General features: G+C 42.4%; 2 protein-coding genes across 3 annotated transcripts; one reads left to right on the forward strand and one right to left on the reverse strand.

The window, feature by feature from the left end:
* Window positions 1-17,438: 17,438 nt before the first annotated feature.
* Window positions 17,439-80,715, forward strand: LOC143710788 (uncharacterized). Its single transcript, XM_077201951.1, has 14 exons — window positions 17,439-17,577; window positions 27,643-28,283; window positions 29,178-29,273; window positions 50,513-50,746; window positions 51,188-51,335; window positions 51,421-51,465; window positions 55,088-55,627; window positions 57,239-57,313; window positions 59,131-59,783; window positions 70,114-70,209; window positions 74,927-75,160; window positions 75,688-75,835; window positions 79,716-79,742; window positions 79,866-80,715. The coding sequence occupies exons 1-14, from the start codon at window positions 17,571-17,573 to the stop codon at window positions 80,417-80,419; spliced, it is 3,498 nt and encodes a 1,165-aa protein (XP_077058066.1). The 5' UTR covers window positions 17,439-17,570; the 3' UTR covers window positions 80,420-80,715.
* A 52,948-nt stretch (window positions 80,716-133,663) lies between these two features.
* LOC143710878 (uncharacterized) lies at window positions 133,664-136,592 on the reverse strand. 2 transcript variants are annotated; one of them, XM_077202106.1, is made up of 6 exons: window positions 136,376-136,592; window positions 135,394-135,435; window positions 134,745-134,858; window positions 134,195-134,302; window positions 133,796-133,862; window positions 133,664-133,713 (listed from the first exon to the last, which is right to left on the reverse strand). In XM_077202106.1, exons 1-6 carry the CDS (start codon window positions 136,401-136,403, stop codon window positions 133,671-133,673), a joined length of 402 nt encoding a protein of 133 aa, XP_077058221.1. In that variant the 5' UTR covers window positions 136,404-136,592; the 3' UTR covers window positions 133,664-133,670. The 2 variants fall into 2 exon arrangements, 1 of the variants encoding a protein (XP_077058221.1); XR_013194673.1 differs by lacking the exons at window positions 133,664-133,713; window positions 134,195-134,302.
* Between the last annotated feature and the right edge of the window lie 7,587 nt (window positions 136,593-144,179).

A 144,179-nucleotide genomic window follows, 5' to 3' on the forward strand; every position in this document is an offset into this window, starting at 1 on the left:
TCGACCTTGAGGCGAAGCAGACCGGAGGCCCACGCCCGAGGCAGTACTCGCGCTCTTAGCCACAACTGCAGTGGGCGCATGCGAAGCAGACCCAACTGGAGTAATGAAGATACTGAGGCCATGAGACCCAGCATTTTCTGAAACCTTTTGAGCGGGACTATAGTGCCGCAGGGGAAGGATTTCGTGACACGCTGAATGCTCAGTCTGCGCTCCGGCGACAGGCGCGCTGTCATAGACAGCGAGTCCAGATATGTGCCCAGAAAAGATATTCTCTGACTGGGAGACAGCGAACTTTTCGCTCAATTGACTGTGAGACCTAAATTCTCGAGGTGTTCGAGTAATATGTGACCCGATCTGGCGAAATGAGTCGGAAATCGCAACGTTCCATTTTAAGATATGGGCCGATTATGTGGAAAAACAATGAAATAATAGTTTTTTTTTGTGCTAATTTCAAAGAACAGACATTCAAAAATAATCTCCCAAAGTTTTGTAGTCCAGATAACTGAATGAAGGTATTTAAATTACTATTAAAGTTTACAAAGTTTTACTAAATTCGCTGGAAATGAACATTGCGTGTGGAACATGAACATTCAGTGTGCAATGGCCTTTATCTGTACAAATATATCTGTGAGATTTGCCCTAAACCACCAGTTGAGAAAGTAAGTTGTCCATCTCACCTACCCAGCTTAGAAGAGAACAGCTGAAAGGTGAATTTAATGTCAAATTTGAATCTGAGTGAGTGTATTTACTGTGTATGGATGTGAGTGAGTGCAAATGTGAATCAGTGTAGCTATTTATCTGCAAGGAGAATCCATTACAAGATATGATTGCATAGACTAGCATTATTTGATCTCTGTTTCCTTGTCTCTCTGCCTCTCTCACTTTCTCTCTCTCTCTCTCTCTCTCACACACACACACACACACACACACTATACACAGCCACTATAAAACCAAACCAATCTCTGTTACCTTAAATTATATGTTTATCTCTGTAAAGCTGCTTTGAAACAATCTACATTGTTAAAAGCGCTATATAAATGAGGATGACTTGACTTGACTTGACACACACACACACACACACACATACACACACGCACAGAGAAACACACGCACACACACACACACACACACACACACACACACACACACACACACACACACACACACACACACACACACACACACACACACACACACACAAACAGACAGACATACACCCTCTCTCTCAAGCAAAAATGTAGCACCTCTGTTCAATCTTTCTGATTTTAGTACATTTTTGTAAAAGGTAGCCTACTTTTAAATTATTTATTCAAATAAAAACTTTAAAATAATTTGAGCTTCAGCCTGGTTTATTACCATTTTTATATATATATTAATGTCTTTGGTTAAATTAAGCTGTAAAATAAATAGTTTATCCCTTTAAATGCAATGGATTTTGAAAGATATCACCAAAAAAACGGGCAAAAAACTTTAAAAGCGATTTTCTCAGGTTTTCAATTGGAAAAAGAGGGCAGACGACCATAATTCAAATGTGTATATCTTTACAACCATTTAAGATATGGAATATCATTTGAAGGATATCATTAAGGATATAATTTGAAATGTTATGGTCTCCTCTTTCCATTAATACCAAAATCTCAATTTTGAAATTTGGGTCACTGTGACTCATTTTGCTGGATCAGGTCACATATGGTCCTGTGTTCTATGAGCTCTGAGTGTGATCGAGCTAGAATCAGCCAATCGTCCAAGTAGTTCAATACTCGCATGCCCCGAAGTTTCAAGGGCGCGAGAGCCGCATCCATGCACATCGTAAATGTACGGGGTGCCAAGGACATGCCGAACGGCAGGACTGTGTATTGATATGCCTGGCCCTCGAAGGCGAATCTCAAGGATCGCCTGTGACGTGACGCTATTTGTATTTGGAAATACGCGTCCTTCAGATCTATTGACAGAAACCAGTCCCCTTCGCAAATCTGCGTGAGGATTTTTCTGGTCGCGAGCATTCTGAACTGGCGTTTCACGAGCACTTTGTTCAGCTGTCTCAGATCTAGAATGGGTCTGAGACCCCCGTCTTTTTTCGGTACCAGAAAATATCTGCTGTATAGACTCCCTTCGCTCTGAGCTTGAGATAAAGGCTCTATGGCCCCTTTGCTCAATAGTTTCGCTATCTTGGCTCGAAGTAGATGAGCTACTTTGTTTTTTACTGTAGTTTCGACCCGCGCCGTGTAATGGCGGGGACGTCGAGCGAACTACAGCGAATAGCCTCTCTTTATAGTGTTCAGCACCCATTCTGATACCCCGGGGAGCTTTGCCTAAGCATTTGCATGAATAGCTAGGGGAAGAATGAGATCTGGGCTCTGACCGCAACATAGTGGCGACCGGAGAGCTCCGGTGTGCTGTAACGTAAACACTGTGCTTGCAGCATCTGAGCCGGGGGGCGCGCTGATCACAGCGGGTAGCCTGGCCGCGCTCGATTTCTCTATGGCAGTTTGTGAAGAGAAAGTGAACGGGGGAAACCCCATGGAGTTTAACATGTCTGTGAGTGAATATGGGCGCGGGACAGCGGGCACAATTACTGCACTTAAAACACCGTCTGCCTGAGCTGACTGAATTTGTGTTGGTTTCATTTTTACAGAAACCGTGGGACATGCATTATGTAGTGTTTGTGGGCACTGGGTTGTGGGCACAGCACTGGGTTGTGGGCACATTCACTACGTTTAATGCATGAGTCGATTTTATTTGTGCGAGCCCTATATTGTGGCGGGCTTTGCTTGCATGTAGGAATGAACACTGATTCGTGGGCATTTTTATTACACTCATAACACCATCGGCCGTGGCCGAAATACCAGAAATTACACTCTTTCTGTGATTTATCTGGGTCGCCGTAAAAACAGCGTTTGTGTGCAGGCAAGCGGGTCGTGGTACTGTCTTGTTTACTGCAAAATACACTAAAACAGTCAAATTTTTTGGAACTGGACGAGCGAAAAGTTTCGGTGGGAGTCCGGCCGGAGCGAGACTTAAACACCGTCGTTTTCCTAGAAGGGCTAGGAAGACTTTGAGGCCTCGGGCTTTATTTCAATCCTTGGCTGGGGGCGGCGGCCAGTAGAGCGAGAGCGTGGTCTTTGGTCCCGGGCCTGGCGGCGCTGTGGAGCGGCGGCGGGCGGAGGCTGTGGCTGAGAGCTTCGAGCAGACGGCTGTTTTTAGCGGCCTGCTGCGGAGCTAGAGCGCTTTGGAAGGAATTGCTTTATAGCCTTTGACTTCTTTTGGGAATCTGTTCGCGAGATCTTTGACGGCAGATCCGAAGAGGCCAGCTGGGGAGAAAGGCGCGTCGAGCGACACAGAGCGCACAGAGTCCGGCATCTCCGATAACGTCAGCCAAAGGTGCCTCTCAGCAACGGTGAGAGAAGCCATAGTCCGCCCCATGGCCTGTGCAGCGGATTTTGTGGCGCGAAGAGCCAGGTCCATAGCGCTCCTTAAATCCGGCACGCTGATAGCTTCGCAGAGCGAACACAGAGCGCTCCGAGTCCGGCATCTCCGATAACGTCAGCCAAAGGTGCCTCTCAGCAACGGTGAGAGAAGCCATAGTCCGCCCCATGGCCCGTGCAGCGGATTTTGCGGCGCGAAGAGCCAGGTCCGTAGCGCTCCTTAAATCCGGCACGCTGATAGCTTCGCAGAGCGAACACAGATCACTCCGAGTCCGGCATCTCCGATAACGTCAGCCAAAGGTGCCTCTCAGCAACGGTGAGAGAAGCCATAGTCCGCCCCATGGCCTGTGCAGCGGATTTTGCGGCGCGAAGATCCAGGTCCGTAGCGCTCCTTAAATCCGGCACGCTGATAGCTTCCGGTCCTTCCTCATCCATTTTTCGGAGAAGGTCGGCTTGGAAGATCTGCAGTACGGCCATGGAGTGCAGTGCCGATACAGCTTGCCCAGTGGCAGTGTAAGCGCGACTGTGCATAGCAGAAGTGACACGGCAAGCTTTAGAAGGTAGCACCGTCTTAGCTCGCCGTCCAGCAGAGGGCGGGCAAAGATGTGCTGCTACAGCTGCTTCCACTGGAGGAAGAGAGAGGTACCCTCTGTCTTTAGCACCGTCCACCACAGAGAATGCTGAAGAGACAGAGGTGTGCACTCTGGCGGAGAAGGGGGCACTCCAGGACTTTGCGACTTCTTCGTGAAGCTCAGGAAGAAAAGGCGCAGGCCTGGATGGCGGTGGAGCGCGGTCCTTTTGCAGGAAACATCCATCCAGCCTGTATTGCACGGGCGCCTTCCACTCGAGGCCGAGGCTCGCCACGGCCTGTGAGAGCAGACGCATCAGTTCTGACTCGATGCCAGCCCGTTTTCCTGATGATGTGCGGGCAGAGGGGGGGAGGTCCACAGAGCTCACCCAATCCTCACTGTCCGATGCCAGGATAGAGCAGCTGGCCTCCTCCACAGATACAGCTGCTTCATCGATGTCAATGACGGGAGTGGCGGCCGTTGTCCGTCGATGAGCGACTCGAGGGTAGCTGGAGGGCGAACCGGCGAGCTTTCGCGGGCTGGAGAAGGCTCGGGGACCCGCTGAGTACGGCGCTTTTTGCGGCGCGGCACTACAGCGGGCAGAGGTGCAGGCTCAGAGAAGAATGCCAGGCGAGTCCTCAGAGTCGCCATGGGCAATAGCTCGCAATGATGGCAGCCGCCGTCAGCGAGCGCGAGAGCTGCATGATCCTCACCCAGGCAGGAAACGCAGATGACATGGCGGTCCCCGTCGCTGAGTGCGGCTCGGCACGAGCCACAGGATTGAGGCATCTTTAAAAAGATGCTTGCTCTTTTAGTAGAGATAGAGTGTGAGTTGCACCGGTGAACACACACTCAGCAGAGTTTGAAAAAGGATACAGACGCCGGAAAGCGTAGCAGGTACGGCGACTGAAGGCAGCGAGATGAAGGCCAGCGGCTTCAGATGCAAGGCTCGTCCCGCAGAAGGCTTATCTCAGACGACGCGGCTTCTCACTCTGGATCCAACGATGCGTGAGCTTCGCTGAAGAGATGAAAATCAGATTATATCATCCATCGAGCTATATTTATAGGTCCAGGCCACGCCCGTTTCGGCGGGACGTGATGTAGTGGGCGCGAAGAGCCCCCATTGGATCTGACGACACATGGGGCCTCTCTCGATAGGCTGCTGCAGTTGCCGCAGGGCAGCCAATAGGCACGCGAGCCGTCTTGCCTATGTCTGCATGCTGCTGCAACGCGTTTTACATTAATTCAAGATTAAGGATAATTTTTTGGCTTCAATATCTCCTGGAAAAAAGTTTTCCCCTAGCATAAGATATTACGCAGTATGAGAGAACCTCTCGTAAGAGAACTCTACATTTTTTATTTCACATAGCACAATATGTCAATTTATTGATCTATTAAAACAATACTCTTGAGTGTAGACAAATGGATTTATTTGCAACAATAGCAAAATGGTTCAATAAAATTTATTTTTCTTATTACAGTAGTAGATAAATATATTTCTGTCAGGTCGATTTAAGTCAAGAACACAAATGACAATAGAAATGATTAGAAATTGTATTGAATAAATTGCAATTCAAGTTGATAATTAAACTTTGGCGGTATGGCTATGTTCAGGGAGTCCTCTGACCTTTCATGAGCACCATGAAATAGCAGAGAGTCAGAGGACAGCAGCAGCATTAGGGGACGCTCACAGTTTAGCACTGGAAGAGCAGAACTATTCCCCCATATGAACAGAGCAGCAACGATGACAGAATAGCAAATGCCATGTTATACACGACAAGGAGGAGCTGGGGAGGTGGTGGGTTGCAGAGAGTGAGCAGCAAGCAGTTAGGAGCGAATTGAATCTGCTTAAATAGGGTGCCCTGATTTGAGCGTAGCCTTTAGCAGTGAGGGGAGATGAACAGCTGATGCGCTGATGCAGCTCATCTGAGCAGATCGCTGATGAGACCGTGTTGTTGGCCAATTGCGTTAGCAGCATCTTGACTACTTGGCCTGCCAGAATTGACGCTCAATTTCTGTCAGGTCCATTTAAGTCAAGAACACACATGACAATAGAAATGATTAGCAATTGTATTGAATAAATTGCAATTCAAGTTGATAATTAAAATTTGGTGGTATGGCTCTGTTCAGACAAATAATGGAAATAATTCCAAGTTTTATAATGGGAGTGAATGGGTATATTTCACCATCACGGATGGATGAGCTTTGATGGACTTCCAAAAAGTAATATACTCATTCACTCCCATTATAAAGCTTGGAAGAGCCAGGACATTTTTTAATATAACTCAGATTGTATTCATCTGAAAGAAGAATGTCATATACACCTAGGATGGCTTCAGGGTGAGTAAATCATGGGCTAATTTTCATTTTTGGGTGAACTATCATTTTAATACAACTTACTCTTCATCACACACTTGACATAGTGTTAATATCCCTCAGTACATAACTCTTGTGCCCACCCATCACAAAAGACACATTTAAACCATTTCTCTCCAGGTGCAGAGGATGTAAATTCCTCCCCACACACAAGACAGTCGATTGAGTTACTTGCTTTTTCACACCAAGGCTGGGGGCTGTCTTTTTGTTCTTTCTTACCTCTTCCTCTGCAACGACTGGAGTGTCTGTGAGGATGGCACTTGTTACCCTCTTTCTGGGCTTGGCAACTTTTTTTCGTGGAAGGGCCGGACTAAAGCAGGATTGAATTCAGGCACAGAGGAGCCCTGTTGGAGTGTGGAGGAGCCCTGTTGGAGTGTGGATGAGCGCTGGTGGAGTGTGGAGGAGCCGGAGCCCTGTTGGAGTGTGCAGGAGCCCTGTTGGAGTGTGGAGGAGCCCTGGTGGAGTGTGGAGGAGCCCTGTTGGAGTGTGGAGGAGCCTTGGTGGAGTGTGGCAGAGCCCTGTTGGAGTGTGGTGGAGCCCTGGTGGAGATTGGAAGAGCCCTGGTGGAGTGTGGAGGAGCCGGAGCCCTGGTAAAGTGTGGCGTGGCCCTGGTGGAGAGTGGAGGAGCCCTGGTGGAGTGTGGAGGAGCCGGAGCCCTGGTAGAGGAGCCCTATTTATGTGTGGAGGAGCCCTGGTGGAGTGTGGCGGAGTCCTGGTGAAGTGTGGAGGAGCCGGAGTCCTGTTGGAGTCTGCAGAATCTGCAGAGGATGTCAAGGTAGTTGGCTTGGTCTGTCGGTTGCATATGCAGGAGCAAAGTCATTTTCTCCAAATACATCAGGGCTGTAGGGCCAGATGCCAGTGCACCTAGATAGATAGACAGATAATTTATTCCTCCTTAAGGAAATTAAGGATTTTATTCTCTTTTATTTAATAGATAGATACCTGAAACCCGACATGATGTTCTCAGGCGTTGCTGCCTGTGGCAACACTTTTGCGACAATCCCAGGGAGGTTGTATATTGTGGCGTTCTTGCAAGGGTGAGCTTTCATCCAGTGTTGTAGGTGCGTGTTGACCCTCCCTTTGAAAGTGCGAAAAAACTGTTCTGCCCTTATGATGCTGATGATGCAGTGTGGTGGGAAAGTAAGTAGAGCGATGCCACGTACCCTGCGGAAAATCCATGTCTGGGACAGACAGGTGGGACACGTGATTGTCTAGCAAGAGAAGTAGGCTACCTTGGATTTCAGCGAGAGATTCGTGTGGTTGGCAAAGTAGCGAAAGAACTGCAAAAATTCCTCTGCTTGCATCCAACCAGACCCATTTGCTGCTCCAGCTGATGCAGACGGCCCTCCATGGATGAAGTGAGAGTAAAATCGTTTGCAAAAACAAAATATTCCCCAGGGCATTAATGACCACTGCAACTATCACAAGCTTACCCCTTTCTCCATAGGTCATTGCTTCAATCTGGAAGACTCCTTTTGTGGCTATTATCTTCTCTGGGGCCTGCACTGTGGTCACACCAGTTTCATCCATGCTCCATATATCATTTGGGTTGAAATTGTGCGTATGGTGACCCAAAGGTTGCTGGTTCGATTCCAGTACCGGCAGGAATATGACTGAGGTGTCCTTGAGCAAGGCACCTAGCCCCCAATCGCTCCCCGTGCGCCACTCAAGGCTGCCCGCTGCTCCGGGTGTGTGTATCCACTTTTGCAGTGTGTGTGTGTTCACTACTCACTACTCTGCTCCTAATGTGTCTCCACTTACTTGGATGGGTTAAATGCAGAGGTCAAATTCCAAGTATGGGTCACTTTCTTCTTTCACTTTCACTTTTCACTTTCATACAGGTGGCCTGTGGTTTTCTGATCGAAAGAGATTGGTTCCTTTTGAGGAAAGCAGTGAACCAGTCTTTGCCTGCCTTTGTGTTTTAAGATTCCGGAAATGTGCAGTGGAACTGGACAGCACACTTAAATGCATGTTTTCGCACCTGAAAAACAGAAATATAAAAAAGGTAAAAAAATTAAATAATGTCAACTACATGTATTGATTTTACATACATCACACAAGGCATCCTACAATTGCTTATTTGTGTAAGTATATATGCATACTTGTATGGATGTATGTAGCCTGTGTGTGTGTGTGTGTGTGTGTGTGTGTGTGTGTGTGTGTGTGTGTGTGTGTGTGTGTGTGTGTGTGTGTGTGTGTGTGTGTGTGTGACAGTGTAATGAGGAGTCATCGGATTGAGAATCCATCTGCAGCTTTATTATCTCAGAGCCGAAAAAAGGTACAGGCTAGGTCGAGGCACGCAGCAAACATACACATTACAAAAGGACAGGCAAGAGGTCTGCGCAGGTAGCTGACAATCAAAATCCAATAGACAGGAAAAGGTAGGGGCAGGCGGCAAAGAATCAAACAACGAGAAACAGTCTGAGATCAAACACAGAATAATAGTCCACAATAGAAACGCTCAGAAATGTTCACCACAGCAAATCAAGAGTTCATGTGTGTGGAGTGTTAAAATTGTGTCTGTGTGATGAACTGCAGGTGTGTGTGTAATTAGTCCCAGGTATGAGGGCCTATGGGGATTGTAGTCCGAATAGTAACAGTCAATATTCTGGTGAGAGCTCCCTCTGGTGATCCGGAGGAAACGGAGAGAGAGCCTCTCCTGTAACAAATGAAACTGGAGTAATTTGTCTAAGAATTTTAAAAGGACCTACATTCCTAGGACTGAGTTTGCTGCATGGACGTCTAAGACGGAGGTCCCTTGTGGATAGCCAAACCCACTGCCCTGGGGTGTACTCTGGACCTGGACGGCGGTGACGATTGTCTTGTTGTTCTTGTCTGTGCACTGCATGTTGTAGATGAGTGTGTGCTCGGTTCCAGATCACTTCGCTGCACTGAAGCCATTTAGTGACAGATGGTAGATTGAATGGTTCACCGGAGCAGGGAAACAAGGGTGGTTGGTAGCCTAAAATGCACTTGAAGGTAGTCATCCCAGTCAGGGTTTCTGCAGCGAATATTCTGCCCACATAAGTATTTACTCCAATCAGATTGGCTGTGTTGGCAGTAGGACCTGTGAAAATGTGGTGGTTACAAAAATATATAAATAATAGATAAATATGTATGTGATGTAAGACTTGACAAAACAAGAGTTTATTTCTTAGAATGTGTTTCTTAAAGTTTCTTCTTTCTTAAAGAGTTTATTTCTTTGACGATTGATGTTTCCTTGCTCGATCGCTCCATTATTTGATTGCTTTTCCCTTTTGGAGTGTTCGCCTGCTGGGGGAGGGGGCGCGGCGGCGCGCGCGCTGCTAAAACAATACACGGACTTCCATGACTGAAGCAGCAGCAGCTCTGTGTCCTGTGCATTATTAATTATATCTCCCCTCATCAGGTATGGAACACATTGATGCAATTAGAGTATGTTCTTGACATGTCAGAGTTTAGAGAAATGTTAACTACATTGGTTAAAGTGTTTAATAAGTTACTGTTATTACTGAAATGTAAAAGTTCGCTTCAAGTGATGTCTGTGTGTCGCGTGTGCTAATACGCATTCCATGCTAGTGATGGAGACCATGCGGTCTCAGAGAGATGGTGCGATAATAATTGTGAATGAGTATTTTGGTTCAATAATGCAATGTTTACAAGTGCCAAATGACTGAAGTCGAGGATGAATGTGTTGTTTGCATTAAAAATGTAACAGAAAGAGTTATTTTTGCAAACACATGAACACACGGGGTTTATTCACGTGAAAAATGTATATTATATGTTATGATTGGATATCATTTTATAGTATATGTTTAATTTGTGGAACTAGTAATCAAGGAAATAATGTATATATGTAATTCTGTTATATATTGTGACTTCTCTTGAAGTGATGTTTTGTCATTTATTGACGTGTGAAATTGTGTTTGAACCATTTTGAATGGCTGAAAAAAAACAATACACGGACTTCCATGACTGAAGCAGCAGCAGCTCTGTGTCCTGTGCATTATTAATTATATCTCCCCTCATCAGGCGGTGAGGGTACTACAAAAACGTGTGAGTTCTTGATTTAATCGTTCCGTTTGACCGTTGGACTGCGGATGGTAACCAGAGGTGAGGCCAATGTTCACGTTGAGCTGTTTAAAGAAAGCCGACCATACTCTGGAGGTAAATTGTGGACCTCTGTCTGACACAATGTCTTCAGGTAGTCCATAAAAGTGGAAGACATAGTTACATAATACCTCTGCTGTTTCGAAAGCAGTGGGGAGTTTAGGCAGGGGAATGAGACGACATGCTTTGGAGAAACGGTCAATAACTGTCAGGATGGTGGTGTTGCCCTGGGAGTTGGGGGACCAGGTACACTGAGGAATCGGCAGGGGTTGAAGTACACTGGCGGGTAATTGTCGCGGGGTTTTGGATGTGTTACATATAGTACAGTTCTTTACAAAGGTTGTGGTGTCTGTAGAAATTGTGGGCCACCAAAACCGGTTAGTGAGGAGATGGTGAGTTGCTGTGATTCTAGGATGCCCTGAGCTGGGAGTTGAGTGGACCTGCTAAAGGAGTCTTTCCCTCAGTTGTTCGGGCACAAAGGTGAGATTGTGCGGGCAGTTTGATGGTGGAGGATTTTGGGTGTTGTATTGGTTAATCTCCGTCATGATGTCCCACTGAACTGGAGCAACGAGCAGTGTTTCGGGAATGATGTTCTCATCAGATTCATGATGAACTGGGTCATCAAGTTGTCGTGACAGCGCATCAGCTTTGGTATTCTTGGAACCAGGTCTGTAGGTGACAATGAAATTGCGAGTGAAAAACATGCGAGTGAAAAACATGGCCCATCTCGCTTGACGAGGATTTAGTCGTTTTGCTGAACGTAGATATTCTAGGTTCTTGTGGTCCGCGATTACTGAAAATTGTTGCTGTGCCCCCTCTAACCAGTGACGCCATTCTTCTAGGGCGGCTTTCATGGCCAAGAGTTTGCAATTGCCGACATCATAATTTCTCTCTGCAGTGGATAGTTTTCTAGAGAAGGCGCATTGAAAACTTTTTTTCTGGGGACTCATGGCATTGAGAGAGTATAGCCCCTATGCCTGTGTTGGAGGCATCCACCTCCACGATAAAGGGAAGATCTAGGTCAGGATGATGGGGAATGGGCACAGAGGTGAAGCGTGTCTTGAAATCCTTGAATGCTTGCTGAGCGTCAGGTGACCAGGGAAGGCGCGAAGTGGAACATTTGGTTATGGCAGTTCGTGGAGCAGCAACCGTGCTGAAGTCTCTTATGAATCTTCTATAGAAGTTGGCGAACCCAAGAAATCTCTGTAGATCCTTCACTGAGCGTGGTTGAGGCCAGTTGAGTACTGATTTTACATTGTTCTCATCCATTGCTACTCCTCGGCTGATGATGTATCCCAGGAAGGTTGTGGCTGTCTGGTGGAATTTGAATTTCTCTGTTTTGGCATACAGTTGATATGGGATTAGGCGTTGGAGTACTGACCGTACGTGTTGGACGTGTTCTTCGAGAGAATTGGAGTAGATCAGGATATCATCTATGTACACTATTACCCATCTGTCGAGCATGTCGCGGAAGACATCATTGATGAACGACTGGAACACAGAAGGACTGTTTGCCAAGCCGAATGGCATAACCAAATATTCGTAGTGCCCAGTGGATGTTGAAAAAGCAGTTTTCCACTCGTCACCTTCTCTGATACGGATCAGGTTGTATGCACCGCTCAGGTCGAGTTTAGAGAAGTATCTAGCTTGACGGAGCTGTTCGAGTGTATTAGGGACCAATGGCAAGGGGTATCGAAATTTAATGGCGATGTCATTGAGGCCGCGATAATCAATGCAGGGTCTCAAACCACAATCTTTTTTCTTGACGAAGAAGAACCCAGCTGATGCTGGGGATGTAGGGGGTCTGATGAAGCCTTTAGCCAGTTGTTCCTTGGTGTAAAATTTCATGGATTCTGATTTGGGTTGTGATAATGGGAAAATTCTTCCCCTAGGGGGAGTTGTGCTGGATAACATATCAATTGCACAGTCACTGGAACAATGAGGTGGTAGTGTGATGCTATAGTTTTACTGAATGCTTCAATTAAATCGGAGTATTCGGTGGGCAAATCCTGAATTATAGGAGTTTGTTCGTTACGGTTATTACATGCATTGGAAAGGGATTAATGCGGATTAGACAATGTTCATGGCAGGCAGGATCCCACTGGATGATTTGTTCCTCGTTCCAGGAAATATGAGGATTGTGTTGACACAGGCATGGCAGACCAAGTATAATGGGATTGTGAGGGGAATGAATTATATAAAATCTAATGGCTTCCCTGTGTAAAACTCCAACCTGCATATGGACCTCCTCAGTGATGTATGTGACTTTTCCCTCTCCAGTGGGATGGCCATTTAGCACCTCCACTGCCAGACAAGAATTGCATAGTGTTAAAGTGAGTTTATGTTGTTGAGCAAATTCATGTGACAAAGTTGCCAGCAGCACCTGAGTCTAACAATGCAGACGTGGAAATAGTTCTATCTTGAACCGTTATTTTCACAGAAGTTTTAACACACGAAGAGGAATAATTTAGCTGCGGACTTGCACTCAACACTTTGGAGCTAGATGAATTGGGGGGAATGGGGCAAGACGTCTTCAGATATCCGGCTTGGCCGCAGTACATGCACAGATGATGTCAACTCCAACCTGCATATGGACCTCCTCAGTATTGTATGTGACTTTTCCCTCTCCAGTGGGATGGCCATTTAGCACCTCCATTGCCAGACAAGAATTACATTGTGTTAAAGTGAGTTTATGTTGTTGAGCAAATTCATGTGACAAAGTTGCCAGCAGCACCTGAGTCTAACAATGCAGACGTGGAAATAGTTCTATCTTTAACCGTTATTTTTCACTGAAGTTTTAACACACGAAGAGGAATAATTTAGCTGCGGACTTGCACTCACCGCTTTGGAGCTAGATGAATTGGGCTGAATGGGGCATGACGTCTTCAGATATCCGGCTTGGCCGCAGTACATGCACAGATGATGTCGAATTCGTCGTTCCCGTTCCTCAGGGGTTAAATGAGTGTAACCAAGCTGCATCGGTTCTGGAGGGTGTCTGTTAGATCACAACACAACTGGTCAGTGATCACAACACTGGAGTAGAGAGCGATATAATTGCTCTTCACGCGCACATTAACTGAAATTTAAAACTGTTAAAAGGCTCAAACTAATGAATAAATAAAGAAATATATGTATATCTTACATTTGTGCTTTGAACTTTTCAATGCGAAGCGCTGCGCGCCGTGATTCCATGTTGTTTTGAGCGCATCATTCTGCGCACGGGATGCGCATAAGGTTTCGTGCTGCTCTGAATTGGAGCCTTTCATATTACAATACTTTTGCGCAATGGCAGTTTATTGATAGCCTTAGTTGTTCTGTCCAATCTATCATATCGTCGCTGCCCGATGAAACTCACTTATGTCCAAAACGGTTACTTTTCAGGAAGTAAAAAAAAAACACAGTAATTTCAAAAGCAGTTGAACGTAGCGTTGCATACTTGGTACGGAATCTTTAAATGTAACCATATTCTTGCCAGTGTAATGATATAATCCACATTTGACCAAAATCGAGTTTAAATGGACATACGTGCATATTTTACAGTAACGGTGGTCGATACGCGTTCTTCCGATCATTAATTAGAATGACCAAGTCGCGTTTCATATTGACAGATGAATAGGCTACGCTCTGTTTATTAAATAGCCTACGTCTCAGTTTGTTAAATACGCTTAGTTTATTAAATAGCCTACGTCTCAGTTTATTAAACTGAGCGTCAGTTTATTAAATGTCTCTTGCAAACTATGAAGGGACAATGAATCAATACACTGACATGGCAATGCTAGACTGATACTTTGTTTGCACCGTAATTTTGTGAATATATAATAAAGTTTTGAACAGTTGTCAAAAACAAACGTTTGCTGATACTTTACCTCACAGGGCCCTATCTTGCACCCGGCGCAAATGACTTTGTACACTGACGCATGTATCATTCCTATTTTGCACCCGCGCGAAGCGGACTTTTCCCTCCACAGACACACGTTGGTTATCTAAGAAATACACTTGTGCTCCCCAGGGAGGTTCAGCGCAAAGAGGAGGAGTGTCCCGGCACAAACTTTCCCTCATGCTATTTTGCTGTTCTATAAAACAATTGCGCCACTGACCAGAAAAAACCTAGTCTAAAGCCAGTGGCGCGTTGCGCGTTGTTCATTATGCTATTTTAAGGGCGCTTGCTTGACCATAATGTATAGCGTGCACAACGTGCATACACTTTGCTCATGTAATCTACACAGATGCAACAGTTATTTTTGCAAATCATAAATTGTTACAATAAATATTAACACATGAGATGACGGAAACCATTGTAGTGTGCATGAAGATGTGAAAAAAATAGGCATAAATCTAGCTTACCAATTTTTCAGGCTAATTGTAGTAATTAAGGATCAGACCTGTTTGCCCAATAGTGGCAAGACATATATGTATATAAGAACATCTGACAAATTGGTTTGTCCGTCAAGAACCAGGAAAAAAAAAATCGGAAGACTGTGAAATCACCTTTACCATAATGTAAGTACATTAAAAACCTTAGTCTTCAACTTACCAGTTAAGTTGAGCTTGCTCATATTTTTTTCTTTTGCACAGTGAGATGGAGTATGTCTTGGGACAAAGAATTAGACGCCGGAGGGAGAGGGTATACCGGCCCAGACAGACCTATCTCTCCCTCAGTGAGGAGGAATGCATAAGTTACGCCTGACCCGCCAGGCTGTGACAGACATCTGCCATCTCCTGGCAGATGAGCTGGGGACTGATGCAACCTGTCCCTATGCCTTCCCCGTTGCAGTAAAGGTTACAGCGGCATTGTATTTCTATGCATCTGGGTCGTTCCAGCACCCCCATTAGCTCCATTGGAGGCATTTGCTGGATCCAGGCCGTTTCCAGACCTGACGAAGGACTTTCGCCTGGACCTGATGACAATGCAGTGCTGAAGTGCCAACTAGCCTCTCCCTATGGAGGATCCCTATACCACTCTACAGATAAAGCGTTGTGGAATTTTTCGGTTCGCGTACCTACCCAAAGTGATAAGATAAAATAAAAATTCTGCATCAAAATTTATAGACAAGTAGTTTGTTTAGGCATGGTTTGTAAGGAATTACAAACCTGCGCACATATATTCAAACGCACATAACTATAGAATCAATTCTTAATGCGCATGTGAACGCCATCAGCGTCTATCACAGGTTCACGTTTAAAGTCTGTTTAGAGAGAACGGTGTCGTCTTAGCATCAATCAAAACTAACTTTAGCTGGAAAAAACTTTTTTCAAGAGCCACTATAAAACCAAACCAATCTCTGATACCTTAAATTATATCTTTATCTCTGTAAAGCTGCTTTGAAACAATCTACATTGTTAAAAGCGCTATATAAATGAGGATGACTTGACTTGACTTGACATTTCACAATCTGCCATAAGTTCGGCTATACATGCAGTTACATCAGGTCTAGTCCGACATCCTGGGGAATACATCAAATTCCCTGTCACACCTTACAGCCAGGAAAGAGCAAAGCAGGCATTCTGTGCGAAGTATGGGTTCCCTGGTGTCCTTGGTGTTATAGACTGCACCCATGTGCAGCTACGTGCCCCATCAGAAAACGCACTTGTATACATCAACCGCAAGGGAACCTATTCAATCAACGTACAAGTCATTTGCGATGTTTACAGTAAAATCACCCATGTCTTTGCGAATTATCCTGGCTTGAGCCACGACTCATTCATACTGGCAAACTCTGCCATTCCTGCCATTTTCGAGGGGAATCCCCCGTTGGATGGGTGGCTGTTAGGGGACAACGGGTATCCGTTAAAGACATTGCTGATGACACCATTTTTGATGCCAGCAACAATTCGTCAAATGCAGTTTAATCGAAAAAACACACAAACACGCTGTGTAATTGAACGAACGTTCGGCATACTGAAAATGCGCTTCAGGTGTTTGGATAGATCAGGAGGCACTTTACAGTACAGTCCTCAAAAAGTCGCAGCATTCTTTGTGGCGTGTTGTGTTTTACACAACATTTCCATAAATCAAGGTTGTGTTGTTGACATAGATGAGGAACTATTAGAGGACTTAAGGAGACGTGATGGTGAACTGCATGTGCCGATGCCACTTAACCCAAATGCCCCAGCAGCAGCACGGGAGAGGAGAGCTTATTTGGCAGAAGAGCTGCTTTATCGTCTGTCCTCATGGGAGAGCCAGGTCTGTCTGCGCCGGCCAGACTGTGCTTGCTGAGTCTGTACATCGCCTATGTTTTCCTGAGTTTCACATCAGTCACTGCGCTCAGGTAGTTTGCAACAGTGTACTCTCGACTTAGTGCCCTTGGTGTTTTAGGGCTTTATAATGCTATGTGCTGCAGGTGGGTTGTCTTTGTGTGTTTATCTGAGTACTGCTATTAGTGCTCACTGATAATTTTTTGTTCTACAGCAAACCCAAATATGCAATTTTACTCTGGAAATAAGCCACGGTGGTCCGAGTGGGACAGTTGTAATGCTGTGTGTAATGCTATGTGTATTTTATAATTAGTAAGGCACTGAATCGAGCAGCCATTAAAAAATCCTTCGGCCAATATTACTGCTTTGACCTTCCTGAGTATTTGTACAAAATTGTTAGATTTGCTCTGCTTTATGTAACAACATTTTTTTCTAAGTTTCTCTCAAAATGTACACTCATTCTCCAAAGAAAAACCACTGCTTGTGGTACCAATTGACACCACCAGGCGGCTCAAACGCCAAAACTCTGATATTACTGTTTGCCTTTCACACCCTGCATGAACCTCAACCCATAATCATAAAAAAAATCATGTCATTTCAATTACCAGTATAATCATATAGTATCAATAATCATAATAACTTGCACAAAGTGTTCTGTGCTGATTACAGATTTAATCAAAGATGTTAAGACCTTTTAAAAACAAAATGTGAATTAAAAATACAAGGTTCATTTTCAAGTCAGCAATTCAAACTGCTGATTCCTAAACCTCCAGTCACAGGTGCTCTGAAGACACACCCACACAGCAAACAGATGAGAGAGAATGAGTGAGAGAACAGGTTTTGTTCAGGTTTTATTCTCACGCACCCTTCACAAGCCAGGAGAGCATTGAAAGATAACACAACAAGATCCTTAATCATGCAGTGTAAGTCACAATTTATGTTTATTCAACGTACGCAGTCTATTCTTGGTCTTTAAATTATTGAAAATTAATGAAAAGTTACAAATGTAAATATGTTGGCTGTTTTAAGAAGCACATTTACTGTAATTTTTTATTAACATTAAGCAAATCAAAACAGTTAATGTATGATTATGTACTGTTTGTTACTTACTTTGATGAAGACAAATGTACTTGTTGTGTACTTCAAATCTTAAAAGCATTTTAAAAACTAATTGCTGATAATAGGCTATAATAATAAAATAAAATGACACTTAAGTTACACTTACATGACTATGTTTCTTAACACAAAGTACACTTTTAAAATAAGCAATTCGTAACAATAAAAAAAAAAAACTTTACAAATATATCTAAACACATGACATGCAAGTTTCAATAGAAATGACAAATTTTTTGTTTATTATAAATGCTTAGTCCTATGTACTTTAGTCCTACTAAATTATATCAACAGTTTTAGTTTTTATATTTATTTGGACACAAGTAAAAGAGCAAACAGGAACAGACAAATTGTTTGGATTTGAATGTTGTTGAAGTTGAAAACCCAGTTGTACAACATTCCTGGGATAACAATGTGACGTCTGCACTTTGCTATTTGCACGTCCTTCACACGTCTGATAAGAATCTGACTGAGTTTGAGCTTATATAAGCCGTAAATCTGGTCTCTTACTTGTTGCTGTTAGTGACTGGCTGTTGAATCCATTGGGCCTGTAAATCTGTTGCAGTTTGTGCATTATAAAGTGCTTGAAATCAGAGTTGCGTGCCTTGTTTAATAATACTTTAGGGCTGAGCAGGGATGTAAACACATCGCTTTCCAATATTCCTTTCATTGGTAGAACAATATGGGGTTTTCAGTGGCTGGTTCCTAAAATGTTGAATTTCCCCTTCCAATAAAGACTATAACTCTCAAAAGAACCTCAAATTTGTTTCATTGTTTCAGTCTTTATTCCTACACAGCAATTGCAAAAATCTTCTCACCATTTGAAAGCTGAAGTAATTTGCTCAAGGACACAATACGCAATTGGCACAAGCGACCAAGGGCTTCAGTACCTCTTAGAATAATGGGCTACCTTTACCTGAAACTAAACCTGTGACCTTTGTGTTAACAGCTCACATGCTTAACGCCTACACTAACACTCCCAGTTTAATGCCAGGCCTTTCCTCTGATACTGTCGAAATTGCCTGGAGAGCTGTTTCTATTCACTTTATTCAATAGTCAGTATTATTATGTATATCTTTGTTTGTTTGTTTTTGTGAATGTTATAATAATTTACTGCAATTTTTTTTTCAGTATCTGTGTTTTGCATTTTGTTTGCTTTCATCAATATGGGTGTCCCCTAAAGTCCTTGAATAGGAGGAGGGACCTGAAAGTCTTGGGTTCAATAGCTGTTTCCATCCACATTTGTTATGATAAAAAAATAATAATAATAATAATACGAAAAAACACTGCGTAGAAACTTTAAGATGCAAATAAAATGTGCACCCAATTGAGGCAGATATATATTTTTTATTTGGTAAGAAAACATGCACATAAACTATGATGGAAACATACGGAATAAATTCCCAGACGCTTGAAAAAAGCCTCATGCCTTTGCCTCAACAAATCCGGGTATTGGACAATCTCATTTCACTCCATTTCAAATTATGTTTTAGTCTTTCAGAAATGCTTGATCAAAAGTCTGCCATCAAAATGATTTGGTATACTTACCTACCAGAAACAATTTTTTTTTTGCAGCAACTTTTTTATTATTTTATACCTGATAATTTAAGTAAGTTTGCCATAAAGTTTTGTTCTCCTCAACCCATGAGATGGAAACAGTGCTTTATTTCCCATTTTTATGTGATATTCAGATTTCCTGTTTCATTCACATCTTCAGATGGAAACATAGCTAATCGTTTAATAGAGATGTTGTAAAAGCAAATGGAAATTAGACTGAAATAATTTTGTTTACCTGGAAGTTTCCAAATCAAAGGCAGTGTCTAAATTTGCATATGTATACAATAGAGTTGGGGTACTCGAACTCGGACTCAATTTTGAATGAACTCGGACTTGTCACGCACGATGAATTTGTACACGGACTAGACACGGACTCGGACATTTTTAACTCGGAAAAATGTCCGAGTCCAGTCGAGTCCGGGCACTAGATGACACAATATTATTCAAAAACGAAACCAAACTACTTGTGTTGTTTCCGCGTTGACTATTAGCCAATCAGTATATTAAGCGCATGAACACAGTGTCAGAGGCATTTTAGAGTCAACATGCGGATAATTCGCTTAAAATGTATGTTCAGAATCAGCACAAGCTTTATCCTTTCGCAAATCCCCTCATAAACAAAGTCTTGACGCGATATAAATGAGAGATTCACTGTGCAGTGTGGACACTTCAGTGTTTATGACTAGAGTTTTAGGGAGAGTGCAGAACGCGGTAAGTGATGGCTTAAAGGGAGCGGTATCGACAATGTAAATAATAGTTTTGTTGTTCGTGCTACTAGAGGACCAGTGGTTCACACTGTAAATTATAAAGAGTGATAAATGCATTTAAATGTGGGAGTGAATCCGCTAAATTTTAGTCCTGTGAGTCTTGAAATTGCGATGATTGACATAGTAACCATAGCAACATGAGAAAGTGATAACCATAGCAACATTTTGGTGTCTAATAATTTAATGATTTTTGTTACATTTACACTTAAGTCATAAGTTTACATACACCTTTCAAAATCTCCAAAATGGAATTTGTATTTATTTATTAATAATTAGGATCATAAAAACATTGTTTCTATTTCACTGAAAAAGCTTTTTCACATAACAGATTTTTAATAGCCTAGTCCACAAGACAAAATACAAACACAAAATACAAGACAAATTACTTGATTGTAAATATCATTACCTGACACACTATATTACAATCAAGTAATTTATCTTGTATTTTGTGTTTGTATCCACAACTGTTTTTGTTTTGTTTTTATTTTGTAATGGTTGTTCATGAGGAAAAATCCTCCAACTCCTGCACATTATTTGCTTTTCCAGCATCTTCTGCATGTTTGACTCCTTACTAGTAGTGACTATGATTGTGAGATCCATCTTTTCGCACTGGTGACAACTGAGGGACTCATACACAACTATTAAAAACCCTGCAAACACTTAGTGATGCTCAAGAAGTCCATTAAGGATGAAACTGGATGTAAATTGTTCTTATTTTGTTGAAAATTTATATTAATTTAGTCCTGCCCTTCAGAGGCTAAAAAAGATATTAGCATGTAAAACAAAATAAGAAAACTTTAAACATCACCATTTGCTCAAAATTTTACCCCTGGCTCTTAATGCATCGTGTTGCATTCTTGAGCGTTACCTTGCAGATCCTGAAATATGTACAATAGGTAAATGTATGACTTTGCCTATACATTGCAATCATTTTGTAAGGTTTAAAATATTAATTTAAGAGCTCAGTGTTGAGACCTTTCGCCGGAATTTGATTGACAGGCGATCTGACCAATCATAATGCAGATACCGCCATTTTTGTCCAGCAAACAAACCAAATTAGTAGATTAAAGTCAGTGGACTTGAACTTGAAAAATGGTGTGTATTGATATCTTTTTGCAGTTCTGATTTTCATTCATGTTTAATTTTTGCTATAACTAAGAGATTATCAGTTCATGTGCTGCTTGAACTGAGGCCTACACATTAAAGCACCACAAAACAGGATTTATTGTTTGAATTTCATAATAATTCTAAAAATGTAAAAGATGAGACTTTATTTCATACCAAAAGTAGGCTGCTCTGTCTTATATGTTGGCGCATATTCAGTGTCCTCTTTGCTCCGTAATATATTTTTCACTGTGTGAGAACATTTGGAGTGAGAGCGGAACAGCTTGTCGGACTTAGCAACAGTAACTAAGAGGGACGGTTCTTTGTGAAAGGTCAATTTCAAATCATTTAAATCTTTGTGGACTCGCTGGACTCGACTCGGACGTTAAGGACTCAGACTCAAGTCCGACTCGGCCCTCTTTGGACTCGGACTTGGACTCGGACTCGATTGTTAAGGACTTGGACTTGACTCGGACTCGACAAAGGTGGACTCGGACCCAACACTAGTATACAATGAACTGAAAGCATGTACTTTGATAGTGATGGGAATAATACCCCCAAATAATACATTAGTAATCAGATTAATGGTTCAGAACGACTGAAAAGACTTCATGTAAACAACTCAATTAATCCGACAGAGGTGTTTACATGTGATCCGATTGAAATGTTGATCTGATTGGAAGGGATGTGTAGGCCTGACAATCTGATCAACAGAAAGAAAAAAAAAGCATGTAAACGCTTGAATCAGACTATATCTTCTCAATCAAATTACAAAATACCTAGATTAAATTCATTTTGTTTGCCTGCACGTTTAAAAATTCTAGGTAATCCCGAATTTGCTAACAACATATTTCCATAGCGATGGGAATCATGGGAAAGTATTGAGTAGCGATATGTTTACATGCATCTAAATAATCTGTTAGTAATCAGAATTATGGCTCGATTGGACTGAAAAGCCTTCATGTAAACACTGATCTAAATTAGCTGGATCTGAATTAAATTTGAAATGATTTGCAAGGGGTGGTGTAGATCTGAAATAATCTGATCAACAGGAATATAATGAAGCATGTAAATGATCTTTTCAATCGGATAAAAAAAATACCTTGTATACATGAGCAGTGCTGTAATGTAATTTTAACTCATAATTACAACTCGGACTGTTGGCCATTATACGGCTGGAACCGCAAATACGGTTTGAACATTGATTGTTGGTCGTAGAGCGAGACACTGCTTCACTGCTGCTCGCCCTGCGATCGACTGCTTTTGTCAGCCTCGTTGCCTGCTGTGAGTTTGTTTGTTTTCCCGTCTATCGTGCGTCACTGTTACAACTCGGACTGTTGGCCATTATACGGCTGGAACCGCAAATACGGTTTGAACATTGGTTGTTGGTCGTAGAGCAAGACACTGCTTCACTGCTGCTCACCCTGCGATCGACTGCTTTTGTCAGCCTCGTTGCCTGCTGTGAGTTTGTTTGTTTTCCCGTCTATCGTGCGTCTACATTACAACCATACCACTAAAAAGACGTTTTTTACCCAAGACTTGAGTCATAAATTAGTATAAATATTAATAGCATCACTGGTTGCATCATTGCTAACTTACTGTCCGACTGTTAAAATGGCGAACATATAAGGTGTATGTTATTTACCTTTTGGTGCAGATGAGAATAAATCTGAATTGCTCACGGTGCAGTCTGAATTAGAAGCTGTAGAAAAGCAGATCCGTGACCTTCTAGAGAGACAAGCTGAGCTGAGAGACCGGCGTTTAGCTCTTGAAACATCACGCGCTGATGCACACGGATCAGTGATTAACGTTAGTAACCCGCTGACGCTGACCTCGTCTACTCCGTGCGTTTCTCAGCATTGGTCCCGAGCGTCCAGGTCACGATCAGCCATGGTTTCATTCACTCCGGCTCCAACACACCACCACGAAGCCTGGGTGGTTCCGCGGGAAGCTGCGAGCCAGGACAAGAATCTTTTCGCCCCTCCCGGTTTTCGAGATCTCCACTCAGAACCGATTCTCCCCTCTTCGTGAAACGGAACGCGATGCTGTGATCATCGGCGATTCCACCGTCCGACACGTCCACGCTACGTTAGGTAAAAGTAAGGTGCACAGTCACTGCTTTCCTGGTGCTCGTGTTCTCGATATCACTGCGCGGGTAACTGAGATCTTGAACGGTGACGAGCGCGTCGGAGCTGTTGTGCTGCACGTGGGAGCTAACGACATTAGGCTGCGACAGACGGAGGTTCTGAAGAAAGACTTCAGGAGCCTTATCGATACGGTACGCAGCACATCGCCTGAAACATCGATTATTGTGTCTGAACCGCTTCCTACGTACCGACGAGGGCATGAAAAGTTCAGTAGATTATTCGCGCTAAATGAATGGTTATTGTCATGGTGCAATGAGCAGAAACTGATTTTTGTAAATAATTGGAATCTGTTTTTGGGAGCGACCAAGGCTCTTCCGCGCTGATGGCTTACACCCAAGTAGAATCGGGGCAGATCTTCTGTCGGATAACATCTCCAAGATGTTAAATACCGTTTGACTAGTAACCAAAAATCCAAATCACAGTCTCTACTGCACCAATTTAATTGATATTAATACTAGTGTAGAACACTGCATAGAAACTGTGTCTATTCCTCGTTTACTAAGATCAAATAATAAATCTACTGCAGGATCTAGAAAAAATCTAATTGTTATAAAAACAAAAAATCTCGCTAGTAGTGAACAAAAACAATTTCTAAAGCTAGGTCTCCTAAACATTAGATCGCTCACACCTAAGGCGGTTATTGTAAATGAAATGGTCACAGATAATAATTTCGATGTTCTGTGCCTTACTGAAACCTGGCTTAAACCAAATGATTATTTCGGTCTAAATCAGTCTACTCCACCAGGATACTGTTATAAGCATGAGCCCCGTCTGATCGGTTGTGGCGGCGGTGTTGCAACAATTTACAGAGATACCCTTAATGTTACTCAGAAAACTCGTCATAGGTTTAATTCGTTTGAAGTGCTTGTGCTAAATGTTACGCTCTTAGATGTAAGAAAAAAAAACACATTATCTCTAGCATTGGCTACCGTATATAGACCTCCAGGGCCTTACGCCAATTTCCTAAAAGAGTTTGCTGACTTTCTATCAGATCTTTTGGTCAATGTCGATAAAGCATTAATTGTTGGAGATTTTAACATACACGTAGATAATTTAAATGATATGTTAGGGGTTGCGTTTACAGATTTATTAAACTCCTTCGGGGTCAAGCAAAACGTCACCGGACCAACTCATCGTCTTAATCATACACTCGATTTAATTATATCATATGGAACCGATCCAACCGATATAGATATTGTACCGCAAAGTGATGATGTCACTGACCACCACTTGGTAACTTGCATATTACGCACTGCTATAATATGTCATGCTGCGCCACGTTATCGACCAGGTAGAACAATTCGTCCATCCACCATAGATCATTTCTCAAATAGCTTATCTGATCTGTCCCAGCTGCTGCCTGAACCCAAACAAACAGATGAACTAGATGAACTAACTAGCACTATGAGCTCCATTCTCTCTAGAACATTGGATATTGTTGCACCCATTAGATTAAAAAAGGTCAGAGAAAAAAGTATAGCACCATGGTACAATAATACTACGTATGTTTTAAAGAGAGAAACCCGTAATTTAGAGCGTAAATGGAAAAAAACTAATTTAGAGGTCTTTAGAATCGCGTGGAAAGACAGTATGTCACGTTATAAAAAGGCCCTTAAAACGGCCAGGGTGGAGCACCACAGCAAATTAATAGAAAACAACCGAAATAATCCAAGGTTTTTATTTAATACCGTGGCTAGACTAACAAATAAACAGACGTGGTCTGAACAAAATACCTCGTTACAGTTTAGTAGTAACGATTTCATGAACTTCTTCACCGAGAAAATTGAAAGCATCAGAATCAAAATCGTAAACGTTCGATCTCTGTGTTACCTATAGTGGAAGAGCCTCTTCTCAATATTATTAACTCATCTTTATCTTTAGGTCATGTTCCAAGAACGTTCAAGCTGGCAGTTATAAAACCTCTTATTAAGAAACCACAATTAGATCCAAATAACCTAGCAAATTACAGACCCATTTCGAATCTTCCATTTATGTCAAAAATATTAGAAAAAGTTGTGTCTGCTCAACTCGGCTCTTTCTTGCAAGAAAACGACATCTATGAAAAGTTTCAGTCTGGATTCAGGCCACATCATAGCACTGAAACTGTGCTTGTTAGAATCACAAATGATTTACTTTTAGCTTCGGACCAAGGCTGTATCTCAGTACTAGTTTTACTTGATCTTAATGGGGCGGCAGTGGCTCAGTGGTTCATGTAGGTTGTCTACAAACCGAAAGGTTGGTGGTTCTATCCCCGGTTCCACCTGACCAAGTGCCGAGGTGTCCATGAGCAAGACACCTAACCCCAACTGCTCCCGACGAGCTGGATGGCGCCTTGCATGGCTGACACTGCCGTCGGTGTGTGAGTGAGTGAGTGAATGTGAGGCAATATGTAAAGCTCTTTGGTGGCCATTGGGTCAGTGAAAGCGCTATATAAATGCAGTCCATTTACCATTTAGTGCTGCGTTCGATACTATAGATCACACAATACTCTTAGATCGACTACAAAATTACACTGGTGTTCAAGGACAAGCATTAAGCTGGTTCAGGTCATACTTATCTGACCGCTACCATTTCGGCTACTTAAATGGAGAAAAATCGATTATAACTTCGGCAAACTATGGAGTGCCGCAGGGATCTGTGTTAGGCCCTTTATTATTCTCAATATATATGCTGCCACTTGGTAATATTCTAAGGAAACATGGAATTAGTTTCCACTGTTATGCTGATGACACTCAAATATATATTTTATCACGGCCAGATGAATACGCTAAATTATCCAAATTGATAGATTGTGTTAATTATATAAAAGATTGGATGACGCGTAATTTTCTTTTATTAAATCCAGACAAGACAGAGGTAAACTTATCGGTTCTAAAAACCGTCCACAAAACCCTTCACAGCACGACTTTAACATAGTAGGATGCCCTGTTACTTTATCCGCTACAGTAAAAGACCTGGTTGTTATACTAGACCGCAACCTGTCTTTTAAAAAGCATATTTCATATGTTACAAAAACAGCCTTTTTCCACCTTAGAAACATTGCTAAGCTACGTAATATGCTATCAGTCTCTGATGCAGAAAAGTTAGTTCATGCATTCATGACCTCGAGACTAGATTACTGTAATGCTTTATTAGCTGGTTGTCCTGCATCTTCAATAAACAAGCTACAGTTAGTCCAAAATGCAGCCGCTAGAGTTCTTACTAGATCAAGAAAATATGATCATATAACACCGATTTTATCATCACTTCATTGGTTACCTATAAAGTTCCGTATTAAATACAAGATATTGCTTTTGACTTATAAAGCTCTAAATGGTTTAGCTCCAGTCTATTTAACGGATCTTCTATCGCCTTACAATCCATCGCGCTCTTTAAGATCACTAGATTCGAGGCTTTTGGTCATTCCTAGGATATCCAGATCCACCAAAGGAGGCAGAGCATTTTCACATTTAGCTCCGAAGCTCTGGAATAGCCTTCCTGATATTGTTCGTAGCTCAGCATCTCTCTCCCAGTTTAAAACTAGACTGAAGACGCATCTATTTAGCCAGGCATTCATATAAATTTTTATCTTACAGTTACTGTAAATTCGGCCTCTAGTTCATAAACGCCAGAGGAGAACTGGCCCCCGACCCAGCCTGGGTTCTCCCAAGGGTTTTTTTTCTCCATTGGGTCATTTGATGGGGTGTTAGGACACCATTAGGTCACTGGATGGAGTTTTTCGGTTCCTTGCCACTGTTGCCTTTGGCTTGCTCAGTTGGGGATATTCAAATTAATTAACCAATCATACCATTGATTAGCTCTACCAAACTAGGATGTCTTTTTTTTCCAGTAATAAACAAACATTGTTAAGTTGTTTTGATTGATACTGTGAAGCAGCTTTGATACAATCTGTATTGTGAAAAGCGCTATATAAATATATTTGGCTTGACTTGACTTGACTTAATGTGCATGTTTTCTTTTTAGACGTCATCAAAAACAACAATTATATTTGCAGTGACATTATCGTGTCACTTTCTCCGGTTCTGACTGAGCAATGCGAAAGGTTTTGTTTGGAGTACATGTAATGCACATGTAAACTAATATGAATCAGACTGCAATGTGTAGGGTTCACATAAACAGAACCTTCAGAATATGAAATCGATTTATTCCAATCGAGGAAAATTAGTGCATGTAAACAATGCCTACTGTATTAAGACATAATTGTGTCTTGATACCATGGCCGCCCATCATCCTACTTTTTCCTCTTCCACTTTTTACTGCCACCCATCTAATTCCATCTCCTTCACCCTAACCTTTGCAGGCCCACAATCTCCGGGACGAATCCTGTCAGAGGAGCAGTTCTCATGCTCCATCTGTCTGGAGGTCTTCGTCGAGCCCGTCTCAACTCCTTGTGGCCACACTTTCTGCAAGGCATGTTTGCAGGGCTTCTGGAATCACAGCAAGAAGTTTGTGTGTCCCATGTGCAAGAAAGCTTTCTCCAGAAAACCAGAGCTCAGCATCAACTGTGTGCTAGCTGAGATAGCCGAGCAGTTCCAGGGTCTATCCACACTGTCCACCAACAGAACTGACAAGGGCAACATTGAGTTAACACATTCCCCAAGCTTACAGAAAGAAGACGACTGGGGAGACTTTGCTAAAGCGGGAGAGGTGCCCTGTGACGCCTGCATTGGCAGGAAGATGAAGGCCAAGAAGTCATGCCTGAATTGCCCTGGTTCATTTTGTGAAGCTCACCTGAGGCACCATAAGAAGGGAAAGGCAATGACCTCGCACAAGCTGGTGGAGCCCATTCATAACCTGGAGGACAAGATGTGCAAGGTACACAAACGTCTACTGGATGCCTACTGCCGAAACGAACATGTGTGCGTGTGTAAGGAGTGTGCAGAGTCCTCACACAAAGCGCATGATGTTGTCTCCACCGAACGAGAGTGGAAGAAAAAAACGGTGAGTTGTTTTTGTGATATTAGTACTAAGAATTTTGTAAATGCACCACTTGCTTGTAAAAATTGCACCAAAGCTATTGTATATATATATAATTATTATTATATTACTTAGCTCAAACTGTAGAGAATCGCACTAGACATACCAAGGAGGAATGTGTGAACTGGACAAAAAATTATGCATTTGGAAAGAAGCATATGCTTTGGAAAGAAGCATTTGCCAAATGCATGAATGTAAATATAAAAACCCTCTAAGGGTAGTTGAGAAACAGCATAGCAAAATATATCGGTCCCACTTTATATTAAGTGGCTTTGAGTACTATGTACTTACATTGAAATTAATAATTTGATACAATAGACTTATTGTGTACATACATGTTTTTACATTGTACTTATATTTTGAAAATACTTGCATGTAATTACAGCTGTAATTAATTTATGTAATTACATTTGTAATTACACTGTTGACCCTTCCCCTACACCTTAACCCACCCTTAAACCGACCCATACCACCACACCAGCCCCTAACCTTACCCGTATCACACATCAATAGCAGCACAAGTGTTTTACAATACAACATGAACACAATAAGTACATTGTACTTATTTTTCGATGTAAGTACATAGTACTTAAAGCCACTTAATATACAGTGGGACTAATATATCAAATAAATGTAACACTGTTCCAGAACCCTCAAATATTATAATTATGAATTATATATGCACATTGCACAACAGTGCATGCTCATGACCCAAATGAGGAATAGTCAACCAATCATTGGTTGTTACCCAGTACTTCAGACATCTCAAAAATCTAAATGGGTCAAATTGACTGGGAGTATTATTACTTAGCTTGACAATTCTGAAAATGTGACTGGATCTTGTTGTTTGGTTCACAGAGTCAACTGGGAAAGAAAAGGTCAGAATTAAAACATCTGATTAAGGAGCGAGAAAAGAAACTCGAGGAGATCAAGCAGTCTATCAAAGTCCTGAAAGTGAGTCTATTTATACTTTGTGATGCTTCTTTTCTTGAAGGAGAGATCTTTGATCTTATTTCTTTTTCTTTTTTATTCTTCAGTTGTATATGGAAGGCCATTTAGAATTTAGCTAAAAGGCCACTTTTTCAAAGTCCTCAAATTTCAGTCAGAAATCTTGAAACAATTATATTAAAAAGTAATTGGGAACACTTTAGATTACAGCCCACAAAGTACTGCTTAATTAAAACAAATTCACAGTGTAACTTTCGATAATTATAGTGTACCTATAAAGTATGTACTTGTAAGTATAAGGGAACTTTATGTAAAGGTTTGGGAATAAAGGGGTAACAACCAGGAAAATGAACAAATTATTTACACTTAGTATTTTAGAACTAAGGGGTACTCATTCTACATCTGCAACAATCTTACATTTGGGAACAATTTAGCGAGAACATACACTGTGTACCCTTTTGTAATAATAACGTACTGTACCAATACATTATAGTATTGGTTATAGGCTTTTTTGTGGCTTATTGTGGGGTGCATATCTGTGCATTTTTCAGTAATTTTTTGTTAACAAAAGTGCACTGATTAAGTTTGTTCTTCTGTGTTTTAAGGCAAGTAAAACTCAAATTATTGAAACTTTTGTTTAAATACTAGGGAAATATACTCTTGTTCTATGAATTTACGGGATAAGCATGACATCTGCGGGCTGTAAATTAAAGTGATGCTTGTTGCCCTCTTGTTCCGTGTAGTTACAGTGTAAGTGTGAAATTGCAGCTGTAAATTAAAATGGTGCTTGTTACCCTCTTGTTCCATGAACAGGGTAAGTACAATAAAAATGCATGCGCACAATCTGATATCACTGACTCGGAAACCGGTATTTAAAAAACACCTTAATTCAAAACAGATTTACAACACTTCTTATTCATTTAGTCAAGTCAAGTCAAGTCAAGTCAAGTCATCCTCATTTATATAGCGCTTTTAACAATGTAGATTGTTTCAAAGCAGCTTTACAGAGATAAACATATAATTTAAGGTAACAGAGATTGGTTTGGTTTTATAGTGGCTCTTGAAAAATGTTTTTTCCAGCTAAAGTTAGTTTTGATTGATTCACTTCCGTCTAAATTATCATTTGTTATTAAATTAGGGGCCGCTAAGACAACACCGTTCTCTCTAAACAGACTTTAAACGTGAACCTGTGATAGACGCTGATGGCGTTCACATGCGCATTAAGAATTGATTCTATAGTTATGTGCGTTTGAATATATGTGCGTAGGTTTGTAATTCCTTACAAACCATGCCTAAACAAACTACTTGTCTATAAATTTTGATGCAGAATTTTTATTTTATCTTATCACTTTGGGTAGGTACGCGAACCGAAAAATTCCACAACGCTTTATCTGTAGAGTGGTATAGGGATCCTCCATAGGGAGAGGCTAGTGACACTTCAGAACTGCATTGTCATCAGGTCCAGGCGAAAGTCCTTCGTCAGATCTGGAAACGGCCTGGATCCAGCAGGCTGCGGGAAAACCTCGGGTAAACAAAGACACTAAAATTAGCGTAGATGCCATTCTTCTTATGATGTAACGAGTACATCAGGATATGAGGGAAGTGTTCCCAGTTCCGGCTGACCTAATCTAAGCAGCCTAATATTGAATTATAGAAGGCTATAGAGTGTTCTGTGAATGCTAGGTCAAAGAGATGTGTTTTTAGTCTAGCTTTGAACTGACAGACTGTGTCTGCTTCCCGGACAATGTTAGGAAGATTGTTCCAAAGTTTTGGTGCTAAAGAGGAAAAGGATCTACCACCAGCAGTCGATTTATATATTCTAGGTATTATCAACTGGCCGGAGTTTTGAGATCGCAATAGACGTGAAGGACTATAATGCGTTAAGAGCTCGCTCAAGTACTGGGGACCTAAACCATTTAGTGCTTTGTAAGTAATCAGCAATATTTTTAAATTTATACAATGTTTAATAGGGAGCCAATGCAGTGTTGACAGAACCGGGCTAATATGGTCGTACTTCCTGGTTCTGGTAAGAACTCTAGCGGCTGCGTTTTGAACTAGCTGTAGTTTGTTTATTAAGCGTGCAGGGCAACCACCCAGTAGAGCATTACAATGATCTAGCCTTGATGTCATGAACGCATGAACTAGTTGTTCCGCTTTGTCAATGAGAGCATATGACGTAATTTAGATATATTTTTAAGATGGAAAAATGTGGTTTTACAGACACTAGACACGTGACTTTCAAATGAAAGATTGGTATCAAAGAGCACACCCAGGTTCCTAACTGACGACGAAGACTTAACAGAGCAGCCATCAAGTGTTAGACGGTATTCTAGGTTATTACGTGTGGAAGTTTTTTGTCCAATAATTAGAATCTCTGTTTTTTCAGAATTTAGTAGTAGGAAATTACTAGTCATCCAATTTTTGATATCAACTATGCATTCCGATAATCTTGTGAATTGGTGAGTTTCGTTAGGTTTGGAAGAAATATAGAGCTGAGTATCATCAGCATAACAGTGAAAGCTAATTCCATGTTTCCTAATGATATCTCCTAAAGGTAGCATGTACAGAGTGAACAGCAGCGGTCCTAGTACTGAGCCTTGTGGTACGCCATACTGAACTTGTGATCGATAAGAGATCTCTTCATTTACTGCTACAAACTGATAGCGGTCAGATAAATATGATTTAAACCATGCTAATGCAATTCCAGTAATGCCAACATAGTTTTCTAGTCTATTTAAGAGAATATTGTGGTCAATGGTGTCAAATGCAGCACTAAGATCAAGTAACACTAATAGAGAGATACAACCACGATCGGATGATAAGAGCAAATCATTTGTGACTCTAATGAGAGCTGTCTCAGTGCTATGGTGCGGTCTAAATCCTGACTGGAAATCCTCGCAGATACCATTTCTTTTAAGACAGGAACACAGTTGTGAGGATACTGCCTTTTCTAGTATCTTTGACAGAAAAGGTAGATTTGAGATCGGCCTGTAATTGACTAATTCTGTAGGATCAAGTTGCGTTTTTTTAACAAGTGGTTTAATCATAGCCAGCTTAAAGGTTTTTGGTACGTATCCTAGAGACAAAGATGAATTAATGATGTTAAGAAGAGGATCTATGACTTCTGGAAGCATCTCTTTCAGCAGTTTAGTCGGTATAGGGTCTAACATACATGTTGTCGATTTAGATGAATTAACGAGTTTGCAAAATTCTTCGTCTCCTATGGCAACAAATGAATCAAATTTTATCTCGGGGAGACTATAATGCACTCCCTGATGTGATGCTGTAGTAGACGGTTGCATAGTTATAATTTTGTCCCTAATATTATCAATCTTATAAGTGAAGAAGTTCATAAAGTCATTACTGCTGTGTTTCTTGGAAACTTCTGGGCTTGAAGCTTTCTTTTTCGTTAGTGTAGCCACTTTTTCAAATAAATACCTTGGATTGTGTTTATTTTCTTTTAATAGGGTTGAAAAATAAGCAGATCTAGCAGCTTTTAAAGCCTCTCTGTAAGCAATCGAGCTCTCCTTCCATGAAATCCGAAATACCTCTAGTTTTGTTTTCTTCCAGTTGCGCTCCATTTTTCTGGCTGCTCTCTTAAGGGCCCGGGTTCGCTCGTTGTACCACGGTGTTGGACTATTTTCTTTAATCTTCTTTAAGCACAACGGAGGAACTGTATCTAAAGTGCTGGAAAGGAGAGAGTTTAAAGTTTCTGTTGCAATATCAAGTTCTTCTAAGCTATCTGGGATGCTGAGACGATGAAACTGATTAGGAAGATTATTGATAAAGCAATCTTTAGTGGCAGAAGTGATAGGTCTAACATACTTGTAACACGGAGTTGGCTTTGCAGCCTTGGCTAAATGTAATTTACATGAGACTAGATAATGATCTGAGATGTCGTCGCTCTGCTGGAGAATTTCAACAGCATCAACATTGATTCCATGTGATAATATTAGATCTAGAGTATTTTTTTACGACAATGAGTAGGTCCTGACACGTGTTGTCTAACTCCAATAGACTTAAGAATGTCTTTAAATGCCAATCCCATTGCATCTTTTCCATTATCTACATGTATATTAAAATCACCAACAATTAGGACTTTATCTGCAGTCAATACTAATTCTGATAGAAAGTCAGCAAATTATTTGATAAAATCTTTATGGTGCCCTGGTGGCCTGTATACAGTTGCCAGCAGAATTCTCAAACTTGATTTATCGTTTACATTATATATTTTTACATTAAGCACCAACACTTCAAAAGAAATATATTTTAAACTAGATTTTTTAGTGGTTTTGAAAATATTACTATAAATTACAGCAACACCTCCCCCTTTGCCTTTCAGGCGAGGTTCATGTTTATAACAGTAATCATGAGGGGTGGACTCATTTAAAGTAATGTAATCGTCTGGTTTTAGCCAGGTTTCTGTCATACACAGCACATCTAGGTTATAATCTGAAATCATATCATTAACTATGAGTGCTTTTGAAGTAAGGGATCGAATATTCAGCAACCCAAGCTTTATCGTTTGCTCATCTGTATTATAACTATTTTTTATTTGTTGAATATCAATTACATTTTTAACCTTTTTTTGGATTTCCAAATTCGGGGAACAGACACAGTCTCTATATGATGATATCTAGGTGAAAGAGCCTCTATTTGATGGGATTTATCTGACCTTGGTGACGCGAGGCCGCTAGCAGACGGTCGGTTTAGCCAGTTTGTCTGCTTCCTGACCTGAGCCCCAGATTGTCATGTTTTGTCGCTAAGACTATGAGCCAAATTACTAGAGAAAAAGCAACTCTTTTCAACAGGTCAGGTTTGCCCCAAAAACTTTTCCAATTGTCTATGAATTCTTTATCATTTTGCGGACACCACTTAGACAGCCAGCCATTGAGTGATGACAATCTGCTAACTATCTCATCACTCCTTCGAACAGGAAGGGGGCCAGAGCAAATTACAGTGCCTGACATCGTACTTGCGAGTTCAAACACCTCTTTAATATTAATTTTGGTGATCTCCGACTGGCGGAGTCGAACATCATTAGTGCCGACGTGAATAACAATCTTAGAGAATTTACGATTAGCATTAGCCAGCACTTTTAAATTTGCTTTGATGTCAGGCGCTCTGGCTCTCGGCAAACATGTGACTATGTTGGCTGGTGTCCCTATTTTCACGTTCCGTGTAATAGAATCGCCAATTACCAGGGCACAATTGACAGAATTCTCAGTGGGTGTTTCACTGAGTGGGGCAAATCGATTTGTTGTGGTAATCGGAACGGAAGAGTGGTTTTTTGATCCGTGACTAGAGCGATCCCTCACTGTCACCCATCTGCCTGGCTGCACAGGCAATAATTCAGCCGGAACCGAATCATGTAAAGAGTTCACTATGCTAGGCGCATCCAAAGTAGAATCTAAAGCTCTAGCACACTTACTATCCTCAATTAAAGTTTGGATGCGTGTTTCTAATTCTGAAATCTTCTCCGTCAGCCTGACTGTTTCCTTGCATTTATCACATATAAACCCTATATTGCCGACGGGGAAGGCTATGCTAAACATGTAACATGAAGTGCAGGTGACAATAACAGGACAAGACATTACTCACCGTGTTTGTTGACTGATTCTTACTCACCTGGGCTTTTTATGAACTCAGAGGCGCGGCCGCGCGAGAGAAAAATAAATAAATAACTGAGCGCATGGGTGGCGCGTTAACAGGCTAGCGAGTTACTAGCGTGTTGTTCTAACAATAACGGAAGCTAGCGATGTCAGGTTAATCTGAGATGTTGTCTAAGCTGTATTTAGTAGTATAAACAACTAGAAATGGTAGTAAATGATGGTTCAAAACAGAAAGAAATACAAAGCTAATACGAGGCTTAGTCGGAGCTTACAGCCTCGAAGCAAACAAAACACAGAAGGCAGCTAGGCAGACAGGAGCAATCGATCAGGATCAGGAACAGCAATTGAACAGCCATTTACAGCCTGTCGATGTCACACTTACCCTGTAAATTCATAGAACAAGAGGGTAACAAGCAACACTTTAATTTACAGCCCGCAGATGTCACACTTACCCTGTAACTTCAAGGAACAAGAAGGTAACAAGCACCCCTTTAATTTATAGCCCGCAGATGTCACTCTAACCCTGTTACTTCAAAGAACAAGTGTATATTGCACAAGTATGGACTTTTAGGGTCTGTTTACACGACACTGTTTTCAACTAAAAACATAAAACTTTTTATGCGGTTTAGCCGCTCGTGTACACGACAACTGTGTTTTGGTTGCCTGAAAATGCAAACTTTTGAAAACGGGGTTCAAAGTGTAGGTCTGTCTGTAAACAACAAAAAAGACGAATCTCTGAAGACGATGACATTATACATATGCGTATTACAAGTTCAATCTAAGGTGTTCCATTGCCATCTAATGGCCTGGCAGCAGAATACAGGATTTTAAGTAGTTTTCACAGATCCGTGTGAATGGGGATCATTTTAACAATGGTGTCGTCTGTAAGCAGAAAACTCAAAGTAGGAACTTCTCCCTTTAAAGCATATCGTTGTCGTGTAAACGTAGCCTCAGATTGTTAATTCATCACATGTATTACCTTGGTTGAGTTCCCACCTGTCTTCCGTCTCCATGGTCACATTATGAGTTTGTCTGGTTCAACTGTGTTTGATTATCACCTTGTTATCTGCACTACTTAAGTTCCTGCTTTTCTTATGTTCATTGTTCGCTCTCGTTTACGCATGGTTGTGTTAGCATTGGCTGTCTTTAAATACTACCGTGTGGAATATTATTAAACTACAGTGCTGGTAAGAATAATTTGCCTCCTTGGTAAATATGATCAAAGATGGCTGTAAAAAATTAAATCTGCATTGTTTATCCTTTTGATATTTTATTAAAAAAAAATCAAAAATAAAACCTTTTATTGAATTAAAATAATTGAAAGTTGTGGGAAAATCACATTATGAAATAAATGTTTTTCTCAAACACATTGGGAACAATTATTTGCCCCCTTTTATTAAATACTTTTTGCAACCTCCTTTACACAAGATAACAGTTCTGTCTTTTCCTATACTGCCTGATGAGTTTGGAGGACACCTGACAAGAGATCAGAGACCATTCCTCCATACAGAATCTCTCCATCCTTCAGATTCCCAGATCCATGTTGGTGCTTCTTCTCTTCTGTTCAGCCCACTCATTTTCTATAGGGTTCGAGTCTGGGGACTGGGATGGCCATTGCAGATGCTTGGTTTTGTGCTCAGTGACCCATTTTTGTTTTGATTTTGATGTTGGTCTTTGGATCACTGTCCTGTTGGAAGATCCAAATATGGCTCATAATAAGATTTCTAGCACAAGCTGTCAGGTTTTGATTTTTTATCTATTAGTATTTGATCAAATCCATGATGCCATGTATCTGAACAAGATGTCCAGGACCTCTTGCAGAAAATTAGACCCACAGCATTAAAGATACAGGAGAGTATTTCATTTTACACATTACACTTTGTTTTATCCCTGTTTAAACCAAACCCATATTAAGTGTTTGCTGTCAAAAAGTTATTTTTTTGTTTTGTTTCATCTATCCATAGAACGTTTGAAAAGTAACTGACACTACTGGAGCTTCAAACGGGACGGGTTCTATGGTGAAACAAACAACAACAAAAAAATGCTTTTTGGCAGCAAACACTTAAGATGGGTTTGGTGCACACAGGGATAAAAAAGTACCCTATGTGTAAAATGAAATACTCTTGCTGTATTTTTAATGCTGTGGGCCTAATTTTCTGCCAGAGGTCCTGGATATCTTGTTCAGATACATGGCATCATGGATTTGATCAAATACCAGATAAAAAAATCAATACTTGACAACTTCTGCTAGAAGTCTTATTAATGGGCCATATTTTGATCTTCCAACAGGACAGTGATCCAAAAACAAACATCAAAATCAAAACAAAAATGGGTCACTGAGCACAAAACCAAGCATCTGCAATGGCCATCCCAGTCCCCGGACCTGAATCCTATAGAAAATGAGTGGGCTGAACTGAAGAGAAGAAGCACCAACATGGATCTGGGAATCTGAAGGATCTGGAGAGATTCTGTGAGGAGGAATGATCTCTGATCTCTTGTCAGGTGTCCACCGAACTCATCAGGCATTATAGGAGAAGACTCAGCGCTGTTATCGTGGAAAAAGGAGGTTGCAAAAAGTATTTAATAAAAGGGGGCAAATAATTATTCCCAATGTGTTTTGGAGAAAACATTTATTTCATAATGTGATTTCCCCCCTACTTTCAATTATTTTACTTCAATGAAAGCTTAGATTTTTGATTTTCTGAACAGCACTGTACATTGGAACCTTTCTTCTTCATGCCTCCATTTGCAGACCAATCTTTACACCTTAATCTCAGTCCCCTGTAAGGGTACAGGCTGTGGCAAATTAATGGGTTCCACTTTATATTAAGTGGCTTTAAGTACTATGTACTTACATTCGAAATTAATAATTTGATACAATGGACTTATTGTGTACATACATGTTTTTACATTGTACTTATATTTTGAAAATACCATCTTGTAATTCCAGCTGTAATTCATTTATGTAATTACATTTGTAATTACATAGTTGACCCTTCCCACACCTTAATCCACCCTTAAACCGACACATACCACCACACCAGCCCCTAACCTTACCCGTATCACACCTCAATAGCAGCAAAAGTGTTTTACAATACAACCTGAACACAAAAAGTACATCGTACTTATTTTTCGATGTAAGTACATAGTATTTAAAGCCACTTAATATAAAGTGGGACCAATTAATGAGTTCAGCAGGGCTCTTATAGTCATGCAAAGCCTGGAAATAAAGAATTTGTGTTTTCAGTTTTGTAAAAGTTGTGATTTCCAGGCCTGGGATGTTTTGAGGGGAAAAAGTAGGGTAACACTTTATATTACGACCCGCAAACAACTGCGTAAGTAAAGCGAAATTACGGTGTATGTTTCTGTAATTCTAGTGCACTTCCGTGTAGGTATAAGGGAACAATATGTTAAAGTTGCCACCGGCAACATTTTTTTTAAATAATCAGTGAAATCGACACTATAATCCGACAGAACAACATAAATAAAGTGGTTTAAGAAAAAACCCTGGGCTTCTAACTCCATTTGGAGCGCGTTATTTGTTTTGCAAAAATCCACCGCTCCCGGATCATCGGCTCCAATCAGCGCAGGGGGTGTGAGATCCAACTGTCAATCACAGGTTGTGCACACACCACCCTTCGCGCACGTTACAATCACATGCACACGCCTGAAGTTTGCGCAGTAAGGAAGAGTGATGGCGGAAAAGATTCCAATTCCTCGGTTAACCTCAATAGCTAGGAGGTCAAAAACAACACAGGAAAAGAGAACACCAGCTGAAAAGAAAGAAGTAAAGAAAGAAAGAGACCGTGCCCGTAATAAAACCAGGATCAATATCGGATCGGCATTTGAAAGGTGGAGAGATTTACGTGATTTAATTGGGTCAAGCTGGATGCAAAGCTTGCAACATTTCTTCTCGAAAGATAATTGTGCTTTATCAACCAGTTACTTTATTTCTTAGTGTTATGTTAGTAATCTAAGTATGTTTGCCCAAATGTGTTGGTTTGGATAGCTAACGTTAGCACTTGTTGGGCAGGTTCGTTAGCTTTGTTGCACTGAAATCCGTGTGAACTTAACATTAGGTGGATAAACATGTCCAGATGAAGATAAAGTTCGGCTTTTTGGAAGAATCAGTGCTACTCTATCTTTCTTACGAGAGTAAGAACAGTAGTAAAGCTACTGTTATTGTATGTGCTATCTGACTAGCTCCAAATAGTCCATGGTGTTGATGGATGCTGATGAGACGGGCGCGTTCACAGAAAATCTGTTGCACACGCACTGACGAGCACGAACTTAACATAGACGAGAACTTAACATATTGTTCCCTTATACCTACACGGAAGTACACTATAATTACAGAAACGCACACCATAATTTCGGTTTACTTACGAAGTTCTTTGCAGGTTGTATATATTCTGCTTGTTACCCCTTTATTACCCAAAACTTAACATATTGTTTCCTTATACCTACACATAGGTACACTTTAATCACAGACGTACACCGTAATTTCAGTGTACTTACGCAGTTGTTTGCGGGTCGTAATATAAAGTGTTACCAAAAGTAGTTAGGGAAAAATCATAGTGACTATTTGTGAAGTTTTTTTTTAGAGTTATGCTTAGCTCTTTAATGTCCATAGGTAAGAAACCGCTATTTGCAATCTATGTTTCTTTAAAAAACAAAAAAATTAAATCCTTATCCTGTAAACTAAACAACTGGAAAATTCCCAGTACCAGACACATGCTGGTAACTGCTTCTACTTTCGCTTGCTTCGTTGAGAATATCTGTTTACCATTTGTTTAATCTGACAAAACCAGTAAGAGCACTGCAAATATTTGCCCATGTTGTCACACCCCTCTTTAACTGAGACAACTTTCCAGCAAATGCTGAACAACACAAACACTACCCCACTTTACCTGAGACAACTTTCTAGCAAATACAGTCCTGGAACTGTATATACAGTATATTAGCGTGTCAGTTTTTTGCTTGTTAAATAACTGTAAATAGAGTACAGGGCCACCATGAGTCACATTTAAAAATACAAATGGGTCCAATTACATAGTGGTTGGAGAGAGGAGAGAGAGAGAGAGAGAGAGAGAGAGAGAGAGAGAGAGAGAGAGAGAGAGAGAGAGAGAGAGAGAGAGAGAGAGAGAGAGAGAGAGAGAGAGAGAGAGAGAGAGAGAGAGAGAGAGAGAGAGAGAGAGAGAGAGAGAAAAAAACAAATATCTGCAGACAGAAATTACTCGGATTAGACTTAGAACCTTAATCATTACAGTAATTACTTTATAAAGAGATAAAGATGTCTGAGCAGGTAGGTGATAGGTATTATATAATGGCAGATGAGCTAAACTGTTGGTGAAACAACACAGTTCTTCAGTATAAGTTAAAGCGGTTCAACCGGTCTGTCCTGTTAAAACACACAGTGACATTTATTTTGACATGAAATCCCATGAGTTATACTGCATGTATTTGTGTCAGGGCTCCTCTCTGGTCTCTGTCCTGGAAGTGTTCTTTGCATTTCCACAACAAAATGGAAAATTCTGCCTCAAATGGACTCAAAATCAGTCACCATCCTGTGTGTGTTTCTGAATGGATGACTCTGCAAATATCACCTGTAGCATGACAGTTAAGGTTGAGTTTTGGTTCAAGAAAATTAAAGATGCATTGGTAGAAAATTTGGTAACACTTTATTTTAGGGTTCACTTCTCGCTATTAACTAGTTGCTTATTGGCATGCATATTACTTGGATCTTGACTGTTTATTAGTACTTATAAAGCACATATTAATGCCTTATTCTGCATGACCCTATTCTACATCCGTAATCCTACCCAATACCTAAACTTAAGCCTACAAAAACGACCTTACTACTATTAATAAGCAATAAATTAGCAGTTTATTGAGGCAAAAGTCGTAGATAATAGTGAATTTGTTTTCTCAACACTAAAGTGTTACCCAAAGTTTGACAACAAAAGTAAAACAAATTTTCATCAGGCTGCTTGAAAAATAAATCATGTCATACAAAAGATAGCATAAAACGCACCGTTCAGCTTCTCTGCTACCAAAAGCATATTCAAATTTAAAATTAAATAAAAAAAGGTAAATACAGTATTTATACTGTATAAATAAATACAGATAATTTGTGGTTATTTGTATGGTTGTATTTGATCGTTGAAGGTCAGCAGTGAAAATATTGGTAAATAAAGTGACATTAATTCCACAAAGTTTATTTGAAGACTTCAGATGCAAAAGCTGGTAAATGCCAGCTCCATCAAAAAATTAGATAACAATATTGAGCGAATTCTCTCTGTACAGTGTACTTTCATCATATACATTCGCTTCCATCCTGCTAGATCCCAGTCTCAGCAGAAACTTCTAAACGCCACTTCCCTTTACCAGCAAAAGCCTCTAAGTTTACAGAACCAATCAGAAGACATGAATTGTATCATATGATTTCAAGATAAATGACGGCAAGAATATGATCAAGCTTTCAATTGTTGAGCTGCAAGTTTTTATCCTGTTTAAAGAGACTATTAACTAAACAAGATAGAGGAGTATGATGAAATGAATGAACCTTTGGTAGGTTCAGTCACTGTAAAAAGGAAATGTAATCAAACTCATAATTCTGCCCATTCTAAGGCCAAAAAAAATAATTACAGTGGCAATGACAAGATTTCACGAGTAGCATGTAAACACAACAGTGTTCCGTGTGCTGCTGTAACTCTGATAGAAACTGACATAACCTACAATAAAGAACAGCTCTATTCCACTGACGACAAGAGACTTAGTTTTTTTTTTTTTAAAGCACATATGGACAACCAAATTATCATAATCATCATCATCATCTTCTTCTGCTTATCCGGGGCCGGGTCGTGGGGGCAGCAGTCTAAGCATAGATGCCCAGACTTCCTCCAGCTCTTCCGTGGGGACACCGAGGCATTCCCAGGCCAGCCGGGAGACATAATCCCTCCAGCGTGTCCTAGGTCTTCCCCGGAGGGACACCCCCTGAACACTTTCCCGGGAAGGCGTCCAGGAGGCATCCGGAACAACGGAACAACATGCTCCATAGTACTACAGGGAGACTTCAACGCGCATGTGGGCAATGATGGAAAAACCTGGAGAGGCGTGATTGGGAGGAACGGGCCCCCTGATCTGAGCCTGAGTGGGTATTTGTTGTTAGACTTTTGTGATAGTCATGGATTGTCTATAACGAACACTATGTTTGAACATAAGGATGCTCATAAGTGTACATAGTATCAGAAACCCCTTGGCTGAAGATCGATGACCGATTTTGTAGTCGTTTCATCTGATTTGAGGCCGCATGTTTCGGACACTCGGGTGAAGAGAGGGGCAGAGCTGTCAACTGATCACCATCTGGAGGAGGCCCCTGTCCACGAGATCTTCAACTCACACTTCCGGTGGAGCTTTTCTGGCATCCCTGTGGAGGTTGGGGACATTGAACCTGAGTGGGCAATGTTCAAAGCTTATATTGCTGAAGCCGCAGCGCGAGGCTGTGATCTCAAGGTCTTAGGTGCCTCAAGGCGCGATAACCCTCGGACACCGCGGTGGACACTGGTGGTCGGGGAAGCCGTCCGATTGAAGTAGGAGGCCTTTCGGGATTTGTTATCTCGGAAGACTCCGGAGGCGGTTGCAAGGTACCGACAGGCCCAAAGGGCTGCAGCCTCTGCTGTGGCAGATGCAAAGCAGCGGGTGTGGGAGAAGTTCGGAGAAGACATGGAGAAGGACTTTCGGTCGGCACCAAAGTACTTCGGGAGAACTGTCTGCCACCTCAGGAGGGGGAAGCGGGGAACCATCCAAGCTGTGTACAGTAAGGATGGGACTCTGTTGACCAACACTGGGGAGGTAATTAGGCGGTGTAAGGAACACTTTGAGGAACTCCTAAATCCAACTGACACCCTCTCTAGTAGAGGCAGAGTTGGAGGCTGATGGGGGATTCTCGTCAATTTCCCTGGTGGAAGTCACTGAGGTAGTCAAACAACTCCACAGTAGCAAAGCCCCAGGGATTGATGAGATCCGCACAGAAATGCTAAAAGCTTTGGGTGTGGAGGGGCTGTCTCTTTAACATTGTTTGGAAGTAAGGTACAGTGCCCAAGGAGTGGCAGACTGGGGTGGTGGTTCCGCTGTTCAAAAATGGGGATCACAGAGTGTGTGCCAATTACAGGAGTATCATAGTTCTCAGCCTCCCTGGTAAAGTCTACTCCAAGGTGCTGGAAAAGAGGGTATGACCGATAGACGAACATCGGATTGAAGAGGAACAATGCGGTTTTTGTCCTGGCCGTGGAACAACGGACCAGCTCTTTACTCTCACAAGGATCCTGGAGTGGGCTTGGCAATATGCCCATCCAGTCTACATGTGGCATATGACCGGGTCCCCAGTGAGATACTGTGGGAGCTGCTGTGGAGTAAGGGGGTCCCTTATCAGGGCTATCCAATCCCTGTATATCCAAAGCGAGAGCAGGGTTGGCCTTCGCCATGGCTGCGCTTTGTCACCAATCCTGTTTGTGATATTCATGGACAGGATATCAAGGCATAGTCGTGGTGGGGAGGGGTTTCAGTTTGGTGTGCTTGGGATCTTGTCACTGCTTTTTGCGGATGACGTGGTCCTGATGGCATCATCGGTCCGTGACCTTCAACTCTCACTAGATCGGTTCGCAGCAGAGTGTGAAGCGGTTGGGATGAGGATTAGCACCTCTAAATCTGAGGCCATGGCTCTCAGCAGGAAACCGGTGGAATGCCAACTCCACGTAGGGAATGAGTCCTTACCCCAAGTGAGGGAGTTCAAGTACCTCCTCTTGATCTACCGGTCGATTTTCGTTACTACCCTCACCTATGGTCATGAAGGGTAGGTCATGACCGAAAGAACGAGATCGCAGGTACAAGCGACTGAAATGGGTTTCCTCAGGCGGGTGGCTGCCCCTTAGAGATAGGGTGAGAAGCTCAGCCATCCACAAGGAGCTCAGAGTAGAGCCGCTGCTCTTTTGCGTCGAAAGGAGCCAGTTAAGATGATTTGGGCATCTGGTAAGGATGCCTCCTGGACGCCTCCCTAGGGAGGTGTTCCAGGCACGTCCAGCTGGTAGGAGAACTCGGGGAAGACCCAGGACTAGGTGGAGAGATTATATCTCCACACTGGCCTTGGAATGTCCCAGTCAGAGCTGGTTAATGTGGCTCGGGAAAGAGAAGTTTGGGGTCCCCTGCTGGAGCTGTGCCCCGATCCCGGATAAGTGGATGAAGATGGATGGATGGAGGCTTGCATAGAATTTAGCTTTTGTTCCATATCAAAAGCTACACTCGATGCCGTTTCATTAACCCTAACGAAATAAAATTTTTGTTTGACCAATTGTGAAGCGTAATTTAAGTAAATAATACTTAAATAACCTCTGAGAAAGTGCTCGTGAGAGGCTTTTCTGTCCTGCATACTATGGCGGTTCTGCAGGCGTACCAGGCTGACCTGCTGAAGGACCTGAGCGCGAGCTGGGGCATTAATGAGGAGGCGATTTCAGAGCCACGCCTGGCTACAGCCATTTCTCTTCATGCAACCAAGCAGATGGTATGTGCCATTGGCCGTTCTATGGCTGCTATGGTCGCTACGGAGAGGCATCTGTGGCTCAACCTCACGGGTATCAAGGAGAAGGATAGGGATGTTTCTCCTTGATTCCCCTGTGTTGCCTTCTGGCCTCTTTGGCAAATCTGTTAATACGGTTGTCATTAGGTTCCAGAAGGTCAAGAGACACAGAGGCTTTTGATAAGTTTCTTCCCTGCTGTGTTCAAGTGTAGGGGCTGTCGGACACCCAATTAGGTCCGGCCCCTCTATGGAGGGAAACCTACAAGCAGAGTGTTGCGAGTCGTGCCCTCCTTGCAGAGACTGGGGAGCGGCTCGTCACACTCAGCAACCTAAGATAAAGCTGGACATATGAACGGTTATCGCGTCCAAAAAGAAATCCTGTGACTTGTGCGCCCAGGACTGCCCAGAAGCTCTTTCCCGGCACCTTTCAATCTCCGCAGCCACCAGTATTTCGGAGGGCAATGGTCTCCAGCTAAATGTTACATGTTTAGTCATTTCCTGCCATGTCCCAGAGCACAGAACATTTAACATCCCCCAACAAGACGAAGTGTAAATATTAGTACTCCTTTCAGAGAAATTGGCAGCATCAAAACTACTGCCAAATATCTCTCCTTAGGCCTTAAAGACCGTAGCAAAAGGCTATAGAATACAGTTTGCACACAATCCTCTGCATTTCAACGGCGTGGTCCCAACTACCTGGAGCAGAAGCATTTGCTTCACAAGAGTTGACAGCAAAACTCTACTGGCAAAAGGGGCCATAGGACATGTTTCTGTCACAGAGAGAGAGAGAGTCAGGCTATTACAGCTGGTACGTTTTGGTTCCCAAGAAAGATGGGGGGTTGTGTCCAATTTTAGATCTCCACTGTCTGAACTGTTTTCTCACAATCAAAATCTGTTGCAACTCCAGGGCATCTGCATTCTAAATTACATAGACTACTGGCTGTTTTTGGCCCAGTCTCAAGAGCTTGCGCTTCGACATTGGAATATCGTCCTCCCTCATCTAATATCTCTGGGGTTGAGATGTTTATGCCAAGAAAAGCATTTTTCTCTCCTGCCAAGAGGACAACGTATTTAAGGGTCCTATGGGACTCTGTCACCCTACGGGTACAGCTGTCTTCTGCACATGTCCAGTCCATCTTAAACACCCTGAGCAATATCAGTCAGGGAATTACCTTCCATTACTTTGAGAGAGTTCTAGGTCTTATGGTGGCTGCATCCACAGTGATACATTTGGGCCTCCTGCACATGAGACCATTTCAGTTGTGGCTCAGAGGAGGGGATTTCATCCAAGGGCCAATCCCCAGAGGCAAATAATAGTTACGCACCATGGGCGTAATACCTTTTCTATGTGGTTTACACCCTGGTTTCTTCCTTTGGGTCCTCACAAGATGCTAACGACCGACACTTCCTGTACAGGCTGGGGTTCGGTCTTAGATGGCCATCCAGCCCAAGAGATCTGGAGAGGTCATCATCTGGATTGGCACATCAATTGCCTCGAATTGTTGGCTGTATTTCAGGCCCTGAAGTACTTCCTCTGGCAGTTAAGGGGCTACCTGGTCCTAATCGCCAAGGCGGACTGTGTTCACGCCCTCTGAACAGACTAGTGGAGGAGGTTCTGCTGTGGGCTTGAGTCAAGTTCCTGTCCTGTCCAGGGCGATTTACATTCCTGAGCTTATGAATATGGGTGCAGAATAACTGTCTAGAAAGGCTGTGACACACAGGCAATGGAAATTCAACCCCGAGTTAGTGAAACAGATTTGGGAAAAAAATTTACGAAGCAGAGGTGTACCTCTTCGCTACACAGGAAACAACGCGATGCCCCTCAACTTCTCTCTGACTCCTCCAGCCCCCCTGGGTCTGGACACTATGGCCTATGTGTGGCCCAGACTGTGTCTTTATGCATTTCCAAGGTCCATCAGCAAGGTCTTGCCTCTTACTGATAGCACCTTGTTGGCCGACACTTGTTCTTGTACAGTGTTTCAATGTTTGTGTCACATATATCTTGGGAGACTGATACCTCTTCCCAGCACTGCCTGAAAAGCTTGTGCAAGTTGCGTATGAGCGCTGCTTTCCCATACGGGATCACCTCTGCTGGAATGCAGTCTTGCCCAGTGTTTTACCATGGGCTTTGCTGAGTTCTTTCTTTGTTGGGGATAGATCCAGTTCTGCCATTACAGACCGATCAGAAAGCAATGACTAAGTCAGTAACTATGTTCTCTGTAGTATACAGGTCCTGGTAGTGTTCGGCCCACCTTTCCATCTGTTTATCCCAGTCTTTGATGCCTTCCTTGGATTTCAGAGGAGCAATCTTGTTTGCAGAGGGCCCGATGGCTCTATTCATCCACTCGTACTCGCCTTGCACGTTTCCACTTTCGGATCAGGATTGGATATTCTGGCATAGATTTTGCCAGTATTCATTGGCACAGCCTCTTGCTGTGAGTCACTCCTTGCCTTTTTATTGTAGCAAGGTTTTCTGAGGACGGGTATTTTTTATAGTGAATTAGGGCTTCTCGTTTGGCAGCGATGACAGCCTCCAACTCTAGCAGATTAGTTTCAAACCAGTCTTGGCTGTTTCTCTCCTTGTTACCCAGGAATGCTGTGGCTGTGTCATGGATGTTTTCCCAGGAAAAATTGGCACCTTTCTTCAATGGCTGTAGCAGTGCTGTTTTTAAGGGGCGTTTCTTCTTTTATGCAGAAGCCTGTACGCAGCTGTGTATTCGCTGCCTTTGCGATGTTAATGTGGGGGCGGCTCTCCAACTTGCACTGTTGGATCTTTTTGGGTCATAGCCGAACTTTGCTACACTCTACTGAATGGTCAGTGTCGCAATCAGCACTGTGAAAGCTACAAATAACAAGCACATTGTTGATGGCAGCCTGGTTATTACCAAACCAAGTTGGTGCCGGTGTCCAGACATTGGATGCTTGGATGACTTTATGCAGATGCCTAGTTTAGAAAAAATGTGTTTGTGATGCACAATTTGTGAAGGAGCAGAGCTTTAAGAATAGTTGTCCATTGATGTTCATCCTGCCGACCTTAAAATGTTCAAAGCAGTCTGGCCAAGAGATGTGATCAGAACTGACTCTAACATTAAAGTCTATAAGCAAGATGATATTTTCAGACTCATTTTCATTAACCTTGTCTTTTGTTTCCTGGGCTGAGCACAGTGTTGGGGTGTAGACACTTAGGACACTTAGTTCAACTTTCCAGAGGATGTCGAGAGGCAAGATGAGAGGTGACATTCAGAACAACCATTGAAAGGCATATCCATATGCAGCAAACTGTTTCTAACTGTAAAGCATACATCGTATAACCAGGGCACTCTGTGTGGTCTTGCCAGAAGAACGTGTAGATTTTCACCTGCTGCATGCCATCTTCTTGCAGTGCTGTTATATCAATGTCCAGCTTGTTTAGCTCGAGATCAATGATGGCTGCTTTCCTGCTGTCACTGATTTGTTGTGGGTCATTTGTGTGGCGAGGACACATTGGCCTGACATTCCATGTAGGCAGTTACGTAGTTGTTGTTTTCTTATTTCTCTTTGTTTTGCCTGGTGTATCTTAACCGCCTGCTTTTTGATCCAAATCTAAGCTCAAAGCACCCAGTGGAGCAGGCAGACAGTGGTGGATTATCACACTACTGACCAGGGTGCTGCATGGTTTAGGGTGGGCAGTAGCTGATCAGAGAGATATAATGACCTCTCCTACCGACGGAGGCAACCTGTAGTTGCTGCCCCCATGTTGGTTTTACTGCTTTTCAGCAGCACTGAAGTAACCTCTCCAGGGCAGAGACCTGAGCAACACTTTATGGAAATCTTGAGCTGCCTTGACATCAAGATCCCCCCTCTCGGCCGCACTGGTGTGATCCAAAGTTATGCAGTGCACTATAATTGACATAAGTTTGGCTGTAGAAGTTGCCGGTACGGTGATAGTAATTGCACCATACCGCCTTTTGGGGCTCCACTTCAGATTTTCTTTGTGGGTTTACTCCCATAGAAAGGAAAGCCCGAACAGGATTTTGAACTTCATCTGTCCAGCTACAGTCATGGTCAGAATTAATGGCACCCCTAGTAAATATGATCAATATGTAATATATAAATATATAAATATGATGGGGGGGGGGGGTCACATTATGAAATAAATGTTTTTCTCCAAAACACGTTGTGTCACATATATTGGCACCCTTTTATTAAATACTTTTTGCAATCTCCTTTAGACAAGATAACAGCTCTGAGTCTTCTCCTATAATGCCTGATGAGTTTGGAGAACACCTGACCAGAGATCAGAGATCATTCCTTCATACAGAATCTCTCCAGATCCTTCAGATTCCCAGATCCATGTTGGTGCTTCTCTTCAGTTCACTCCACTCATCAGGTCAGGGACTGGGACGGTCATGGCAGAAGCTTCATTTTGTGCTCCGTAACACATTTTTGTGTTGATTTTGATGTTTGTTTTGGATCGTTGTCTTGATGGAAGATCCAACAATGGCCCATTATAAGATTTCTAGCAGAAGGCGTCAGATTTTGATTTTTTATCTATCTATTTGATAGAATCCATGATGCCATGTATCTGAACAAGAAGTCCAGGACCTCCAGCAGAAAAATATGCCCACAACATTAAAGATCCAGCGGTATATTAAATTGTAAACATGGGGTACTCTTAATCCTTGTGTGCACCAAACCCATCTAGCGTGTTCGCTGCCAAAAAGCTCTTTTTTTAGTTTCATCTGACCACAGAAGCTTTTGCCGTTTGAAGTTCCAGTCGGGTCTGACAACTGAATTTGTTTTTTTTTTTTTGTTAGTTTTTGGATGAGCGAGGAAAATTTTTCTTGAAATCCTCCCAAACAACATGAGGTGATGTAGTTTTTTTTTTTTTTGGCTTTCTGACCCCCAAAACTAATCTCTACAATTTTCCATCTGTGATCCTTGAAGAGTTGTTGGCCACTCAAACTCTCTTCCTCACTGTGCATTAAGGCAATATAGACACACTCTTCCTGGCAAATTCATAACATCTTTAGTTGATTGGAACTTCTTAATTATTGCCCTGATGGTCAAAATGGGGATTTTCAATTCTTTAGCTATTTTCTTACAGCCACGTTCTATTTTGTGATAGTCAACAATCTTTTAATGCACATCAGAACTATATTCTTTGGTTTTACTCATTGTGATGAATGATTAAGGGGATTTGGCATTTGTGTTTCCTCATATTTAAACTCCTGTGAAACAAGAAGTCATGGCTGGACAATGTCATGTTCCTAGTCACCCTGGAGTGCTAAAAAATGTAAATATTAATGGGAATATACTTCAGACACATTTTACTCGTAAAACAATTATAGGGGTGCCAATAATTGTAGCCAACGTGTTTTGGAGAAACAGTTCCCCCCCCCCACTTTCAATTCTTTTACTTCAATGAAAGGTTAGAATTTTGCAATTTTTTTGAATAAAAGATCAAAAGGATAAACAATGCAGATTTATTTTTTACAGCCAGTTTTGATCATATTTACCCGGGGTGCCATTAATTCTGACCATGACTGTATTTAACCCATAGCTGGGGCTTGGTTGGTGAGTGGACAGCCTGCACCGTTCACCTCTGGGGGCCAAGCAACTTCGAGATCCACTGTTATTCAGCCTGGAGCAGCAGGATGTCCAGTTTCCATTTAGAGGCACAACAGCAGTCTTGGTGATGGAGAGGCTTTGTACTGCTAGGGGGTGGCTTACATGCTCACCCAGGCTAGACAGCGGCAAAATTTATGGTGCTATTTACTGAACATCTTTTTAATTTGCTGTAGCTCTCTAATCTCATTCTCAGTTCCAGATACTTTAATTTGACTTCAGTATCACTGAGGTCAATGCTCACATAACACGTCTTCACCAGGAACATTTGATTGTGAATGAGAGTATGATTTCAGAACCGCTGTATGGTTGTTGAGAGCAGTAACGTGATAAAGATTAGTAAATAATTGGTCGATTATTTGAGAGTTTTAGCTTGTCAAAGTCAGTCAAATGCAATCAGAATTAATTGCTGTATGATAATTCATAAAGCATGGCATCCTGTCTGCATTCAGGAGAACAGTCAGAAGGAGATCGAGGAGAGCTGGGCTGTTTACGCAGAGCTGCAACGGCTGTTAGAGCATTCGCAGGTTGAGCTGCTGGAGCTCATCACGGCGCGGCAGAAACAAGTGGAGCAGCAGGCCAGAGATCACGCCAGCAGCCTGGAGCATGAGCTCAGCACACTTAGGAAGAGAAGCAGCGAGCTGGACGCACTGGCTCAAACACAGGACAAGGTGCTCTTTCTAAAGGTCAGTATACACTACCATTCAAAAGTCTTTGATTTTTTTTTTCTTTGAAAGAAATTAATACTTTTTTTTATTCAGTAAGAATGCATGAAATTGATTTAAAGTGAGAGTAAATGCATTTGTAATGTTACTAAAGATCTCTATTTCAAATAATTGCTGTTCTTTTGAACTTCCTATTCATCAAATAATCCTGTCAGAAAAAATAGCTGGTTTTACTGTAAATTTGATCAAATAAATTAAGCCTTGGTTTTATTTAGTAAAGAGATTTGTTTAAAATACAAATTACAAAATCTTCCTGACCCCAAATTTTTGAATGGTAGTGTTATGTAATATTATTAATAGCATGAGGATACGTTCAATGGAAAGTCCCTAGCATGACACAAACAAGTGTGTGCATTTGAGCTGTATTCTCTAATATTTAAACTAATATTTCATCCCTCATAGTTCCTTCCATCTCTCCCTCCTCCACCGGAGTCATCTGATTGGTCACTGGTGTCTGTTAACACAGATCTGTACCTCAGCACCATCAGGAAGTCAGTCTGCTCTCTGGTTGACAAATTCCAACAAGAGGTCAAACAGCTTTATGGGAAAGGTGAAGAACCATGTCTAGTTCTTCCATGCAGTGTACTATAAACATTCATCAACTGATAATTTACATGATCTTTGTAATCATGCAGTGTTTATTTCCCTTGCAGAACTCAGGAAGCTGCAAAACTATGCAAGTAAGTGCTATTTATATAAGCATTAGATTTGAAATTTATTTTTTTCAGTATTATTTTGACGAATATGTAGTCGAGCCATATCTCCAAATCAGAATATCAAAGGTTTTTGTCCAGAAAACAACTACCCAAAACACTCCAAGAGGCTGCATAACAATGCATTAGAAACACTAAGAAATACTAAGCAAACCCATACCAGCACAATAGGAACCATTCTTTAACAAGCAGAACTCACATTTCCTTTACACATAACAGATTTTTCAGGTCATCATGACTTAAAAACTCAAAAAAGGTTGGTTCCCATTATACACAGCTAACAAGACACGTCATGCTCTCATATCTAGTTAATTCAGTTTTGAGTTTTGACGGAAAGATTAAAAAAAAAAAAAAAGTACAATGAATTACACCTGCAAAACTATAGTTTCACTTTGGCTACATATTTAGAAGACGCTTTTATCCAAAAAAGGAACAAAGTAATTCGTCAAATTCTTCCAAGTTTTTGTGCGCAGTGTGGAGTGGTCTTGCTGCATGGCACGGAGGCGCCGGCGCGAACACAGTGGTTCCTAACAACAGTGGAAACAACTTAAAATACTCTATCATTTCTGGTCATAATGAAATGAGTATTTTAAGTTGTTTCCACTGTTGTTAGGAAAATGCAAGTGTTCGCGCCAGTGCCTCCGTGCCATGCAGCAAGACCACTCCACACTGCACACAAACACTTGGGTATGCATCAAAAAAAATTTTATTTGTGATAATCTTAGCCCTGTATTATTATTGTCTAACTTGTATTATGACTGACATTTGACGAATTGCTTTGTTCTTTTTTTGGATAAATAAAATGCGTCTTATAAATATGTAGACAAAATGAATAATAATAATGATAATTATTATTATTTGCGTATATAACTATAAATGAGTTCACTGAAGACAGTAATATGTGTATCAATAAAATAATTTATGAATGTTTATTTTTATATAACCTAACCTTGTGTTTGTTATATTTCTTTTGTATATGTGAAGTCTTTTTTTGCTTATTCTATTATACTGAGCTTTTTCCTCCCAAAAAATTTAACCCAAGTTTAACCACAATGTCAAGTCAAGTCACCTTCATTTATATAGCGCTTTTAACAATATGGACTGTTTCAAAGCAGCTTTACAGGGATAATAGGAAATTAAAGTAACAGAGATTGTTTTGGCTATAAAGCAGCTCTAGAATAAAGTTATTGTCCAGCTAAAGTTAGTTTTGATTGATTCACTTCCGTCGCAACGATAATTAGTTATTAACTTAGGGGCCGCTAACAGGAAACCGCTCTAACAGAAAATTATTTAATGCGATCCAGCCCCTCATTTGCATAAAATAGTGCATGGTGGCTCTGAGAATTTTGTATCGCTTCCATGTAGCCACGTGAATCGGAATTATCCCGACAACGTTTTATCAGTACAGATGTAAAGGGAAGGAGGCCTTCACAAGGGAGAGACTAGTGACACTTCAGGACTGCGTTGTCGTCGTGTCCAAGGCACAGTTTCTTCATCAGATTCGGATACGGCCTGGATCCAGTGGACTGTGGTAAACCTCGGGATAAACAGAGAGACAAATATTAGCATAGACGCCATCCTTTTTATGATGTACAAAGTACATCAGGATTTATGGGAAGTGTTCCCGGTTCCGGCTGTTATAAACTATGCAGCCTAACATTGAATTATAGAAGTCTATAATGTGTTATGTGTATGCTAAGCCAAAGAGATGTTTTTTTAATCTAGAATTGAACTGACAGAGTGTGTCTGCTTCCCGGACAATGTTAGGAAGATTGTTCCAAAGTTTTGGTGCTAAATATGAAAAGGATTTACCGCCAGCAGTCGATTTTGATATACTAGGTATTATCAACTGGCCAGAATTTTGAGATCGCAATAGACGTGAAGGAGTATAATGCGTTAAGAGCTCAATGCAATGCATCCCGCACCTAAACAGGTGGCCTGGTTGAATCATATGGCACAGACTGGGGAAGGGGCCACAAATCCGTGAGTACAGTTTTGTACAACGGATTGCAAAAGCGTGGGCAAGGTTTATGATTTTGTGGGTACAGATTGCACAGTTTACAAATCTTAGAGTGTGGATTAGGAACTCGTGGGTACGGTTAATTAATCCGTGGGCACGATTTGTTAAACCGAGGGAACAGTTTAAGAATTTGTAAGTACAGTTTATAAACTGAGGGGCAGATTGCAAAACCGTCGCCACAGATTGTTTTTTTTCCCCCAAAGGTGACTTCCCAGGCTCTGTACTTTCACTAAGCATGCGTACAAACTTTTTTAAGAACAAATAACGATTCACCAAAAATTGCATAGTAAAATGTATTCTAAATTTACGAGAAAATATAGGAACACCTGAAACCACACGTACGCAAAAAGCAATCAACTTTGATGCCCGCGATCACGTCAAAGATCAGCCAGATTTCCATGTGCATATTGAAAAGTGGATGTTTTGGAAAGTGTTTGTGCCATCTAGTGGTTTAGAGGAAAATAAAATCAAAGGCACATTTTACCATGGTGTGACTTTACCCTTTAGGCCCATTGTACCCTATAATCTTTCGCAACCCTTACAACTAAGTAAGTCAAGCAATGGAAGAGGGCCGTGGAGTAGTTGAGGCACAAGTATGACAAGGATGGATCTTTCTGAACACGTAAAAATATATGCTGTCATGTTGATAAAATACTCCGGCAAGATGTAAATAAGAGGCAAGAGAAATAAAGATTCAATGATATTTCTTATTTTATTATTTTTCTGGGCAAAAACGAATTAACCCTTAAATGCATGAAAGTTTCGCCATTCATTGTTACATAATTCAGGTCTTTAGCGACCCGGATCTATATCTAGCACGGATGGATCTCTACCAGTCGGGATATCATAAAAGTCTCCTGGTGTTAGAGTAACAATTACAGAAGATTATTTCTGATATTTGTTTTTTTTACCTTTTGAAGCTTGGAAGGGTTCCGTTTCAGCAGTTGTTTTATACCATCATCACTGTCCTCGTCAGAGCTCATTTCCCAGTAGCCTACTACATTTAGCATCAGGCTCAAATTCACCATCTGAAACATATTCTCAAATCTTCAAAAGCAATATTTTGATCAGTTTCTTCACCAGATCCACCATACAAGTGACAGTGATAGGCTACTAATATTTGATTGTGTTCAGTACTTGCTCTGCAGTAATTCGCTGATCCATTTCAAGTTTTCCTGTTCTTTTGTTTGCTTCCTGTGGTAAGTATGAGTGAAACGTCACTTCATCATTGTGTATCAGACATTGCCACCTTGTGGAATAAAGGTGAAATGCACTTATTCAATGATCAAAGATTAAATTATTGTTGTGCAGAAAAAAATATTTACATTGTTACACCAAAAAAAGGGAAAACAGGCATTCTTTTATCATTTAAAACATTAATGAGGAGGAGGGTAGTGAATGATGTCCCGGGTCACTAAAAACCTGAGGTATGCATTGAATGGTTAAAGAAGTTTGAAGAACATGATTAAAGGAGTTGAAAAACATGTTTTTTCATTCATGTATTTGTGGATATAACTGAATCAAGTCTATTTTTGTGTTCAACACAAATGATTTTGGTTTTCTCTGTAGGTGAGGTGATCTTGGATCCTGCCACAGCTCAGCGTGATCTTTGTCTTTCCGAGGACGGAAGGCAGGTGCACTATGAAGAGCAGCGCAAGAGCTCCACGCATTCCGACACTCCGCGACGCTTCAGCCCAGCACTGTTTGTCCTGGCGCGCGAGGGTCTTTCCACCGGAAGACACTACTGGGAGGTAGACATGGGACATAAGACAGCCTGGACCGTAGGAGTGGCCCGGGGTTCGGCGCGACGCAAAGGAGAGATCCGTCTCAGTCCAGAGGGCGGCTTCTGGTGTTTATGGCTGAAAAACGGAGAAGTTAAAGCCCTTGCTGGGCACAGAGTTCCTCTCCATATCACCAGTCTGCCTCAGAAGTTGGGCATCTATCTGGACTATGAAGCTGGCCAGGTGTCCTTCTATGACGTGAAGATGCGCTCTCATCTCTACACGTTTAGCGATGCTTTCACTGAGAGTGTCTACCCTATATTCAGTCCTTGCATCAACCAGGATGGAAAGAACCCAGAAGCACTGGTCATCACCGCCATAAAACACAGCTGATACAGCATACTCACTTCAGGGCCTTTCTCATGGGTTTCAGGGTTGGACAGAATACATTGCTGATTTTCAGAATTAAGCCTTTCCTGGACAAATAATACACTTTTTTGTTTTGTTTATAAGAGTTCACTCTGTAAATATATGCAGAGGGGTTTGATCTAATAACACATGCATTTTGTGTAAAACAAACTGTAAGTTACTTTCAAAGATGCAGATAGTTACAAAAAACAAATATACTACCATTCAAAAGTTTCAGGTCAGTAAAAAATAAATTAAGTCTTATTTATCATGGACACATTCAATTAAACCAAAAGATAAAGTAAATACTTTATGTTACAAAATATTTCTATTTCAAATAAATGCTGTTATTTTGAACGTTCTATCCATCAGTGAATCCTGAAACAACAGTTTCCACAAAAATTTGTTTCAACATTGATAATAAGAAATGTTTCTTAAGCAACAATTCAGCATATTAGAATTATTTCTGAAGAATCATGTGGCACAGAAGACTGGAGTAATGGTTTTGACTTAAGCATCCAAGGAATAAATTACACTTTAAAATATGTATTCAAATAAAAAATGGTTTAAATGTAATATTATTTCATAATATTAAAGATTACTGTATTTTTCATCAAATCAATGCAGCTTGGTTAGCATTAGAAACTTCAAAACATTAAAAAAACGTAATCGTACTCACCGCAAACTTTTGAACGGTAGTGTTCCTTGGTTCATGTTTGGTTCCATGGCTACAATATGTGACCATTCCACTTGTGAATAGTTATTAATTGTAATAACTTGCTACAATCCAGATTATATCCCAAATGTTTCACTTTAAAATGGATGGATAATATTACAATTTACATAAGCTAAATGGAGAATATATCAACTTTATAGATCAAATCACTTGTATTTTCCTGTGTTAATCTTTATAACGGGGTGTCATAATGTTTGGATACAGGTTTTCTATGAGTTTTTTCAGAACTTTTTAATAAAATTAATCAATCAAATTAATTTGTCATGTCTTTAATTCATAGATAGTAGTTATACATTCACTATGTGAATCAGAGTGATGTAGAATTCACTATGAAGCTAATACTGGTGATGTACCTAAGAAAACTGATTTTTGTTTTTGTTTTAAAGCTTGTTGTTTTGCAGAACTTCACAGTTATATATGATATGAAAAGAGTAAGGCCTGTAGTTAGGGAGTAGTACGTGTTATTTAAGGAAAGTATAATTATATTTTTAGAATAATTTTTTTTTTCAAACCTAGTCTGTGGGGTAAAACACCCCCAGGAGGCATCGCTTCCCACTTTCATAATTACTGTAGTTGCCATGGTCTGAATAGCACATCTTTTGTTATTCCATCAAATGTAATCTAACTAGGTGGTTGAATAAAAATATTTGGACTTAATATGTATTTAAGCTGGACTGTGACGCTATTGTTTTCACCCACTCTACCCTAATTACTAAACAAGACAAAAAAACTCTACGGACAGTGAATGGTGAATATATTTCCTGAGGCTAGAAGAGATCCCATGTAGTGTAAAAGTGAAACTGGGCTAAGGGGAGGGGTAAGGGGGGCCTATTTCAGGGTAACGGGGGCTGTCAGCTGTGCCGCATGTCACTGCTGTCCAGTCCAGGATGGTCATAGTGGTCAGTGGCATTCAGCTGCAACAGACAGCCGGTGAGTCTCCTTTGAAAACACTGTGACTCTTCAAGTCAAAAATGCTTGGATGAATGAAGATGATTGAGGAAACTGCATGTTCTGCATGTCATTTCAGCAAATGCATAGCCAAGATGAAAAAGACACATTTGCTAATGAAAGTATGCTGAAATCAGCTTGGAACTCTTCTAGCTACTAATAATTAATAATAATTTATCTGAAAAAATGTGTTTGATAAACAGCTATTAAAAACTGGTGTAATAACCGGAATAAATGGTGATATAGATCCAAAAATTGCATGCAGATGTTGTCTATGAGATAGGACCAGAAGCAAGAGTCTTGGAAGCCATAGTATTTTTGGAGTGATTATAATCTTCTATGAATAGCCAGGCTTTACAAATTCCTGAAGTCTTTCTGTGTCAAAGACCACTGCATGTTGCTAAGAGCACAAGTCAACAGCCGGATTGCTAATCAAATCCAAATGACTCTGTATATTTAGCACACGGCATAGCTGTCAAAAATGCCACCAAGTCAGTTTAAAAAAAGACTGGTAATTTATCTGTTTGTGCTAGTTTTGTTCTAGTTTTATAGGATGACTTTTCAACAATTTAAAGTCAATATGAGTTCAAAATTTATTTTTACTGTGAGTTTCTTAATAATACACACTACTGGTCTTAATGTGCACCATTCATCATCAACGCTATTCCATGGTAATCTTTGTAATGCTCTGAAACGACTTTCCTTTTCATCTGATTTAATAGGCATAGCTAATTTTAAGGGTATATGTATGTTTTAGGGCTGGGAAAAGATTAATAGCGATTAATCGCATCCAAAATAAAAGTTTGTGTTTACATAATATATGTGTGTGCACTGTGTATAATTATTTTGTATATATAAATACACACACATGCATGTATACATATAAGAAAAAAATTATATTTATATATAAAATTATAAATAAATATATACAGTATATTCATGCAAATATTTCTTAAATATATACATGCATGTGTGTGTATTTATATATATACAAAATAATTATACACAGTGCACACACATATATTATGTAAACACAAACTTTTATTTTCGATGCGATTAATCACGATTAATCTTTTCCCAGCCCTAGTATATTTTAGGGTATATGTAATGCAAATGCTTTCTAAAATCTTAGCAAATAATGAAAAAGTAAAGAAAATAATTGTTTTCCACTGAAATATGTTAAGTTTAGCTCTCTAGAGCATGACATTTGCATTTAGGCCCAGATCCATTCTGCTAAATAATGTTTTGCTCATAAAATACATTTATATTATGGAAGTAAAATGAGCTGTGAATGGTATTTCATGTTGACTTAATTTAATTTAATTTAATAATTTAAGATGCTTTAAGATGCTATCAACTTTGTAACCTGTAAGATGATGAAAACATAATACAATACACTTTCTCAGATGCGGCCGGTCTAATGACGGACAAAAGATATCTCCAACATCGCTGGTCAAAAACCTCATAACTCCATTTAAGCTTGATTCTGATAAAATGTTAATAATATAATGACATGTGAAAGTGCCTTATAATATAAAAAGCCACAACACCAACAACACAGCGTTTAATTATTTTAAAAATAATTTGTTTGCCCCCTCAAAAGTAGTTTTGGACATATATGGTTTCAGCCCGACAGTGACGGTATATCAACTTCAAAAAGCGTATTGTTTCAGGGAAAACAATATTGACAAGTTTAGAAGTTGTCTCTATGCTTTCTATACATTTTACAGTTTCTTTTGATCAAAGTTGGAAGACTACAGCTTTTTTGAGGGCACATGCTTCTCCCTCTGTCTCTATAGGAATGGCATCCCCCACCAGCATGTTAGCCGAGGAGCAGGTGCACTGTTCCATCTGTCTGGATGTGTTTACAAACCCTGTCTCCATCCCTTGTGGACACAACTTCTGCATGGCCTGCATCGGCAGCTACTGGAAGTCCAGTGCCCTCTTTATGTGTCCAATGTGCAAAAAGACATTCTTCAAGCAGCCCGACATCAGCATCAACACAGTGCTGAGGGAAATTGCTGAGAAATTTAAGGCAATTAAATCCAATCCAGTCACGAACTTTCAGAAAACAATGCAGCTTGACCCAGGACTCAGGACCCATGAGGAGCTGCCTACAGAAATGCCTGAACTGATTCCTCCTAATGGACCGTGGGCCCAGGAGGTGTCTTGCGACGTGTGCACTGGGCCTCAGCGACGGGCAGTGAAGTCCTGCTTGGTTTGTTTAACGTCTTATTGTGAGGAGCATCTGAAGACGCACACTGCCCGCTTCACCAAACACAAGCTGGTCGAACCTGTGCAGAACCTTGAGGACCGTATGTGTAAGAAGCACGAGAGGTTGCTGGAGCTGTTCTGTAAGAAGGATCAGACCATTGTGTGTGTGCTGTGCACTGAGATGGACCACAGGGCACATTACACTGTTCCTGTCGAACGAGAGTGGACAGAGAAAAAGGTAAAAGGGCCACTTCTTATCGGTAAAAGGGTCAATTCTATTGTTTTGTCCACTATAAATAACGAACAACTGGATGACAGTGAAATGCTTCGATTTACTAAAAATATTGCGGTGGACTGGAAAGGAAGCTACACGTTCTGTATGTCACTGATAAGCATGACAAACACTGCAATACCCAACATGCTCACACATGCTACAATTATTCCAGTGCTGGCACACCTCTACACATACCCACATTTCTCTCAACATGGGGGAAAAAGCAGTATTCAAGTAAAAAATAAATGGTCAGAAAATTGATACATAAAATTAGAAGTTTACTTATCTGAAAAAGTAAACATTGCTTTACTAATTACTTGTTACTGGCTGAATAAAGTAATCAGATCATGTAAATAATGGATGGCCAACTCCAACCCTAATCAAACACACCTGAACAAGCTAACCAATGACTTCCGGATTAAGAAAGCTACAGGGTTGGAGCTAAACTCGGCAGGACAGTGGCCCTCCAAGACTGAAGTTGCCCATATATTCTGTCACGGCTTTGCCTGGCTCCTCCTCCTGGCTGTGTGCTGTGTCTGTGTCCTACAGGAGAGCTGTGCGCAGGTGTTTGGAGTTGTGCAAATCAGTTCCTACTCTGGGCCTTTAAAGACGCTTCAGTTGAGACTAGGAAAGAGAGAACCCCGCCTCCGTTTCATCTCTCCCACACCGTTTAGGATTTTTTTTTGTTTATTCATTTTACTACACTACACTGATTGCTTACACTTTTATTTTTCAAAGACAACTTCATTAATGGCTTCATTAATCTATTCTGTTAAGTGCTATTTATTTAATAAATCTAGTAAATCACGATTCCGCGTGTGGTCTCTCCCTACTCTGTTGCTTGCTTTGAGCCAGGCTCGTAACAGATTTGGGGGCTCGTCCGGGATTTTGAACCATCGATCGGCAAATATGCGGGGTTTTTTTGTGATTTGTATTTCTCAATTGGGTTTGAATAGTTAAACTGTAGGCGTTTTGATTAATGTGCCAAATTTGTAAACTGTATTCAGATCCTACGGTGATCCATCGCAGTAAGGTTGATTGGGCATTTAACGCATGGTAAAATTATTGGGAAAGAGACGAGCGGATCAGTTTAATTAGGTGTGAAGTTTTTTTTGCAGTACGTCGGTGCGGGAGATAAAAAATTTGGTTTGTTTGTGCCTGGGGTTGTTTAAATACAGCCAGGTTAGAGTATTGGGAGGGGTGGTTCATTGTTGGGTGGGTGCGGGCCTTCGCTGTGTTTGCGAGACATAAATTATTTACAACTAACTGATGGTGAAGCCATTGGAGCTTTACGAACCCCTGCTAAGCGCTTAACGCTTGTTTTTTATTTTAGTTATTTGTTTTTGTGCTATACCCTGGGCGGAGGTTACAGTCGTGGATGCCTGCTTTAACGACATTTTGTCGGGGAAGTTTAGGTGCCGCTGATATCGTGTATTAAAAATCTTTGTCCTTGGGGTATGCATGAAGTGGATCGATGTGTGCAGGGTAGCTCCATTTGTTTTTGTCTTGTAGCTGCAGTGTGGTGGCCGCACTTACATTTGTGTTTAAAAGGAAAAAAAAAATATATATATTTTTTTCAGAGGTTAAAGCAAAAGACCAGAGTAAATAAATGGATACCTTGGATAATTTTTTGCTGCTCCATCAGATCAGGTTTTAGATACGTTTACTAAGGAGCAGATGTGGGACGTTGGTGAACATTATAATTTTGAATTGGGCTTGAAAAAAATGCGAAATTGGCGCAGATAAGACTATGTTAGAATTAAATTGGCTGAAAGAAAAATACTTCCATCAATAGCTTCAATGGAGGAGTTGGAGCCTGAAGGTGCTTCAACGCCAGTGGCAACATTGGGTGAGTCTCGCAGGGATTTTGGTCTTACCTTTGAACAACAAAGAGAGTTGTTAGAAATGCAACAAAGAGAAATAGAAGTTGAACGTAGAGAAAGAGAAGTTGAAAGTGTGGCTGAACGTAGAGAGAGAGAAGCTGAACGTCAACTAGAATATGATAAAATCAAAAGTGATAGTGGGTCAGATGAAATTGAAGCCGATGTTAATGATTACTCTCCTTTCATTACAGATGGTTTCGTATCGTTGGTGGGTAGTTCTGAAAAGGTGCCAGTAAAAATTCTTAGAGATACGGGGGCCTGTGAATCTTTTCTTCTAGAGTCTGTTTTGCCTTTTTCTAGTGAGTCCAGCACTGGTAATGTTTTTGTTATGAATTGGCAGACTCAGTAGGATCCATTTGCAGCTTTTAATGAAGAAACGTCAAACAGGCAGGGGTCAAGAAACAGCAACAGGCAGCAAACAGGCAGTAGTGAGATAACAATCCAAGGTCAGCAAATAGATCAGCAAGATAGGGAAAAACGCTCAGTGATTACAGGCCGTGGCAATGCAATACTTCGCACTGAACTTCTGTTTGAGTGTGGCTTATATGGAGAGTCTGAATGAGGTGCAGGTGTGTGTGCAATCATTCCCAGGAATGAAGCATTATGGGAATTGTAGTTTTGTGAAGTGATCAGTCTGGTGTGGAGTGCCCTCTGGTGACTCTCAGGGGCACCCCAGCTGGTGATCGTTACATAGCCCCCCCCCCCAAAGAGCGGCTTCCAGACTCTCCAAAAACAGTCCAGGAGGGAGGTGGAGCGGAGGCAGATCCGGGGGCGGGATGGAGGGCCAGGTCCGTGGAGCGGAAAAGGACCTGCAGACTGCGGTAGAACGGATGGCCAGGGCGGAGCGGGCTGTGCAGGCGACCACTGCGGAGAAGAACCCTCGGGCGGCCACGGTGGTGAAGAACCCTCGGGGGGCCACAGCGGTGAAGAACCCTCGGGCGGCCACGGTGGTGATGACCCATCGGGCGGCCATGGCGGAGACAATCCTTCAGGTGGCCAGGGCGGAGACCTCCCTTCGGGCGGCCACGGAACAGGAGCAGGAATCCACCCAGGAACAGTCATCAGATGCTCTGCAACAGACCCTGGCTCAGGACTAGGAACTGATACCTGCTCAGACACAGAAACAGACACAGGAACAGACACTGGCTCCGGTACAGGAACAGACACCGGCTCAGGAACAGGAACAGACACCGGCTCAGGAACAGGAACAGACTCTGTGACAAGGCCATCTTGTCCATAGACACCGGCTCGGAGGCGGCCATCTTGTCCGTAGACACCGGCTCGGGAACAGCAGACACCGGCTCGGGAACAGCAGACACTGGCTCGGGAACAGCCAACACACACACTGGCTCGGGAACAGCCAACACACACACTGGCTCGGGAACAGACAACACACACACTGGCTCGGGAACAAACAACACACACACTGGCTCGGGAACAGACAACACACACTGGCTCGGGAACAGACAACACACACACTGGCTCGGGAACAGACAACACACACAATGGCTCGGGAACAGACAACACACACAATGGCTCGGGAACAGACAACACACACACTGGCTCGGGAACGGTCAACACACACACTGTCTCGGGAACAGGAACAGTCTCTGAATAGGCCATCTTGTCCATAGACAGTGGCTCGGAGGAAGTGATGTGAACAGTCTCTCGCTGGGCAGACGTGACGTGAACAGTCTCTCGCTGGGCAGACGAGAAGTGAACAGTCTCTCGCTGGGCAGACGAGAAGTGAACAGTCTCTCGCTGGGCAGACGTGACGTGAACAGTCTCTCGCTGGGCAGAAGTGACGTGAACAGTCTCTCGCTGGGCAGAAGTGACGTGAACAGTCTCTCGCTGGGCAGACGTGACGTGTACAGTCTCTCGCTGGGCAGACGTGACGTGAACAGTCTCTCGCTGGGCAGACGTGACGTGAACAGTCTCTCGCTGGGCAGACGTGACGTGAACAGTCTCTCGCTGGGCAGACGTGACGTGAACAGTCTCTCGCTGGGCAGACGTGACGTGAACAGTCTCCGGATCAGCAGAAGTGACGAGGACAGTCTCTGGATCAGCGGGCTCTGGCGCAGGATCAACGGGCTCTGGGCTGGGCATTATCAGCAGGGTAGAGGGCTTTGTGCTGGGCAGGACCAGTGTTAACGGAAACTCTGGGCTGGACGGGACCAGCGGCGAAAGGAACTCTGGGCTGGACGGGACCAGTGGCGAAGGAAACTCTGGGCTGGACGGGACCAGCGGCGAAGGAAACTCTGGGCTGGGTTCATGGGCTGTCGCTGATGTGTGTGCTGTCCACACACACAAAACGGCCATGGACAGCACAATGAGCGCTGCGTCTTCCAGAGCAGACTCAAGTGCGGCGTGTTCAGTCTCTGGCGGGCAGGTGATATGCTCCAGTTCTGGCGAACAGGCGACGGGCTCAGGCTCTTGCTCGAAGACTGGCTCTGGCTCTTGCTCGAAGACTGGCTCTGGCTCTTGCTCGAAGACTGGCTCTGGCTCTTGCTTGAAGACTGGCTCTGGCTCTTGCTCGAAGACTGGCTCTGGCACTTGCTCGAAGACTGGCTCTGGCTCTTGCTCGAAGACTGGCTCTGGCTCTTGCTCAAAAAATGGCTCTGGCTCTTGCTCGAAGACTGGCTCTGGCTCTTGCTCGAAGACTGGCTCTGGCTCTTGCTCGAAGACTGGCTCTGGCTCCTGCTCGAAGACTGGCTCTGGCTCTTGCTCGAAGACTGGCTCTGGCTCTTGCTCGAAGACTGGCTCTGGCTGGACGTGGCTGACGTGAAGCTCTGGCTGGACGTGGCTGACGTGAAGCTCTGGCTGGACGTGGCTGACGTGAAGCTCTGGCTGGACGTGGCTGACGTGAAGCTCTGGATGGATGTGGCTGACGTGAAGCTCTGGCTGGACGTGGCTGACGTGAAGCTCTGGCTGGAAGTGGCTGACGTGAAGCTCTGGCTGGACGTGGCTGACGTGAAGCTCTGGCTGGACGTGGCTGACGTGAAGCTCTGGCTGGACGTGGCTGACGTGAAGCTCTGGCTGGACGTGGCTGACGCGAAGCTGAGGCTTGGCAGACGTGGCTTGAACAGTCTCTGGATCCGCCCCCTCAGCACTAGAGGGCTCGGGGAATTCTGCTAAGACGTAACGAGAGTCCGGGGAGTCAGTTGAGGTGTAGCAGAACTCTGGTTCAACGGGTGTTAGAAGTTCATGGGAACCCTCATCCACAGGGCCCACAGAAAAGGATGAGCCGCTTATCCTCAGGGCGAATTCAATATATTGACATAAAGTCCATTGAGGGGTGTTGTCAGGCATGAGATAATTTAACATGTCCTCAAGCCCATGTCGGAAACTATCCTTTAAGACTGCATCGTCCAAGTCTACCCCAAGGCAGAGCTCACTAAATTCTTCAACATATTCCTCTATAGATCGGTTACCTTGGCTGAGGCGGAAGAGACTGATTAGTGGGTCCATGGTGGGTCTTGGTTTCTTCTCGGCTGCTGGATCTGAAGTGGCGAAGTATTCTGTTATGAATTGGCAGACTCAGTAGGATCCATTTGCAGCTTTTAATGAAGAAACGTCAAACAGGCAGGGGTCAAGAAACAGCAAAACAGGGAATTCAGAGAGCAAGCACAGAGAGTAGTCAGGTAACAGGCAGAAGATCAGGGCAGGCAGCAGTAAACAATAATCCAGGGCAATCCAAGTCAAGACAGGCAGCAAACAGGCAGTAGTGAGATAACAATCCAAAGTCAGCAAATAGATCAGCAAGATAGGGAAAAACGCTCAGTGATTACAGGCCGTGGCAATGCAACACTTCGCACTGAACTTCTGTTTGAGTGTGGCTTATATGGAGAGTCTGAATGAGGTCCAGGTGTGTGTGCAATCAGTCCCAGGAATGAAGCATTATGGGAATTGTAGTTTTGTGAAGTGATCAGTCTGGTGTGGAGTGCCCTCTGGTGACTCTCAGGGGCACCCCATTTGGTGATCGTTACAGTTTTAGTGAGGGGAATTGGGTTGCAGGTTGTAACTGTTCCTCTGCATAGGATTGAGCTACAGTCAGACCTGGTTCGGGGTGAGGTTGTCATTGCCGTGCACCATTCATTGCCTGTAGATGGTGTACATCTCATCTTGGGTAATAACTTGGCTGGAGAGCATGTTTGGCGTGATGTGCCGCCTCCTGTGGTGGTTGAAAGTGTTCCATCTATCCCATCAGGTACTGATTGTAGCCTGCAGAGCTTGCCTGAGGTGTTTACGGCCTGTGCAGTAACACGTGCCATGAACCGTGCCTATGGAACTGAGGTCCTAGAGAAAAATCGTAAGCATGATTTACAGCCTATTGTTTTGCCTGATTTGCCATTTTCTCTGTCATGTAGTGATTTTGTTGTAGCTCAGAAGGAGGATTCAACACTGAGTGAGCTGTTTGCTGGGGTTTTACATGTTGAGGAGCGACATAGTGCAGCGAGGGGTTATTTTGCTCAGGATGGGTTGGTGGTTCGTAAGTGGATGCCTCAGACTAATGATATGTTTGAGGATCCTGTTTTCCAGATAGTAGTGCCGGTGAAGTTTAGAGACTTGATACTACAGACGGCTCATGTTGATATAGCGGGCCATTTGGGTGTGCGGAAGATGTATGCCAGACTTATGAAGTAATTCTATTGGCCATGCCTAAAGAAGGATGTGGCATCCTTCATTAAGACCTGTCATACATGTCAGTTAACGGGTAAGCCTAATCTGGTGATCAAGCTATCTCTACTTTACCCTATTCCGGTTTTAAGGAACCCATTTGAGCAGTTGCTAATCGACTGTGTTGGACCATTGCCTCTATCTAAGTCAGGGTGTGTTAAACATCAGCTTAGTAGTGCTTATCACGCCCAGAGCCAATGTTCCCTGGAGCGTTTTCACCAGACACCAGACTGTGTTCAGCTCAGCAAAGACTGGGAGGAAGGGCTTCCATGGTTGTTGCTTGCAGCACGTGAGGTAACACAGGAAAGTACGGGATTTTCACCTAATGATTTGGTGTTCGGCCATAGAGTTGGTGGGCCTTTAGCTGTCCTGCAGGATAAGCTGAAGTGTCCTGAGAGCCCCTCTAACTTGTTGGAGTATGTGAACGGCTTCCGCTGGAAATTGTTCTTAGCTTGTGAGATGGCTGTAGAAAATCTGACTAAGGCTCAGAAGAAAATGAAGAGCTGGTATGACCGCCGGGCTGAGCCGAGAGTATTCAGTTCTGGAGATCAGGTTCTGGCATTGTTGCCTATAGCCGGTTCTCCCTTTCTTGCTAAATACGCAGGTCCCTATACGGTTGTTCGGCAGGTATCAGACCTGAATTATCTAGTTTCAACTCCTGACCGTAGGCATAATACGCAACTTTGTCACATTAATCTTGTGAAACCTTATTACAGTAGGTCGCCGTTTTCTGGGACAGCAGAGACTGATGATCAGGTTCAGTCAGTAGCTTTGTTTGCAGTTGCTGGGATATCTAGCTTCTCTCCCCACATAGTGGCAGTGTGTGGTGATGAGGATGTGGTTAGCCCTGACGACTGTGTGCTCCAGCCTCGGTTGAAGAACTCAGAGAAGTTGTCTGATTTGGACACCTTACTTGGGCATTTGTCCAAGGAGAGGGCATTAGCAGTTGAGTCGTTGATTTTTAACTTTCCTGCCTTGTTTTCAGACACACCGTTGTGTACTCATTTGATCAAGCACGACATTGATGTGGGTGACTCTGAGCCGATAAGGCAGAGGTTCTATCGGGTGTCACTCGAGAAACAGCAGCACCTAGAGGCAGAGGTGAAGTATCTCCTGAATAATGGTTTGGCAGAACCCTCTTATTCTAGTTGGGCTTCACCTTGCATTCTATTTAATAAACCTGATGGGACGTATAGATTTTGTACAGATTATCGGAAGCTAAATAACATCACAAAGCCAGATTCTTTTCCGCTCCCAAGGGTTGAAGACTGTGTTGACCGGGTAGGTTCGGCCAGGTTCGTAAGTAAGTTTGATTTACTTAAAGGATCCTATCAGGTTCCTTTAACACCTCGGGCTCAGGAGGTTTCAGCCTTTATAACGCCGTCTGGCCAGTCGCCTCACTGTAAATCTCGCTAAGTGCGAGTTTGCACAGGCGACAGTTGTTTATTTGGGGAAGGTGGTGGGGCAAGGCCAGGTGAGGCCTGTGCATGCTAAGGTGGTGGCTATCGATAATTTCCCTATTCCAGCTACCAAACCTGAGCTTAGACACTTTTTAGGAATGGTGGGGTATTACCGTAGTTTTTGTGCTAACTTTTCCACTGTTGTTGCCCCATTGACCAACCTTTTGAAGGGCCGTATTAAATTTGATTGGACTGCAAGTTGTCAGGCCGCATTTGATAATGTGAAGTTGTTGTTAACATCTGCTCCATGTTAAGGGCTCCCCGCATGGACCAGTCATTCCAGATGCAGATCGACGCTAGCCACGTGGGTGCTGGGGCCGTGCTCCTGCAGGGGGATGAGCAAGGTGTAGATCGGCCAGTGTGTTTCTTCTCAAAAAAGTTTAACCGCCACCAGTTCAACTACTCGACCATCGAGAAAGAAACACTAGCTTTAATTTGCGGATTACAACACTTTGATGTTTATTTAAGTGGGGGTGCTGTTCCTGTTACCATTTATTCTGATCATGATCCACTAATGTTCTTATATTCTCTAAAGAGTCCAAGTCAGCGCCTTATGCGCTGGGTGTAATTTTTACAACCGTATAGCTTATTGATCCGGCACATTCGGGGTGTAGACAACGTCATGGCTGATGCCTTGTCCTGTGCCCCTTGTGAGCCGGAGTGAGTCAGTGTCTTGTCCTGTATGTCTCTCTCTCTCTCTCTGGTATCTCCCATCTCTTTCTCTGCCTAGTCTCCTTAAAATTTGGCTTTCCAGGTACCGAGATTTGCTGGAGCCTTGGGTTCGAGGGAGGGATTGATTGGAGGGGTGGGGGGGCCACGGCTTTGCCTGGTTCCTCCTCCTGGCTGTGTGCTGTGTCTGTCTCCTACAGGAGAGCTGGGCGCAGGTGTTTGGAGTTGTGCTAATAAGTTCCTGCTCTGGGCCTTTAAAGACGCTTCAGATGAGACTAGGAAAGAGAGAACCCCGCCTCCATTTCATCTCTCCCGCACCGTTTAGGATTTTGTTTTGTTTATTCAATTTACTACACTACACTGATTGCTTACACTTTTATTTTTCAAAGCCAACTTCATTACATTATAAATCTATTCTGTTAAGTGCTATTTATTTAATAAATCTAGTAAATCACGATTCCGCGTGTGGTCTCTCCCTACTCTGTTGCTTGCTTTGAGCCAGGCTCGTAACAATTCCGCTCAATTGTATAGCTAAGGTTAGCTAATGTGTGATTTTGTGGCATTAGTGTAAAAAAGCAGTAATATTTCCTAAAAAGTAAATACATAAAAAAAATACTAATTCTATTATACAATTTTCAGTACTTTATGGAAATAAATGGCTTAATAGTCAAAAATGAATTGGAAAAATACTACAGGAACCAAGGATGCTTCACTGTGTAATTGTGCTTTACAAGGATTTACTAGGATACAGATAGACTAAAGGCCCGTTCACACCGGGAAGAATTTCGCGCGCGATATTCACCAACGTTTAATGCCTCGTGATTAAACAAAGGGTGCTAATGTGAGTGTGCACACCCGAGCGAAAAAAGCGTAAAAGCGTAATTTTTTTTAAAAACGCCTCGGTTTGTTTTTTTGGTTTGACGCGCCGCATCAAAAACTATCCGACCAATGAGATTGGCGCTTTTGCTCGCGTGTCTGGAGCTTCTGAAGTTACAGTAAACACAACTTGGGGGCGCTCAAACACAAAACGGTCTTGCCGAGCACACATACGTAACGGCGAATAAGATATACGCCAAGAGACGTCCAGAGCTAACGGCTCTGGTAGCGTCTACACACTGCCAGGAAGAAGACGAGGAAAATGCAAGCCAAGATAAATGTAGAGCTGCTGGTCTCGTTGGTGTCGGAACATAAGCTTTGACATCCCACCTCAATGTTTTTGCCCATCGAAGTGAGTCCCAGCTGCTACTACAGGTAATGCGACTCACCAACAACACTTACTACTGCTCTTGGTAAGGAGTCATTCACACAGCTTGTGTTCTCGGTTCAAAAAACCCTTGAGAGCACAATAAAATGGAACAGAATCCAGGGGTCTGGACATTTCTGTTTTACATTAAGCGCCATCTAATGTCAGGGAATGAATTTGCATGTTCACTCGGCTCATCGTCAGCGAAAATCGCTTGGGTGTGAACACAAAAAACGCGTTGAAAAACGCTGGTGAATAACGCGCGCCGATATTATTCCCGGTGTGTATGGCCCTTTAGTCACTAAAAAGTGCTATGTCAGAGCAGGTTTCAAAAGTTTAATACAATATATTGTGATTGACAGGGCTTATTGAGGAAAACTGAAACTGAAGTTCAGCAGATGATTCAGCACCGACTGAAGAAAGTTGATGATATCAAACACTCCATAGAGTTGAACAAAGTAAGTTTAAGTGTTTATGTATGTCTAGCAGATTAGTTTTAGATTAGTTAACATGGGCAGATGCTATAGCCTTTTCTCTTCTTCAATACTAATCCACAGAGATTCTCGGGCTGGTGTGACTTAACAACTCTCTCAACCTCCTCAGCGAGCTCCCTCTTAAAAAAACCCACGATTCTAGTCTCTGCTCTACCTCAGCGCAAGCAGGACCTGAATCGCCTGGTTTCTTGTTCACAGATGTCTGTCCCTCTTCCCTCGTTAAGAGAGCAGACGAGAGTGGAGTTTTCTCAAGGGAAAAAACTCAAAGTGGCACAAGCAGATCCCTCGGGAACTGATCGTGCATGCTCTGAGCCCAAACAATAAACACACAAGTTGTGTGTCATCAAGTATCATGCATGAATGCACACACTTCCTGATCGTTTTTCACAAACCATGATTACCTTTTTGAAGTTTCCGGTTGAAGCTTACAAACAAAACAGTCCCTGAAGGCTGAAAAACTTGTTGACATGTTCTCCTGGCTCCCCTTATATACTTCCGGGTCGCACTAGTGATGATGTCATAGGCTATCACCGGCCAATAGGATTGCCATGGTTAGATAAGCGCTTCAGATACCGGTTCACGCGGAGTAGTTTGCATTAATTTTTTTGCATTAATTTTAATGTCGGTTGTTGAACATTTCTATTGTAAATATTAATTGTTTAGCTTCATACACCATGTAACCATTGCGTTAGAATTCATACTTGTCTTCTGTGAATGTTAAACCCTGCCTTCTTTGATTTGATTGGTCATCTATATCATTTTGACACTGATTAGCGCTGTAAGACCATTCTTAAAAATTTAATTTTTAAAACTTTTTTGTCAAACAAAAGACAAAAAGAACGTGCGTAATAGAGTGCAGCAGAACAGCATTAAAATACTGAGGGGAATTCTGGTCATTTCTAATTATTGGAGGGTGTTGTGTATTGATCTGACGTCGTTGTGAATAGTTGGCTGCATCCGAATTTTCATACTCTCTTGAGTAGGTACTTATTTTAAGTAATTAATTACTACACGTGTGATATAATGTATGTGCTATATAGTACAAATATGTGTAGAATGAATGTAATTCGGACATGCTACATTCAACATGTTGTCATTATCAAATGACCTATCAAATGACCTACCAGTTGTCTCTCATCACTGCCATTCACAAATCCTCTCCCGTGACCTCATGGATAGTAAAGTGTCCATCATATGCACACTTCAGAACCTCATCTGGGTACTTTTTATGAGCACTGTGAATTTGCACATACTACTCTTGTCGCATACTGTTTCACCAATTATATTGTAGGGAAGTATACAATTTTGGATGCAGCCAATGTTGCTGGCGGGTAACTTGCAGTTTTAAGCATCAACCACTAGTTGCAAAAGTTGCAAAGTGTACCTTTAATCTCGCTAGCCCTTCAGAGTCTCGCGAGAGTGAGCTGCAGGATGAGGATGTGTGTTGTCACTAACATCCTCTGATCCAGCAACGAGTGCTCTGCTGTGTATAAAACCAACCAGCCCAAGAGAGCAGGAGATGGCTGATGAGGGTGAAGAGGATATACAACCCAAACCCTCACTGCCACCCTGCGTATGTTAAGCTGTTGAGTGTTATGGAACGTGCTTCAATGAGGCTTCTAAAAAAAGGCTGTCGTTGGAGCGTGTGAGGAAAGAGACCGCTCGTGACAGACTTCACAAATGGTTTCTTTCCAGCCATAAAACTCCAGCTCTCCTGAGCCTTCCATTCCTGCCGGATCTGCACAATGAGATTCGGAAAGGCATGGAAGAACCTGTATTCAGGACGCATTCATTGCCATCAGTGAACTTCGCTGATGTTGAGGGGATGCGCGAATATGGGTATGTGTTGATGCCCCAATTGATGAGATGTCCGCGAACTATCTCACGGCTGAAGAGACATTGGCGCTAAGTGCTCCGGCCCTACCTCTTAAGCCATTAAAATATGACAGCACGTCAAATGGCAGGGCATACGCGGTGGCGGGTCTGGCACAATGACGGTTTTGCAAGCATACCAGGCTGATCTGCTGACAGATTTGAAGCATTTAAATCTCTCACCCCAAGCGCTGCTTGCATCAGCCTGAGGCAGGACCTATTATGAGTTATTCCTTCAATTTGGAACCCTCCTGTAGGTTTGGCCTCGGGTTTGGTAGTAAGTGTGCTCTTTCGTGCTGTTGATGTTAATAGGATTCCATTTTGTGAATGTAGTTTAGCCCAACGCTCTATTGGCAGCAGGGTGAGCTCTGTAGGTCTTTTTAGTAATTTTGAATGATAGGCCACAGTTCCCTGTAGTAGTAGAGAATGTAAAATCTGTCTTGTAAAATACAAGATGATAGGCCTCGACCCTGATACATTTTTTGGGGTCATGCTGATAGTACTCCCCTTGTTAGGGTCTTTATTTAGAGTACTTTGCTACCTATAGCTTGTATGATATCACCCTTCACCACCCATGCTCAGGTAGAGACAGATTACTTACTCCCTCTCACTTGGGATGGTTGAGTATGTTCCCTTAGAGCCGAAGCATTGCCTGGGCTGACGCCCGTGACATTCGAAACTGTAGGCCTTACAGTAGGCCTGCTCGTTGTCCGGTAGCTTAAGATTGTACTCCCATTTCTTTAAAGGGTCGATAGCACTTTTGCTGAGTACACTGCCAGCTGGCAATGTAAACCTTAGACCTGGAGGCGCTCCCCTTATTAGGGTCCCTTCAGAGTGCCCAGCATCCATAGCTTAAATGGATTAAACTTAAGTGCTTAAACTTAAGCACGGTTTAGATCCAGGATCGAGTAGAGTCACTCCCCTCGTTTGCAAGGGTTAGAAAGCGCTATGCTGAGTTCTACTCTCCAGGATGCCTGTCTCTGTGATCCGATCTGTGAGCGATCACTGCCACTATCTGCAGTCCTCCCCATCCGATGCCTCCACAAGTAAGGCAAAATATGTTAGAGACTCTGTTTAGAAAACAGACAGGTTATTGGCAAGACTAGGTCATTCATTTAGACCAAGTCAGCCTCCCTGGTGGCATGTGCGGTTGACTTCATGTCCCCCTCAGAAAGTGACTGGACGGTACTCCTTTGGACCCCCTGGCCATATTCCCTTAAAGGAACCCCCCTCTAAACTCGGGCTGTGGTATCCATGCCCTTGAGCTTGCTCGGGGTCAAGTCCTTCATGTGAAATTTCTTCCTCGCTTAGTATGAAGCTCGGGCAGTGGCCGTAGGGAATACTGTCACTGACAGCCTGTATGTGACCCGAAGGGGGAGTGTTTTTGGCATTTCAGTGTAACTGCCTCTTTTTGACGTTTTTTGTCACCGCCATAATTTGGCATGCACTCCCCTCAGCATGGCAGTGTGTGTAGTTTGTTCCCCATAGCGATTGACGCAGTCCGAGTTCCCTTTTGAAAGGGAACGTCTCAGGTTACGACTGTAACCTATGTTCCCTGAGAACAGGGAACGAGACACTGCATCTCGTCGCCATGCCTCGGGGATGCCTGCTGAACAGTCCCCTCAAACGATAACTTGTTGACATGTTCTCCCGGCTCCCCTTATTTACTTCCGGGTCGCACTAGTGATAATGACATTGGCTGTCGCCGGCCAATAAGATTGCCGGGGTTAGATAAGTGTTTCAGACACCGGTTCACGCAAAGGTGTTCCCCATAGCGCTTGACGCAGTGTCTCGTTCCCTGTTCTCAGGGAACATAGATTACAGTCGTAACCCCAGAGTTAACCTGAGACGTTCCTTCAAATTGTGCCCTATTTAAAGTTTTTAGGCTTTTAGTATGAATATGTTTTCCTTACTGTTATCTATAAGCTAGTGTGCTCCAAATTCACGTTTAGAAGACCAAACCCAAAGTTGAAAATGAAAATCAGGTTGATGTCAGTATCCAACATCAGATTGACGTTAAAAAATCCAACGTTGGACAGACATTGTATTGTGGTTCAAAATGAAACATCAGTCAGGTTCTGTCATCAACCCGATTTTCATTTCCAACCAAAATCCAACGTCCTTCCGACGTTGGGTTCAGACGTCAACCAAAATGCAACCCCTGCAACCAAAATCATCCCCTGACTGACGTTACTACTTTCTACTCAAGCACCTTGACAGAAATGTAAGGGAGTAAAAAGTACGATATTTGTCTTTCAAATTAAGTTAAAGCAAAACGTTTCCAGAAAAAAATAATACTCAAGTAAAGTACAGATACTTAAAAAGTTTACTTAAGTACAGTACTCAAGTAAATGTACTTTGTTACTGTCCACTATCCGGCATTCGGACCTTCATTTCTTTATTCACAGTAACCCCGCACAAAGAGGAATTACATGAAACTGACCATTTACCGTGAAATATAACCCAACAGCCCAAGTTATAAATTTTTGTTATAAGCTTGCTATTTTGATTATTTATCAAGACAAAGACAGTTTTAGAAACAGATAATTTGATTTATTATGTTCTTGCTCAATAACAGATTTTTAACCAAAAAACTTTCCGTAGAGCTCCTTCAAATTATTAAAGAACTATATCCAAAGGTATTATTATTATTAAGTCATGGCGATATATATATATATATATATATATATATATATATATATATATATATATATATATATATATATATATATATATATATATATGCTAAACATTTCAAACAAATGTTTTTATTTATTTCTGCACTGATTAGTGTGTATCCCAAACACAGAGCAGCGCTCAGAGAGAAATTGTGGACAGCATGCAGGTATTCTCTGATCTGATCCGAGCAGTCCAGAAGGTCCAGGCCGAGCTGGTGCTGGACATCGAGGAGAAACAGAAGAAGACAGAGAGCTGGGCCAATGAACAAATAGAAGAACTGGAGCAGGAAATAGATGTTCTGAAATTGAGAAACACAGAGTTAGGGTATCTCTCACACACTGAAGACCACATTCACTTCCTGCAGGTGAAGCATTTTTACCCTATATTATTTTCATGTAATCTGTTCTTAATTTGTACTAATGTAAAAAGTCTTCACTGTCAATTTTGTTGATGTGGATTATTTGATTCAAATTTAAGAATGATTAAACAAATCTAGAGACCTATGACTATTTAAAAACTCATAAGCAACTTGCATAATTGTACACTGCTAAAAATGACCTCCAAAGTGTTTTGTGATCAATGATGGCTACAGACGTTCAAAGGTAGCAGGATGTTTTACAAGATGTATTATTCAGAGTCTGCTAACTTATGAATGGAAGAAAATGCAATGCCCAATATAGTGAAATAAGTCCCGCCTTCTAAATAAAAGAGACAATTGCTGATTAGTAAAGTCATTGCATTACTGCAGCTGCCGTTAGAAGCTCTGGATGCTACTGAAATATTGAAAATATGTACAGCGAGTGAACAGACTTTCAATTAAAGGGAATTTGATGCTAGTCTCTGTTGTATGCCACACAGCTTCTTTAAAATGTTCACTGTCTTCTCCTCCAGAACTTTACATCATTAATGGCTCATCCAAACACTAAAGACTGGTCTGAGACCTGTGTGCATTCGGATCAGTGTGTTGGCACCACCAGAAGAGCAGTGCTCAAACTAGAAGGGACACTTACAAAAGAAGTAGAAAAACTTGTAGAAATGGGTAAGAACTTTACTGTTACAGTGTTTTATTAATGCACATCACTCTTTTTCTGCCCCTATACTTAGTAGTGCATAATTGTATAGAGTGATGCAGGTATGAAGTCACTTTGTAGGCCAACTAGCAGTTAGCATCACACTGGTTCCCTCGACAAAATCTCAATAGGATTTCCCCTTAGGCTTTTGGATTATAGCAAAAGACAAGCTTTGTGATCAACAAAAGTTTATGATGCTTACAAGTTGTGTCCATCAAGATTCCCAGATGAACACAACGTTTATGAATTTTGAAGTCTAAATGCAGTAGCCAAAAGTAAAAAGCTAAAGGTAGACTACAAAACTAACTACGCCACGGTCCCATGACTTCAACGTCACCACCACTAAGCTTCCAACTACTCTTTCAGTTTTTAATCTAAAAACATTTTTTTATAATTATAACAGTAATTATATTAAAACCGATTTTTATGTCGTAGAATAAAACGTGAAAGTGTCTTAAGCTTGTGTTCACCACTGACCTTATTTCATCCATTTAACCAAAATCCCATTAAAAAAAAACTCATTGACTTCGGGACGATGGAACCAGAAATGCTACAATGCTAACTCGTTACCCTGTTTTGGCCTATGCAATGATGTCATACTTGCACCACTTTATTGAATGTGAACTTGTAGTGTACTTCAAATCTTCAAAGTATATGTAACCTGTCCTTGCAGGTTATATAATATTAATAAAATAAAATTTCTCTGAAGTTTACTAAAAGAGAGTACACTTTCATGGTGGGGCGGATTCCCGGACAGAGATTAAGCCTATTCCAGGACTAAAATGTCTAGGTTCTAATGTAACCCCCGGAATGGAGATAATGTCAGAACTGAACTGATGAATAGGACTAAACAAGCCAATGCACATTGGCATGCAAGATTTGTATTGCGCACCCTGCCCTGCAAATCAGGTATATAAGGAAGTGTGTTGAGACCACTCAACGAACAGGTTCCACTTCAAAGCGTTGGCATGTGTTTCTACGCTCCTCGCAGAGCAGTGTTTCTCATCCCTGCTCCTGAAGGACCCCCGACATTGCACATTTTATTTGTCTTCCTAATCAAACACACCTGATTCAACTCATCAGCTCATTAGATGAAACTCCAGGACTTAAAATGTGTGTTTCAGAAAGAGGAGACTTTCAAAATGAGCAGTGTTGGAGTTCCTCCAGGACAGGGTTGTGAAACACTGTCATAGAGGGTGCTCTCGCCGAAGTGACAGATCACTAATCCTCCACATCCCATACAGAGACCACACGTGGAGGTTCCAGAGATCTGGATGCGAGTTCTAGAGGGTTCTCCGTCTCTGAGAAAGTAGGTCCTTCCTCCAGGAATCCGCAAGGAGCATCAGTTCCGGGAAAAGTATGGTGCAACTAGCAAGACCTGCTCTTCATCCTCCCTGACCATGCACAGTGTCTGTGTGAGAAGTCTCACTGGGGTAAACGCATACTTGCGTAGGCCCCTAGGCCAGTTGTTTGCTAGCGCATCCGTGCCAACAGACCCCTTGGTCAGGGAGTGAAACAACTGGCAATGGGCCAGCAATGTCCGGAGAGGAAAACAGGTCTAGCTTTCCGTCTCCGAAGCATCTCCAAATCAGTTGGACCGTCTGGGGGTGGAGTCGCCATTCTCCTGGGAGTGTGGAGTGTCGTGAGAGCTCATTGGCTGCACAATTTAGCTTGCCCGAAATGTGAACGGTGCAAGGACAGGAGCATCCTTATCCAGCACTGAGGTGAACTGGATGCCCCTTGAACTTAGGGGGACGCCAGATGAACTGAATAGCATAGCTGAGTATGATGGTCCGAACGAGCCAGCGAGACGGCCTGGGAAGCGCTAGCATATACTCATATACTTTGTCAGGAGTACCTGACAAAGTACTCCTTTCTGTCAGGAGTACTTGGACGATGGTAAACGTAGTACAGGATAAGCAGAATAATTGACTATATTTGAATTTTTGAAAAATAATGCACACAGAAGGTCACCCAGTTCACGTTGTGACCGCATTACCACCTTGGGTTTACAGTATTTTTCTAATAATTCAACGGCCAGTCATCAATTATTCTTTATATATATATATAATATAGCGCCATCCTGTTTGCCACATACCCCCATCGCCCCTCACAGGCCGGGGGGTACCCACGAGCCTGTGCCTACACCCCCCCCGGCGGCGGCAATCCCTGGGGGTATGGACCGACAAGCCGAGGGCAACGGAGACGGAAGCATGAGGAGTGACAGATCGAGAGAGGGGAGAAAAAAAAATAAAAAAAAATAAACCTGGTCCGGTTCCCACAACGTGCTACCATCTGGTCCTCCACCAGCTGGGCGATCTCCTCCACGCTGCCTGGCGGTGACGCTGGGTAGCCCTCAGTGGACGCAGACGGTAGGAGTCCCCCGCTCCCTGCTCCTCCCCTTTTCCTGGTGGATGGCAGCAGGCTCCGGCCCACGGCAACTCACTCCAGCGCACCGCCTCGAGCGTCCATGGCCGCTCCTCCCCCACTCCTTGCTCCTCCCCTACCCGGCGGATGGCAGCAGGCTCCGGCCCACGGCGAGTGGCGGCGACTCGCGCACCATGGTCGATGGCACCACGGGTTTCCCCACAGCGGCGAGGACTCTCTGACAGGGTGTTCCTCCCTCTTCCCGGGCTTTGGCACCAGTGTAGCAATGTTCAGGGTAGAAGGAGGTGGGAACCGGTGAACATTCAAACACATTTTATTTAAAATAAAACAAAAAAACCAAAATACCGCCAGCAGCCCCTCGCGGACGACTGCTGGCTACCGAAATTAAACATAACTGCCAGCAGCTCCTCGCGGACGACTGCTGGCTTAGATAAAATACAAATACAAAAACCAAAACACAACGTAAAACCAGGCCTGTTCCTCTCTCGATCATCCACGTTGTCGCCCCTCCTTTATGCTTCCGCTCCTCCGTGAGAGATGCGAGACCGGTGTGGATCACAGGTGTTGCTCATTAGCAATCGCACCACCGGCCTCGCGCCGTTCTCTCACGTCCCTCGGCCGTCCTGTTCGCCACAATGATATAAATTATGGTCATACAGATAAGAGTAAGACAAAACTGTAAAGAGTCGAAACTGTAAAGAATCAATTTTTTTTGTGTACACTCAACACTCACAATAAAAAGAAAACATTGTGCTTTTGTAAAATAAAGAAAACAAAAAGGATGCCACTTTCTGCCGTCCCAGTTCTTTACGTGTAGTTAGTGGAGCGTGTCACAAAAATTAATCAAAACTCAGCATATACCGGCTTTTAGCAAGTTCTTCCGTGCCATCTGAATTCTTGTTTAGGGTTGGTGCATAGATTGTCTCTTCTTCTCTTTTTTCTGTTTTGTCGGTTAACAAACAGCATTCTGGATTGCAGTGTGGATTGACTGTGATTGTCCGTACCGTCAAGGTTCAGAATGAATATATTTATCGTTACACCCCTATTATATATACTGTGTGTGTGAGTGAAACTGCAACCTATGTTTCTTAGCACTCTTTTAAAAAGCGCAGTTTATAATAATGTCAAATTAATTTCTTTATTTTAGATTACATTTTAAAATATCGTATTTTAATAATCTTTTGTTGTGTTTTAAAGTACACATTTTATGTGTTGACTAACATACAAATGCACAAACATATTATTATTCAATGTTACTAAATGTATGTATATTTTAAACATATTTTAAATGTCCGAAATTGCAACTTGATCATTAAAAATATTGTAATTGTGCAAATATATGACATGATATAAAAGTTTTTTCTAAAGTTTTAATAAAGTAAAATATAAATTATAAAAACCTCTCAAGTACAATCAGACCTATAAAACAGTTACTTTATTTATTTTTGTCATCTTAAACAGAGCTGAGGAGGGTTCAGAAGTACTCAGGTAATGTTTCCTTGTTCATTTAATCAGTCATATATCACTAGACCACTTTGCATTCAAGTGGGTTTATCTCTGCCTGGTCTGTTTGACAATCTACTCATGTTTCTGTTGTATGTCCCCGTGAAGTGGATGTAACGTTTGACCCGGACACGGCTAACCCTTGGCTGCAGCTATCCGAGGACAGGCATCAAATGCGTCATCTCGGAGCATGGCAGGACCTGCCCGATACACCAGAGCGTTTCGATACGGTGGTTATTGCACTCGGCTGTGAAGGAATGTCCTCCGGACGCCATTACTGGGAAGTTCAGGTGGGCGATAAGGACGACTGGTACCTAGGTGTCGCCCGGGAATCTGTTAACAGAAAAGGGAGGATTTCGGTGAGTACGGCTCACGGTTATTGGGCTTTAGCTATGAGAAAAGGCCGAGAATATCGTGCTTCTTCCTCTCCACCCCTCTTGCTTTCCATCGAGCCCAAACTGAAGAGAGTGGGCGTATATGTGGACTACGAAGAAGGACAGTTGTCATTCTATGATGTGCAAAACAAAAGTCACATCTACACCTTTGTGGACTCGTTTAAAGATAAACTCTTCCCGTTCTTCTACCTCTACTGCTGCGATAAGTCCTCTGACACTATGATAATCTGTCCCATGCAAGAGACATCTCATACTAAACAGTGCTGAAACATGAGCTCCACAATGACTTGGTCTGGTGACAACACCTGCAGTAGCCTACTGCTGTTTCTATCGTGTTACTATGTGTATTTGAGAACTGCTTTCTTTGCCTTTATTTCCTGACTGTTGTATTGACATTTAAAAAAAAAAAGTAATCAGTTTTATTGCATGGCCATAAAAGAGCAATTATGACAAAGAACCAAAGCATACAAAACAAATGAATAAATATAATCCATTATACTCATTTACTTGTGCATTATGTTTATAATTGAATAACTGAATGTTGAAATAAACATGTAAATCAGTGTAAGTGTATTTATTAGACTTATTTCCACATCAAACTATTAAAATCCCTCTGCAAGTTTCACCATTATTTTTGTTAGTGTGTTATTGGAACATGGTGTACAATATTAAAAGTATAAATTTTCAAACATGTTAATTAAAATATACATTTTTGATATAACTTTTGGACAGCCTTTTTGGAAATTTGTTTACATTTTTATAGTTTACATGGACTAGTTAAAACATATTGAATAAAATTAAAAACATATTGTAAAAAAAGAAATAGAAGCAGTAAATACTATTGATTTTTTTTCCACTTCAAAATTTCACATTTCATTCAGTGTGTTACTTGAAATGTAAAAAAAAATTTGTACACCAATTTGTTTTTCCAGTGTAGGGAACAGGCAATATAGACTTATAGACTAATATGACCGACCTTGGCAGGGGGGGTTCGAGAAAATTATTTATAAGGTGGCAAAGGGATAGCAACACCAAAGCAAGAGCTAATGCAAAGTTATTGTGAATGTATGGCCTGACATACACATCCATGTAAATGAATATGGAAAAAACAGTTGCATTACCACAAAGTAATCTTAATGTTTAAAAACATCCAAAAACCCCAACAGATTCATATCAAGAAGCTTATATATGTCAGGATACAGGGACGAGACAGAGGTGAGTGAATCCAAACAAAGTTTATTTTAGTGACACAAGTGCAAAGTTGAATATTTCAAAGTTCAGAAGTGGATTCGGTGCAGATTACTATGAATGGGGAAGATCACAGATGAGTTAATCCTCTTCAGGTTAGTTAACGTGAAAACAACCACAATTCGGTAATACTTGTCTGTCTCTTTCAGATGTGACCACAGCCAAGTCACACTCAGGAGGAACACAGGAGGCTCGAGGGTATACAGGATTTCCGGATACAAAGACTCAGGCGGGGACACTGGAGACAGCAGAACAAGGACACAGAGGTTAGTATACGATACTTAACGGGTACAGGATACATCGGAGATTTCAGGAGACAATGGTTATGGTCTGTTCCTGTTGGAGGCTTGACAAAGATAAAACGAAAGCTGGGTATTTTATTGAACTGGTTGCTGATTGGGAACAGGTGCAGGGAATCAGAATTCTGGTGAGAGTGATCGCTGAGTGGTGACTGAACTTGATTGGTTCCTGACATTACCCCTCCCTCCAGAGTCCGTGCCAGCGGACTCAGTACCCCAACGTCGTGGGGGTCACCTCGAGGTCTTGGGGCAGGTCTGTCAGGATATTGTGCATGGAATTCGATGAGTAACATGGGATCGAGGATGTCTTTACGGGGGATCCAACACCTTTCCTCCGGTCCATAATCCTCCCAGTCTATCAAATATTCTAACTGACCACTTCGACGTCGGGAATCTAATATCTCCTTTATCGTGTAGATGGTTTCGGCTTCGATGGGGGGTACTGGAGGATTGTTTTCTTGATCTAAATCTGTAGCTGGAACAGGTACAGGTGGATGATGAGGTTTCAAGAGAGAGACGTGAAATGAGGGGTGGATACGATACTGAGCCGGTAGCTGGAGCTGATAAGTCACTGGGTTTATCTGTTTTACAATGGGAAATTGGCCGATATATCTGGGACTTAATTTTCGACAGGGTAATCGTAGGCGCATATCTTTTGTCGAAAACCAAACCAGTTGTCCAGGCTGATATTCGGGAGCATTCTGTCGATGAACATTGGCAAAGTGTTGTTGACGGTTCAGAGCTTGCTGGAGATGGTGATGGGCTTGATTCCAAACTCTCTCACTGTTCTGAAACCAGGCGTTGACTGCAGGGACTTCAGAAATTTCACCTGACCATGGAAACAAGGGTGGCTGGTAGCCCAAAACACATTGGAACGGGGTTAGGTTGGTGGAAGCTTGTCGAAGAGAGTTTTGTGCGTATTCTGCCAATACCAGGTATCGACTTCAGAGATGTTGATTTGGGTTGCAGAAAGTTCGAAGGAAACGGCTGACATCTTGGATTTTCCGTTCTGCCTGACCATTAGCTTGTGGGTGATATCCTGACGTTAGACTCACTGTGACGTTCTTTAAGGTGAAATATGCTCTCCATACCTTTGATATAAACTGAGGTCCTCTGTCAAACACTATATCCTCTGGTATGCCGAAGTTCCGAAAGACATTATCTATTAATACTTCTGCAGTGACAAATACTGTGGGCAAGGTTTAGAGGAATCAATTTGCAGGCTTTTGAAAAACAGTCAATGGCTACTAGGATACATGTATTCCCCTCTGAGGGAGGAAGGTCAGTGACAAAGACCACTCCTATGTGTGACCAGGGTCTCTGTGGAACAGGTAAGGGCATGAGTTTCCCGGTTGGTAGATGACGGCGGTTCTTGTTCATGGCACACAGTATACATCCTTGGATAAACGTCCTTATATCTTGTACCATGTTAGGCCACCAATAGCGAGTCTGGAGTGTGAAATGAGTCTTGTTTATACCTGGGTGTCCCGTACCCACAGATGAATGCGGAGAGGAGATCAGGGGAGTACGGAATTCTTCAGGAACATAGATTTTCCCGGCTGGACACTCTGGCGGATTGGGTTGACGTTGGGACAGTTCGATGAGTTGTTCATTTAGATCCCACTGGATGGGATTGACAAACATTTTCTCTGGCAGGACATTCTCAGGTTCCTCCGAATTGACTTCTGGAGAATGAAGACGAGACAAGGCATCTGCTCTAACGTTCTTTGACCCAGGACGGTAGGAGATCTGAAAATGGAAACGAGTAAAGAAGAGTGCCCATCTGGCCTGGCGGGGGTTAAGTCTCTTGGCATCCTTCAAGTACTGGAGATTTTTATGATCGGTAAGAACTAAGAATGGATGTTTGGCTCCCTCCAACCAGTGTCTCCATTCCTCCAGAGCGAGCTTAACTGCCAGGAGTTCCCGATTGCAAATGTCATAGTTTACCTCTGCAGGAGATAGTTTCCGAGAGAAGAACGCACAAGGTAGTGGCCTTGGTGAGGAAGTGGAGACCTGGGATAGTACAGCTCCTACTCCTGTAGTGGAGGCATGTACTTCAACAATGAATTTCTCTTCAGGATTAGGGTGTTGTAGTAGTGGAGCTGTGGTGAATGCTGTCCTTAATGCCCTTGAAAGCTTCTTCTGCTTCAGTGGTCCAAAGGAGTGTCTTCGGTTTTCCCTTCAGGAGAGAGGTAAGTGGGGCGGTAATCAGGCTGTATTGGTGAATAAACCTCCTATAGAAATGTGCAAATCCTAGGAAACGTTGTAATTCCTTGATCGACAGTGGAGTGGGCGAGGAAGTAATGGCTTTGGTCTTACGATCATCCATCGCTACTCCCTTCACACTGAGGTGATAACCAAGGAATTCCACTGAAGTTTGATGGAACAAACACTTTTCAGCTTTCAGGAACAAGGAGAATTCTCGTAACCGTTGGAGTACCTGGGAGACATGTCGTTGATGTTCCACTGCGTCTTTTGAGTAGATCAAGATGTCGTCAATGTAGATTATGACAAACTGATACAGATAGTCTCTGAAAATTTCATCCATAAAACTTTGAAACACAGAAGGAGCGTTTACCAATCCATATGGCATAACCAGATATTCGTAGTGCCCTGCTGGTGTGATGAATGCGGTCTTCCACTCATCGCCCTCTCGGATTTTAATGAGGTTATACGCACTCCTCAAATCCAACTTGGTGAAGATCGTGGCCTCTCGAAGTTGCTCAAGTGACGAGGGAATCAATGGGAGCGGATAACTGAACTTCACGGTGATTTTATTTAAGGCTCTGTAGTCAATGCATGGTCTCAAACCTCCATCCTTCTTCGGGACAAAGAAAAAACTGGCAGCAGCGGGTGAAGTGGAAGGTCGAATATACCCCTGTTCTAGCGCCTCTTCAAAGTATCGTTTCATAGCGTCTTGCTCAAGGATAGATAAAGAATAAATTCGACCCTTGGGGGTGGGTTCACCAGGAATTAACTCGATGGCACAATCCCAGTTTCGATGGAGTTGTAGCTTGGCTGCTTCGACAGGGTTGAATACATCAGAAAATTTAGAATAGCATGATGGAATGGCTACAGAGAGATTTTCAATGGGGCTCTCAATGGAAGTCGAGTTTACTGGGAGGGCATCAGGTAGGTTGACGCTGGACGAGATTGAAATTTCTTCATTCACGGAAGATCACATGCAACCCCAGTTCAAAATTTTCCCAGATTTCCAGTTGATACTCGGTTGATGTCGTATTAACCAAGGACGACCAAGGATAAGATCAGACTGACTATTCTCAAGGACAAATGGTTCATGATGGGTGTCTTCAACACAAAGTAAGATAGGGTTGATCTTGTAGGTTACATACCCCTGATTGATGATTTCTCCGGTTACGGCATGGGTGGCGTATGGTTTGGGAATGGAACACTTGTGGAGTTAGAGTCTTTGACAGAGCTGGCCGGAGATGAAATCTCCTGCTGATCCTGAGTCCACGATGGCTGTAACAGAAACATGAAAGTTTGTGGATTTCAGAATTACTGGTATCGTTAACGGGGCTGACACATAGGCGGATGTGAAGACTGAACTCACAAGCATTCTCGGTGGTCTGGTTGGACATGAACAAAGAAAATGTCCCTTCATACCACAGTACAGGCATAACTTCAACTCTCTCCGTCTAACACGCTCAGTTTGAGATATTCGATGAGTATTCACTTGCATCCTTTCTACAGTTTCTTCTGAAGAGCATTCAGCAGGATATTTATATGGCGATATGGGTGTTGGAACTTCGCGATAGCAGCCCTGAGACCTTTAATGCACACGTATAGCTTGCTGAATGAATTTCTCAACCCCCAGGCTGTCGTCGTAAATCGAGAGCTGAAGGCGAATGGCAGGATTAAGACCGCGTCGATAGACAGATGATAGCTTTTTCGTTCCATCCACTGTTAGAAGCTAGAGTGCGAAATTCTAGGGAGTACTCAGCAACTGACCTTTTGCCTTGCCGTAATTGTACAGTTTATCACTGATGGATGCATCATCAACAGGATGTCCGAAAACTTCCTTGAAATGTTTCACGAATTCTTGAACAGAAATAATCCCCGTAGATTCCTGCATCCACAACGCTTCAGCCCATCTTAAAGCTGCTCCGGACAACTGCTGGATAATGAAAGCAACTCTTGATCTTTCAGTGGGATATAGCTGGGCTTGTTGCTCTAAAGCAACTGAACATTGTAACAAAAATCCGTTGCAATCCTCCGCCCGACCGGTGAACGGCGCTGGACGGGACGGTGGACTAGCGAAGCAAACCAGAGAGGAAGCGGTGTTTGCGGAAGTGCTAGCTGTGGGTAGTACAGGATTTGCTGTGGCAGCTGGGGCTTGCGTAGAATTTGTCGAGGTCGCGGAGGTTGTAGGTTGCATAGGATTCGTAGCAGTGAATGTAGGTTGCGTCGGATCCATTCTCTTCCCCTTTATTTTTATTTTTTGGTCAAGCCTTCTGTCAGGATACAGGGACGGAGACAGAGGTGAGTGAATCCAAACAAAGTTTATTTTAGTGACACAAGTGCAAAGTTGAATATTTCAAAGTTCAGAAGTGGATTCGGTGCAGATTACTATGAGTGGGGAAGATCACAGATGAGTTAATCCTCTTCAGGTTAGTTGACGTCAAACAACCACAATTCGGTAATACTTGTCCGTCTCTTTCAGATGTGACCACAGCCAAGTGACACTCAGGAGGAACACAGGAGGCTCGAGGGCATACAGGATTTCCGGATACAAAGACTCACGCGGGGACACTGGAGACAAAGGAAGCAAGGACACAGAGGTTAGTATACGATACTTGACGGGTACAGGATACATCAGAGATTTCAGGAGACAATGGTTATGGTCTGTTCCTGTTGGAGGCTTGACAAAGACTAAAACGAAAGCTGGGTGTTTTATTGAACTGGTTGCTGATTGGGAACAGGTGCAGGGAATCAGAATTCTGGTGAGAGTGATGGCTGAGTGGTGACTGAACTTGATTGGTTCCTGACAATATCATTTGCACTGTAAAAAAAAAAAAATCACTGAAATGAAAATGAAATTACTGTATATTCCATGTTAATACCTGCATTACTTTCACAGCAATTAAACAGTATGACCTACAGTATGATTATACAGTATGATCTTGTATCTAACTGCACTCTCATACATTTCTTGTAAAATCTACAGTTGTCACAGAGTTGCAGAGGAGGATGAAAGAGTTGAGAAAACAGTACTTTACTGACAATTTTACTGTAAAAAAGCTTGGCTTTACTGTGAGTTTTAAGTATTGGAAACCATAAAAATTACTGTAAACAAACAATATCATTATGTATTTCTACAGTGCATATGTACTGTGAAGGCATAGCATGCAATGCAGAATAAATAGATTATGCTGTGTAGTTATTTGATGGTTTTATCTGAGATGCTGTACTTATTTTTGGTCTACTCTTAGCAGATTGTGGTGTTGGTTTATTTTGTAATGTTCAGAGTTTATCTTGTTATTATTATTAGTAGAATTTCACCATGCTGTGTTTTGTATGTGGAGAATTGATGTATGTGCTTATAAGCTTATAAGGAGGTGAAAACGTGTCCTCCAAGATGATGACACATCTTTTAAATATGTACCTCAGCCATTGCTTTACTATTGTGAAAGATAATACAAACAGTTATGAAATAATAATAAACAAGATATTTGTAAAAAATAAATAAAATAAGATATTGGTAAATGTTCATGCTGAAATTAAAATTTGAATGGGAATAAAAAGAGAACCAACTTGCCAAGTAATAAGGTGTCCCAGACATATCCTATCCAGACAGTATTAGACTTCTCAGAGAACCTCTGCGTTAGCTGAGAAGCAGCAATTTTCCGATTCATGAACAAATAAAAAAACAGTCAATTTGTACGGGGCACTGCGCTGCGGGTTCCCTTTCGATTTCGGTTCTCTCGACATTGTGTCTTCTGATACAATGGGGAAACACCTTTAACCGAGAAATACTGAAGCCTAATTGAATAACACTGTTGTTCCACAATGGCCAATGGTGCTTAAGCGTGCGGAATGGGGGTGGACTTGTTCCGTATATAAAGGGCCGGTGAGCGGCATTGCCTCAGAGTCTTACTCCTTTCAAGAAAGTATATGCAAGGAGTCTCTCTCGCCGTTGATTCAGCACGCATAGCAGATGGCGCTTCTGCGGTGTGGGATTACAAATTTAAGAATCTGTTTAAGATATGTTGATCCTACATCTTGACATAACATCAAATTAAGGTGAAGTACATTGCATTAAGCATTTAAGCTTTAGATAATGACATCAGATGAATGCAAGAGGTGTTCTACCAGTTCCTATTCTCTTTATTGTAAGTCAAATGAACCATGATACTGATCCTATCAACTTGTGTCTTAAATGTCTTAAATTGTCCTATTATTTGAATAGTTATGCTGATTGGATTAGGACTGGTACTTGATTTGAATGCTTTGTTTAAGGTTGTCAGCCAGGTGCTTTGTCCACATTTCTAAGCACTGCCTCCTAAAATCTATATAAACTAGAATGTATCACTGCCTTAGTTGGACTTGAATACTGTAGCAACAAACAGCACATTCTCAATAAAGAATCCTGTTGAAGATACATTCAAGTCTCCTGGTCTTCGCTTCTGAAATTTCCAACAGCAGCGATCCCCTTTAGCGTACCTGCAAGAACTTTGTAGATGACATCAAGAAAGTCTTGCAGCATCTGTTGCGGATCCCAATGAGCTCCTCAGGGCTGTCGCTGTGAAGGAATTTTAGGCATTTATTCATTTATATTTATTTGTTGCTATATAAATACGTGTTATGATGTGGTCAGCATACACAAAAACAATGTAACCAATGTAACTGAAACTAAACAGCGTCTCTGCGCATTGAAAGACTGTCACTCAGCGCGCAGTTGTTATGCCAAGGGACTGTCTTTGAGTGAGTCATTAAACCGTTCATTCAACAAAAACGTTCAAAAAAGCTGATTCCTTAAATGATAGATGTAATGAAACAAGGTGTTAATTATTTTTTAACTTTGAGCTCCACTTTTCAAGGCAAAGCTGAAGCAATGCTTCACTTAATAGAGACCAATGGCATTGATTCAATGCGTGACTCACTGCTTTCCTCCCACGGCTTCCTCGTGCTGTGTTATGCTGACCAGCGCTGACGCCATTCATGGTAAATACCCTTACACGTTGTAGGGTCTGGACCAATCAGACACACACTAATTATTCATATTCAATATATTTAATGAATATAAAGGTCTATGAAACTCTCCCCCAAAACTAACCTCACAAATGAAGTTACTTTGTCAGCCGGGTGTCCGGTTACAGAACACTTTAAGACTGATAACAGACTTTACGACCTCAAAAGGAATGTGGCCACATGCGCCACATGCTTAAGAGAGAGAGACCATCTTTAATTAAATAAACTTTGCGGTGTTACTCTGATCTATGAAGGAACATGCCTCACAGAAACTGTGATGATTTACTGTCTCGTGTACTATTAGGTATAACAACATGGTATGTTTGATTGGGGTGTATGTGGTTGAACAACCACCCAACGGTCAATATAACCTCACCTGTATCATGCTTCCTAGCAAATTAATCCTCATTTAATGACACACACTTTGATGTACATCACCTTCTCTTAGAATGCAATGTGAATTTGTTATGTCTATTTGAGCTTGAATGAACAGTCTAAGCATGCTGGGGACAAAGACCATAAATCAACTAAGAGCCGCTTCCCCTCTCGGACATGTCACCTTACTCATAGGTCCATTCAAACCTTAGGGGTTGGTTCTTTTCTCAGGGTATATCAGAGGCAGGCAACAGTGACCGCCCTCTCTTAGTTTTTTCATCCAGCCGCAACACTGTTCTGGTGAGACTGGGGAGCCCCCTCCCCCTCCACGGGGGGCCCAGGGCCCAGCAGGCCTCGATTCCAACCAGATCCGGCCTCATGGAAAAGAGAGATGACTCTCTCACAAAGAACCAAGGACAATCTCAAGAGTTTAGGAACAAAGACTCCAACCAACAACGACTCCAATCACCCATCCTTCCGACTTCCTCACTTCTCCTGGGCGCTCGGCGTGGCCTCAACAGAGTCCCAGGCCTTCACCAAACCAGTCATGCGTTCCTGGAGAAAGAGAACGCTCAACCAACTTCCACTTGACACTGCCGGAACCATCAACGACTTCAATTTTCAACAACTTCAAGAATTGTTCCCATTACAAATGCAAGTATTCAATTCAATGAAATGTGAAAATGAAATTCTGATGGTTCTTCTCATAGACCCTCTTCCGGTTTCCAATTTCATCCTATCACTAACCTATTTATGTATTCATGTGTGTATGTTGTTTAGTTTATTTATATTCATATAAATATCTATATTTAGTTAATAAAACTTGTACATAATATGTATTTGGTTCTGTTTTGTTTGCAATACAAGTCACTTTACGATCACGGTTTTTGCTACTGGCTCAAAGTACTGTACAGGCGAAGAAATAATTATTCTTCGGTGGCCATGGAAGATACCCTTTTCTTAGAATAAATTAATAATCAAAAGAGTTCGTTGGAAGAACTGATTAATTGATTGTAATATTAATTCAGCCACATCAAGTTAATCCAATTAACTGACCCGAATATTTATAATTAATAATAACAAGATATTATTGATTATTAATATTTCCAGAAAGCTGAGTTCCTTACATAATGGTGGAGAATTTTAAGGCATCGTATTAAACATTGTATGCAAGCAGACAGTAATCAATCATATGTTGTCCCATAAGTTTTATTAACATCTCATACATGCACGTACAAGTTTCTGAGTAAATCAGCAAAACTATAGCTTGAATATGCCTTCCTACGAATGGCAGAAAGTTCACAAATGCCATAATGCATATTTAAATCGTACGATAAGAAACTCCTGATATTAGCGAAGAAAGCCTAATTTCAGATATAAATCGAGCATAAGCCTTCTCTGACGAAGAAATCTCAGATTAGCCGCGCGCATAAATGGTACCAGAACTAATTAACCTGATATGGACGAAGAAATCTCCATTTTCAGCATTTTTGAATGTGATCTGAGCGATGTTCCTCAATCACCGATTAAGGCCTTATTATGCGTTACGTCATTGTATTCATATTAAACCGCTGAAGCGCTCATATGAAACAATCGCGTCGAATTAATGGTATAAATTCTAGCTTAGCTAACTAGTAATTTGCCATTGTCTGTGAAAGAACGGTGCTGTTTTGATTTGTTAAAAAGAGTCACTCACACGCAACGTCGTGTCTAAGCGAGAGACTCAGTGCAAACTGTCAGCACAGCTCGATCGCTGCTCCGAACGATCTGTGTTGTTGGTTGGCATTGCGTCCGGAACGCGAGCAGGCGTTCCTATCTAGTTTTTCTGACAACAGCACCAATCTCACAGACCCTCGTGTAAACAAGCGACGGTTGTAGCCAATAGCTCCCTCAATCCTAACTTACACGCATGACTTACAAGTAAAACCCTCTACCTCGAGTGATAGTTTTAGCACCGCCTAAAAACTTAGACACGTTAGAGCGTAAAGTGTAACCTTAAACCAAAGACTATAGATTTTGCGTGATTTGAACTGAGTGATTTGAACACGAGTAATGAGAGTCAAAGCTCTTCGAGGCTTTGAATCAAAGGAGTCAACTGAGTCACAAATGACTCTTTGTTTGAAGCGCCCTCGCTGGCGACCCCTGCTGGTCAAAACAGTGGAAGTGTAGCGGAAACTCAAATCAACGGAACACCTTTTACAAACCAATCGCAAAGGTTTTATCAAAAGGTGTAATCAGGTAATGGCAATCCGCGAGCTACCTAATATCGTTTAAAATGAGGTGTCTTTCAAGGCATAATATCTTAGTAAACCGTAGGGCTCGTTTTATGAAAGCTTGACTTGAAAGTCAATCAGACCCTTTATCAAATGCGTCATTAAATGTGTACGAATCTATAAAGTGATACGAGATCACATAGAGACCAGATACACAATGGTTCACGAACCGTTGAAATTTAAAACAATTTCGAAACAGCTATGACGCGTAACGAAGCCCAGTTTAATAAAATCACGTGACCTTAGCAGTGATACACTCCGAATGATTTGAGACGAATTATTCACCCTTTAAACCACCCTCTTCTCTCTCTCTTTCTCTCTCTCGACCCCTTCCTCTTGGTTTCACTTTCAGATTGAAACCCAGATACTTTGGGTTTTTATTTGTGTTTCTTTTATTTTTACTTAAATCTACCCCTATTTTATTTTGTGTATTTACACCTGTTGAGCCTGAATAGTCCTATTCAGTTAAATTGAATTTAATTAAATTGGGAATTTAATTAAATCAATTTGCTTAGTCAAGTTCCCCTCTAGTTACCAGAGCTATGAGAACACACAATGTTTACATACATTTTATTTTTTTTTATTTTTTTTTTTAATTTAGTTATTTACGTTTGTTTCAGCCTGAATTCTTATATTCAGCTAAAGAAAAAAAGAAGGGCTTAACTAAATTTGAAATTTAATTAAATTACTTGATACGCTTCCCTTTCCTTTTAGTTTTCTTAGAGCTATAAGGACGTTCTAACTTTACCTTTACCTTATTTTAGATCACTAGTCACTATCCTCATCTTCTCTCTCTCTATAGGATTACAATATCTAGCGACTGTTGTTTCCATAGCGAGTTACACAGGTCATTAATATCCTACTTCTTGTCTGTGTTTTACCCATCCTCACTCCTTAGCACCAAGCTAAGTACATGAAGTACGGCTAAACACAAACGCACAGTAGGCCCCAGACAGAACTGGAAACACTTCCCATTGTTTCTTCTTCTTCTTTTGGACCTTGAGATGTCTGATATGTCCCTGGTAGCTTAGTCTAACAGCAGCATAACCCATAAGTGACTCCTGTTTACCTATGTCTCCTAGCTAAACCTAAATAGGTAAAACACTCCTTTCTTCCTCTTCTTTTCTGGTTTCATCCCATTGTTTTATTTTGGTTTTGCTCTATCTGTTACTCTCGTAGCACAACATGTGAGAAGAACCATCAGCATTTTTGAGTAATAGGTTATGACATGTAAGAGCCCAGTCATCAGTCGATGCTGCTTAAAGCACGTCAACTAAGATACTCAAAACTTTTTTTTTTTGTTGTGTGTGCTCACCAACACTAAATTTTAGCTGCTCCACATAGCCATTCTCCCACACAGATAGCTCACCACCTCTGTAGAAACTTGCATTTGCCTTTGCCATTTCTCTCTCGTGTTCCCACAAGTGTTCCAGTAGGCCTCAGACACCCAGCCCTGCCACCAGGACCACCTGAAGACCCGGCAGAGCAGTGTCATGGACATCCTTCAGCCTGAAGCAGGCAACGACCTGCCACGGCAGAGGAAGGAACAGTTAGGCAACAATGAAAGCAGACGTCTGACACCCAGCCTGAGCCACCAAGAGCTGACCAGCATTATCTTCTCCTTGGCCATGCTCCCGCAGGCCTCAAACAGGAGGTAAATGAACTAACGCTGCCAGCCACAGGACTCCACAGAGAACGAACCCTGCTCAACGGGAGAAGGCACAGGACAGATGCAAGGACCCTGACAGAGCAGAGCAACTGAAAGAGATCATCAGTTTTCAGGCGGACGACAGCTCTGAGCACCTGCAAACCGACGGGTAAAGAACTGTTTCACTCAAAGAACTTAAAGAAATGGTTGAACTCAAAGAGAGCTAAAGCCATCAATGTGCAGCGGAAGTCCGAACACTGACTTAGCGATGCTGTAACATTATTGACGCACTCCATGTGGTCCAAAGAGAGCTGCAACAGTCCAACCCACTGCAAATGGACCACACAAGAAAGATGGACCCTGCTGACCTTCACATTAGCAGCGTAAGCTTCCCCAGCCCTGCACAAAGGGGGGAGGAGCCAAAGCCCTCGGCTTAACACTTCACCAGACAGTGCCCTGAGAGCCCCTGCAGCTGCAGGAGGAAAAGGTAAATCAGACAAACCCTGAAATGGCACATGAATACCCCTTTTCCACCAAGGCAGAGCTGGTGCTGGTTCGGAGCCAGAGCCTAGTTTCAATTCGGTTCTTTGGTTTTCCACACGCAAAGCACCAGCTCCGAACCAGGAAAAGTGGTTCTTAAGTAGCACCAAATCATTGCTGGTCTAGAACAGAGCCAAGTAAGAACCACTTGCGTCAGGGGCTGGGGGCGGGGTTACCGTGACCAACAAGACGAATAGAAACTTGTGACCGCCATTTTTAAATAGCAGCTAGTCGAGCTAATAGCAGCTCGATTATAAATATCCGTCTATGTAAGTTACGGCGAGCTGCACAAACGCGTTGGACTCCGATGTATTTTGTAAACCCATGAGCATCCATAGTATTGCAACGTCCGTTATTGTTGATGGCTTGTTCGAGATGCATCGGAGCGGCGCGGACCGATCGGAGCTGCGGGAGTGTTTGGAGAACATACGACTCCTTGTGCTTTTAGATCGCTATCGCAGTGTTTTGATGTCATGCGGAGATCGATCTGCGAGAAGCCGATGCATCTCGAACAAGCCTGGCGTACTGTTTGGCGCTACCGCACTAGCGTTGCTGGGCAACATGAGACGTATACAGTGACGTAAGATCTGGCTCTGTTGTGGCTCTCTAGCCGGTGGAAAGGCAAATCGGTTCTTATTAAGCTCGTCAGTCGAACCCACTCTGAACCAGCTTTGGCTCTGGCTCTGAACCAGCACCCGGTTCTTGTTGGTGGAAAAGGGGTAGAAGTGACACTCAACAATCTCAAGTGAAAGGTCAGAAACATCCCTGCCAATCTACGAGACATTGATTTTCACCTGCAGTCTCCAACCGGTATGGCACACCGAGACAGACTCCATCTGATCTGGACACATCCAGCCCAGCTGGGCCCTGCCCAAACACCAAGCAGGACAGACCTAGAAGGCCCTGTGCTACCACCACCAACTCCGAACGAGTTGTCTGTGGAACTTACAACGAACCTGTGACGGAGGAGGACACCAGCTTCAAGAAACTTTTCCTCCAAAACCAGTTAGTCACCATATTTTCACCTGCCCCCACGCAATGCCCACTCAACGATGTGTGACCTGATGCGGAAGGCCTCTAACACAGAAGGCCTCCCCAGAAAGGGTTCCTAAGACCCCATTGATCCTGAACTGCAAAACCAGAAGCCACACAGCATGAACACAATGCAAGACTCTGCTAAAAAGTCCCTGGTCAGCATAGGACATAAAACTTTTAAAGTAGATGAAAATGGGTGCTCAAAGAGCAGCAAGACTCTGCATTAGTAAAAATAGAATTTTACTGATATAAAGAAAATCTTGAATGGACGTGTAAGCCTCACCTGCCAACAGACTATGCACAACTCTTTTGAAACAAACATTTGCTACATGCTGGTTGAATTGGCACTGCTACATTAGTTTCCATGACAATGAAGGGTTACAGGAAACACTAGCTCCAAATAGGGCATACCTTGACGCCATAGTGTAGGAAAACCACCTGCGTTTTAAACTACTGTTAACCTACAGGCGTGCATTTGACCATTGCGGTCCAACTGGAACACAACATGCGATACGCATTTTGATCACTGGTTGCTGGCTTGTCTAAATGCAGATAAAACGATAGCGGGAATTTACATCTCTACTGTAAGTGAAAGAGTCTTAGATTTCCAACTGGTATTAGTAAGTTCAGCATTAAAGCGTAAGTCTGTTTGACAAAGGAATCTCATCTCAGCAGCTTGTAAACTGTACCGATATCTATCCTGCTTTGGTTAAAGAAATCCAAATTGCAGTATTGCTAAACCTGTTTCTGAAAAAGAAAGCTCAGGACAGTGTTATATATACGTAGACCTGGGTGATGCTCCCCTTTCTACAATGTAAAGGCCTTACAAATTATTGTTAGATTGATGTAATTCACCTAAATTTTTAGCTGCATCCACAAGCAGAGAGCTACCTAGCGATCAAAACTGTTCACTCGCTGAAAAGTCAGCATTTATGCATGAGAGGGACGTAACTATATAGGCTTAGACAAGCTTTGACTTACAGCAAATCTATTTCCTTACTTTGTAAACGAATAGAATAAGTTGTGTAAAGTAAAGAGAAGAGTTCCATGAGTAAAATTAGCAAATGCCAAAACACATTAGCATTTTACTGAATGTAACATCAAGTTCTTGAAAGACTTAAAGTATAGGCGCCCCCTTTTAACCCGTTTAAACATGCATAACTCAGTAAAATGTGTAGACATTCTTCAGGTACTGTTGAATTGTTCTGACATGCACTGGTTCCCATGACAACGACTTGTCACAGGAAGTGCTAACTCGTGACGTAATTTTGTAATCAAACCAGCCTAGGTGGCTAAGCTAACTTAACCTAGCGTCCATCCAGCTTAGGCTAAGCTACATAATAACTTCTACAGTTAGCGGTTAGCATCATTTACTTGAAGCCTTAATTACAGCTTTTATGTATACAGCGCAAAGTATTCTAAAATACTTTCTTTAACCCCATTTAGGGTTTCTAATTTTTCTCTTTCCTTACTTTCAATTCTTCTCAGCTGAATTTCACCTTCACTAGTTTAGGCATAGTCCTTGCTGAGCGCTGTAGGCTAAATTTGCAGATGCCCTGACAATTAAACCCAAGTTTAATTACATGTAAGCTGTGTAGCTAGAGAAGAATTATTATAGTTATGAGAATTTTCATCAGCATATTGACTAAACCTTTGGAGGGACACACACGGTGTGGTCTTAAACACGCAACAGCTGTGACCCACTAGGGAGTGTTGGTCCAGGCAAATCTAAAGGTTAGTCACTAGTGCTATTGATTATTCTCAATTTCAGATCATTACCGCTGTTTTGATTACTTACTTTATTTTTTTATTTTATTCTTTTATTTCCACTTTGATAATAATAGCAGTCAGCTATTCCCTTGTCTATTCGGTCATCTATATGATTTAATTCCATTTCCTCTCTTGTTCGAATGTGGTTCTATTTCCCATTGGGCCCAGAAAGGAAACAGAGACACCTCTATTTGTGATTGTGTTTATTTTCAACAAGTGCACTCATTTTTGTGACCCTGCGACACAAGTAATTTCAACAATTACTAGGGCATAACTATAGTCCTGAGGATTGATAATAAGCATAATTTGAATAGGAAAGCTGTCCCTTTTCCTCCTATCCTTCACTTCGTCAAGCCGCAGTGAACCACCATTTAAGTCCAGAGAAATAATTTAGTCATAAGAACCATCTTAAGTCATTTATTTCATCTCGGCTATGCCCTTTCCAGGAAATACTCTAGGAACCACACAAGTCTTAGCCTCCTAACATCCACAGCTAAGATGATAAAGATACAAGAGACACATCACTAGCTAGATACACATGAAACACCTAACTTTATGCTACATATCTAGCGAACCCATTAAACAGTGGTTCTGAACTTTTAGGGTCATGAATTAGTCTCTCACCACAAGTGTGCCAAAATGTCACAGAGCCTCTGCTTAACCTGACCCCAACCTTCCAGCTTACCAAAGACTATGACAAACCAATGGACACTATGAGAAACCACCTCTAACCCCTCCAACCACCCACGAACGCCGTCTGCACCCACCGACAACCGGTGCCCCAGACAACTGAAATCAACAAGCACACGCTGCGTGCACAGGACAACACTCTGTGTTATGCACCTGATGACATCGCTGCGCCAAAGCTTGTGGTGCCACAGTGCAATGCCCATGACGCAGCATGTGCTGCACACCGCAGCACCAGAACACCGAAGCAATTGGCATACCGGCGTCCTCGAAGCGGAAAGACTGTCCTAGCCAACAAAGGACGACAGTCGCTGAGATCTTTCCTCCCTTTCTCTCTCCCTCTCCCCTTTGTCTGTTCCAGGATGCTGCTGTGGTTAGTCTTCCTGTGCCTCCAGCCAACGAGAGGACAGCCGCAGTCGGTCATCTCACCAGGTCCGGTATCAGGCAGCGTCCCGAAGGAACAACCGGGACTCCTTATCACCAACTGCAGGACCCACACCCAGAGAGTGTATGTTCGACTCCACTCCCTCGCCCACGCTGAGGCCAATGTCGAACACATGCTCAACCAACTTGAAAAAAAAATGTCACACAAGCCAGAGATGGGGACTCGAGTTTGAGACTCGGACTCGAGTGCGACTTAAGTCGCACACACAGTGACTTCAGACTCGACTTGAGACTCGTCCTCGAAAGACTTCAGACTCGACTCGGACTCGAGCTGCGGGACTCGTGAACAATGTTTATTTTTAGGAAACGTCTGATGAGCACGCTGTTATTCTCCCTCTGACCCGTTACCTAAAACCTGCCTACATAACACGTACTACGTGCGCGCGCGCGGCCACACATGAGAGGACAACAAACAAACATGTCGACTGCACCGGCCGTTGCTGTGCCATTCATCGTCAGCTTTGGGTTTAAAAACTTCAAACAAGACGGGCCAAACAAAAGAAGCGCTCAATGCAAAATATGGGGTATCTGCGCGCGTGCACCTCATGGTGTTCCAGAGCGCGAGAGGTGGGTGTACGAGAGAGAGAGAGAGACGTGCGAGAGGTAGTGCTGCGCGAATGCGCTACGGCGCTCTGCAATCAAATACGATTTTAAATAGGCTTAGTAAAAATAAAAAAATAAATCGAAAATCAATGTGTGGCGGGCCGCCACAAATATATGAACCATGTATTTCACATCATTTGGTTGCAATAGTGTTTTGCATTTAGCTACTGTGATGTTTTGCACTATGTCAATTTTAGTGCTGTGAGGTAGGCTATAACATTTTCTATATTTGGTCTAATGGCTCCACAGAGCCAGCACAATAGGAGCCAAGGCCTTTCATTATAATTCAGCAACAGACATGAGAGTCCTTTTTCTTCAGAACCTCAATTTTTACAGATACAGATATTAACTTAAAAGTAAAGTATTCTTGGTGTTTTTGTCATGTTGAAATAGCCTGTTTACACTGATTTTATACCTAAATCAAAGCTGATATTGTATGCTATTAGATAAAGGAGTCATAATAACATATTACATGCTTTGAATTCCTTAATAGCTATGCAGTGTTCTAAGCAGCCTGGATGGGTCGCTGTACGTGATGCAACACTTATTATAACCACAAGAGACTTGAGACTTGACTTGGACTTTAGCTCAAAGACTTGAGACTTGACTTGGACTTTAGCTCAAAGACTTGAGACTTGACTTGGACTCTAGCTCAAAGACTTGAGACTTGACTTGGACTCTAGCTCAGAGACTTGTGAGCATCTCTGACACAAGCAGAGCCAGATGGACACAACCTCCACTGCCGTCGGAACTCTGTTAACATTGGCATGTCCAGTGTCAACGCACTGAACCTAGCCACCGTGAGACAACGTGTGGCTGAAATTCAAACTGAAATCCCACAGCTAAAAGGGCAACTCACAACACAGAGTGCCTCCCTGCCGTCCATCGGCAAGACATCGAAGGGAACTGTGGTAATTCTCAACACCCACAGCGTTCGGCTGAACCAGACAGTGAACTCCATGAAACAGCTGTTTACTGTCTTCCAGAATGACTTTACTCAAACTCAGCTGGTCTGCAGTCTCTGATCCAAGACACACGCTGCCCTGCTGAGGCCAAACCTGAATCAAAGCTGGAAACCTCATCTTTCTTCAAGAACCACAATTTCACCCTAACTCCAGAATGACAGGTGATACCCAGTCAAGGCACCTTCTGCCCCAACACCTGCTGCAGAGACCTGTACTGGGCTACTGTCCACATCAACCGCCGTGGAACGACCACCACTCCAGAAGATGCGAGCAACCAGAGGCCACCATGGCCTTCCAGCCTTCTATGACAAAGGTGTGTCTGATCTGTCGGCACTTTCAACTTCGATCATGGTTGTCCTTGAGGGGGACAACAACGGTCGAAAGGGGGGGATGTAGGGTCTGGACCAATCAGACACACACTAATTATTCATATTCACTATATTTAATGAATATAAAGGTCTATGAAACTCTCCCCCAAAACTAACCTCACAAATGAAGTTACTTTGTCAGCCGGGTGTCCGGTTACAGAACACTTTAAGACTGATAACAGACTTTACGACCTCAAAAGGAATGTGGCCACATGCGCCACATGCTTAAGAGAGAGAGACCATCTTTAATTAAATAAACTTTGCGGTGTTACTCTGATCTATGAAGGAACATGCCTCACAGAAACTGTGATGATTTACTGTCTCGTGTACTATTAGGTATAACAACATGGTATGTTTGATTGGGGTGTATGTGGTTGAACAACCACCCAACGGTCAATATAACCTCACCTGTATCATGCTTCCTAGCAAATTAATCCTCATTTAATGACACACACTTTGATGTACATCACCTTCTCTTAGAATGCAATGTGAATTTGTTATGTCTATTTGAGCTTGAATGAACAGTCTAAGCATGCTGGGGACAAAGACCATAAATCAACTAAGAGCCGCTTCCCCTCTCGGACATGTCACCTTACTCATAGGTCCATTCAAACCTTAGGGGTTGGTTCTTTTCTCAGGGTATATCAGAGGCAGGCAACAGTGACCGCCCTCTCTTAGTTTTTTCATCCAGCCGCAACACTGTTCTGGTGAGACTGGGGAGCCCCCTCCCCCTCCACGGGGGGCCCAGGGCCCAGCAGGCCTCGATTCCAACCAGATCCGGCCTCATGGGAAAGAGAGATGACTCTCTCACAAAGAACCAAGGACAATCTCAAGAGTTTAGGAACAAAGACTCCAACCAACAACGACTCCAATCACCCATCCTTCCGACTTCCTCACTTCTCCTGGGTGCTCGGCGTGGCCTCAACAGAGTCCCAGGCCTTCACCAAACCAGTCATGCGTTCCTGGAGAAAGAGAACGCTCAACCAACTTCCACTTGACACTGCCGGAACCATCAACGACTTCAATTTTCAACAACTTCAAGAATTGTTCCCATTACAAATGCAAGTATTCAATTCAATGAAATGTGAAAATGAAATTCTGATGGTTCTTCTCATAGACCCTCTTCCGGTTTCCAATTTCATCCTATCACTAACCTATTTATGTATTCATGTGTGTATGTTGTTTAGTTTATTTATATTCATATAAATATCTATATTTAGTTAATAAAACTTGTACATAATATGTATTTGGTTCTGTTTTGTTTGCAATACAAGTCACTTTACGATCACGGTTTTTGCTACTGGCTCAAAGTACTGTACAGGCGAAGAAATAATTATTCTTCGGTGGCCATGGAAGATACCCTTTTCTTAGAATAAATTAATAATCAAAAGAGTTCGTTGGAAGAACCGATTAATTGATTGTAATATTAATTCAGCCACATCAAGTTAATCCAATTAACTGACCCGAATATTTATAATTAATAATAACAAGATATTATTGATTATTAATATTTCCAGAAAGCTGAGTTCCTTACAACGTTAAAAGGATGATAGCCTACGACAAATATTTCGCTTTCCTTGGAAACGGCAACCTTTTCACGAATATACATGACTTGACTTCAAAGACAGACGCAGGTAATCGCACGTGCTCAGTCGAACACATTCACTGTCTGTTTAGGCTTAAGTCCAAATCCACGAATCCTCTGTACAAATCACCATGATAAACAGTCTTGTTATCACCAAAAGTTTCATATCCTGGCACAGGTCATGTTGCTTCTATAAGGGAGTGTACTGCTGCTTATGTTAAAGTCGGCTGTAAAATCTGCATGTTAGTTTAATTAAGACTGTCTCATGTTTCCCTGCATGATGGACAACAGAGCTGATTTCTTTTTTTGCCACGACTATGCCTTTCAAAACAAAAAAATGCAATAGTCAAAACACAGCATGCCACTCACTTACACAGAAAAGCAGCAACTTGCTTTAAGCAGTGGACTGCTCTGTCCTCAACAAAAAGTGCTTCATCCTCTGTCCAGACATCTTAGACTGCATAGAAAAGACAGTGATGTGTGCAACAGCGCCCCATTCTAACAGTGTTATGTCTACTATATTAGCTCAGAGTGCCCCTGCATTAAGAGGGGAGTTTGCAGTTTTTCGCAAAATGCACGAAAGAGGTAAAGTGCCTCTCTAAGATCCGTTCTTCTAAGTTGTACACACATGTTCAACTAGGTCCGATACCGAGCAATACCATGACAAGGGTGCCGGCGCCACCTCCGACCTCCCATTATTTGTCATTACCTATATGAGGATGACTCAACAAGGTCCACTTGTAGCGACTGTGTGTGTGTGTGTGTGTGTGTATGTGTTACACCGTCTTACTCTACACTCCATTATCAGAAAGCCTCTCATCACAGGTGTTTCCTGAAGTTAGATGTTGTGGGAGGAAAGAGTTGGGAACCGGCGAACATTGAAAGATTTTTAATAAAATAAATAAACAAATACAAAATTAAAATAAAGAAGCAGCCCCTCTACTACTGCCGCCATACATAAAACAAAACATCAAATAAAATAGTCCAGGTCTGGCCTCTCTCATCCTTCACTGTCGTCACTCCTCTTATGCTTCCGCTCCTCCATGAGAGATACGAGACCGGTGTGTCGCGCATCAGCAATCACGCCACCGGCCTCACACCTTTCTCCTACAGCCCTCGGCCTCGTCCTGCTGGCCACACGTACACTCCCCTCCAAAAGTATTGGAACAGTGAGGCCAATTCCTTTATTTTTTCTGTAGACTGAAAACATTTGGGTTTGACATCAAAGTCAAGTCACATTTATTTATATAGTGCTTTTTACAATACAGATTGTTTAAATGTTAAATGTTACATATTTTAATGTTAAAATGTGCTATCTTCTAAGTGTGTATCAGATCCAGATGTAAATACCTGGAAATAAACAGTGAAATGTTGATCTCTTGTCTCATATTCATTTTTTGATGTCAAACCCACATGTTTTCAGTTTACAGAAAAAAAAAGAATTGGCCTCTCTGTTTCAATACTTTTTAAGGGAACTGTATGTCACCAACATGCGATTTTATATAGTATATACTTTTTATTATTTACATTAAAAGAGCATGGTGAACATTTTAGATATCTTCTGAACCCCATTTTGTTTTAAGGCAGTTATAAATTAAAAAAGTTGTGTACAAATGGTACTGCCGCTCATCAATGGCAGCTGTCACAGTTAATAGGCGACAAAACCAGACCATCTCATTGAACAACTCCCAGGACACAGCTATCAACAATTTGTTAAGCCTTTCGCACGTACGATCTCACCGGTGTGATCAGTCTTGGCTGGTCCCTGGAGCATACGATCACACCCGTGTGATTAGAAGGGTCGGTGCATCACATTATCAACTGCTAAATTCAAACGTGCTTTCGCGCGTTGGCTGGCGCCTGAGCCAGAGACGGACGCACTCAGTGCTGTCATATATAACAACTATTGAGTGTTTTCAACCACATAATGTTTATTTTAGGTTTCAGACATTTAAATTCACATAAGTAGGCTACTAGCAAAACCATGATTTTGAGTTTGTAAAATACACAATGATGTCTATGGAAGCAGCAATAATAATCCTTTCCATTATAATAAGACGTCAGGTTTATATATATATATGTATATATATATATATATATATATATATATATATATATATATATACGTATATATCCATGTGTTCACACTTACGTCAAATTAAACAGTAAAGATTATGCGTATTTGGCGTGCTGTCCGGGGGAGGGCTCCGGGCTCTACTGGCTGACGAATGAGGAGCAGCAAGATTTGGAAATGCCCGATCGGGAGGGCTCGGGAGGCTCGATCGGGAGGGCGTTTCTTGACGGGAACAGCTCACGCATCAGACGGGTGAGCTCTGCCGACCGATGGGCGGGGAGCAGTGAGATCAAAGACGGACGACCGAGAGGGCCCATGTAGCCTCTGACGGGCTCTGTAGCCCGTCCAAAAGACAAATTTTGGAAGCCCTGCCGGGAGATTTCTCGTTGCGCCTGCTGGGAGATCAATACCCGCTGGATGGGGAAAGAGGAAACATGCAGCATGCTATGTCCACTGGGAGATCAATACTCGCTGGATGGAGAAAGAGGAAGCATGGGTGCTTGACCGGGAGAGTTCACGCTGCGTCCGCTGGGGGGAAGGTTTGTGAATTGTTTATCTCGAGGAAGGGAGCGCCGTACATCAATTTGTGGAAAAACTGGACGCCGCTCAGGTAACTTTGATTGGACCCGACTTGGAGGCCCTTAACACTATTAAGGTAAGAGATAAATGAGGTGATTGAAAGGAGAGAAAAACCAGGGAACGGCATGTTACATGAGAAGTGGAATGCTTTCAAACGTAGATGTCATGAAACAGAAGGATTCACACAAGTGATCAACATGTTTATTTGCAGAAGTATGTGATCGCAACGATAGAAGCAGGTGAGTAACTGAGGAATATAGTGTTCTGGATGGATATCTGGATGAATAATGGTCTTATCTGTTGAATGTTCTGAACCGGAGATTGAGGCAGATGACTGAAGACAAATAGTTCTGGTAGGTATTGTGCAGGTAAGGAGTCAGGTAAGGGTTCCTTGAGGGAACGACGAGACCAGACAATGGTGAACTGCAGTGGGGAGAGTTATATAGTGCTGGATGATGATCAGTGAAGATTAGTGACGGGTTACAGCGATCACTGTGATTGGGAAGTGCATGCAGGTGAGGGCCAAGGAGGATAATGGGAAATGTAGTGAGGAGATAGTGACTATAGTGACATTTTTCAAATTTTAACTTACAAAAAATTACGTATATGATACGAGAAAACAATCTATCCATTCTCTCCCTGCTCTCCTGTTATCTCCTCTCCTCGGTCTCTCTGAAACTTCATGTCCTCCCTACGTAGTCATCTGCACAGACATAAATGATCCAATGTCTTTAAGTTTTGGGGGCGGCAGTGGCTCAGTGGTTCATGTAGGTTGTCTACAAACCGAAAGGTTGGTGGTTCTATCCCCGGTTCCACCTGACCAAGTGTCGAGGTGTCCATGAGCAAGACACCTAACCCCAACTGCTCCCGACGAGCTGGATGGCGCCTTGCATGGCTGACACCGCCGTCGGTGTATGAGTGAGTGAGTTAATGGGTGAATGTGAGGCAATATGTAAAGCGCTTTGGTGGCTATTGGGTCAGTGAAAGCGCTATATATATGCAGTCCATTTACCATTTAAGTCCACTGTAATTTGCTCTGGCCCCCTTCCTGTTCGAAGGAGTGATGAGATAGTTAGTAGATTGTGTTCACTCAATGGCTGGCTGTCTAAGTGGTGTCCGCAAAATAATATAGAATTCATAGACAATTGGAAAAGTTTTTGGGGCAAACCTGGCCTGTTGCAAAGAGATGGTATCCATCCCTCCTGGGATGGTGCTGTTCTTCTCTCTAGTAATTTGGCTCATAGTCTTAGAGATAAAACATGACAATCTGGGGCTCCGGTCAGGAAGCAGACAGACTGGCTAAACCGACCATCTGCTAGCAGCCTCGCGTCACCAAGGTCAGATAAATCCCATCACATAGAGGCTCTACACTCTTTCCCCGAATTTGGAAATACAAAAAACTTCCAAACCTATTTAAGGTTAAAAATGTAATTGATGTTCAACAAATAAAAAACAGATATAATACAGATGAGCAAACGATAAAGCTTGGGTTGCTGAATATTCGATCCCTTACTTCAAAAGCACTTATTGTTAATGATATGATTTCAGATTATAACCTAGATGTGCTGTGTTTGACAGAAACCTGGCTAAAACCTAACGATTACATTACTTTAAATGAGTCCACCCCGCAAGATTACTGTTATAAACATGAACCTCATCCGAAAGGCAAAGGGGGAGGTGTTGCTGTAATTTATAGTAATATTTTCAAAACCACTAAGAAATCTAGTTTTAAATATACTTCTTTTGAAGTGTTGGTGCTTAGTGTAAAAATATATAGTGTAAACGATAAATCACGTTTGAGAATTCTGCTGGCTACTGTATACAGGCCACCAGGGCACCATAAAGATTTTATCAAAGAATTTGCTGACTTTCTATCAGAATTAGTATTGGCTGCAGATAAAGTACTAGTTGTTGGTGATTTTAATATACATGTAGATAATGAAAAAGATGCATTGGGATTGGCATTTAAAGACATTGTAAACTCAATTGGAGTTAGACAATCCGTGTCAGGACCTACTCATTGTCGTAATCATACTCTAGATCTAATATTATCACATGGAATAGATGTTGATGCCGTTTAAATACTGCAGCAGAGCGACGACATCTCAGATCATTATCTAGTCTCATGTTAATTACATTTAGCCAAGGCAATAAAGCCGACTCCGTGTTATAAATATATTAGACCTATCACTTCTGCCACAAAAGATTGCTTTATCAATAATCTTCCTGATCAGTTTCTCAACACATTGTCGACGAGAACATCTGTGTTTTGCATGCTTTCAGCCTGGACACAGTAAAAGGGACTGTACGAGTGACAGGTCCAGACCCGGCCCAGCACCATTCCGGGGTCCATCAGGTTTAAACTAGATGGCTCACGTTCGGAAGGGGGATGCGTGAGCACAAGTGAAGAACCCCAGAGAGTGTTGATCTTCACCAGTTTTATGAGAATGCACGTGCACAGGCTCCCACTGGGACCAAGGTGATCACACAAAATGTCCAGGCAGTTGAGGCATTCGCAGTTTGTTCTATGCGCCAGTCAGTGTGAATAATGTGTTTTCGATAAAGGGAATGCTTGATACAGGCTCCATGGCCTGCACTTTTAGTGACAAAGTGGAAAAAAAGATGTTAAGTGAGAATGTACTGCCTTCACCCACTAAACTTCAGGAGGAAGTCATCTTAGTAGGATGTGGTGGCAAGGTTACAAGACCAAAATGCATGTATGAGGTCCAGTTGAAAGTTTATGGAGAGAGCTGCCTAGTACCTATTCTTGTTGTATCCGGCCAGCGGGATGATCTGATCATTGGTACAAATGTCATAAAATTCCTTGCGCATCGGATGAAAGGTAGCTGTGATTTTTGGAGACTTGTTTCTAATCAGAGCTTGGAGCCGATGGCAGAATGTGAGCAGTTCCTGGATGTAAGGGCCAACACGTGTCGGGGGAGGGTTCAGAGCTGCCAGATAAGGTGGGAACAATCAAGCTACAGCAGTGTGTCACTCTTTTAGCAAGGCAGGAACATCTTGTCTGGGGAAAGCTGCCAAAAAATGTCCCGATGTCACCCGGTAGCACAGTCTGTGTCACGAGACATTATGGTCGGGCGGGTTGTCACGCCATTATGGGGTGATCATTGGGTTCCCGTAAAAGTCACTAACTTCTCTGATAAGCCAGTCACCCTTAAGAGGAATCGCAATTAGCGGAGATTGGAAACTGTTGGTCTCATTGATCTTGACATTCAGTCTGATTTTGTCAGCGATGTGGCAAAGGAGAAGTTAGTGCAGTTACTGGAGAGATACAACGACGTTTTTTCTAAGCATGCGTTGGACTGTGGAGAAGTAAAGGGTTTTGTTCACCCCATTCGGCTAATGGATGAGCGTCCATTCATACTCCCTTATCGTAGGGTGCCGCCTGCACATTACCAAAAGTTGCGGCAGGTTTTGTCCCAGATGGAAGAACAAGGGATAATTAGGAAATCTGTAAGTGAGTATGCTTCCCCGTTAGTCCTAGTGTGGAAGAAGGATGGCAGTCTGAGGCTATGTACAGACTTCAGATGGTTAAATGCAAGAACGATAAAGGATGCACACCCACTTCCTCACCAGTCTGACTGCTTAGCTGCTCTGGGCAGAAACACACTCTTCAGCACCATGGATCTGACGTCAGGGTTTTATAACATCCCCTTGGCTGAAGAGGACAAGAAATACACTGCGTTCACGACTCCTGTAGGGCTGCACGAGTATAATAGGATGCCGCAAGGGCTATGTAACAGCCCAGCCTCCTTTATGCGGATGATAGTAAGCATTTTCGGAGATTTAAATTTTAGTAGCTTGTTGTGTTATCTTGACGACCTGTTGGTGTTCGCTCCGAATGAGCAGGAAGCGTTGGAAAGACTGGAGGTCGTGTTCAGTCGTCTGAGGCAGTACAATCTTAAGCTGAGCCCTAAGAAGTGCCACCTATTGAGAACCTCTGTAAAATTCCTGGGTCACATCATAGACAGGGATAGAGTTTCAGTAGATCCTGCCAAAGTTGAGGTTATCTCGAAGCTGTCTAAGGCAGATCTTATGGAAGATGACAAATGTACTCCATCAGTGAAGAGGATCAAATCAGTTCTTGGTATGATCTTATATTACCAACATTTTATTCCTGGATGTTCTACTTTGGCAAAGCCGCTTTTTGCCCTTACGGCTGGACAGAGGAGGAAAAGAGGAATTAAGGGAGATGTTAACCCTCAGGGGTCTGAGGGGTTTTCTGGGTCCTGGAGGTGTTTTGACATGCTCTGACATTTGTGCTTTTTTCAGTTATTTATAAACATGTTAATGGCAAAGGTGTAAATTCACTCTATATAGCACAAACGGGGCTACCGTAATATGTGAGCAACATGTATGCACATGTTTGTATTTTTGAGAGAATATTGTTTATGCGTGATTATTGAAAAAACTAAAACTTAAAGTGTCTGAAATAAGGCCACAAAACACATACTAAATACGTGTCTACAAGACTTTTGACTAATGAGTGTTGTTGCCTAGAGTTTTTGCTTCGAAATGATCTGAAAATCATCCTGCCTAATCATTTACACAAAACAATACATTGATTTAAATTTTATAAGACACCTTTTGTTTGGAAAGGCAATATGCGTGGAGGCGTGTTCACACCTGAGAAGACAAAGGCCGGATAATGTGCCACATATATAATGAGCTGCATATTAATTAGCCTTTCAAACAGGAGTGTCACAGGGTCCCAAAGAACGCAAGGACTAAAGAAATTTTCTATATATACATATTTTACAATTAGAAATTGTAACCAATTACAAATAGGTTACAATTACAACAACAATTACAATTTTAACAATATTTCAAGTGTATTATTTCTTTGTAAAAATTATAAATTTTATCATACGTATTAAAAAAGGTAAGGATTCATTAGTTTGAATATTGGAACAAACACTATAATAACATCTTAGTTGATAATTCAATATACCTACTTTATTTTTGACAAAACATCATACCATAGTATACTTAACAAGCAGAAATTGGTGAACAAAAGCTTAACTATTTAATGTGACAATAGTCTTTTTTTACAGTCAAAACGTTATAATCTATCCAAAACTAATCACAAAATCTTGTCTAAACATTCACATTTAGTATGTAACATATTGTGTATGATATATTAGCATATACATGTTAATTTGCAGTTTGTTGCTTATACAGACATTTTATTTCAACATATTTCAGTCTATTTTTACTCATCTTAGTATGCTATAGCAATATAGTTTTATGTGTTCATGTAAATTTAATAACATGTTTACTAATGTAGATGCGAGAGTGAATGAACGGCACAGACACGCGCTGTAAAACTGTAGTAAACAAAGCGCGCGTGCGCCTGTGCCGTTCATTCATCATTTAGCCTACACACAGACACGCAATTCATATTTAAACAGTCTTTTTGCGGTTTATAGAAATTATTCAATATCGCGATTAGAACAAAGCACTTAAGAATAAATGACTTACTACATCAGCTGGATCCATTGCTCCTCGAAATGAAACTGCCAGCACTTCTGATACATTTTCCAGGGTTATTAGATAGTATTATTCCTCACAGGGTAGGGATACACAGTTGTAGTAAGAAACTTACTAAACATGATGTGTTTTATAATCCAGCTGGTGGGCGTTGGCATGTTTGCATGGCTTGCCTTAGATCATTTGCGTTTGAATACCGCGCGCTCTCCATGGGCGTGGCACATTAACGCGTAATGAGGTATAATGAGCTGGAAAGAAAAATACTGACATCTCTCTCTTTTCATACAGATTACATAAACTGAGAATATTTGTTTTTTAATATGAATTACTTCATTTAAAAGAAGAGAATTTCAGCTTCATAAAGAGAAATCTCTCGTATCTCTGTGACAAGTATGGACGTTTCAGAATGGACCTCACTGACGAGAGAAGGTAAAACGCGCATCATGTTTATTTTTCTTTATTTGACGAAAAGCACAACACTTTGTTTTTATTGTGAGTACCCACAAAAAAAATAGACACTTAACAGGAAGTAATGATGTAAAGCACTTATATGTAAGATCAAAATCAACAGAGTAATTTGAGTCTCTTTTGCACTGATAAGGAAAAAAGTGAGCTGGTATCGCCGGCGATACCGCCGACCCCAGAGGGTTAAAGCGGGAACTTACAGGAAGTTCAAGCCCACGGATTGGACTTCAGAATGTGATAGCGCATTATGTTGTCTCAAGGAGAGTCTGATTCAAAGTGTGGTTTTAGCGCACCCTGACTTTACTCAGCCTCTGATCCTGGCGATTGATGCCTCACTGGATGGACTGGGAGCTGTATTATCCCAAGTGCCTGCGGGCGAAGAGCGAGCTCGTCCAATCGCGTTTGCAAGCAAGACTATGAGCAAATCACAGAGGAACTATCCTGTTCATAAGCTTGAGTTTCTGGCACTCAAATGGAGCGTGTGTGAGAAGTTTAGCCATTGCTTGAAAGGTCAAACATTCACTTTATGGACAGACAACAATCCGCTCACGTATGTCATGTCCAAGGCAAAACTCGCTGCATGTGAGCAAGTTGGGTGTCCAAACTGGCAGCTTACACCTTTGAACTGAAGCATATAGCAGGGAAGAAAAACGTGGTGGCGGACGCTCTGAGTAGAGACCCTTTTGTCAAGACTGTGAGCAGCAGGCTAATGAAGGAGCGATATCATGATTTACTTGTGGAGGGCGAAGCAGTTGATGGAGATGGAGTTCGAGATTCTTTTCGTCATGGAGCTCAGAACGTACAGATATGTCTCCAGTCCTGTCTTGTCTTACCTTCTGACAGTGTCACTATCAAAGCCTGTTTAAGTTTACATGATCAGTGGGAAGAGACTGTGCAGCTAATTCAGTCCTACCAAGATTTAATACCCGCTGGTATTGACACCCTTCCTACGATCGCTGCGGATGAAATTCGTGAAATGCAAGAGGTTGAATCAGTCATTTCAAGAGTGACATTCTTTGTGAATTTGAAGCGTCAACCATCGAGGCGGGAGAAGGCCAACATGAGTTCCAGAACTCTAACTCTTTTAAGGCAGTGGGACAAATTAAAGCTCAAGGATGGAATACTGTACAGAGTCACACAAGATCCGCACAGTAAACAGAAGCGGTATCAGCTGGTCTTTCCTTCTAGCCTCAAGGGGCAGGCTTTAAAGAGTGTACATGATCTTGCGGGTCATCAGGGGCAAGCAAGAACCATTCATTTAGCCCGTCAACGTTTCTTCTGGCCGGGAATGGGAAACGATGTGTGTGAATACATCAAGTGCTGTCAAAGATGCATCCTAGCCAAGGCTCCCGAACCATCTGCGCGGGCCCCTCTTGAAAGTATTAAGACCTCTATGCCCATGGAGCTGGTATGCCTGGACTTCTGGTCTGCAGAGGATGGGAAGAAATGATCTGTAGATGTACTCGTTGTGACAGACCATTTCACGAAGTTGGCTCATGCCTTCCCTTGTGCGAATCTGTGTGCAAAACAAGTGGCAAGGAAGCTGTGGGATCGTGTATTCTGTGTGTACGGATTCCCGAGTCGCATCCACACCGACCAGGGAGCCAACTTCGAGAGTGCTCTTCTAAGAGAGTTGTTGAAACTATCAGGAGTCGGAAAGTCTCACACCACCGCGTACCACCCCTTGGGAAACGGAGGAGTAGAGAGGTTTAATCGGACTTTAGGGAGTATGCTCCGAACTCTGCCTCTAAAAGAGAAGCAAACGCTGACCTTTGCTTACAACGCTACGGTCCATGAGACAACTGGGTATGCTCCATTTCAGCTTATGTTTGGTCGTGTACCAAGACTGCCGGTTGATGTTATGTTCAGACAGGTGCTACATGACCCTGTGGTTGTTGATCATGGTACTTACCTGAAATCGTTGATATCATACCTCCATGAGGTAGCTGAGATTGCGCAGCGACATTCTGAAAAAGAGCAGAGGAAACAAGCAAAAGGTTACAACAAGAAAGTCAGAGGGACGTGTCTGAATATTGGGGACCGTGTGCTGGTGGCGAATAAGGGAGAAAGAGGAAAGAGGAAACTAGCGGATAAGTGGGACCCTGTAGTGTAGATTGTAGTGTATCAGAAACTGCAGAAACACATTTACAAGCTAGAGGATGAGAAAGGGAATGTAAAGATAGTGCACAGGAACCTGGTGTTAGACATTAGTTTCCTACCTGTTGACTCGCCTGATGAGGAGGAAAGCATTCTGCTCTCTACGGAAGATTCAGAGTGTGAGTCGTGTAGTGTCAGAAGTGAGTCCTGTGTGGATGACTTCGAACCAACAGATCTGGAGGAGAGAACCAGGAGATGGGTGAACAGAGAGCCTGTAGTTCAAGACCCTGATGTTGAGGAAGCTGTGGGAACAGACCATTTCAGTTCGAAGGGAAAAGAGTCTAGTGACCAGTTGGACATCGAAGAGAGTAGTAGCAGGGATCTTCCTCAGAGTGGAGCTGAATCCAGTCCATCATCTCTTGTTGTTAACATTGACTGTGACACAGATACACATACACATACACGAGCACAAGTTCTGATTGACACTCAAACTGACACTGATAACCAAGTTCCTGTTACTGACGTTCAGGTTGTTAGGACACATGCAGGTAGAAAGTGAACAGGTTAAGAAAGTGAACAGATTAATTGAGTCAATGGTCCAGAAACCCTTTTACATCCAAAATGTGGGAAGTAGTCTGAAAAAGAGAACTGGGTCATTTCTTTATCTGTTCTAAAGAGTATTCTGCTGTGTCTTGTTTTTGTATGATGTGAAAAAAACATTTTGATTCCAAATGTGAAACACAAGGGTCAGGTCATATTATGGTGTACAAGACACCGTATTGTTCCAAGATGATTTTAGGTTTGATCACCCTGAGGTTTTTCTTGACCTAGTAGTGGGTAACTCACAAGTTGAACAGATGAATGTATAATTGCAGACCTGTACCAGTTGTTATTTAATTTGGATCCCGTACGGATTTTAGTGAAATTCGGAAGGGGTGAATGTAACGAGTTATAATAAGTACAATCTTGAGTTTAATGTATTGCTGTTCTTTTCACTAAAATCCTGATTTTATTACTGAATTATTTCCGTTTTTTGAGTGATGTATGTTGATTTTGTGACTTACTCTTTAGAGACTTTTATTTTGACATTTTTCTGCTGCTGTCCTGGTGCAAGGTCACATTGTACACGCTGTTAAGTTTGCAAAGTGTATAAATTGGTTTAATATCTTCCTGTAAACAGTACAAAGACTGTATAGAGTGTTTTGTTGGATGTTACATGCACGAGGGGATTATAATTTGAGGATATATCGTGTGGGCCGTATATGTATTAACTAGTATTGTATCATACAGGTGAAAGTTGTCATGAGAGATTCTCACATACGATTTATTACTCACATAACTTTATTCATGTTGATCTACTACAGGTATTCCACTTTTATTGCATTTTGCATTCTTGTATTTTATTAATGTTATGTGTAGTTTGCCTTATTACACATACCAGTTCACATTGTACACGCTGGGGAGAGGTGAAAGTTGTCATGAGAGATGCTCACATACGATTTGTCAACTTTATTCATGTTGATCTACTATAGATGGTGAGAAGTCCATGCTGAGCGTGATTGTGGATAAACATCCCCATTTTGGTGAACTGCAGCAATCGTGTCCTGGTCCTTATACACAACTCAGAGAGAGAGAGAACTGTAACAGCGGTCAGCATACAGACCGGTTACATATGCAACCGTCTACTACAGTATCGCATCAGGGAGTGCATTGTAGTCTCCCTGAGGAAGAATTTGATTCATTTGTTGCTATAGGAGAAGAAGAATTTTGCAAAATCGTCAACTCATCTAAATCGACAACCTGTATATTAGACCCTATACCGACTAAACTATTGAAAGAGATGCTTTCAGAGGTCATAGATCCTCTTCTCAATATCATTAATTCGTCTTTGTCTCTAGGATACGTACCAAAACCCTTTAACCCTTTCGCACGTACGATCACACCGGTGTGATCAGTCTTGGCTGGTCCCTGGAGCGTACGATCACACCGGTGTGATTAGAACGGTCAGTGCATCACGTGATCAACTGCTAAATTCAAACGTGCTTTCGCGCGTTTGCTGGCGCTGAGCCAGAGAAGGACCCACTCAGTGCTGTCATATATCACAACTATTGAGTGTTTTCAACCACATAATGTTTATTTTAGGTTTCAGACACTTAAATACACATAATTACTAGCAAAACAATGATTTTGAGTTTGTAAAAAACACACTGATGTCTATGGAAGCGGCAATAATTCTTCTTCCTTTCCATTATAATAAGACAACACTTTTATTCATATCAGATACACATTGTGTAAGTAGCTTTACATTTTATCCTATTCTTCTCCCAGTTCACCGGCCACTTACTTTCATGTATTTCGTGAGAAGTGGAGGAATTGACGTGTTGTAAATCCAACAGATCCGATTTTCTGAACTGTGAAACAAACTAACATGGCACCGCCCATCGCGCATACAGCTCAACTAACGCGATCGTTATAAAGGTGTTTAAACAACAAAACACATCCACTTGCACATATTTGACAATCGGAAAATCAGTGTTTCATGCTATAGCTAATACATTTGTGTATATTTTTAATAAAAAAGGAAAAATTACATAAAAGCAGATCCTCATTCATTCAGCGCTGTGTTGTAGTTGTGCTGTGCCACGTGACAAGCAATGACGCGTCACCATGGAAAAATTAAAGTGACAAGTTCTAAATAACGGTCGCCTTGAAAAACTCACGCTGGGGGGTCATTTAGAATATTTTAAACTTACGTGTGAAAGGGTTAAGCTGGCTATGATTAAGGCGAGACACTACAGGTGAATAGGGTAAAATTTTTAAATAATAGATATCACCATGAAACCTCCTCAGTTGATTACTTGCATAAGTATATAAAAAAAATGTATTACAAGTTTTTAGATTTTTTATGTTTGATTATGCAAATTAGGCATTATCTCATTAAATATGCGCGATTTTGCATATATTTTCGGTAGATAGATCTGAACATATGATAAAGCCAGGTGCAAAATTCTTTTTTCATTTTGTTTACACACAAGATGAAAACAAAATTTCAGAGGGATTTCAGGATATATGCTTTCATTACATAGGAAATCAAAATATACTGTTCATAGCCTTAAAAAAATCGATTTTCGCCTTATTTTTTTTATTAAAATGTCACATAAATCAGGCCAGGAATGATTTATTAACAAATCCCTCTGAAAATATCTTCAGAATACTGCTAAGTGTATAACTGGAAAGTTTGGTGTACATAGGTGCTACACAGGCTGAGAAGTTTCTACTGGAGAATGACAAAAAACTCATTTTGAGAAAACGGCATTTAAAGATTTAAATAGGGGAATTTAATACATTTCTATTGGAAAACATTTTTCAAAAACAGAATAAATGCTCAGGCCCTTAGTAATAATAATATATAATATTTCAAGCTCATGAAAACTGATTATTTAATAACATGGCATGCGTATAAGGCCTACAACGGCAGTAACTCAATTAATTAACATTGGTGTATCATGCACAAAGTTGCCGACAAAACCCACGCTGGACAGTTATGGACACAGAACAATACCAACAGTAGCTGTCACAGCTTTCTAAAGTCTAATGATCCATTCCAGCACCATATGTAGGTCCCTCTGACATCTCTTGCTGGTGCCTTTTCACTTTCTTGTCTGTGCTCACAAGTTTTCGTTTGCGTTTTGCACTTGCGGACTGAATGGCGTTTGCTTTGGACACCCTGAGCAGGTCTGCCTGCTTGATGGTGTTCACTGTAATAAGTGTGCTCTCCAGCCATAAGTTTGCCATCACATTAAGCATAGCTGAGGCACCCTCATTAAAAGTGGAAATGGCCATGCTTGCCGCTGCCTCGACCCTGTTCTTGCCTACAAAAACTGTTTTTGGGCAGCGGGCCCATATCACAGAATTGAGGCACTCATTTGCATTTTGTGTGCCACCATGCTGCATTCTTTGCAGCAAGCTATCACTTGACATGCGGTGATAAATGGGGAGAAGTTTCTGGCCCACCTCGTGGGATAGGTAGTTTGCAGCATGTTGTGTGTGGCTTTCGGGGGTCTCATTTTTGTCTTCTGCCCTCCGATACCAACACCAAGATGGATTGCACCTAGTATGTAATGGTGTTTCATTTGTTGACATGCAGTGGAGAAGGCCTGCCCATATCTCTGCTTTCATTGTTTCCAGTGACCCCTGGTTATTCAAAATTGCCCCCCTGTAATAATTTTGCAGTGTTTTGCATTTCTTTGCAGTCAGTTTCCCCAAACCCTTGCCTCCCAATTTGCGTTCGCCACTAAATTTTCTGAGCGCTGTGCCCATTCGCTTGTGAGCATGGTTTATACATTCCAGCTTTACAATCTCATGCCCAGGGTATGGGTTTAGTGACAGTACTTCCTTAAAAGCAGAGCTATCCCCATCTGAGAGCATCTCAGTGTACCGCAGCTGGTGGCGACTGACTGATCTAGCCCACATCCTCTTTGCTGCCTCTTGCTCCATTGCCTTACTAGACCCTGTGAAATTCTTTGCACAGTCAGTGTGCGTCTCCCTCCAGCTGTCAAATTCCTCCACAGTGATCTTCCCTTCATTCTTGGCACTTTGCTTTAGGACACAAGCATGACAGTAAGAGGATAAGACCTCAAAGTCGATGACAAGTCCTATAAGAATGTCGATACAAACACCAATGCCATAATGGGAAGTGAAGCCTCTTTTTTGCCAGGTGCCATCAAAAGAGACACCAATGTTAATTACAGCATCAGCATCCTCCCTCAGCAACTCTGCCAACTCTGGATCAACGTCTGCATAGGCCTGTCTGATCTGCTCCCTAGTCTTGTGCAGTGACTCCAGTCCTCTCTCAATTTCCGCCACTAAGATTAAAATGCATGTTGTGTCAAGAACTGTTCCTTTTTTGTTGAGTTTATTGAAACAGTACATTTGAGTGGCAAATTTTTTTTTTGAAAGGACCAGGGAGTAGACCATGCAGTCATAGCAGCCAATTGGACAAGCAAACAGTAAATGACTAAAGAATAAGGCCATCCTATGTTATACTATTATAACAGATTCATAATTGTGCGTGTATGTGATGCAGCCTACTGTTAATGTGTATGTGTATGTATGCGTGTGCGTGCGTGCGTGTGTGTGTGTGTGTGTGTGTGTGTGTGTGTGTGTTCCGTCAAATAAAATATGTTCACTGTTACAACAACACTATGATAAATGTAACAGGTCATTAGACCTCCAAAATCAACATCCCTGTCCTATCCCTATTTCGAAAGCCTACCTGTGACTCTCTTGTCATGCCTCTGGTATGTTTTCAGGTGAAGGGAAGGGATCCCCAACACCTTGCTGACCTTCCTCAGTGCTGCATATCCCATCCCTAATTCATGGGCTAAAAGCACCATGCGGACGTTCACGTCAAAAGCGACATCACCTCTCGTTTCCCTTTGCAGCCGTGTGGATGTGTAGATGCTTCGCCTATACACATTCTCCCCTTTGCAATTACTGCACTCTAGAAGCAAACTGCTACAAAATCCATGGTTCACTGGATCAATGTTAATAAATAGACTTGATGCAGCACAATTAGGGCACAAGAGATCATTTATTAATTCGTTCAGATGTGCGACATGCATAATCAGCCACTGCTGTGTCCCACAGTCAGCGGCACTGTCATTAAACCCACCCCGGTTTCCCAACGTCAGCTTACGGGCAGATGTGCTGCTTCCTGGTGTTTTTTCACCTAACCCATCTGATTGCTTTCCCTTTCCACATCTTGCAAAGCGCAATTGCCGGTTTTTTTTCCTTGAGATTTGCGGTGTTAGCGGCATTTTCGAAAGTCTCGCGGCAAGCTAAACACGGAAGTGTCAGAGTACACCACGTGATGCGTCTGAGCGAATCACGTTAGCAGAAACCAGCAGTAGCCAATGAGATTTCGTCATTAGCTTTAAATCCCCCTTTGGACATTCATGATTGGTTACTGATAGAAAGGAAATGCCCATATATGGGTTACACAGCGTTGTGCATGAGACCCAGAGCTTTCCAACGATACCGGTCATGACAGACTTCAGTAAACAGACGGAGCGCTGCATGCCGCGTTAGAATGCTAACTTCTTGGTGAATTCGGGAGAAACTTACTGGCGCAAGTAAACAAAATGTAATAAAATAAACATCTTAATGTATATTTTCAATGTTTTCTTTATAGCAGTTTGAAAGAACACACATTGAAGAAGTAAACTAGCCCAAAATCTCAAAACTGACCACTGCATAAAAAATCGATGTTTTTGCCTGCCGTGTCTCGCCTTAAACCGCTTGTTAAAAAAACGAAACTTGATCCTACAGAGTTAGTCAATTACAGGCCGATCTCGAATTTGCCTTTTCTGTCAAAGATATTAGAAAAGGCAGTATCCTCGCAACTGTGTTCCTTTCTTGAAGGAAATGCTATCTGCGAGGATTTTCAGTCCGGATTTAGACCGTACTATAGTACTGAGACTGCTCTCATTAAAGTCACAAATTATTTGCTCTTATCATCCGATCTTGGTTGTATCTCTTTATTAGTGTTACTAGATCTTAGTGCTGCATTTGACACCATTGACCACAACATTCTATTAAATAGACTAGAAAACTATGTTGGCATTAGTGAAATTGCACTAGCATGGTTTAAATCATACTTATCTGACCGTTATCAGTTTGTAGCAGTAAATGAAGAGATGTCTTATCGTTCAAAAGTTCAGTATGGCGTACCACAAGGCTCAGTACTAGGACCTCTGCTGTTCACTCAGTACATGCTACCCTAAGGAGATATCATTAGGAAACATGGAATTAGTTTTCACTGTTGTGCTGATGATACTCAGCTCTATATTTCCTCAAAACCTAACGAAACTTACCAATTCACAAAATTAACGGAATGCATAGCTGATATAAAAAATTGATGTATACTACTAAACATCATATACATTTTAAAATATTGCTGATTACTTACAAAGCACTAAATGGTTTAGCTCGGCAGTACTTGAGCGAGCTCTTAACCCATTATAGTCCTTCACGTCTATTGCGATCTCAAAATTCTGGCCAGTTGATAATACCTAGAATATCAAAATCAACCGCTGGCGGTAGATCCTTTTCCTACTTGGAACCAAAACTTTGGAACAATCTTCCTAACATTGTCCGGGAAGCAGACACAGTCTGTCAGTTCAAATCTAGACTAAAAACACAGGCTTAGCATACACATAACACATTATAGATTGCTATAATTCAATGTTAGGCTGCATAGTTTAGATCAACCGGAACCGGGAACACTTCCCATAAATCCTGATGTACTTTGTAGATCATAAGAAGGATGGCGTCTACGCTAATATTATTCTCTCTGTTTATCCCGAGGTTTACCGCAAACCGCCAGATCCAGGCCATATCCAGATCCGATGAAGGACCATCAAATGGACACGACGACAACGCATCCCTGAAGTGCCAGGCTCATCAACAATGTGAAGGCCTCATGGACACCTCAACAAACTCATCTCCATACCGGCGTGATGTCTCTGACCCCTAACTAGATGAACTGGATAAATATTGTGAAAGTACTGATCCAATCTGACTTCTGATCTATTATGCCGCCTAAATCATAATCATACACTGTTCGTTTGTTTGCCAAAGGAGGACTGGCTCCCTGACTGAACCTGGGTTCTCCCAAGGTTTTTTTCTCCATTCTGACACCTGATGGAGTTTTGGTTCCTTGCCACTTTCGCCTTTTTTAGCCTTTATTCGCCATTGGCTTTTGGCTTGCTTAGTTGGGGACATTTAACATTTAATTTTGAATTTAACAAAACTATTACAACTTTACTTTCCTGTTATCTCTGTAAAGCTGCTTTGAAACAATTTGTATTGTAAAAGCGGTATATAAATAAAGGTGACTTGACTTGACTTTAAAACTGCCTATTTGTTTCCCCACCCTTTCTTAGGCATTACTGGTATCAGAACTGCAACTTATTATTGGTCCATTTTAATTTTAAAGACCATTATTCCTAGTCTGTGATACTGTAGAGCCATTTGAAGCTGCACTGAAACTGCAATTTGGACCTTCAAACCGATGATACCCGTTGATGTCCACTATATGAAAAATCCTGGAATGTTTTACTCAAAAACCTTAATTTCTTTGCGACTGAAGAAATACAGACATGAACATCTTGGATGACATGGGGATGAGTAAATTAGCAGGAAATTGTAATTCTGAAGTGAACTACTCCTTTAAGTAGGCACACATTCACGCTCTCGCTCACACACCCACCCTACGTTGCAGGCCTGATGTTTTCCAGAATGCATTTTACTGTGATATGATAATGTTGTGGCTTCAGCTCACACAAGCGTTTGTCTTGCTGTCACGATAGGTAGACAAGAGACGCGGATTCAAATGCAGAGTGATTTATTCGGATGCCAAATAGAAAAGGTACAAACTCCAACCCCAGGAACAAACGGGAGGACACAAACTGGAGATTAAACAGGCAAACAAACAAAAGAGGTAACAAGGCAGACAGGTGGGGGAAATAAACCAATAACGAGATAACAAGATGGGTGGGGTTGACAATTAGACAAGAGAGCACAAGACACTCATGTACTAAAACAGGACCAGACTAGACATAAACACATGACAAACAGGCCGTGTCACAGTCCCGTCACAAACCCATGGGAAAATCCAGCCCGAGGTGACAGAACTTTGACACTACCCCCCCTTTCAAAGGGACGCCACCTGGCGTTCCCAAGGAGGGACACCAAAACCCAGACAAAAACACACAACGAGCAAGACCAAAAAAAATAAAACAAAACAAGAGTCCAGGAGGGAGGTGGAACGGTGGAGGATCAGGGGAGGGAATTTCTATTCATGTAGAAATATCTGTTCATGTTTTTCATAAATTCCTATATGTTTGACCACGCTCGGAGACTATAATTTTTGCAAACTGTACAAAAACAAAAAAGATGCAAGATGTAAACGGCCTAATTGACTAGTATATAAAATGTCAATTACAAAACTGATCACAAGTGGCTTTTCTGTATGGCTCATGTTGTATTTACTATTTAGCAAGTTGATCACTAGAATTTACTTTGTGCAATGTTATCTGCAGGTTTTCCCGAACTTTGTTTACCAGCCTTGAGGTTTAATGAATATGCGTCTCTCAGTGCAATAGTCGGGTGTGATTCTGTTGTAATAGTTTAAGTGTAAAACAGCATGCGCTTACTTTTCGCGTTAATACTTAAGTAAGTAATACTTGCAGCATGTTAATACTTTGTGTGATTCCACAACATAGATAGAGGGAATGTTGCACTAAACAAAGTATCAATTTAGTTTTCAAACAGAAATAGTATCACTTAAATGATTAATGGTCATTTATTCCTATAAACACTGAATGTTGACGGCTCTCAAAGAAAAGTCTTCACCTAAAACACATACGGTCCAACATGTGAAACAGCGACATCGGCTAGCTATCTGAATAGTAATAAAACCATCATTTGCACAATTTTGTCTATTTATTATAAACAGTGCTTTTCAACCCTCCTTTCTTAGTGATTTGGTCTTTTGCATTACCGTATAAAGTTAGTCCATAGGCTAGAGTATGGTACTTTGCATCGCTACGGTGTGACAAAATAGAGCCAAAGATTTAAGCACTACTATTTACACACATACTTTGCAGGACAATATCTAACTGTAGCTTGTGAACATTACATTATCTAATTATTTGGGATGAGAGAGCAATTTTTGAACAAAATTTTGTGCTGGATATTGAAGTGTTAGATAAAAATAAAGGTATAAATTAATAACAAAAACTTTAAATCAACATGAAAACCATAATATAAATAAATAAAATATAGTTTGAAAATTACTTCCATAATATTTTCCTTTAGTAATGCTATGCCCGTATCACCCACCACAAAGTTTTGCGTTTGTGGTTGAGACCTCGCAGAGATTACACCAATATTAGGGTTCCCTTTCAGTTGATAACGGAGGACGTAGTCGACGGTCGACTGAATTGGGATCACGCTAGGGAGCCTATCATCTTCGATTACTATTGAACGAGCCAATGGAATTTGGCGTGCGTGATTTGCATCACACACTCCGCCCCCGCGGCGCGGGTATAAATACGGAAGTGGATGCACGCACTAGTTGCCTTTCGCTTCGGAGCCGTTCGTCTTTGATGTCTCTGAAGAGTGCTGTTGTATTCAAAGAGCGAGTGTGTCGGTGTTCTTACGGGAAGAACTCTCCAGTGTTGGTGTTCTACAGCGTGGTGCAGCGGTGATCGCGAGCTTCTCAGCTCTCAACTGCTGTTTTAACAGCATCAAATTTCTATTGTTTGTTTGTGTGTTGATGGTTGGTTAGAGGGCGAGAAGTGAGTGCTTCACTGTTGGTTGAAAGACTATTCAGTGTTTGCCGTGGTCATTCGGCGCCATCTTGGAATTCATCCAAGATGGCGCCGCGGATGGCTGCCTCGGTGTGGAGCTCTCCAGCTATTGTGTTCTTTTTGTTCGTTTGTTCTGCGTTTAGTCATTCTTTTCCTATCAGTTTCACCAAAGACGAACTACTGGACATTAGGAAACACACACCAGAAACCTTTTCTACAGTTTTTGATTATTCGGACGTTTTGCTGGACATTCTCGTCGGAGGTGCAGCGTTGTTGTTCAAACACGCGTTCAGACGCAAACGCGGGAAGCGAGCCGGCGCGCTGGTTAAACTCCGCGAGCGCGGCCTGCGCACTGCACTCCCCAGTATTCATCTCGCGAATCTCCGATCCCTTCCTAACAAAACGGATGAACTTATTCTCCTCACCCACACTAACAAGGATTTTTTAAACTCTGCTGCTTTGTGCTTCACTGAAACCTGGCTGAGTGAAGCCATACCGGACAACGCAATACATCTGCCGGGCTTCCAGCTGTTCCGAGCGGATCGCATCGCGGAGCTAACGGGGAAAACGAGAGGTGGTGGATTGTGTTTCTACATTAACGAAAGTTGGTGTTCAGATGTAACAACACTGAAGAAAATGTGCTCTCCTAATTTAGAGGCACATTTCATAAACTGTAAACCCTTCTACTCGCCTCGGGAATTTTCCTCTTTCATTCTCGTGAATGTTTACATCCCTCCAGACGCGTGCGTGAGCGCGGCGCTACAACAGCTGGCTGAACAAATATCTGAAACGGAACAAAGGTACCCAGACTCTCTTTTAATCATTCTTGGGGATTTTAACAAAGCAAATCTTTCCCGTGAACTACCAAAATGCAGACAGCACGTTACATGTCCCACCAGAGACAGTAATATACTGGACCACTGTTACACCACAATAAGAAATGCGTATCACTCCGTCCCACGGGCAGCTTTGGGGCTCTCTGATCACTGTTTGGTTCATCTCATACCGACCTACAGGCAGAAACTGAAATCAGCTAAACCTGGAATAAGGACTGTAAAAAGATGGACTAATGAAGCAGAGCAGAATCTACAGGCCTGCTTTGATTGCACTGATTGGACTGTTTTTGAAGCTGCTACCAATGATCTGGATGAGCTCACAAGTACTGTAACATCATATATAAGTTTCTGTGAGGATACATGCACTCCTACCAGGACATTCTTATCATTCACTAATGATAAACCATGGTTTACTGGGAAACTCAAACACCTTCGTCATGCCAAAGAGAATGCTTACAGAAGTGGGGATAAAATCTTGTATAACCAGGCCAGAAACAGATTGACAAAGGAGATCAGAGTTGCTAAAAGGAACTACTCTGATAAACTGAAAAAACAGTTTTCATCCAACGACCCATCATCAGTCTGGAATGGCCTGAGGAACATCACCAACTACAAGTCACCATCCCCTTGATCTGTGGACAATCAACACCTGGCTGACGATTTAAATTCATTTTACTGCCGGTTTGAAAAGCCCTCATTCACACCACACACCCGGTCTGATCTGCACTTCACACTTTCACCATCACCTCCTGCACTCCAATTATCACTCCCCCCTCCTGCCATCCAACCTGAGCTTAAGGTCTGTGTGGAGGACGTGAGCCGAGTCTTCAAAAAACAGAAGACTAGGAAAGCCTCAGGCCCAGACGGCATCTCATCTGCTTGTTTAAAAGCCTGCGCTGACCAACTGGCCCCGGTCTTCACGCAGATCTTCAACAGATCATTGGAGCAGTGTGAAGTTCCCTGTTGCTTCAAACGCTCCACTATCATTCCTGTCCCCAAAAAACCCAAAATCACTGGACTTAATGACTACAGACCTGTCGCTCTCACGTCTGTGGTCATGAAGTCGTTTGAAAGACTGGTGCTGGCCCACCTGAAGGACCTCACTGGACCCTTGCTGGATCCCTTTCAGTTTGCTTACAGAGCAAACAGGTCTGTGGATGATGCAGTCAACATGGGACTGCATTATATCCTGCAACATCTCGACAGACCAGGGACTTATGCAAGGGTCCTCTTTGTGGACTTCAGTTCGGCCTTCAATACCATCATGCCTGGTCTTCTCACAGCCAAACTGACCCAGCTCTCCATACCATCCTCGATCTGTCAGTGGATCACCAGCTTCCTGACGGACCGGCAGCAGCGAGTGAGACTGGGGAAACACACATCCAGGACTCTCACCACCCGCACTGGCGCTCCCCAATGGTGCGTTCTCTCCCCACTGCTCTTCTCCCTGTACACTAATGACTGCACTTCTAAAGACCCCACTGTCAAGCTCCTGAAATTTGCAGACGACACCACTGTCATCGGTCTCATCCAAAACGGTGACGAGTCTGCTTACAGACTGGAGGTTGAACAGCTGGCTGCCTGGTGCAGTTATAACAACCTTGAGCTGAACACACTCAAAACAGTGGAGATGATCATGGACTTCAGGAGGAACAGCCCAGCACTCCCCCCACTCACCATCATGAACAGCACTGTGGAAGCAGTGGAGTCATTCAGGTTCCTGGGCACTATCATCTCTCAGGACCTGAAGTGGGACAATCACATTGACTCCACTGTGAAAAAGGCCCAGCAGAGACTGTACTTCCTTCGCCAGCTGAGGAAGTTCAACCTGCCACAGGATCTGCTGATTCAGTTCTACTCAGCCGTCATTGAGTCTGTCTTGTGCGCTTCCATCACTGTCTGGTTTGGTTCAGCTACCAAATCAGACATCAGGAGACTACAACGGACAGTCCGGACTGCGGAGAGGATCATTGGTGCCCCTCTGCCAAACCTCCAGGACCTGTACTCTTCCAGAGTGAGGAAGAGAGCAGGCAAAATCATCACAGACTCCACTCACCCTGGACACCACCTGTTTGAACTGTTACCGTCAAGACGGAGACTCAGATCACTGGCCACAAGAACATCTCGGCACAGGAACAGTTTCTTCCCACAGGCCATTTCCCTCCTGAACAGTTAACACTCCTCCCAAGGCATATGCCTGTAAGTGCAATACTCCCACTGTTTAATGCAATATCCTACAACTCAGGTGATACTTATATGTAGATTTATTTATTTATAATATTCAAAACACTGTAAATAGGTTCATAATCTGTAAATCTGAAAATGTCTATTCTGACTAAACCCAACTATGATAGTTTTATTCTCATATATTTATATATATATATATTTTTTTTTATTCTTATAATTTGTAGTATTATGTTTCATGTTGTATTTGTATTTGTATATGTCCACTGGAAGCCTCAGTACCAAAACAAATTCCTTGTGTGTGCAAGCACACTTGGCAATAAAGCTCTTTCTGATCTTCTGATCTTCTGATCATTCCCTGTGTGCTCCGGCACTGGTGACGGTCCCATTTCCTAAAAGAGCAACACGGGTGTGAGTGCATCTTTTTCAAGATGCCATTCCATCCGTGCGTTTCTGGGTGCGGTCTGGCACTATCGCCCTCTGACGGTCACGAAAGTTGTGTCGCATGTTTGGGCTTACAGCATGCCGAGGCAGCTTTCGTGGATGAGTCATGTTCTCACTGCGGGAACACGACCATCTCGGTGTTGAGATCGAGACTCGCCTTCGTCAAAAGCGTTGGTGCAGTCCCCACCTCTGGGCCCCGCCCTTGTTCTTCCTCTGGGTTACCTTCCCAGAGAAAGACTGGGTTGCCGTCCAAGCTGGGTGATCTGAGGATCACAGTGAGGGGTAATCCGCCCGGCCAGGCCCCGTGGGTCCCTCACTCCTCTTTCACACCGCAACCGGTGGAGCTCCCCATTGATCCCGCTGGTCCCTCTGTAATGGACAGGCCAGCCGTGTCATTTGGGGCCCCTCCAGGGGATACGATGTCAATCGCAGCATCGGAGGGGGAGCTGAACTCTGGAGATGACGACTCGGCTGCACTGCCTCCCTCCGGGAGACCAGTGTTGCCCGAGCCAGATCCAGAAATGTCAGCTATGCTGAAAAAGGCCGCCGAGGCGGTAGGGCTCGTGTGGAACCCTCCACCGTGTCCCGAGCCGTCTCGGTTGGATGATTGGTATATCGGGGCGGGCCGTACTGGTTCTCAGTCCGCCGCCCCGGTGCCTTTCTTTCCTGAAGTGCATGAGGAGCTTACGAGGGCATGGATGGCACCTTTCTCTGCCAGAAACCGCCTGAGTAGCTCCTCCCCCCTCACTACCCTTAATGGGGGAGCGGTGAAGGGTTACGAGGCTATCCCTCCGGTGGAGCGGGCCGTTGCGATGCAGTTATGCCCAACGGCGGCCGCTTCCTGGAGAGGTGATCCTCGTCACCCCTCCAAAGCCTGTAAGTTCTCGTCCGCAGCTGAATGTGTTCAGCTGGTGTTGAAGTGAGAAAGGGTCCCACTGAAAGAGCTTTCAGAGGCTCCTGGGGTATATGGTAGTCGCAGCCTTTGGCTTCCTCCATATGTGACCGCTTCAGCGCTAGCTTCATGATCGAGTCCCGAGGTGACCGTGGCAGAGCAGCTCACCCTGTGTGACTATAGTTCATCCCGGTCTGCTGCCAAACCCTCTTCAACAGAGGGGCCATGTACAAAGGGCGTGTTTTAACGGGGGCCTGGGCGACCCCCGACTACACGGGCATTCGTGCCTCGAGTTGTTAGACATTGCGACCGTTGCGCAAGCTTCCCCTGCATGTCACAACTCACCCGTCACCTCCTCCTTGGAGTCAGACGCTTCTGAGGGCGCTTTGTTCCACTCCTCCCGCTTTACTCAATCGTGCCGCCATCGAGCCTCACGACAGTTATAGCCAGGGCAAGAGGAGACTCCATCCCCTGGGTCCAGCTGGGTCATGACCATTCCGGGGCCGCTCAGTTGCCCCCCCAGTTTCATCTTTCCACCAGTGTTTGTGTAAACCGAGCGGACTACCCTTGGACAAACACTGGGTCTCAGCTGCCCCCGGGGGCCGCAGAAATGCGTTTAACCCCAGTGAGCCTTCTAAAAGTGACTGCGACTCATGGTCGCCTTGCGCCTGCTCAAGTCAGTGAAATCATCACACTTCATGTTGAGCAGAATTGCTCCTGAAACTCAGTGAAGTTCATCGCACTCAGGTGTTGAGCAGCAATGCTCCTGTAGCTCAGTGAGTTCATCACACTCAGGTGTTGAGCAGAAATGCTCCTGTAGCCAAGTGAATATGTCACACGCAGTGCGAGCAGAAATGCTCCTGGTGCTCAGTGAAGTTCTTCGCACTCAAGTGTTGAGCAGAAATGCTCCTGAAGCTCAGTGAGTTTATCACACTCAGGTGTTGAGCAGGAATGCTCCTGAAGCTCAGTGAACTTGTCACACTCAAGTGCTGAGCAGAAATGCTCCTGGTGCTCAGTGAAGTTCTTCGCACTCAAGTGTTGAGCAGAAATGCTCCTGAAGCTCAGTGAGTTTATCACACTCAGGTGTTGAGCAGGAATGCTCCTGAAGCTCAGTGAACTTGTCACACTCAAGTGCTGAGCAGAAGATGCTCCTGAAGCCCAGTGATATTCACATGTTGTGTTGAGCAACGCTCCTGTCTTTTTGCGCCCGTCGCTTGCACCTACGTGCTAAGTCAGGAGGAACAGGTCTTCATAGTTGTCCCTTATTGGCCCAACTAGACCTGGTTCCCATCGACAGCCTTCCTGACTTCCCCTGAAAACTCTTTCAGGGACGGGGCACGAGGGCACCCGCGTTCTTCCCCCGGAGATTCCGGGCGGTCTTACATCTGAACGCGGAGGTTCAGGTGGCTATCACAGGGCATGTGATAGTTACCATCACTTCTGCGAGCACCCCTAGAAATGGGTAGCGTGCTTACGCCTTTAGAAGTGGAACCTAGTCGTTGTGTGCGTCTTCTCTCCAGGGGAGATCCTGAAAGCTTTCGATCACTTCAGTGCTCTCTTTCCTGCAAAATGGGTTGGAGTAGGCTGTGTTCCTTCACCCTCAAAATAATGTTGCCTCGGTGTTTAAACGACGCTCATCGTGTTGCAGAAGTGTGTAGAAGCACGTTCTAATCGTCAGGTTCCTGAGGAGCAAGGTCTTGTAAATCCTTGCGTCCCTCTTTATCCTCTTGGGCCTTGTCCTGGTGCGACTGCACTGCAGAGACCGCCCCTGAGCCACTGCAGGCAGTGAGTTAAAAATTCGGTTATATCAGTTCTCCTGCTCGCGTGGTCTCTACTAGAGGGTAGGGACTTGCTCGCTTTCGGTCAACGTATTGTGCCTGGAGTCTGGGCCGGCTAACTCTCACAAGCTGAGACCCCCGCTCGGATTGTGCCCAAGGTTCCTACCTCTCCTGTAATAGGAGCAGGTGGTGAGCCCGCAAGCGCTGCCCTGGAGGAGGCAGATCCAGCCCTGGCTTCTCTGTCCGTTCGCTTGGACGTGTACAGAACGCAAGCCATAGACCTCAGACCAGCTCTACAAATATCTGTTGGAATTCAGCAGAGAGGGAGGCTGTTTCCATGCAAGTTGCACTTAGTGCTTGCCTTCATTTCGGTAAAAATCTGAGATGCAACATGTTCACTTAGGTGTTGAGCTCCTCTATGATGAGTGTAAAGTGCTCCGCCTGGGCGTTGACGATATGCTTTGCTAAACAGACTCTAGAGTTGGGGGCTGGACGACACCTAGTTGAACCGCTGCTTCCCATGGGCTCCCTTCTCACGAAGCCAGTTTCACCGTAAGCCCGGTTCAAGTGTCGGCTTGCTGCGCCATTCCCCTCCTATGGACTGGATACGTGCGCCTTTCTACTCCAGTTGAGTTCCCTTAAAATTGAACCCTGTTGAGTTCCTCCACACCCCTCCGACGTCGGACGTGCGGAACGTCTGGTGTTAGGCCTACTTATAATACTGGCACCTGGCACCTGGCGCATGCGCACGCAGCGACTGGCAGTGAATGAGTGTTCGGCGTCCTCGTGTATGTTTGACAAACGTTTTTTCCTTTGTTTTAATGTTTTAAAGTTTCGTTTTTGTTTTTTATTGAAGGAGTGCTCTTAAAGTTTTAAACTTAGTCAAAATGGATGCTTTTTATCTTTTCGCTTTATGGCTTGTGATGTACTGGATGGCCGCCGGTAAAATGTACGGGGCTTTATGCCAAATTAGGACAACATATACAAGGGAGACATTGCTTCAGCTCAAGAACAAGAACAGTAACCCAGCTTTGGAAAATTTAATGCTGGATGTCCCCAATATTTTTATTCGAAGGGATTACCAGGAAGCGTGGGGCACAGTTAAGAAAAGGAAAAGGGGTAAACGAGGCGGCGTAAAAACTCGCCTGAAGAAACAGCGCTTCAACCGGGCTCCTCTGCCTTCGATGATTATGGGAAATGTACAATCACTTAGAAATAAAGTGGATGAGCTTCAAGGAAATGTCCGCTACCAAAAAGATTTCATGAACTGCTGTATTATGGCATTTACAGAAACATGGTTCACAGAGCGTGACCGGGACGCTGATTTGTGTATGGATGGATTCGGAGCCCCCTTTCGTTTGGATCGACTATCAGAGGTGACGGGGAAAACCCAAGGAGGAGGGGTATGTTTGTACGTCAATAAGCGGTATTGCTCATGTGTTACTGTCAGAGAGCGTATTTGTACACCTGATGTAGAACTTTTATCGGTGTCCTTGAGACCGTTCTATCTACCTCGAGAGTTCCCTCAGATTTTTATTACAATTGTCTACATTCAACCGAAGGCGAACCCCGCATCGGCTACTAGTACAGTATTTGATGTTGTACAGAGGTTACAGTCAATCTCACCGGAGGCACCAAATTTCATTCTTGGGGATTTTAATCATGTATCCTTAAAACAGACTCTTAAAACTTTCCATCAGTATGTCTCCTGTTCGACCAGACGGGGCAAGACTTTAGATCTGTGTTATGGATCGGTGAGAGGTGCATACAAATCTGTACCCTTGGCACCCTTGGGCTCGTCAGATCACAATTGTGTACATTTGCTGCCTACATATAAGACTGTTTTAAAAAGGGAGAAAACTGTGACCAAGGACATCAGAGTGTGGTCAGAAGATGCTGTGTCCTGTCTACAAGACTGTTATAGCTGCACAGACTGGAACATTTTTAAACAGGACTGTGGTGACGATTTGGACTCAATGGTTGATGTTACATGTTCATATATGGCTTTTTGCAAGGATATGATAATTCCATGTAAAAAGGTAAAAATCTATTCGAACAATAAGCCCTGGGTTACTAAATCAGTAAAGTCCTGTTTACAAAGGAAAAAAATTGCATTTAAACACGGAACAACTATGGACTTACATGTGGCTACTAAGGATTTGAAGATTGAAATTCTTAAAGCTAAACAAAGCTATAAGGAAAAATTAGAAAATAAGATGGCATCCAAAAATCCTGGCTCAGCATGGGCAAATATGAAAACCATAGTAGGCCTTCAAAACTTAAACTGCAGTAATCAGAATCAGATTATTTTAAATGGTTTTAGTTCTGATTTTGAACTAGCAAATGCACTAAACGATTTTTACTGTCGTTTTGACAATTTGAATTTTAGTAAAGAAATCCAGGAATTGAGCGTTAAGTTAATGGATGATCAGCATTTTAACATTGACCTTCAGGATGTTGAAAAAGCTTTCAGATGTGTTAAGGCAAATAAAAGCCCAGGTCCTGATAGCATCTGTGGCAGACTATTAAAGTCATGTGCAAAAGAATTGAGCCCTGTATTTCATGAAATTTATAATAAGTCTCTGAAAACACAACATGTACCAATCCTTTGGAAGGATGCGGTGGTCATTCCGGTCCCTAAATGTAGAGGCCCTAAGATGCTAAATGATTTTAGGCCGGTCGCTTTGACTTCCGTTTTAATGAAAATCCTTGAGAAATTAGTACGGTCTGAGATTTTGAGGTGGACAGAACATCAATTGGACCCTATGCAGTTTGCATATAGACCTCACAGAGGAGTACAGGATGCTACAGTCACAATGTTAAATTTGCTATTAGGACACTTGGATGGACAGAGGACATATGCTAGACTTTTATTCGTTGACTTTTCTTCGGCGTTCAATACAATCCAACCACACATTTTAATTAAGAGGCTTTTAGATCAGTTTGTGTTAAGCAATAATTTGATTGGTTGGATTTTGAATTTCCTAACTAATAGAACACAAAGAGTAAAAGTTAATGGTGTCTTATCTAAACAGATGAGTTCCTCTACAGGGTCTCCTCAAGGATGTGTGCTGTCCCCACTTTTATTTATTTTATATACTAACATGTGTCAAAGCATGTATGAGAACAGATGTATTATAAAATATGCGGATGACTCAGTAATTTTGAGTTTACTTAAGGAGAATGAGACCTCACATGGTCCAATTATTGAGCACTTTGTCAACTGGTGTGATGAATCTTATTTACAGTTAAATATATTAAAGACCAAAGATATGCTCATCGATTTTAGGAAAAGTACTCATTCAAGGGATCCTACTTTAATTAAAGGCCAAAAAATAGAGTGTGTACAATCATACAAATACCTTGGGACCATAATTGATGAGAAACTAAAATTTGAAGAGAATTGTGAGGCTCTGAACAAAAAGGGGCACCAGCGTTTGTATTGCCTAAGGAGATTATCTGCATTTAATCTTGATAAAACAATAATGAAGATGTTTTATCATGCTTTTATAGAATCTGTTCTGTCGTTTTCCATCTTAGTATGGTACGGTCATATATCCTTAAAGGCAAAAAATCAGCTAGACCAGATAGTTAAATGGTCTGGCCGTTTGATAGGTGAGTAAAAACCAGGAGTGGCATCACTATATGCCAAACAATTACAAAGGATGGCCCTTTCAATTTTAAATGATGACTCTCACCCTTTGCGAAATGAGTTTCAGTTATTACCGTCTGCGAGGAGGTATAAAGTCCCCAGGTGTAGAACGAAAAGATATAAAAGCAGCTTCGTAACAAATGCGATTGATATGCTTAACAAATTGTAGAGGTGTTTTTTAGATATGTACTAGGGGTCTTATGATTTTATGATGTTAAAAGATCATATGAAATGCTCTTGAGAGCATTTTCTTTCTTTTTATGAGAGCACTTCACTAAGTTTATGAGTATTTATTTATCTGTCCTTATGTGTAGTGTAGTGTCCTGTGTTCTTGTGTTTTTTGTATTGGATGCCATAGAATGTCATTGCACTGTAAAACAAATGTACCTACGGGTATAAATAAAGTAAACAACAAACAACAACAACAACTACCACTCGTAAGCAGTGTGGAACCTGTGTTAGGCTGGGTCCATATGTTGCGGTCCCTACGGCGACCCCATATGTGTATTCTTCCACGATACGGCTCCCTGCGGCGAGCCCGTGTCTTCCCTCGGCAGAGTCTCTCTGCCGTCACTGTCCGGTGTGTCTCCCCCGTCTTAGGCTGGAGCCACCCCAGTAACATTCCATATGGTAGACTGCCCGGTTTTCCGCCCAGTTCATATGTGTATTCTCCACGTTACCTCCCTCTGGGTTGGATGTGGCTTCCGCAGCGTCCCTTCCTTCCAATGTACGGGGAACGCTTTCCCAGTGGTCCTGTAGGAACAGCAGTGACTTCCCTGGCCTAAGCCCTGTCCTTCCCCGCCTTAAATTTGCGGGGGCATCAGGAGGCTTTTGTTTAGGCACTGGAAGGTGGCAGCGTTAGTGGCGTGTTCAAAGTTAGTCTGAAGTTATCGACTGAAAAGGAATGTGCTGGTTGCGTATGCAACTCACCGTTCCCTGAAGGAGGGAACGGAGGACGTAGTCCCCTTGCCAGTACCGCTGGACCACCGCTGACCCCGGGTTACTCTCGGCTCCTCAGCGAAAAGCAACTAGTGCGTGCATCCACTTCCGTATTTATACCCGCACCGCGGGGGCGGAGTGTGTGATGCAAATCACGCACACCAAATTCCATTGGCTTGTTCCATAGTAATCGAAGATGATAGGCTCCCTAGCGTGATCCCAATTCAGTCGACCGTCGACTACATCCTCCGTTCCCTCCTTCAGGGAACGGTGGGTTGCATACGCAACCAGGACGTTCTCAAACATTGCCTGTTTTTTAAGGAATACAAACTTTGCCATTGTTTATTATGTGCAATATAACATTATATGGCCTGTTTGGTTTCTTCTTACTTGTACAATATACTTGGTTCTAAATAAAAAAATTAAAACTCCATCACCAATCAATTATTAAAAACATTTTATTTTTTAAAAAACTGTTTAAGTACATAATGCCAAACAATAGGCTACAACAGTTGTTATTGCAGTTTCTTCATGAGATATTCTTCATGCTTGAGCAAAGCGTTGACCACTGCTCGCACATTTGCAACTGATTCATTGTGCAAGACAAGATCGTCAATGATTGGATCAAAGTTCTTCATTTTTTCAACCAACTGACTGGTGTTTGCTTTCAGAAACCCTTGATGATCTGAGAATATAAAAATTAAAACAATAACAGGAAAAAGGAAAATGAAGACAAAATGGGAAAGAATATAAATATTGAATCTAACCTTGTATTATCCTGTTTCTCTTCTTTCCCAGTGTCCCCGTTTGGGCAGTATTTGGCTTTGATCAAATCTGCAGTAATTAAATAAGTTTGATAAGTCTGCAGTAAAATAAAGGGCTGATGAAGGCTGTAGTATTCAACTTCAATTCTGAGTCTGAATAATCCAGGAGCATGATACCACATAAAATAAATTAATCTTGGCTTATTCTACAAAACTCGATCCAATAGTACCAAAAACATAAAACAATTCTGTATTGCAAATGTGCACATGCCAATGTTAGACCAGAGTGCGACCTTCCTTAAAATTGGCCCCAAATAGTTAACTACGACTGGTTAATTAAGATTAATTTTAAACATTACATAGTTTCTCGTGTATTAATAGTTTCTTGTGTATTACACTTACAATTTGCCGGCACATTTGATTTGGCAGAAGTCATATTGATCTCAAAGGAGCTTGAACCAGTTATGATTGGCGAAAACACATGGCCATCATCAGAAGCAGAGATTTTGCCTGTTTACATAAAATATCTGTCAGTTCATCTGTCAATTGTTCATTTTTTTCTTCTTCTTTTATTATTGCTGCCATGAATTGAGTTAATTCGTGCCTTTGATAAAATCTGCTGTAAATAAATAAGGTTGATAAGTCTGCAGTAAAATAAATGGCTGATAAAGGCTATAGTAATAGTTACAATTCTGAGTCTGAATAATCCAGAGGCATGACACCGCATAAAATAAATTCTACAAAACTCGATCCAATAGTACCAAAAACACAAAACAATTCTGTATTGCAAATTTGTACATGACACTGTTAGACCAGAATGTAACCTTCCTTAAAATTGGTCCCAAATAGTTAACTACGACTGATTAATTAAGAATAATTTTATACATTACATAGGCGAAAACCTTTTTAATAGTTTCTCGTGTATTAATAGTTTCTCGTGTATTACACTTACAATATGCCGGCACATTTGGTTTGGCAGAAGTCATATTGATCTCAAAGGAGCCAAGAGTTAAACCAGTTATGATCGGCGAAAACACATGGCCATCATCAGATGCAGAGATTTTGCCTGTTTACATAAAATATCTGTCAGTTCATCTGTCATTATACATAGAGTGCAACTGTGCCTCCCCCCCCCTTTTTCCTTCTTATTTCCCATAGTGATTTAAAAATATATATATTTATATATAAATATGCAAAATATGCATATATAGCTTATACACACATTTCAGTATTTTGAGAGGGTAGGGAGATTTTGTCATCGCAGTGCTTCATGGGAGTGGGCAGAGCTATTTTGGAGTGTGTTGCTTTTTTTTTTTTTTTTTTTTAACTATGTTTGACATAACTTTCACTACAGCATCATGGCTCATGGGCTATGTAGTTTTCACCAGGAGTTCAAATGTGAAACACGATTATTTACAAAAAAAATAAGCTGAAGGCTTTATCAGAAGCAAATACCATGTATTAACAACCTTTTAGCTCACAGTAGGTCTGTCTTTAAAATTAATTTCCGTATGGAGAAAGTAAATGTTTTTACTCCCAGAAACCGCCTGTTGCACTCTATAATGTTTTCTCATTAAAAATAAAATATAAACCATACTAACATGTTACTTGGATGCCTGATTGTCCTGCAGTGTTTGCTGTCTCTAGAGAGAGAAGGAAAGACCATGTTATTTTAAATGGCAATGAAAAGCGCTAGCCTATATAAATAGCTTTGACTTGAATTTTATATGTTTTGCTTATCACATTGTGACAGTGTCATTCATATAGCTTACATGTTAAACAATTTGTCATGCAAATTGCTAAAAGTTAAAATCAAAGACAGAGTAAAAGAAGAATTAAAAAGTAACCTATCAAAATTTAAAAAGTAAGTAACTGAAGAGGAATAAAATAGGCCTATGCACATATAAGCATGTCTGACTAAAATAATCTCTAAATAAGATTTTAAAACTGAATAAATCCAAAACATTTATTTTGAGGTCCTTTATGGAAACCACGCAGCTTAAATAAACGATGCTGCAGATTTTAGTTACATCAGATAAAAAATACAACATAGCATAATGCAAAATAAACATTGCTGTAAAACAGTCATGTTAAACTGATACTTTTGTGATATGGTTTAAAAAAAACATAGCATTATGAACATAAACAATGTTGTACATTTTTTAAATCATACTTTATGATAAATGAATATAGTAGATACATGTTAATATCTGTATCACATCAATATCATAATACAATGCTCCATATTTCAAAAAAAAATCATACTTATATAAATGAATATAGTAGATACATGTTAATATCTGTATCACATCGATATCATAATACAATGCTCCATATTTTTAAACCCATACTTTGATAAATTAATATAGTAGATACATTTTAATATCTGTATCACCAGTTACAGCAGATAAAAATACTAATAGCATAATGTGGATAAAACAAATACGTACCCTGGGCTATTTAAAACACTAATTAATTATACTGTCTTTTCCTTATGTATAAACAATTTTTCAAATTAAACATCATTGCATAATACAGATAAACAGCACCGTAGCATAAATTAATTATAGAGAAAGTACTCACTGTTTTGCATTTTTGATGAGGTGGTCATAGAAGAGAGGGTGCAAAAGTTTTTGGTCCAGACATGGGGTATGGCACACGTCCATGTGTCTTGGCTAATTTATAGCCTTTTACAGTAAGAGCCTGTGGAAAACTATGGGAAAACGGCGGAGCTGTGTGTCCACTATATTCTTTCAGTACTCTATGAATGGAACTGTTTAGGTTCAAGGCCAATTCACATTCCCAGGAGGTAGCCAGACCTTTTGATTACACAAGCGCCATATTTCACTGATAACTGTCACTCCTGAAAATTCTTATGAATTAAAAGTAACTTATTACCGGTGGTACGAAAACAGCGATGATATCACTTATTTGTCACGCACACTGTCCATGCTGGCAGGCACTACCTGTGTGATTTTTTTCTTGAACCCTGGTGAAAATGTAAGATGATTTTATCTAAATCTAACATAATTGGTACAGTAAATTTGTACAATATTTATTTTAAATGAACAGAATGCTTTTCAACTTCAGTAATTTAGTAAGATTTTTTAATGAGCGGCATGATTTTCTACTACAGTAATTTAGTAAGATTTTAAATTAACAACAATTAGTAAACTATTTATTTTATATATATTATATATTTTAATTTATACACTTTTAAAGGAACACAATGCTTTTCAATGGGCTCAGGAACGTGTCACAAAAACAGATACCAGGCCAGCCACACGCTGGTGTGGCAGAGAGAAAAGACTTCAGGGGAAACACTTGTGGGTTTTTTTCAACCATGGTGAAACAGTAAGATGATTTTATTTTTGTTTAATTTATATACTTTTAATTGAACAGCATGGTTTTTCAAGACAATGCAAGACACTTAACCCTTAGTTGCTCCAGAGGTGTGCGACCTCTGACATATATAGCAATTGTAAGTCGCTTTGGATAAAAGCGTCAGCTAAATGAATAAATGTAAATGTAAATGTAATCATTTCATTTAAATGAACATAATGCTTTTTCAACTTCTGTGTGAGATAAAATTCCAAGGTCCTCAGCAATGCGGAGGGAGGGAAATTCCTGCCTTGACAAAGACACACATACATAGACGCTCGCTCTCTATGTTTTTGAGACAGTGTGATATCATTCATACATTGGATTGTTTGCAATATTTTTGTGGCTCCATTTTATTCAAACTTTTTGTGTGAGATTTTATTTTATATTCTTTTAAAGAACAGATAAACTTTCACCATTTTATTTAAACTGAAATGCTTGGTTCAGAGAATAGTTCTACATTTTATTCAAACTTTTTGTGTGAGATTTTATTTTATATTCTTTTAAAGAACAGATAAACTTTCACCATTTTATTTAAACTGAAATGCTTGGTTCAGTGAATAGTTCTACATTTATTTTACACTTTTTGTGTGAGGTTTTATTTTATATTATTTTACAGAACAGATAAACTTCCAACATTTTTTCTTATCACTTTCACAGCTGCCCTTGATAAAGCTCAGGGATATTTAGGGGATGCGGTGACCAAAACACCAATTTCAAACAATCAAACTAACTCTCACCATCAAAGCCAATACATCTCAAACTAACTGTCACACTTTTTGCTTGATCAAACTAACTGTCACATCACTTTGTAACATCAAAGCTTATGTTAACATTAAAGCCCAATACCTCCCTTTTCTTGATCAAATGAACTTCAACCGCAAGGGGCGGAACTAGATCAAAGGTCATCATCCATCATTTTGACAGAAGCTGTAACCGGATGGGGCGGAACTAGGTCAAAGGTAACAGGAAGGGGCGGAACTAGGTCAAAGGTAACAGGAAGGGGCGGAACTAGGTCAAAGGTAACATGAAGGGGAGGAACCGGAAGGGGTGGATCAAGGGGCGGGACAGGAAGGGGAGGAACCGGAAGGGGCGGGGGAAGTTCAAAGGAAAGCTATACATATATATATATATATAGCTTTTAACAGCTTTTACATGACACTGTTTCTTTTCATGGCCATAGGTTGAAATAAAATAAAAATGTCCCGGGTTACGTATGTAACCCTAGTTCCCTGAAGGAATGAGACGCTGCGTGAAACGCTGTGGGAACGCCTCTTGCGTTTTGCGTCATGAAGCACGTATGGAATCAGCCCAATGGCGAGACGGAACGTCACGAGTAACGTCATCGACCAGGAAACTATAAAGCACACCCCTGAACACAATGGCGACAGCTTCTGGAAAAAGTCTGAAGCAAGTCGATCAAGGGAATGCCGGGAGTATGGCAACGACAAGCAGCATCTCGTTCCTTCAGGGAACTAGGGTTACGTACGTAACCCGCGACGTTCCCTTTCAGGAACGTCAAGCTGCGTGAAACGCTGCGGGAACGCTAATACCCACGTCGCCATAAGAGCAAGTGACCGACTGTGTGAATCAAAGATTAAATTCAGCCGAAAGCACCTGCGCCCCAGGGGTGGAGCTGAGGTCTAGGTCATAAAACCTGACGAAAGTATGCGGTGAGGACCAGCCTGCCGCATCACAAACGTCCTGGAGGGAGACTCCTGACAATAAGGCTTTGGAAGCCGCCATACTCCTGGTAGAGTGAGCTCGGACAGCCAAAGGTGAAGGCTGACCAACCGACTCATAGGCAAGTGAGATGGCCTCAACCACCCACTTGCTCATCCTCTGCTTAGACACTGGGGACCCCTTCGTAGGTGATCCAAAACAAACGAACAGCTGTTCTGATTTTCTCCACAGGGCAGCTCTGTGGACGTAAGCATCTAAAGCCCGAACAGGGCAGAGCAGATTAAGTTTTTCCTGATCAGATGATGTAAAAGGAGGAGGACAGAAGGCCTGCAGAACTAAAGGTCTGGCCACACTGGTAGGAACCTTAGGGACATAACCTGGCCTGGGGTTGAGAAAAGCCTTCACCATCCCAGGTGAAAACTCCAAACACGAAGGAGCAACCGAGAGAGCCTGAATATCTCCGATTGTCTTAAGAGAAGAAATGGCAAGGAGAAAAATAGTCTTCAAAGTAATAAACTTATCAGAAACTTCTTCAATAGGCTCTAAGGGAGCTAGGGAAAGACCTTCTAGGACGATAGCTAAGTCCCATGCTGGCACCCTCGTGCGGACTACAGGCCTCAGCCTCAAAGTACCACGAAGAAAGCGAGTTATAAATGGGTGTCTCCCCAGAGAGACTCCACTGAAAGGGACATGGTAAGCAGCAAGTGCCGCCACATACACCTTTAGTGTGGAGGGGGATAGCCCTGAGGAGAAACGCTCCTGCAGGAACTCCAGCACTGCACCCACTGGGCAGTTAACTGGGTCCAACGGGTGTTCTCCACACCAAGAAGTGAAGAGCCTCCACTTCAAGGCATATAACCTCCTTGTGGAAGGAGCTCTGGAATGAAGGATGGTCTCAACAACCTCGGTTGAGAGACCAGCCCCTACGAGCTGGGCCCCCTCAGAGGCCAAGCCCATAGCCTCCACAACTCTGGGCGGGGGTGAAGTATCAACCCGCTCGCCTGAGAGAGAAGGTCCCTCCTGATCGGAATCTCCAGAGGAGAGCCGTCTAGAAGAGACACTAGGTCCATGAACCATACTCGGGCCGGCCAAAACGGGGCTACCAATAATAGACTGACCCCGTCCCGGCGAACCCTCTCCAGAACTCCTGGGAGCAGAGCAATCGGGGGAAAGGCGTACAGGCGTGACCTCGGCCACGCCTGCACCATAGCGTCCAACCCCAGCGGGGCTGGATGACTGAGAGAAAACCACAGTGGACAGTGTGATGTCTCCCTGGACGCAAATAGGTCTACCTCGGCACGACCATACTGCATCCAAAGGAGTTCCACCACCTCGGGGTGGAGTCTCCATTCCCCGGGCCTCGGCCCCTGCCTCGACAGGATGTCCGCTCCCTGATTTAAATACCCCGGGAGATAAATCGCCCTCAATGAGAGAAGCTTCCCCTGGGACCATAGAAGGATCCGGCGAGCCAGATTGTATAACGGGCGAGAGCGCAGACCCCCCTGATGGTTTATGTAAGAGACCACCGATGTGTTGTCGGACCGGACAAGAACATGATGACCTCTCAGGTCTGGTAGGAAGTGCTTCAGAGCCTGAAACACTGCCAACATCTCTAGACAATTTATATGCCAAAATCGATGATGCCCTGCCACAGACCCTGGGCTGGGCGACCACTCATGATCGCCCCCAGCCTGTGAGGGAAGCATCTGTCATTTCCCCTCGGGGAGAACCCCTTGGTCCTGAGCCACCTCTGTAATGGTCTCATGTACAGCAGGCCGCAGGGTATAACACTGGACGCTGCTGCCATCAGACCCAGCAGTCTCTGGAACTGCTTTACAGTGAGCAACTGGCCTAGCTTTACTCTTTTTACAGCTGAGAGAATCGAAGCGATGCGGGCAGGCGACAGGCGAGCCCGCATTGCCACAGAATCCCATAGTACCCCCAGAAAAGATGTTATCTGTGATGGAGATAGAACACTCTTTTTGGCATTCAGCCTCAACCCCAATTTTTTGATGTGTGCGAGGACGACTGTGCTGGACTTTAAACTTCGGTTTAAACAAGGACTTTTATTTTGATACTTATTTTTGAGTGTTCCTTAGTTTTCCTATGGCTTCCTGTTTAAAAGAGGAAGTAGGCCATATTTCTTCTGTGCTTGAGTTGTGCAAGGTGCTCCATGTGGTTGCAGACATCCAGCTTCATCTTGCCTATCAAAGCCCTTTGCAATGCAATATCTGTAAGTGACTGTTTGATTTTGTTTAGTAAGCATCATGTGTACTTTTATTGTTGTGCTATGTAATGTAGCATTTAATTCAGCATTTTTGTTACTTTTTTCTACTTAAGTATTAATGCTGTTGATATTTGCCTTGTGTGTTTGAGCGTGCTCATTTTGATGATTTATCTATTTTGTGAAATTCATGTTTGTGTATTTTCTCTTCTTTGTAGTTTCACACTTTTCATGATTAAACTACATGAATTGCACCTTCCTGGAGTTTACTGTGGAAGTGTTTAGCGACTGGATAGCTGGGTTGATTAAAACAGTGAGGCTAGTGACAGTGAAAAGATACGCAGCGAATTGGAAAGATGGATGGATTGCCTGTCTAACGACTGCATCTATCAGAGAGATAAAAGAATATCTCTGTTTGTAAACCTGCACAAAAATTATGTCTTCAAGAGAATCAAAATCATCACTGCGCCATCGCATGCACAAAGAAAGTGATGATGCTTGCTCAAGTTCCCAATCTTCTACCTCATCAAGAAGTTCTACGGCCAGTTTAGCCGTCATGAAAGCTCGTGCAAGAGCAGAGGCAGCCAAAGCAAGAGCGGCTCATGCAAAGACAGAAATTGAGATTAAAGTGGAACAAGCCCGACTTCAAGCAACACTAGAGGCACTGCAGGAAGAGAAAGAGAGAGATGTGGCCGTAGCAGAAGCAGAAATTCTAGCAGCAGCCTTCACAGAAGTAGACCATGTATCAGCATCAGAGTTTTCCAAAGAGATCAGCCTCCAACGCACTGCAGACTATGCAAGACAGCAAGCTTCTAGCCGTAATTTACAATGTAGCCCTGAGCATATGTCAGACACTTACAGCCTGGCCAAATACATTGCACGCAGTCAGTTGGTAGCTTCTGGACTGAATTATTTTGATGATAAACCTGTAAATTATTGGGCTTGGCTATCATCTTTTAAAAGTACCATTGCAGACCTTGACCTTAAGCCAGAGGAGGAGATGGATTTGCTCATCAAATATCTCGGAAGAGAATCATCTGAACATGTACGAAGGATAAAATCAGTTAATATTAGGCACCCTTTTGAAGGTCTACAAATGGCTTGGGAGAGGTTAGAGGAAATGTATGGTTCACCAGAGACAATTGAAAGGGCTCTCTTCTCCAAATTGGAAAGCTTCCCTAAAATATCAGGTAAAGATCTCTATAGGCTGCGTGATCTTGGAGACCTGCTTGCAGAGCTAGAGGCAGCCAAGTTGGATGGCTATCTTCCCGGGTTGTCTTACCTTGACACTGCTCATGGTGTGAGCCCGATTGTAGGAAAACTTCCTTATGGTATCCAAGAAAAATGGATATCGTATGGATCGAAGTACAAGAGAGAACATTATGTGGCCTTCCCACCATTTTCTGTGTTTGCTGACGTTATACGTTCAGAAGCTAAAACAAGAACAGATCCCAGCTTTGCCATTTTTCCTTCAGTGCCGCTACAAGAAAAAAGAGAAAGATCAGATAAATTCAGGCAAGCTTCTATAGCTGTTCATAAAACCCAAGTTAACATGTCTGAAACAAGAGATGCTACAGACAGGATACAGATTGTTGATCCTCAACGATATTGTCTCATTCATGATAAGCCTCATCCACTAATAAGATGCAGAGGCTTTAGAGCAAAAAGTCTGGAGGATCGCAAACAGTTTCTTAAAGAACATTCAGTATGCTTCAGGTGCTGCTCTTCTGTAGATCACATGGCAAAAAACTGCAAAGCTGAAATCCTTTGCATTGAATGTGATAGTGATCGTCATGTGTCAGCTCTACATCCTGGTCCAGCACCTTGGAGGAAAACCATCTCTCCTGTCTTAGAACATGGTGGGGAGGAAGATGAATTAGCCAACCAAGAGGTAACCTCAAAGTGTACTGAAGTGTGTGGAGCTGGAAGGAGTGCCAGAGCATGTTCCAAGATTTGTTTGGTTAATGTCTATCCTGTCGGTAACAAAACCGAATCCAGAAGAATGTATGCAATTCTTGATGAACAGAGCAACCGCTCATTAGCAAGAACAGAATTCTTTGAAGAGTTTCAAATCAAAGGATCTTCTTTTCCATATTCACTCAAGACATGTGCTGGATTAAAAGAGACAACAGGAAGGAGAGCAAGTGGCTACATTGTGGAATCATTGGATAAGAGTGTAAGCCTTCATCTTCCTACACTGCTAGAGTGTAATCAGATTCCTAACATTCGTTCTGAAATTCCTACCCCAGATGCAGCACGTCATTTCAGTCACCTGAGGGATATTGCTCATGAAATACCGTCCCTAGACCCAGATGCTAACATCCTTCTCCTCCTTGGTAGGGACCTCATTAGGGTCCACAAGGTCCGTCAACAGATTGATGGTCCACCCAACGCTTCATTTGCTCAAAAGTTAGATCTTGGATGGGTAGTTATAGGAGACGTATGTCTTTGAGGTGCTCATCGACCTGCTCATGTAGATGTTTTTAAGACCTCCATACTTGAAAGTGGTCCCCCCAGTTTACTCTGGCCCTGTGAAAGTCAGTTCCATGTAAAAGAGCAGTATGGCACAAAATTTCAGTTTCAAGATCATCTTGCATCAAAAAGTGTAAGTGCTTTAGCAACGTGTGCAAGCGAGAAGCTACGCCAATCAATCTTTGTTCGTACATCCAGAGATCACAAGCTTGCACTGTCAGTGGACGATGACAGGTTTCTACGCATAATGGACAAAGAGTTCTACCAAGATGAATCCAATGGCTGGGTGGCTCCTTTGCCATTTCAAGTTCCCAGAAGAAGGCTTCCAAATAACAGAAAGTATGCGTACAGCCGTCTTTCCTCACTTCGTCATACTTTGGACAAACGTCCTCAAATGAAAGCTCATTTTCTTGAGTTTATGGAGAACATGTTCTCTAAAGGACATGCAGAAGTTGCCCCCCCACTCAAGAAAGACCAAGAATGCTGGTATCTGCCATTGTTTGGTGTTTATCATTCGAAGAAGCCAAACAAGATCCGTGTGGTCTTCGATTCTAGTGCACCTTATGATGGAGTCTCATTGAATGATATCTTACTTAAGGGGCCAGATCTCAACAATACCCTCCTGGG

Source organism: Siphateles boraxobius, unplaced genomic scaffold (genome assembly GCF_051911475.1).
Source record: "Siphateles boraxobius isolate OS27281-9 unplaced genomic scaffold, OSU_SipBor_1 48, whole genome shotgun sequence".
NCBI classification, from domain to species: Eukaryota; Metazoa; Chordata; class Actinopteri; order Cypriniformes; family Leuciscidae; genus Siphateles; species Siphateles boraxobius.

Bases quoted from the DNA above. Each gene is read 5' to 3' on its own strand.
- LOC143710878 (XM_077202106.1), bottom strand. From the start codon at position 136,403: ATGACCACCTCATCAAAAATGCAAAACA. The intron at 134,859-135,393 runs GTTAGTATGGTT...TTATGTAAACAG, and splicing joins ATCAGGCATCCAAGTAACAT to GCAAAATCTCTGCATCTGAT. The intron at 134,303-134,744 runs GTAAGTGTAATA...TTATGTAAACAG, and splicing joins ACCAAATGTGCCGGCATATT to GCAAAATCTCTGCTTCTGAT.
- LOC143710788 (XM_077201951.1), top strand. The intron at 51,466-55,087 runs GTAAGTGCTATT...TTTTCTCTGTAG, and splicing joins GAAGCTGCAAAACTATGCAA to GTGAGGTGATCTTGGATCCT. The intron at 75,161-75,687 runs GTGAAGCATTTT...CTTCTCCTCCAG, and splicing joins ACCACATTCACTTCCTGCAG to AACTTTACATCATTAATGGC.